Source organism: Mustela nigripes, chromosome 14 (genome assembly GCF_022355385.1).
Source record: "Mustela nigripes isolate SB6536 chromosome 14, MUSNIG.SB6536, whole genome shotgun sequence".
Classification (NCBI taxonomy): Eukaryota; Metazoa; Chordata; class Mammalia; order Carnivora; family Mustelidae; genus Mustela; species Mustela nigripes.
This window is the reverse complement of record NC_081570.1, coordinates 36427192-36563246: the sequence shown is the minus strand read 5'-3', so window position 1 is coordinate 36563246 and position 136055 is coordinate 36427192. Positions and strand designations below refer to the sequence as shown.

The 136055-nt window shown below is 43.0% G+C and overlaps 5 protein-coding genes across 8 annotated transcripts in view; 3 read left to right on the top strand and 2 right to left on the bottom strand.

Annotated features, from left to right (window-relative positions):
• The window catches only part of LOC132000828 (cytochrome P450 4B1), a 20457-nt gene extending 6074 nt beyond the window's left edge, over window positions 1-14383 (bottom strand). Inside the window, exons 1-8 of the mRNA XM_059374646.1 lie at window positions 14157-14383; window positions 5069-5210; window positions 4839-4883; window positions 4164-4291; window positions 3583-3707; window positions 3178-3329; window positions 2919-3025; window positions 1800-1990 (exon numbers count right to left, since the gene is read on the bottom strand). Coding sequence (XP_059230629.1) covers window positions 1800-1990; window positions 2919-3025; window positions 3178-3329; window positions 3583-3707; window positions 4164-4291; window positions 4839-4883; window positions 5069-5210; window positions 14157-14336 — 1070 coding nt within the window. The 5' untranslated portion in view covers window positions 14337-14383. The remainder of the gene's footprint in view (window positions 1-1799; window positions 1991-2918; window positions 3026-3177; window positions 3330-3582; window positions 3708-4163; window positions 4292-4838; window positions 4884-5068; window positions 5211-14156) is intronic.
• A 44296-nt stretch (window positions 14384-58679) lies between these two features.
• Window positions 58680-96752, top strand: EFCAB14 (EF-hand calcium binding domain 14). 2 transcript variants are annotated; one of them, XM_059374639.1, is made up of 11 exons: window positions 58680-59841; window positions 61370-61518; window positions 66841-66986; window positions 77022-77120; window positions 81060-81170; window positions 83294-83398; window positions 84367-84558; window positions 86282-86368; window positions 88986-89097; window positions 90106-90231; window positions 93274-96752. In XM_059374639.1, the coding sequence occupies exons 1-11, from the start codon at window positions 59660-59662 to the stop codon at window positions 93447-93449; spliced, it is 1485 nt and encodes a 494-aa protein (XP_059230622.1). In that variant the 5' UTR covers window positions 58680-59659; the 3' UTR covers window positions 93450-96752. The 2 variants fall into 2 exon arrangements, with proteins under 2 accessions (XP_059230622.1, XP_059230623.1); XM_059374640.1 differs by lacking the exon at window positions 84367-84558 and having other exon boundaries at window positions 58681-59841.
• A 2295-nt stretch (window positions 96753-99047) lies between these two features.
• On the bottom strand, window positions 99048-100323 carry TEX38 (testis expressed 38). Its single transcript, XM_059376794.1, has 2 exons — window positions 100272-100323; window positions 99048-99640 (listed from the first exon to the last, which is right to left on the bottom strand). The coding sequence occupies exons 1-2, from the start codon at window positions 100306-100308 to the stop codon at window positions 99048-99050; spliced, it is 630 nt and encodes a 209-aa protein (XP_059232777.1). The 5' UTR covers window positions 100309-100323.
• Window positions 100324-102986: 2663 nt separating this feature from the next.
• LOC132001723 (TM2 domain-containing protein 3-like) lies at window positions 102987-103958 on the top strand. The gene is given in 2 exon segments (XM_059376550.1): window positions 102987-103675; window positions 103678-103958. Coding segments are annotated over 2 exon segments (525 nt in total). The 5' UTR covers window positions 102987-103302; the 3' UTR covers window positions 103830-103958.
• Window positions 103959-105193: 1235 nt separating this feature from the next.
• On the top strand, window positions 105194-135754 carry ATPAF1 (ATP synthase mitochondrial F1 complex assembly factor 1). Of its 3 annotated transcripts, XM_059374641.1 has the most exons (9): window positions 105194-105625; window positions 108658-108766; window positions 112475-112525; window positions 113124-113186; window positions 116493-116543; window positions 117680-117727; window positions 123083-123178; window positions 125265-125372; window positions 132958-135754. In XM_059374641.1, exons 1-9 carry the CDS (start codon window positions 105306-105308, stop codon window positions 133150-133152), a joined length of 1041 nt encoding a protein of 346 aa, XP_059230624.1. In that variant the 5' UTR covers window positions 105194-105305; the 3' UTR covers window positions 133153-135754. The 3 variants fall into 3 exon arrangements, with proteins under 3 accessions (XP_059230624.1, XP_059230626.1, XP_059230627.1); XM_059374643.1 differs by lacking the exon at window positions 117680-117727 and having other exon boundaries at window positions 105196-105625; XM_059374644.1 differs by lacking the exons at window positions 116493-116543; window positions 117680-117727 and having other exon boundaries at window positions 105201-105625.
• Window positions 135755-136055: the final 301 nt, after the last annotated feature.

Below are 136055 nucleotides of genomic sequence, written 5' to 3'. Positions count from 1 at the left end.
GTGAGTGCTGTGAAGTGTGTAAACCTGGTGATTCACAGACCTGTAGAAGGAGGTCTTTTATCCCTGGGGATAAAAATATATGTTTATAAAAAATAAAAAATTAAAAAAAAAAAGAAAGGCTCACTGACTTATAATGCTGTCACTGTCCTTATTCAGTGTTTCCAGCTTTCAATAAAACCCAGCTGGATAATAACTCACAAAAAAATAAACTTAATTTGCTTCAATTAAAAAAAAAAAACTGGGAACTTGTATTCATCAAAAGACACCTTAGACACCATAGACACCTGGGTGGCTCAGTCAGTTAAACGTTGCCTTTAGCTCAGGTCATGACCTAAGGACCAGGGATTGAGTCTCACATCGGGCTCCCTGCTCAATGAGGAGCCTGCTTCTCCCTCTCCCTGTGCCTCTCCTGCACCCTGTGCACTCGCTCTCTATCTCTCAAAAATAAATAAATAAAATCTTAAACACACACACACACACACACCTTAAGAGACATGAAATGGGAGGTTACAAACTGGGAGAAGAGATTTTCAATGAGCATTAACAAAGTATTATATACCAGTGCTCATTCTTTCCTTTTCGCGTTTTACTATAGTATTGAATAAGCATCCTTGAAGTTGCTTCAAATTCTAGATGAAATGAAATAAAAATAACATAAATAAAAATTTTAACTCCCCGCCTCCAGGCCGTGTTCCTATTGTTACCTAACCTGGAAGGCCCATTTCTCTTTTCCTTTGCTGATCTGAGTTTCACCCCTCCTTGGAAAGCCAGCTCAAGTCCCACCCCTTCTGATTCCTCTGCTGTCCACACAGGGCTTCTCAGTCTTACTCCAGTCTGAGGTTTTCTCTAGATTTTGGCCTATGTAAGTTGTCTTTCTAAAAACATCCCAAGGGCAGCACCTTGGCTCCTCCCAGCCCTCGCATTTGGCTGGACACTGGGAGGTCTCCAATATCAGGCCAATAAAAATGGGTAATGGAGGCGTCAGACATCTCGTGCTGTGATGTGTACCTAACCTGATGCTGGAGGTCACACAGGAGCCAGAGAGAAAGGTGAGGTGTGACAGGAGGCCAAGGCCTGAGGGGAGGAGGTAGGGAAAGAGGGACCTGCAGGAGAGCCCCAGAGACCACGCACGCTGCCAAGAGAGGTCAGCGTCAGTTGGTGTCATGTCAATGAGTTCAAGTTTGAACCAAGAATCAGAGAACAATAAAAGGTTTTAAGTGATGGAGTTTGGGAAACAGCCTTTTCTTCTTCACCAGATGAGTCTACAGGTGGCACGTGGCCATTCAAAGGCAGGTGGGCCAGAGCGGGGTTCAGGTCCCTAGGTATCCCAGTTGTATTCATGCCCAGTTCCCTCTTTTCTCTCTCCCAGAGCCTGCTGTTCCATCTAGCAACCCAGAAGGGTAGTCAGGTTCTGCCAGCAGAGGGAGTGAGCACACAAAAAGTTCACTGGTCACTGGCAAAGGGATCAAGGAAGGTTTCCTGGAGTAGGAGGCATCCAAGCTGTGCCTAGGAGTATAGATAGGAATCTGGGAGAGTTGCCCGGATTCCTATCTATGAGTTGTCAATGGGAGTCTGACACCTAAAAAGGGCTCCACTGTGGGAGAATGGGCTCAGGGTTGTATCCACAGAGCTCCCCCTCAAAAATCACAGCACTGGAGCAAACAGGACACTGCCACCACCCTCACCTTGTTCCCAGGATGGCCCTGTGTCACCCAAAGATGACACCGGGCAGCATAGATGCAGGGCATCCCTGGGACAGGGAAGCAGGACAGACTGGGCTCACCCACAGCCTTGCTCACCACTGCAAGGAGTCCCGGTTCCCAAGGATCTCGCAGACCTCCTCACGACAACGATGCTGGTGCTCGGGGTACAGGGCCATGCAGTAGAGAAACCAGCAGATGCCACTGGTGGTGGTGTCATGGCCTTCAAACATGAATGTGTCCACCTCAGCCCGGAGATCTGCGTCTGACAACTTGATCCCATTTTCATCCTGTGTTGGGGAAGGCACGATGGGACAGCCCAAGGCATTGGAGATAAGTACCAAGACTTCATAACAGTTGTCAAATGAAGGTCCATTACAGAGCGGAGCTTGAGACCTTCCCCAGAATCCTACCTGTCCTCCCAGGCACAGCTTGATTCCTCCTACTCCAGGAAACCTTCCCTGATCCCTCCGTCCAAGTAGACCTGTGACCTTACCCAGCCCTAACTGTCAATTCTGCTAAGAATGTCACCTGGCAGAGGAGAGGTCTTTGTCAACATCCACTTCCTATCTTCTCCACTACACTATAAATATATGGAGGGCAAGGCCAAGTCTTTCTCATCTTCTGCATGGAAACTAACCCAGGGTAGGGGTTAGTGAGTTTGGAGGGTGGATGAATAAAGAAATGAATGAATGGATGAATGAATGAATGAATGAATGAATAGATATCCAAGATTCTAAGGTTCTTCAGTATTAGAAGTCTAGAATTGATGGGCACATGGGTGGCTCAACTTGATTTTGGCTCTGGTCATGATCTCAGGGTGGTGAGATGGAACCTGCATCCGGCTCTGCACTGAGCATGGAGTCTGCTTAGGATATTCTTTCTCTCCCTCTCCCTCTGCCTCTACCCCTCACCAACTCACCCTCTCCAAGGGAAAAAAAAAGTCTAGAATTGGTCTTTAGGACTTCTAGCACATGACCTGACCTCCCTGCATCTCTCCCCAATGAGGCAGCCAGCCACAACCGGCACCTTGCTGTCTCTGAGCCTTTGTTGATGCACATCAGAAGACAAGGAACAGATCGTACTTGCTGGGGGAAAAGAAGGGAAATGCTTAACAGCCCCTGCTGCTGTCCAGTGAGCCCTGTCCCAGGAAAATGGTCTGTAAACCCCTCTGGGACGAGTTCTTAGTTGGGGGTGGCCAACTGTGTCCTCACTCACCCGAGCCCCCAGAAGAATGTCCAGGAAGTCCAGGTGCCTCCGGCTCTGGATTTTCTCCTGCTCCTTCTCATCCTTCAGGGCTGCCTTTCGTTCCCTGATGACCTGGTCTGGGTCAGGAGCACAGAGTGTCATTGCCTGGGGACCCATCCTCTACCCAAAGGGAAATGGAGGTCCTGCAATGGCAGAGGTCAAGAGAGGCCTAAAGGGGCTAGGCTAGACCCTGGGCTTCCTGTGTGTGGACCCTGCAGGAAAAGCCCACCTGTGTGGTCGTGGGCCGTCTGGCAGGCCCGCAGGAAGCGGCGGCCATGCGGGGTGAGCCAGTAGATGAAGTCGTTATGGTACTGGAAGGACTCAATGCGCTGCTGCATCAGCAGAGTGAGGTCGCTGACAGCCGAGTAGTAGCTACTGTCCCTACATAGCAGTAGAGCAAGGAGGAGGGCTCAGACCCTGACCCACTGCAATGCTGCCATTAAGCCTCCCCAGTAAAGGCAGAATCTGTCTCCCCACCATGAGCAAGGCCCAGCTCCCCCTACCTCCCGCCCAAGCCAGGGCTCCCTAGGGCAGGACCCCATGTCCTCTCAGACCAGGGCCCTGGAGTCCCACCAACTCTCTCCTCTGAGCTAGCCTGGGTAGAGATGGTGGTCAGCCCCAAGTACCCTCTGACCTGTGGCCCAGACCGCTGTCTCCTTTGCCAAAGGTGCACTTCATGAGTGAGATCAGTGCCATGTGGCCCACGTCAGAGAAGATGTCAAAGCTCTTATCCTCACGAGCCTTTTCCTCCCACTTGTCCTGGAGCCCAGAGGTGGAAGGTAACATCAGGGAGTCAGCTGGACACTCAGCTCTGCCCTCGAAGACCCACAGCCTGGCCTCTCCTCCATGCCCCAAGTCCCTGGCCCGGCCTCCATCCCTCTGGAATGTGGGGGTAAGGGCTTCAGGCTGGGGTGGGATCAGGAGGTGGATCCACGCTACACACACAGACACTGAGCCAGGCAGGCTACCCAAGGGAAGAAGAGGGCTGAGGGGTGGAGAATCGCCCCAGCACAGCCTGTGCATGGTCAGGCCTGTAGTGAGGCTGGGAAGAAATTTTCTGCAAGGGGAAAACTAGTCTGGGTAACTTCTGGGGATTATACAGCCCTGAGACTCAAAATCTAACCCACGACCGTTGGCATCCCCATCAAAAATGATGCTAATGACATCATTTAAGCTGCACCTGCAGCTTCCAGGAACCTGGCCCTGGGAGCTCACCAGCATAGTGTGCGTGGAGTCGGCAAACACAGCCACATAGGGTTTCAGCACATCATAGTGGAAGCCAGGTGTGAGCAGCTTGCGGTGCTGATACCACTTGGGCCCCTGGAGCACCAGTAGGCCTTTCCCTGGGGAAAAGAGGGCAGAGGGAAAGCTGGTCAGTGCACACAATCCTGCCCTACCTTGGCAACCCGGGGCCTCCACCCCAGTGCTCTTGACCAGTCACATGTCCCAGCCCAGCTCTGCCTTCCAGCCACCCAGTTGTGCAGCCTCTGGTGACACCAGCCTTGGCCCTACCACCACTCCCCTCTTCAGGCTTTTGCCTGGCCCACACCACCAATGCAGTCTCCTGGGATCCCACTTCAGAAAGCTCTTTCTCATTCCAGAAAGCTCTTCCTCATACTCACGTATTTTCCAGAGCCCTTGCTCTGCCTTTCCAGGGGAAAGCACATACCCAGAAGGAGAAGGCACCTGAGCCCCACTTCCCCAGCCAACTGGGAGCTCTCTTGCTTCTTCCTGTCCCCCCACTTGGCAGCTAAGGTTAGGAGGGGCACTTGGGGGCCAGGTGGTCCACATGAGATAACAGACTGAATGGACACTGGGCGGAGAGGAATGGGACAGGGAAGGATCCTGGTAATGCAGCACCAAGGATGGGGAAGGCAGGTGTCCACTCACCAATCCACTGGAGGAAAAAGTCATACACATCTGGAGCCTTAGGATCTGCAGGAGAAAGAGAAGATCGGGTCATACAGAAATTAGCAGATGCTGAGAGGAGGGTTATTGATCAATAGGATCAATAGGACCTCAGCTACCCAAACTTAAGGTGCAGACCCCAAGACCCTCCCCACTTGGAGCCCTGAGCCCTTTGCTCTCAGGAAACCCCACCCACTCCTGGGAGTCCTCACCCCCTCGGCTGTACACAGCTTTGGCATAGTCGGGCTCATAGATGTTCAGGAAGCCAAGGAACTGTCCAAGCCAGAGTGGGTGGGCGTAAGGGAACTGGTGGGCCCAGGATACCACCTTGTCCAGGCTCCCCGTCTGCTGTATCTGAAATGGTGACAGAAGGCCAGGGTACTCAGGAACACACTGTCACTTCCTCCCTGGGCAAGGAAGGCAGAGGGCTGCCCAGACAGACCCTGGGAGCATCCTTCCCTCGTCCTGTATCCCTCTTCCTGACAGCCACAGTCCTGTACATCTCTGGGGTCAATTCCCTCTCCAGCCCCAGAGACAACACTGTAATTCCAAGCCACCCTCTTGCTGTACATGGGTGAGCTCAACAACCCCAAGCTGGCCAGCTTGCTTCCATCTGGTTCCTATCATCAGCCCTCTATCTATGCTGCTCCAAGAAAGAGATTTCTATTGGCATTAAAGCTGTTTTCATGAAAGTGATAACCCCAGCTTGTTGTGCAATGCAGAAATCTGCTCAATTCTACCCCTATTATGTCATTTGACACACTTTTCTGAGGTCCTACTATGTGCAGGGCACTATCTTAAGGTCTCAGGGCATAAGATGGACTGCGTCTTATACTTTCATTCCATGGGCAGACCCATTAGACTCAACCAAACAATTAAGGAGTGTGAATACACCCAGCAGTAAGTGTGAAGAAGGAAGCAGATATGCTGCTCTGAGAGAGTCTAGCCGGGCGTGTCTACTTAGAGAGGGAGATCAGAGATGGCCCCTGGATGGAGAGGACATTCCCTCCAGGGGAAACCTGGAGGATGACAAGTGGCTGGCAGTGCAAAGAGCAAGAGACAGCATTCCTGGTAGAGCAAACAGAAAGCACAAATGTTCTGGGGCAGGAAAAAGTAGTGATGTCTTCCAGGAGCTGCCACCTGGTGGGATCGTGGCCTGAGATGAGATCGGAGATCATCCAGTGGGTGGTATGTGCTCTTTGGGGGGTTTCTAGCTACATCTACTCCCCTAGCGGTGTTTTCTGTAAATGGAGTACACAATAAATACTTTTCTGAAACCGCTTTTTTAATTTAATGTGTCTTGTCCTTCTTTTCAAACTAGAGCCTTTAACTGCCCCTTCCATATTTTTAATTACTTTAATTGCATAGTATTCCACTGCAGGGATAACCATTATTTACTTATCCATTTCCCCCTATTCCAAATGAGTCTTTCAGAGATATGCTTAAAACCCATCCATGGCCTACCCACCCATGGGCCTCAGAATAAGGTCTGAGCTCTGGAGTTTGTGAGGAGGTAGAGTCATGGCTGATCAGAGAGCTGGGATGTGAACCTGGGAGCATTGACTTCACAGCCTGCAATCTTTGAAGCTCAGAAGATCTACATTTGAATATTGGTTTCCCCTATTTTTTAGATGCATGAACTTGGGCAAGATCTTTGGGCTCTCTGAATCTTACTCTTCCCATCTGTAAAATGGAGATGATAACTTACATTATAGGATTATGTTGACATTAATTAAATCAAGCAGGGCGTGTGTTACTAGTTGAGGTTCACATAGCATTTAAAGCCCTTCACTGGTATATTGTATGGAAAGGCTTGGCACTGGATCCTGCACAATGTAAGCCTTTGACTCATAGTTCCCTCCCCTTCAAGTTTACCTTTTCCCAACATCTTCCTTCTCTCTACATTTCCTGCCATATCCTATTCCCAAATGTCCCAAACTGCACTAAAGAATTTGCTATGAACTTGCCCTAAGATCTTCCACCTCTGAATAAAGGATTAGCCTAACCTTGTCCCACGTCACCTGGGAAGCTTGCACTACACCCCCCATCTCTGGTGGCCTTCTCTGTTAGTATCCAGTCCACTTTCTGGGGCTATCTGGGCTCCCAACAACCAGGGAAGTCCTGGGATTTCCCAGATCCTCCCCACTCCGGGATGGACATACATAGGTACCCGTGAATGCTCTGGTCTCAGCCCTCCCCCATCCTACCTTGTGAACACTGCCCCTCCCCCACAAGATTGGGTAGCACTCAGTGTGTGCATAGGCCCCCACCAGATTCAAGGACCACAAAGCTGTATATTCAAAGCTAAAGGGTTAGGAACAACTACCAGGAAGAACCAACAACAACTGAGATGCAGCATCTCTGAAATAAAAATCAATTTTTAAAAATCAATTTTAAAAAATGGACTCATTTACATAAATTCTATGGGGTAAAGCAGAGAGCCATTGAGAGACTGGAGGTAGGAGATCTAAAGTATAATGCTCCAAGGAGTAGATAGGGGATTTTCCCAATCCTAATGACAAATAGGTGATTTCATTCTCCATCCTCCCTTTCAGAGATAATAATTGTACTACTACACAGGTACATGTGAGTACATGTAAACAGGTGTGAACACAACTCAGAAGGGACCCCTAGCTCAAGAGAAGGAGCAGGGGGACTTTGGGTGAGAATGACATGGGTTTCCATGGCTCTCCTAGCCACCGCATATTGGCTAAGAAGTGATGGTGAGTCTTGCCCAAAGTCACACAATCCTCAAGTCCAGGTCTTTCAGTTCCAAAGCCTATGCAATGCCCCCAATACTTCCCTATCTTCAGCACCAGGAGGAGTTCCAGCCCCAGGAATGACCATGTTGAGGGGAGAACATGGAAGCATAGACACCTAAGATGGCAGGAGGGCATGGACCCAAGAAGTGTCCAAGTCCACAGGAATGTAGACATTGGTCCTCACCCAGTATGAGTGGTTTGCTGCCCTGAATCAGACCTCCCAGAGATTCATTCATGCATTCAGTAAATGGGCACGGAGTACCCACTCTTAGTGCCAGACCTGATGCTAGTTTCTGGGGGAACCGTAGTGAACCACACAAAGTCCTGCCCTCCCCATGCTCACATTTCAAGTAGGAGAAACGAAATAGGAATCAAATACATCAGCAATATAATTCTGGTAACAATAACTCTAAAAAAAAATAATAAAGCAAGATAAGGGGCAGAGCTGCTACTGCAGACAGGGAGTAGGGAGGGTCAGGGAAAGCCTCTCTTATGGGACAATTGAGCAGAGATAAGCAGAAAGGCCTTCTAGAAAGCCCTGTAGCATTGACCACTGTCTGCTTCTAAAAAGCTGCTCTTTCCTCAACTCTCTCCTCTACCCCTCTGCTCTTTGCTCCCAGCAAGTTAACCTTGCTCAACTTCACGGAGGAAACAGAAGCCATCAGTTAAGAGGCCCCTAAAAGTCAACAATCAGACCCGAAGAACCACCTGCCTTGCACCCAGCCTCCCCACCTTCCCTCCTGTACCAGCAGGGGATGTACCCAGGGCCTGTCCAAGGTTAGTCCCTTTGGATTCCAGCCTTCTCCTCAGGCACCTCACCCATCAGTCAGTCCCTCTCTCTCTTTCATACCACAGACCCCCTCCTCTCTACTGGCTCCTTCCCATCTGCATTTAAAACACTCCCAAGTCTCTCTCACTAAATGAAACACAACCTCCCTTGGTTCTGCCTCCTTTCTAGCTCACACCCCATTTTCCTCCTCCTTTCATAACTTCTCAAAAGAGCTGTCTCACAGTTTCACTTCCTCCTCGCCCCCACCTCTCCGACACTGGTCTTGCTAATGTGACCAACACCCACCTGGCGGGTGAGCCCAGAGGTTTTCTAGCTGCTGTGACATAGTCAAATCCCCTCTCTTTTAGAACCCTGTCCTAGGTGCCTTCCCACCTCTTTGACACAGCTCTTCCTCACCTATTATTTGTAAATCAAAGACTGAGTGTCCCCCAGACCCAGCCCCAGGCCTCTTCTTATGCTGCACCTTCTCCCTGGAGGCTCTTACCAACTCCCATGGCTTCCTTTGCCATATACCTGAGACTGTTTCCAAAACTGACAGCACGTTCCAGTTTGTCTTTCTCCTGAGCTTCGGAAATATGACCAACCATCTGCTGGACCTCTCTGCATGACACCCTTCAGGGCCCTCAGACCCAGCCTTTTCAAACATGAACACAATATGTCTTCCCCCCAAATCTGCCCCTCCTCTCATACCTAGGAATGGAACCACCATCCCCCCTGATGCCAGCCAGAAACACAGAATGGAGTTTTCCCATGATTTAGGGCAGCACCATAGGGGATATCCTGTGGAGACTGCATCTCTCCCCTGCAGGTCCACCAAGAGACTTTTACGCTGGAATCAACAAACCAGAACTAAGAGAGCCAGATGTAGCAATTCCTGGGAAAGTCTCCAAACCCAGAACCCAAGGGTCCTGTGCCCAAACACACAAGTGCTGCCAGGCCCGAGTCTTTTCTTCTCGGGTCTCAGAGCCTCACATTTTTATACTTAGACATAGAAATTCATTCCTCCTGGTTACCATCCAGTCTTGTGGCTCAACGAGTCCTTTTCTCTCTTTTGGTGATTTTTCCAAATTCTGCTCTGATGCATCTGTGTTGATACCACAGTTTAACAAAGTTCCCAGGGCTCTCCTGTGCCTCATTTTTCCTAGCGCATGCAGGGGACTTCACTGACACCCTTACATCTGCCTGCCTCTCCCACGCCCACAGTGCCAGGACAGCCTCCCTGACTTCTTACTCCTTTTCTTCTCACTGTTCACTCCACTAACATCTCCTTGGATGGCGTCCTCAGCCCTGTCCAGCTCTGCCCACCTCCTATTTGGCTTCTGCCGACCTAGCCACCATCCCAAACCAATGTGATATTTCTACCACACAAATCTAAGCTTGTCACTCCCTGGCTTGAATCCCTTCAAACGTTCCCCATTGCACTCAGAATATAACCTCTTGACATGGCCTACAAGGTCTTATGTGATCTGCCCCACATTCTTCCAGTTTTGTCCATTCCATTCTGTTCTCCCTTTCACCATTCCAGAAGTATAGAGCTATGAACACAGGCACGTACTAGACCTTGAGAAAGAAATATTTGTTGAACAAATTAAATTCCTACACACTTGACGTTCTTTCCAGCCTGGCCTCTGTGCCCCTGCACAGGTAGTGTCCTCCACCCTTCCTTCCTTACTTACTTCCATGGATTGCTGCAGCTGGATCTTTCGGACTCACCTCAGCATCCTTTATCTGAGCCCACGGGTCTGGAACACCTGTGTTGTGCTATCCACCTCTCTTACAGTCTGGGGCACTCTAGGGCTGGCCCTAGTCTTATGCATTATCCTCTGCCATTAGCAGAGAGCCAGACCCAGGGTTGTTGATCAGCTAGTTGCTTGAGAAAAGACAAACTTTATCTGTCTCCCAAAGGCTGGGTTGATTTTGATGGAAGAAAGGATAAAGGAAGCAAATGCCTCAGTGTTTTGCAGGAAGAATCCCTCTACAGGGATTTAACACCGGACATCTGCCTGACAGTTTGCAAAGTATCTATCTATACTCTACCTTTTTCGATCCTCTTCTAAACCAACAAGGTAAAAATGCTTATCTCTGTATTGTTGAGGAGGAAAGGGAAGCACAGAGCAGAAGCATAGTGAGGGTCCATCAATGTCTACTGAATAGAAATAAGTCAGACCCCTAGACCACAAGCCATGCTCCTCGCTTCACAGCACAAGGTCAAGGGAAATGTCCCAGGGACAAGCAGGGCCAGGCAAGAGGCCTATGCAGTCTCAGGATATCACCTTTCCTGGGCTTGGAGCTGGCAGTCTCCACTCCTCCCCCGACAGTCCAGATTCTCAGGCCCCTTCCAACCTCAGGCCAACAACATGGGTAGGCACCTACTATGGGCAAAGTCCTCTTTGGGCCCCCAAGTAGAAGAAGGGAGACCCTGGAAGAATAAGACATTACCCCATCTCATGGGGACACATTCTGAGAATTGAGGAGAGTGATAGGTCGATGCTTCCAGGGCCCCAAGACCTCAACCAGAAACAAGAAGGGAGAAGTTAATCCTGATGGACAGCTCTGCCCCACCCTCCCACACCTTCCCCCATCACGCTTCTTTTCCTATTCCCACCATCACTAGGCCAGGAATCAAACTTACAGTCACTTTGTAAAGATAGATCATGCCCTGCATGAAAAGGTGTGAATCCTGTGCCGTCTTGACTCAATTCTTGAGCTACTATGTGGACATAAGCAGATACCTTGCCTTTTCTGAACCTCATCTTTGTTTGGAAAAACAAACCCTGCCCCTACACTCCCCATTTCTCAGGCTCAGGTATGGATATGACAGAGCAGAGGTAACAAAGCCTGGAGGAATGCAGAGGTGTCAGGCCCACTGTGGTTCCCCAGGAAACCTTTGAATGTCCAAGGGCAACCTCCCCTCCAACCCTTGTTTGCTCTTCTTGGTGCCAAGGCTCTCCAGATTCTTTTATTAGAGCCAAGGAGCCAGAGTTAAGCTGTGTTCCAAGCCCTCTATACACCTCAAAGTAGGGGGGAAGGGCATTTGTGGGAAGGAAGGCAGCCAGCTCTGACATGGGTAGGGGAGCAAGGTCCCTGTCCTAGAGAAGCCTGTGGGCTGAGGAGAAGCCTAGCTTTGGTCCCTGTCCTAAAGAAGCCTGTGGGCTGAGGAGAAGCCTAGCTTTGGTGGAGGCAAGTAGTAGTGGAGGGATGTGAGAGGCAAGGGATTGAAGATCTCCCTAAATGCCTCTCACATTCTCATTAGGGTCAAATCTCAACCTTCCCATGACCCTCTTCTGTACTTAGCAAAGCCTCTCCTGAACCCTGCCTGATCTCTCCACTTGTCTTCTCCTTCACTGCCTCCTCTATCAAGAGCCCTCCCTACTTCCCAATGTTCACTATTTGTTCATTCAGTGATCCCCACTCTGTGTGAGGCTTTGAGCTGAACCCTGAGGGTACAGGGATGATTTAGAGTAGATCTCCATCCTCCAGAGGTCATGGTCAGTAGGCAGGATGAATAAGTACACAGAAGATGACAACCCAGTGGTACAAATACTGATATACAGGGCATGGAGCTGATGCAAGATCCTGTTTAGGCATCCCATCCAACCTGGAGCAGGTAAGACCCTGGTGTCTGTTTTCCCCTCTAGACAGTAGGCTCCTTGAGAGCAAGACCTGGGTCTGATTCAACTCCCAAACCCATCTTTTCCTTTCCTTGATTTCTCCAGGATGCAGGTAGGTTACTAAGTCATCCTGAGAAGGTAGTTATTTGTAGGGGCAAGACTAAGCCTGGGAAGTTCTCTCCTGAAGGTCAAGCTCATTCCCAGTATCAATCATGGAAGAGAGGTAATCCCCAAGACCGTGAAAGGGAAAGGGTATTTAGGACTAGGAGCCTTAGTCTCGGGCATTTATACCTGGGTTCCCAAACCTAGATGCACAGCAAAACACTTGAAGAGGTTTTTTAACTCAGATTCCTATCCTAGATACATAAACAACTCCTACAACTCAACAACAACAACAAAAACAAAGGCCAAACAAACCAAAAATGATCCAATTTGAAAATGGGCAGAGGACCTAAACAGACATTTTTCCAAAGAAGATATACAGATAACCAACAGGCACATGAAAAGATGCTCAACATCACTCATCCTCAGCGAAAAGCAAGTCAAAATCACAATGAGAAATCATCTCACACCTATCAGAATGGTTATTACTAACAGAAAGGAAATAATAAGTCTTGGCGAGGATGAAGAGAAAAGGGAACCCTCGTGCACAGCTGGTGGGAATGTATATTCATATGGACACTACAGGAAACAATATGGAGACTCCTCAAAAAACGAAAAAAGTTGTACCATGCAATTTAGTAATTCCACTTCTGGATATTCACCCAAGGAAAATGAAAACACTAATTCAAAAAGATACATGACCCCAACGTTTATTGCAGCATCATTTACAATAGCTAAAATATAGAACCAACCCAAGTGTCAATCAATAGATGAATGAATAAAGAAGATGTGGTCTATATACACAGGGGAATCTTACTGAGCCATAAGAAAGAATGAAATCTTGCCATTCATGACAGCATGGATGAGCCTAGAGGGTATTACACTAAAAGAAATGGGTCAGACAGAGAAAAGCAAATATCATATGTTTTCACTATGACTTAACCATATGAAATCTAAAAGACAAAACAAACAACAACAAAAAGAGAAACTAACCCACAAACATAGAGAACAAACTGGTGGTTTTTATAGGGGAAGGGGAGTGGAGGAATAGGCAAAATAGGTGAGAAGGGTTAAGAGGGACAAACTTCCAGTTATAAAATAAATCAGTCATGGGGATGAAAACTACAGCATAGAGAACATACGCAATAATATTGTAATAACTTTGTATGGTGACAGATGATAACTACATTTAGCTCTAAAAAAAATTTGTTTTCACTTAATGAAGGAAATTCTGCCATAGGCAACAACATGGATAAACCTGGAGGGAAAAAATGTATCATTAAGATAAATAAATAAATTCAGATCACTAGTTCCAATATGTTAATTCGAATCTCCTGGGACTGGGGCCAAGGAATCTGCTTCTCCCATTTGATTCCAGTGCAGGTGCCCTTGTCTTATGTTCAGAAAACTCTTATCTAGATCCCATGAAGGCAGAGAGCTAGAGGTATTTCTGAAAATGGATGCTAAGGTGGTCTCTAGCACCCCAAGATAACAGGAGGTCGAGCCAGGATCTGAACTCGGGACAATGCCATGGCACTGAGCCAGCCCAGAGACATGGCAAAAAGAACTCCACCTTTGGGAGCACCAACCACTTACATGCTCCAAGGAGGGCTCTCAGCACTCATCTCTGCTTTTACTTTTATTTTCTTAGCATGGACATCTTTATACCACACAGAACAAAGAAGATGGTGCTTAAGCTCTAAACAAGATAACCTAGTTCTACTGGACTGTTGGGGATGGGGTGGGGGGTGTTCCCAATGCTATCACCGGGCCTTTAACAGAACTTTGTCTGAATATTGAGCCTGAGGAGGATGAGGAGTCTGTGGGCTATAAGTGATCCCGCTCCCAGGGCCAGCTCAGAAGGCAGGAGTGAACAGGGAGATCCAGTGGGAAAACAGAATGGAAACCATGGCTCCCAGAACATCATCCCCCTGTCCAAGCATAGGGACCCCCTCCACAGCCCCAAGCGGATTAGGCCAGATTCTATCAAGAAAAAGAGGCTGTTTTCTTTCTCCAACCCCTCCTCCCTACATACCTCCTGGGCATGCCCGAAGAGCCAGTGGGTGGGGGGCCCTGGGAAACTGTCCATAGCCCTGGCCAGCATCTGCCTCCTCAGCAGCAGACGGATGAGCTTGAGGAAGCCTAAGATCAAGATCAATCCAGCAGCCCACAGGCCCAGACGGGAGAGACTCAAGGAAAGCAAGACAGAAACCATGGCTGGAGTTGCAACCACCAAGGCTCTGGACTGCTTCCTGCCGCCGGGTTCCTTTATATGGCAGCCCTGACACCCTGCCAGCCCCCACCCCCCTGCCACACCCTGCATCCAGCAACAGGCCAGGCTGGGCTGAACTCCAAAGGGTAGAGATAGCAGCAGCAAAAGTCACAGGCAACAGAGAGACAGCCTAGCTGACTCCTCCCAAAACTTGGCTGAAGAGAAACCAAGTTGTGGGGATCAAAGAAACCAGGCCATGGGTCTGCTTCCTTGGTTCTTTGGAGGAGAAAGCAAAAGACAATTCTAAGGGTAACCCTCAGCATAATAATACCTACCTTTTTACACAAGCACCTTATGTGTCTCAGGAATTTCCTATCCACTATCTCATTTAACCTAAATAAAAGAGGTCATAGCTACTCACTCTTTATACCCATTTTCCAGATAATGAAACTGAGGCTAAGCTTCCCTCTGCTTTCTTACAAGAAAGTTTCCACTGTCCTCTTCAATATGGACCTCTGGGAGGATTTGCATTTATGCCCAGATCATAATGCTTTGAGTCTTTTTTGTGAGACATCTTCAGGCACAAAGTTCTAGCCCCAGAAGGGAAATCCTAGATCAGAAAAAAGTCAACTCCACCTCCAAGCTCTTAGTACAAACTTAACTCTTAGGAACATAGAATATTACTTTCAGGCCAAGGAGAAGAGATCATCAAATCTAAGTACTCCTTGATCTATGGAGCAAGCCACTTGGGACCAGGAGGGACAGGAAATTGTCCAAGGTCTCACAGTAAACAATGACAGCTCTCAATTCTCCCAGCTAGGGTTCTGTTGAAGAACAACCTTGTCCCGGGCCCCAGACTTGCCTGGGAAGAGACTGCTGTTTCTCCCACCACTCTAGGGTTGGAAAAGTCAGTGTCCCAGTACAGATGTTTCAGATGAAGAGATTTGCATGCAGAAGGGTAGGCAGAGTTAAGGAATCAAACAACGTATGCAGTGGCAGCCAGAGACAAGCAGCAGTGGCTGGAAAGAACCCTTCCCTAGGCTGAATGAAGGGGAAGATATAACATTGCTGGAGCCTGCTGTGGAGATAGCTACTAAGAGTCTTCAACAGGAAAACATGTGGTCAGAGCTGTGCTCTGGAAGATCTCCCCTTCTATGTAGGTGTACTGCCCTGGGACAGAAGGGGTCCAGAGCCTGGGCTGGTGATCAGAAAGAAGTTAGAGGGCAGACCAGCAGGATGGATGTTTCTCAGGTCTCCCGGGTCCTACATACTTCATCCTGCCACAAACATGGCCCAGCACTCATGGCCTATTTATCACATACCCTGTTCTCCACTCCCTAGTTGAAATCTAGCAGTCATCCACACTTTTAGAGGCAAAGACAAGTCACCATGTGGCCAGAATCAGAGACTGGGCAGTAGCCAACTCCTGAGTCTACCAGCCACCCCTCCAGGTATCTTGGCAGTGTGATTCTTGGAAGCCAAACCATGCTTCCCTATTGCTTCCATCCACTGGTCTGAATTCTGCCTTCAAGGGCCCACCAGAAAACTTTTTAGGCGTAATTAATAACTTGGTGACAACCCCCAATCTAGGAGCACACATATTAAGGAGATGGAGAAAATGAGACTCTGCCTATATCCACATGCTTCCCAATAGCCCTCCCCCCACCACTCCCCCCACCCCCGCCAACATCCACACCCTCCCTCCACCTCAGAAACACCACTTACAGCCAGTCTTCTAAATCTGCCAACCTAGTCTACAGCTCTTCTCCAATTCCTTTGCTGTCTCCCTTACAGCAGCTGAATGCTTGGCTCCTCCTGAAATCTTCCCATTCTGCTACAAGCCCGAAGTCCAAGCTTGTCTCTTCCCTCACTTTGCTTGGCTGAGCGAGGACACACGAGACACAAACCCTCGGTGAGTACATGATTGGGCACATCAGTGAAGGTTCTAGAGATGTTGTGTTTTGCAGAAGTTGAGAGAACGTTGGCAATGGGCACCCACTGAACCACCATGTTCCCACCCACTCCATAAACATTCAAGAGAGGCTCTGTGTCAGGCCCTCTGTGCTTGCCCAACACCAGCACAAAGGGGCACTTAATAAATACTGGTCTGTTAAATGGAGGCTGAAGGGGTTGACCACTATTGCAGAGGATGTGGGGAGGAGGTGGAAGGGGTTGACTGACCAATGCAAAATATATGGGAAATGCCCTACTGGTGTCCTTCTGGATGATGCTGTTGACACCTCTTGTAGATGGGCCGCATCAGTTGCCATTTGGTAGGGAGACCAAAACTCACCACCGTCCTCCACCTGACCCCCCACCTCCATTTCCCAGGGATGTCAGGCCAAATGAGGGAGTGGTAAGTATGAAATCCTTAGTAGGGGAGACATGAGATGAGATTACATTTGAGAAGAGAGTTGTGTCCAGACCCACTCATTCTCGGTCTTGACTGCATATAGGAATCACCTGGGAGCTTTACAAAAATCCAATGTTCTTGATACATGCCCATCCTCTGTGCTTGCCCACATCTGTCTCTGCTGGTTACATGGCCTTCTACACAGAGGTAGGGTGAGGACCCTGAGAGTGTGGCAATGCTCTATGCACAGTGTAAGTTCAGTGCACAGGTCAGGATGGTTTTCACTGCGACAGTCAGTGCCCAAAGTGAGTGGAGGAAAGCAAGGAAGACGGCTCCCTGCCCTGGCATCTGGGACTTCCTGGTCTTTGGGATCTGCCCAGCTCCTTCCACCTAAGCTGTTTGCTCACAAGCAATCCCAACCAGCAGTGACTGAGTACTGAACGGAGCCCTGGTTGAGTTAAAAAAACCACAGGATCATAATGGAGCCACTTAAGGTAGGACCCCATGTCAGTAGTCTACAATTTAATACCTAACCGAACTGCAGTTCCCAACGTCCTTAGACACGTAACCTTTAATCAGCTGAACTGGGATTTCCTAGAGGCAACCCCCTCAGAGACCCTTTCCCCCTTAGGAGGACTACCTTGCCTGAACATTGCATTCCCAGCTGGCAATATTTTATGCCTTCCCTCTGCCTTTAAAAACCTTTCCTTTCTTGCAGAAGACCTGAGTTACAGCAAGTAAACAAAGACACGTCAGTGATCATGAAGATACACCTCAAAGGGTAGATTGCCTTTATCTGCATCCAAGAAGAGAGGAGCCAGGAATGGCACCACCTTTCTCCCATCAGGCAACAAATTCACTCATACATTCATTAACACATGTATATTGAGTTCCTACCATAAACCAGTATTATGTTGAATGCTTGAAAAAAAGAGGATAAACAAAACAGACAAGGAGTTCACATTCTAATGTTGTTCTGCTGGAAACAGATTTCTCCCTGCGTTCCCAGGAGCTTGGGTCCAGAACTGAGGCATTCCCCTGCCTGCCATGCGACCCATTCCCTGAGAAGATCACTGCTATATAAGCCCAGTAAAATTAAGACATTTGGCAGGCAGTGCGGGGGGAGACAGGAAATTCAGGTTTGGGTTGCAAGTCTTGTGGCCCACTGGGTGACCTCAGATGAAACCCTGCTGCTCTCAGTGCCTCAGTTTGTCCAAACTATGTCAGTGGCTCAGACGATGTCTAGGGATCAACAGGGTTGTGGTGAGGATCCCGAGAGCATCGCAAAGCTCTCTGCTGTCAGCATACAGACTATGGTCCATCTGCTCTGGCATCATTTTTGTCCCATCTTACATCATTTTTGCTCCTATCATTCCTGCAGTAGCCAACTGTATGCAGGTGTAGTCTATTGGCACTTCGAGTCAATTCATGTCTCTTGTCCTTGGCCCAGGACTTCCTTGCTGCTACAGGTACCACGGGGGTTGGGGGGGGGGGCTGGCTTAGAGTTGACACCCTTGAGGCAAGCTTTGACCAATGACAACCAGAAGTGAGGAGATAAATATTCTTGTCTCCCATGCCCTGGGCAAACAATTCTGGGGTGCATTCTGCACAGTTCCTTGGAGGGTCTGCTAGCAGGACTAAGCTGGTTGCCTCCAGGAGTAACCAGTTGAATAACACACCTTGGGTTAGCTTTGCCTTCTCCCTGTTGACTCGTCCCAAGTAGGCCCCTCCTATGTTCTGGGATCAACTACCCACAAATGAGCCTTTCCCTCAGCTCTGCATTTTGGAGAAACCCAAGCTGAGACATAGGACTATGAGACTTATGGTGATATGACTCTGTGTGGATGGAGGGTGCTGGAGTGACAGAGGTCAGAAGGCAGGGGTGCAGTTCATGTGTGAATGCTACATGTAAGTGCTAATCCCATTTTATTGCACTGATTATTACAGTAGACCCTGAGTCTAGGGTTAGCTCTCACAGCCTGGTCCTGAGGAATTGTGAAGCTCTGGAACTCCCATGGGAATAGTCCATTTCCTAGGTTCCAAGAGAAAAAGACATGGGTATTTCTCAATGGCTTTAGAACCCACAGGGGAAAGCGTGTGCTGGGCATATCAGAGGGAACTCTGATGTTGTAAAAGGACCTATTTGCTTGTGTCTCCCCCTTCTTCTCTCTTTTTCTCTCCCCTTTTGCTAAGAGATAAACTGAGGCATATGAAAAATTTTAAGAGTTTATTTGAGCAAAAACTGACTGGAATGGGGCAGCAAACCATCTAGAAGATGACAAGGAGCCCCAAGGAGCTACACAATATGGAAGACTTTATAAGGAGGAGGGGGCAGGACAAGGAAGTTAGGATCAAAGAGTGGGTTATTTCCCATAGGGGACAGCAGGGATCTTTCAGGCAGATTACCTCATTAGTGCTGGCCAGGTTGAGTCCAGACTGACTAGTCTAAGGTTCCACTCCTGGGAGAAATTGAAAGTGAATTATTTTAAGCATTAAAATCTCGGTTTGTTGATGTTGGCTCAGCATGAATGGCTCAGACTCCATTTGGGGACTGCTGTCCCTTTTTTAACACTCTCCCATCAGGGATGACTCAGCACTTTCCCTGATTGTTTCCCCCTGAGGGACAGCTAGACTGGTTGGCAGTGTGAGCTCTGGCAAACCAGGCTTCTGTTCCTCTCTGGAGGAACCCAGGTAGAAGGACAAGTTTCCCCCTGCGTGTGATCTCTGGTATGTGGGCTCTTACTTCCCTCCCCTATGCCCTGTTCAGTTCTACCCCACTTGATATTTCCCAGATATAAACTTTCTTTAGTTTCTGCCCTTGAGGGCCTGGCTGGGACAGACAGGAAAAGGCTAAATCCTTACCCTGGCATTCAGACCATTCATCATCTAAGCCTTGCTTGGCCCCTCCACCTCCTCATTAGATACCTAAGCTGCCTGGGACAGCCAGGAGCTCCATCATCTAGGGTTTCTGGGTGGGCTGAGGCACACATCCAGTACTGGGCAAGTTTCTTAGCGTCTCTAGCTCTCTGTTTGCTAATCTGTACAACAGAAGTTACAGATAGTAATGATCTTATAAGACTGAGGATTAAATGAGATAAAGTGTATAAAACACCCAGCTCCCACTTTGAGTGCTTAGTAAATCTAAGCCTAATGATGTTCTTCCAGTTGTTTTTGGATGGGTATAATCAATGAACAGAGAGTGGGCAAGACAACCTCTAGCCTTTGTCTTCAGAACAGCTTGCTCCCACTCAGATAGGCTTGCTTCAGAGTGATCCCAGCTGCCCTGGCTGGTCTTTAGGCCAAGGTGTGTGCGAGCAGAAGGAGACAGCTCAAGCTACAGAATGTGGGCAGGGCAGGGAAGGATCAGGAGGCCTGGAAGCTGGCCATATTCCATTCTCACACTACCCAGTTAGACAGGCCAGGATTCTGCCTCTGGAGTGGTCCAAGGGACTTTGGCTGAGAGTATAGGATCAAGTCCCTGGAATCACTGATTTGGAATGGGATGGGCAGCATGTTGGGCTGGGAAGCTGAATCCCAGGTCTGTCGCAGCCATGGACTTACTCCTATGTGTTCAATGGGAGGGTTGGACAAGGTCCCTTCTTGCTCTAAGACATAATTGAAGGAGTCTGACACCTGAAAAAGAGAACAGAGCTAGTCCCCAAGTCATGGGTGAATCTGGAGGCAGCTGGGAAAATTCTGGAATTAGAAGAAAGAGCATGGAGGAAAAACCAATTAAGTAAGTAATAAGTGGGAATTTTCAGAACTAATGAGACGCAATCCTCAGGAACAAGATCTTTAATAAATTGCAAGTGGGACAAATGAAGAAGAAATCCACACCTTAACACGTTACAGTGAGTCTGAAGATAGTGTCCTTCATCTTTCGTGCTTTATTATGGCAGCTGAGAAGAAAGTCATTAGTCTAATTTCCTTCCTTCATTGGTAATCACCTTCTGTCTCTGCTGTTCTGTGAATACCCAGAGAAATTATCTTTCAAGAATGGAGAGGAAATAACATTTTCAGATAAAAAAGAGAATATACTTCAAAACGAAGAAAAGTCGATCCCAGACAGGAAGTCTGAGTTGCAGTAGTGAGTAGAATAAGTGGCAAACCCATGGCAAATGTAAATAAACACTGGGACACCTGGGTGGCTCAGTCGGTTAAGCTCAGGTCATGATTCCAAGGTCCTGGGATGGAGTCTAGTGTTGGGTTCCCTGATCAGCAGCAAGCCTGTTTCTTCCTCTGACTGCTGCTCCCCCTGCTTGTACTCTCTCTCTCTTTCTCTCTAGCAAATGAATAGATAAAATCTTTTTTAAAAACGTAAATAAGTGACTCTTAATCTCACAAAACAAACTGAGGGTTGCTGGGGGGAGGGGGTTTGGGAGAAGGGGGTGGGATTATGGACATTGGGGAGGGTATGTGCTTTGGTGAGTGCTGTGAAATGTGTAAACCTGGTGATTCACAGACCTGTACCCCTGGGGATAAAAATATATGTTTATAAAAAATTAAAAATTAAAAAAAAAAACTAAATAAAGGGGTACCTGGGTGGCTCAGTGGGTTAAAGCCTCTGCCTTCGGCTCAGGTCATGATCTCAGGGTCCTGGGATCAAGCCCCGCATCCAGCCTTGCATCACAGGGAGCCTGCTTCCCTTCCTCTCTCTTTGCCTGCCTCTCTGCCTACTTGTGATCTCTGTCAAATAAATAAATAAATTCTTTCAAATAAATAAATAAATAAAATTTAAAAATGTTAATAAACATTGACTCACAGAATGTTAAAAAAAGATAAAAAGATTTATAAAAGGATATTACCAAATAAATTGATAGTATAGATAGAGAAAGGAAAGATAACAGTAAAGTGTTCTAGGTCCTTATATTATTCAGGAGGAGATAAAGTATTAATTTTACTTTAATTTTAAACTGATATGTAAAGTATATATGTTAAAATTTCTAGATCGCCACTTAAGAATATAGTTTAACAGCTTCTAAACATGGTGGAAAGTGGAATGAGAGAAAATTTCAATCAGTCCAAAAGAAAGCAAGAGAAACAAATACAGAAAAGGTAGGAACACCATCTTTTATAGAACTAGAAAATGGAAAGCACAAAATAAAATGGAAAGAAGATGCTAGAACCCATGAGGGAGGGCAGGGGAAGGGGCAATGCTTCACCTGGCTCAGAGAGGGAGCCTGGGGAAATCTGCAGATGCATACTGAGAGCATTTTTCTGACTTTGACTCCCTGACTCTCCAGGAACCCAGGTGCCCTTCAGAAATACAAATAAAGGGGCACCTGGGTGGCTCAGTGGGTTAAGCCTCTGCCTTGGGCTCGGGTCATGATCTCAGGGTCCTGGGATCAAGTCCTGCATCAGGCTTTCTGCTTGGCAGGGAGCCTGCTTCCTCCTCTCTCTCTCTCTGCCTGCCTCTCTGCCTACTTGTGATCTATCAGATAAATAAATAAAATGTTTAAAAAAAAAAAAAGAAATACAATTTAAGTAAAAGCAAACACTTGTTATGTAAATGCAGAAAACCAATGCTCTTGGTATTTCCTACTCCTCCCCCAAAACATACCACTCATTCCAACAGAGGGGGTTGGGGCAGATTAGATGCTAAGGTTTAATTTGCACATTCAAAGAAAGAAGGTGCTCTAGTCAATTTAGTGGGCCTTTCTGGGGTTTCTCCAAAGCCACAGGACAGGGCTGACCCAACTTTAGGGGCTCATAAAAAATATAAGAGGCGGGGCATCTGGGTGGTTCAGTTGGTTAAGCCTCTGCCTTCTGTTCAGGTCATGATCCCAGAGTCCTGTGATGGAGCCCCACATTGGGCTCTCTGCTCAGCAGGGAGCCTGCTTCCTCCCCTCTCTCTCTGCCTGCTTGTGAGCTCTCTCTCTGTGTCAAATAAATAAATAAAATATTAAAAAGAAATACATATATATATATATATAAAATATATATATATATGAGGCTTGGGGCGCCTGGCTGGCTCAGGCGGTGGAGCACAAGACTCTTGATCTCAGGGTTGTGAGTTCGAGCCCAACATTGGGAGTAAAGATTACTTAAAATAAATTCTTGAAAAATATCTGTAAGAGGCTTGGTATCAGACTCAATGGGGGAAAGCCTTTGGACATTCAATGCAGCCTGGAGATAGGATAAGAGAACTAGAGCTCATAGTTAACTGAACTCTTACCATTCCAGGCCCATTATACAACCAGTCTGCTAGGCAGGTACCTTTGAGCTTTGAGGTGTAAGCTCCCCATCATTGGGAGTGAGCAAGTAGGGCAGGGGTCACAGAAACTCCTTGTTCTCATGCTGGGAGAACAGGGCTCCACTTGAGCAAAGCAGGCCTGTTGGCGGCCCATTCTCGGGCAGGGACAACGCCCCTGACAGGGGCAGGAGCAGGTCCAGGCAAGTAATCAAGTTACCTGGCTCAGTTTGCAGTTCTGCCATCCTGTGGGTCCTGTGCCTGCCCTGTGGCCACTCAGGTAGGTAGGCAGTACTTAGCATTAAGGCGGCTTTCAAAAACTCAGACAAGCTCACTAAGGACCTTTGTCCTACCCTGTGAATGACACCCTTTTCTGCGGTCAGCAAACACTGCCTGGCCCTCGGGTCTGCTGAGGGGACGCTAAGCAGGTTTAGAAAAAGGGCTGGGCTCCAAGAAAGGTCCTGTGGTTGAGTAGGAATGAGGATCAGGGTGTGACTTGGTGACCTGGGCCAGAGCCACGTCTGAGGAACAACACTGCTGCCAGAATCAGAACACAGTGGATGGAGGAGTGAGTGCGGAGTGAAGAACGCGGACAGTGAGAGTCAAAGACCAACTGAGCAGGGCTGGGAAGAGGCAAAAGAGCACCTAAGCGTGCTTTCCTTTGAAGGTGGAGACACCTGAGCATTTTTTTAATGCTGAAGAGAGGATGCTGGGAGAGAGGGAGAGAACAAGGTTGAGGATGCAGCACAGGGGGCTAAGAGATGGACCCACAGCCCAAGCAGGCTGGAGGACATGGATACTACACTACAGAATTGGCCACACCAAATTGGAGAAGGTGGGGTGAAGGTGGGGTTCTCAGGGGACCAAAAAGGATGCTCCATCTTTTTCAGGGCAGAAGCCAGATTTCAGGCAGAGGAGAGACTAGCCTGAGTAGAAGTGAATAGGAAATGGTGGCCACCACAGAAGCTTGGGAACAGTCACAGAGAAAGGACACAGGGCAGAGCATTAGCTGGGGCCCAGCATCCTGAGGGCAGCTAAAGGAGAACAGAACCTGCTTGGAGTGGGGGGCGCAGAGTCTGTGGGGTCTACAGCTCCCCGCATAGAAAGCTGAGCCCTGCGGTGAGCACTGATGGGTTCTGAGGACCAGCCCACACTACCCACACTGGCTGGTCCTCGTAGGCTGCTTTTCATCTTTCAAGACTCTGCCTGGGAGGCCTTCCCCCAGATCTACCAGATCCACCATCACCCAGGCAGAGGGAACACCTCTCTCCTGAGCGCCCCCTGCAGGCCTCTCCCGAGATTGCAACCCCTGCAACAATCCCTGGAGCACCCAGTTCTTTAAGATATGTTGATTTTATTATTCATCTAACGAGGGTTTTCATTTAAGGAGGGTTCATTTAACGCACTGTCCATCCTCATTTTGCCAAAGGTAGAACTGAGGCTAAGAGATATGGAGACAAAAAATAGACTCAAAATGGATGAAAGCCCTAAGTGTGAGACAGGAATCCATCAAAATCCTTGAGGAGAACCCACGCAGCAACCTCTTCCACCTCAGCTGCAGCAACTTTCTCCTAAACACACCACCAAAGGCAAGGGAAACAAGGACAAAAATGAATTACAGGGACTTCATCAAGACCAAAAGCGCTTTTTAAAAAAATATTTTATTTATTTATTTGACAGAGATCACAAGTAGGCAGAGAGGCAGAGAGATAGGAGGAAGAAGGCTCTCTGCTCCGCAGAGAGCCCGATGTGGGGCTCGATCCCAGGACCCTGGGATCACGACCAGAGCCGAAGGCAGAGGCTTTAACCCACTGAGCCACCTAGGTGCCCCAAGATCAAAAGCTTTTGCACAGCAAAGGAAACAGTCAACAAAACCAAAAGACAACAGACAGAATGGGAGAGGATACTTGCAAATATCTTATCAGATAAAGGGCTAGTAGCCAAATCTATAAAGAACTTATCAAACTCAACATCCAAAGAACAAATAATCCAATCAAGAAATGGTCAGAAGACAAGAACAGTCATTTCTGCAAAGAAGACATCCAGATGGCCAACAGACACATGAAAAAGTGCTCAACACCACTCGGCATCAGGGAAATACAAATCAAAACCACAGTGAGATAACACCTCATACCAGTTAGAATGGCTAAAATTAACAGGTCAGGAAACAACGGGTGTTGACAAAGATTTGGAGAAAGAGGAACCCTCCTACACTTTTGGTGGGGATGCAAGCTGGTGCAGCCACTCTGGAAAACAGTGTGGAGGTTCCTCAAAAAGTTAAAAATAGAGCTACCCTATGAACCAGCAATTGCGCTACTGGGTATTTACCCCAAAAATACAAATATAGTGTTCCAAAGGGGCACATGCACCCAAATGTTTATAGTAGCAACGTCCACAATAGCCAAACTATGGAAAGAGCCCAGATGTCCATCAACAGATGAATGGAAAAAGAAGAGTGGTGTGTGTGTGGGTGTGTGTGGGTGTGTATTCATATATATATATATATATATATATATATATATATGTATGAATGAATATTATGCAGCCATCAAAAAGCAAAACATGAAATCTTGCCATTGCAACAACATTGATGGAACTAGAGGGTATTATGCTAAGCGAACTAAATCAATCAGAGGGGGACAATTATCATATGATCTCACTGAGATGAGGAATTGGAGAAACAAGACAGAGGATCATAGAGAAAGGGAGAAATGCAACAAATGAAACCAGAGAGGGAGACAAACCTTAAGACATTCCTGGCCTCAGGAAACAAACTGAGGGTTGCTGGATGGGAAGGGAGTCACAGGGATGGGTGGCTGGGTTATGGACGTTGTGGAAGGTATGTGCTATGGTGAGCATTGTGAATTGTGTAAGACTGATGAATCACAAACCTGTACCCCTGAAAAAACAATACATTATATAATAACATTTTAAAAAGAGAGAGAGAGAGATGGAGACATTGCCCACAATGACTCAGCCAGGGCTCACCCAGGTCACTCTGACCACAAAGTCCATCCCTTCTACTTTGCCATGACTCTGATATCATGACCTGTGGGCTCCATGAGGGCAGGAATGGGGACAGAAGACCAAGCCCAGTGCTCAGGAATATTTCTTGAGAAAACTCCAGAAACAGATCACCCACTGTGACCCTTTCAGACTGATAAGGAAACTGAGGCTCAGGAGAGGGAGAGGGACTCACCTTGGTCACTTGGCAAGGCACCACTGGTGCTGGATCAGGACACAGATCTTCTGACCCTGAGGCCAATGCTAGGCCCACAGAACCCAAAATAAGATTTGGTTCCTTTCCCTGTGGCCACACCCTCACTTGTAGCTAATTATTTGCCCAGAAATCCTATTGTATACTAGCTCAGAAACAGACTCTGGAACTGGGAAGTCTGCCCACCACACCTACCTGCTCCTTCTACTAAGGGAAACCATTCCAGGAAGCCATGCAACCACCCTGTCCCGGAAATCTGAGCTGGGAGCTGAGCCCACAGGCCAAAGGTTAGGCTGGAGCCCCCTTGGGGACAATAGAGCAGTCAGAGATCAGAAACATCTGAAGGAAGGAGCCCAGCTATGATTTAGAGAAGTAGCTACAGGGCCAAGACCTGAAGGATGTTTAAGAGATAGCCAGATACCAAGGGGTGTGGGAAGGGCATTTCAGGTGGCAGGCACAGCAAGAATAAAGGCAGTAGAAAAGTGAGAATATCACAAGTTCAGGGTGGCTGAGTGGAGGTGTGGAGTCAGCATGGAGGAGATCGCATACAGGATTGAGGGAGGCCAGAAATCCTTCCCATGCAAGGAAGAGAATGGCGTTGGGCACTTGAGGTAGGGAGAGTGGAATGAGCAAGAGAAAACTGTTTCAATCACATCACTGCTCAGTCTAGAAGCTACCCATGAGATCATACCTCTCACTCTCTGAATAGAAGCCAAATCCTCTCTCCCCCAGGACTGGCACAAGCAGATTCCTGCAGGCCACCTTGGCGTCCCCTCCTTACATCCTCCGCCTCACGCCTAGGACGAACTCTGTAGCTCTGCTCATGCTGTTGCCTCTGCCTGGAATGCTCTCACCAGTGCAAATGTCACTTCCTCCAGGAAGCCTTCCATAGCCTACCCTTGCAACCTGACTCTCCTTGCTGTCTGCCACAAGGTCCCCAGTGCTGACCACCATAGCTCTATTTACACAGTTTTATAATTATATAGCAGGAAGGGGGAAAGTGTTATCTTTAAAAGTCATCTGCAATCTGGGCCAACTGGCTAAGGAAAAATGTAGAGCTGTTCTCAGGGGGAAAATGTTCTGGTTGGAGAAAGGACCTGAAGAGATCACTTTTGATGAAATGTCCCAGCCATATGTTAGATGTGAGCTGAATGGACAGGGTTTAAGTTGCTTTGTGCGAAGTTTCCTTCCCAGTGCTCTGCTGTCTCTGTGGGCCACTCTCCCCTCCCTTTCCAGTCCCCACCCAGCCAGTGAGGCCTGGGATCTTTACAATCAGAGCTAAGTTCTTGATTTGGGGATTCAAACGCTGAGACTTGAATTGCAAAAACCTAGGTTTTGAACTTCCAAAGCCTAAGGCCTGGAAGATTTTGGAGCATCAGGTCTATAACGTAAATAGTAGATCTGGAGAAATATGTGATCAACCGCAGCCCCTGCCTTGCAGGTAAGACCACAAACGAAGGTGGGCAGCTGTGTGGTGAGGGGAGAAAATGCTGGGTGAAGAAGAAATGAGACTCTGATAAGTCCCCAAGGAAGTTCCTTGTGTTGTCGATGTGGGAAATCAGGAGAGTAAATAAAGGACACCCGCCCCACCTGGGACAAACCCAGGAAAGCAGCAACGCTGAGCATGGCTTTGGAAAAGTGGCATAGAAGGGGGTAGCAGGGGGCTTCTGGGCTCATGGCTCTTAGCCCCACTGCCTGGAAGCAAACTGAGTGGATTCTGTGCACCCAGGTGGGGCGCAGGGACGACTGGAAGAGGGGTGGACCTAGAGAAGCTTGCAGTAGGAAATGAGGGGAGACCTGGCAGCCACCCTCTAGAGCTGACAATGAAGGTGAGACAGAAGCACGTACAGCTCAGGGTGTGCCCCCACGATCAGGCACCCCAAACCCCAAACGCCCATTACTGTGGTGATTCCTAGAACTCGACACACACTGAAGCAGCTCAACATGCCTCTGCTGCCTGGAGGGAGGACGTCGGAAGAAGAAGAGGAGTTTAAATGCTGAGAAATAACATTTCATGTCTTGCAGCCCTACTGTGGCGTGTAGGGACTAAGAATAGCCATTGGGTGGCTCTGCATATGAAAACAAGAATTGCTGCAGCTAAAGAGGGACAGGAGGACTGAGGGTGGGGGGAGAAAGAGAGGCCAAGATGACAGCACAGAGCTTTGGCCCAAAGGTGGACAGGACCAGCAGAAATCCCCTTTGGTGCTAGGTGCCTGCGAACTTGCACTGGGGTCAGTCTAACTCTCAGTTAAGTTCCTGTTTGTTCTGGTCTTTTCCACAGCTCCCCTCTCCGAGCCCCTGCAGACAGTAGCCTTGCATTAAGGATGCTTTGTGAGGATGAAGGGGGAGGGACAACGGTGTGTGTGGAACCATGCACTGCACGGACATAGAGTGGGTGAGGCCAGCCTGGGGTTGGGGCTGGGGTCTTCTCAAAGCCTCCCTCCCTTGCATGCCACTCACACGTCCCCTGGGATATCAGCTGAGGCTATTGGCCAGAACATACACGTGGCCTATCTGTGTGGCCTGGGCTCCCTCAGAACATGGCAGCTGATTTCCGAAAGCTAGTGGCTGAAGAGAGGACTTGTCAGAAGCTCTATGATCTGGACTCCAGGATGGGGCAGCATCACTTCCGCCTCATTCTGTTCTTTTAAAGCAGATCACTGAGGTCATCCCATCTTTTGAGGGGAGGGCATTAGACTCAAACTCAATAAGAAGAGAACCAAAGATTGGCCGCCATGCTGAAAACCACCACAGAGACCAAAAGGTCACCAAGAGAAACACAAGTCCCTAAGAATCGCTGAAATAGTAATTGTGAAGGTCAAGCTAGTTTCCCCACCATGGTGGAAATGGGTCTCAGCAGATTCTATTTGAGTAGCAAAGAGCAGGATGACCTGAGGGGCTAGAGGACTTTGAGGAACCCAGCTCAGGGACACCAGTTTGCCTGACTGACACCCTCAACAGACAGCACATTCCCTGCCCCCTCCCCTGAAAGTTGGACTGCGTGGGTGAATGAGTAACCCAGGGCACCTGGAACTGGTCAGGGTTTCAGTTTCCATGGTGGGCACTGGCTTGCTTAAAATCTGATAAATATGTAAAATATATGATGTTTGAAGGAGCATTGCTACCAGCGAGGGTACAACACTTCTCAGACATGGGAATGAGCATCTGGAATTGACTTTGGGACTGACTGGGTCTCTTTGGGACACACCCGGGGTGGTTCCTCCAGTGATCCAAACTCCCCAGTTAAACCAAGCAGCTAAAATCAGTAGGGCTAGATGGAAAATTTGTTCCCTCCACAACATGATTAGTGTCTAATCATAAAACAATCAGACCATATGTATTGCAAACATGTCTGTGAGTGGGAGAGGACAGGACAATGGCAGAAAATGTGAATCAGGTTCTGCCAAAAGAAAACAAAAAAAGAAATAAAAAGAAGAAGAAAACAAAAGCCTAGGACTTGCCTGCTTCTTTTGCCTCTGAGGACCCCCCCTTGGGGAGATGCTGAGGCTCCCACAGTAAATTGCTCATCTCCTTCCCTGCAGCAAGTGCGGAAGAGGAGGAATTACTTTCACTTCATCAGTGCATGCCCCTTCACCCAGAAGACGGAAGCCCTAGAACATGCACATATTACTCCACCTCTCCACCTTCGCCCTCTCCAGTCTCCAGCCTCATCTTCTCCCTTGCCTTCTCTCCTGATAAACAACGACAGGAAATGAGTAATGTGGAGGCCAGGATCTGCACAGAGATTTTATAAAGACTGTGGGCAAACTTCTAGAGGGGATGTAGCTGGAGAGAAGGGAGAAGGGAATGTGCCTCAAAGCTTACACCAAGGCAGAACTCAAAGCTAGGTTCTCTCTCTGGTCATAGCAGGGTATGGTAGGGGGTGTGCCCTAATCATGGTAGGGGTGCCTGAAGGAATGGGGAGCCTTACTAGCAGGGACACTGGATTTAGCCCTTTCTTTATATCACTTGGTACAGTTTTCCCAAAACCTCAGAGGAGATTGGAGCAGTGGGAACCTAAAGCCATGGGCCTGAGCAGCGAAAACATCTGAGGTCAAGTTCATATAACAGACACCCGCCAAGGTACTACTGTGTGCCAGATGCAGGGCTGAAGGAAGGCTGGGGACAAAGCTATCGCAGACATGGTTCCTGGGATGAGTGGGGAGAGAAAGACACAGAACAAATTAAGCAGTCAAGTATTTTTGGTGCTGGAACCACAAAAGGGGAGGAGGAATCTGTTCTAGCTGGGGTGAAAGGAGAGGTCATGGAAGCCTTCCCAGGGAGTGGTCACTAGAACAGAGTCTGGAGAGATAAAAAAGCATGCCCTAGAAGAAGAAGTAATGTGGATGACCAAGACCACAGAGGTGGGGGACACCTGTCCAGTTGTTGGATAAAGCTGGGGCACTAGGTTGAGACTGGGGCAGACTGAAAGAAGAGCATAGAAGGGCAACTCAGGCCCACATCATGCCCAGCTTTGTAGAAGATGGAGGAATTGGAGCTTTACCCTAAAGGTCATGGGGAGCACTGGAAGGATTGAAGGGAATTGAGGCATTGCCAGCGAGGCCCACTCTGGCTATGATGTGAGGATCCATGTGAGGAGGTGGAAAGGTCTGGAGGGTGGGAGATCAGTGGAGAGGACTGACAAGAGATGGTGGACAGGGCTATTGAGGGGCACCTGAAAGCAGGACTAACTGCAGCAAGACCAGGACAACTGACAATGGCAGAGGCCAGATGCCAGGAGTCAAGATCCAGCCTTGTCCAGTGTCCCAGATTCTAGCCCCAAGTACCTGGTTCCGATCCCATCTTTGGATAGAAAGAAGATGTGATATTGTGATTTATAATAAGAAATATATATATGATTCTGCCCTTGGTTCCTGGCACAGAGCTCCTTAACACTTCTGTAAAATCTAAGTGATAGGAACATCTTTTGTTCTAATATTTGCTCTTTGACCCCAGTTTCTGACACAGGGCTCCTGGAACCCTTATAATTTCCTGGGTGATAGAAGTGTTTTTTGCTCTAACAAGATGACTGTGGGTGGATCCTGGGTGGCTCCTGGATGGGAGTTAATCACCGGAAAAACAAAGCCTAACTAGAAGCTCAGAATTTTCAGCCCTGCCTCCTATTCTCTTGAGAAGCATAAAGGGCTACATATGGAGTTAATGATCCATGATGTCTAGGAGATGACTCTTCCCTAAAATCCCAATAGTGCAGGGTTCAGAGTTGGGTGAACACAACCACAGCAGGAAGACAAAAACTCTTAAGCTCAGAACCCTCTCAGACCTCGCCCTATGGACCTCCTCACCTAGACGTTTGTCTGTATCCTTTACCATATTCTTTTATAATAAACCTATAAACATAATTCAGCTGTTTTCCTGAGTTTGGGAGCCACTCCAGCAAACTAATCGAACTCAAGGAGAGGATCACTAGAATTGTCAATCTACATACAGCCAATTGGTCAGGAGCACAGATGACAAGCTGGACTTGTGACTGGTGTCTGGAGACAAGGGGTACTTGTAAGACTGAGCCCTTAACCTGCGGGCTATTTCCAGGCAGATCGTGTTAGAATTGACTGATATTGTAGGGCACACCACTGGTGTCCAGAGAATTGCTTGGGGGTGGAGAGAAACCGCCACACATTTGGTGACCAGAAGTGACATGCTCTGTGTGGGTAGTAAAGGAGACTCACGGGAAGGAAATGCACAGTAGGAAAGAACCCAGCTTTTCCGGCACAGATAAAAAGTTGAAGGTTTGTCCATTTTAGAAGGATTGGGGCCAGCTTCAGAAAGAAAAGAGAGAGGAAGGCATCATGGGAGACACTAGGCAGTGACAGAACCCAGAAGGGGAGTCAGGGAGCAGGATGACTTCTTCCTTGAGCTGGGGATATGCACTCAGCCCTGTGTGGTGTTGACTTGGAACAGTAGGATGGCAGGAAGCGGGGAGGATCCTTCCTTGACTTCATTCAGCAAGTTCCTTCAACAGATATTTGTCGTGAGCCTGCAAATGGAGATGCACCAATCCTTTGGAGACAGCAGACCTGATTCACATCCCAAATATGCCACTTACCAATTCCATGGCCTCAAGCAAGTGACTAAATCTCTGAGCCAGTTTCCCCATCTGGAAAATGGAACCGGTCATCCCTTCCACACATAGTTGTTATTAGCATTAGAAATAATATTAATATTACTAATATTATGGCACATAGTAGGTATTCCATAAGTAGCAGTCCTTACTATTTGCCTAGAACTCAGCAGAGATTCTGATTCCATAAAGGGAGTGTGAACACAGACCAGGCCTGCGTTTTAGAAAATTCCGTATTTCTGTGCTTCCCTCTACCGGCCAAAAGGGGCAGACTCCACTGCGGAGAAAATGGCAGGATGCTAAGACAATACAGAACTTCCTGTCCCCCATCCCGAGTAGGAATCCCCCTGCAAGGAGCATCCCCAGTGGGGGGACACTAGCCTGAGTGTGGGTCCCTCCAGAGGTAGCAGTTACATTGCGATGCATAGACGGTCAGCCACTTCCCAGGACTGGTAAGCTAGATGCATCTCTTCACCTCTCTTGAGTCCGTTTCCTTGGCTATAAAATGAAGTGATATTCCCTGCCACGTTTCACAGATTTTCTGTAAATCACAAACAAGATATCCGTGGAAGTTTTAGGAAACATGAGCTACGCCACAAACATTAATGGCCAACACTTTCTGATGCCCCTTGCCCACCATGCAGGGTGCTGGGTGTCCCAGGAAGATATAGGAAGCTCTGGGAGGAGCGCCAGTGTGCTGGGAGAGACAGCCAGGCTTCAGGCAGGTATTGATGGGGGTAGGCTGGAGGCTTTGAGTGTCTGGACAAGTCAGGGAAAGATCCGTTGTTAGGGCAGTTAGTTAGTTCAGCCCTGAAAGTGCAGAGCTTAAAGCCAAATCCAAGATGACCTGAAGGTTTTTAATCGCTGCATCTCTTGGCATAATCCTTCTTCCAGATCCTCAAGCCCCTCTCCCCCAAAGTAGTGAAGAGGGAAATGTGGAAAGGGGTCACCAGAGTCACCTGGCAAAAGCCACAGCTGCCTCTGAGTATAAACCCAGCTCCTATTTGGGTAAGGTTCTCAAGACCTTACCCCCTCACTAGAATTGCTGGACCAACTCCCAAGGAAGATATCCTCACATCCAAAGCTTTGTTTTGACTCCACCTCAGTGATCTTGTTAGATCACCAAGAGGTGGATTATCACCCAGGAAATGTATCCCAGACCCCAAACCTATAGACATTTTTGAGGGCATGGAAATTGACAAAGAATCACAGGGACCAAGCTTCAAACAAACAAAGACAACTTGGCAGGAAAACAGAGATATGCTTGGCCTTACCTTATTATTATTTTTTTTTTTTAGATTTTATGTATGTATATATGTATTTATTTATTTATTTATTTGAGAGAGAGTGTGCGTGTGAGAAGGGAGAGGACGGGGAGAGGAAAAGGAGGGGTAAAGACTCTCAGGCAGAGATCTCAGGTAGAGATCTTCAGCATGAAGCCCAGTGCGGGGCTTGATCTCATGACCCTGAGATCATGACCTGAGCTGAAACCAAGAGTCAGATCAGATGCTAACCAACTGAGGCACACAGGTGCCCACATTCCCTTTTTTTTTTTTTTTTAAGTAGGCTCTACCTTAGAATTTAGCATCAAGAAAATTTTTTTTTGCCTGGCAAGGAAAACTGTATAAATGAGTATTTTTCTAAGTGAACAACTCAAAATGCTGATTCCTTATAAGATACTAATAAATTTTCCGTGAAAAGGGGACTCTGTAATCAATTACATTTGAGAAACTCCGAATAAAAGGGGTTCAGTTTTGCTGCAAGAAATCTCAGAGCCTTCAATGTTTAATGCCATCAAGAATTTTTAAGCAGGATGTGGGCTGTAGTATATGCAATATTTGGGGGGGTTATTTGACTAAGGATCTGTTTATTAAAGGCACACTTATTAACATGTGATGAGACATGTGGATTTTGTGAAATGAAATGCTGGTATCTACTGTGGTTCCCTTTATGCCTTGGCTTCCAAAGAACTCAATGCTAACCATAATGCTCATGGGTAATTGCAAGTAGCTTAGATTTGAGACAATTATCTCTCCCAATAATATTTCAGGACTCCTGGATAAGACAGATGTTTTTCATAGCAATATAGCACAGATGCTACTGAAGATAGGAAAATAAATCCTCTCATCCCTGGTTACCCTTAGGGTCTAGACCATGTTCACTAATGTAAGTCCCTGAATCCTAGGTCTAACTATTCCCAGTCCTACAAAAGCTGCATGGCAAGAGGCAGATTCAACTGGACTTTCCAGCACGAAGGCTAAAAGCCAAGAATGGGCCCTTAAGGGACTCCCTCCAGGAAATTCCTAGGCTGAAGGCTTACAGGCCATCTGCTGCCAAAGTTGTGGACAGCCAGGATAGATGGTGACCCATTATCCATGAGGAATCAGAGCTATCTGACCATCCTTTGGGCCAGTGGAAAAGCCTTAACCCATCTCTTGAATGGCCTGAATTGGTAAGGGTTTTCCCCGGATAGCAGCCCCTATAATGTCCCTGCTAGATCCTAAACCCCTGGCACATTTCTGCTCCCAAGGACAGCTGGAGGGACCCCAGAATGCAAGGTTGATTTCACTATGTTGGTGGAGAGACCACTAGGACTTCTTCCCAAGACGATCTACAATCGGTAGCCTTGGTCCTCAAACCTTTCCAAAGAAAGAGGGACCCCAAGAGATCTTCCTAAGTCCTGGGCATGGAAGGAGGCACCCCATCCTTCTTCCTACTCAATTGCTCATTAATTCATGGCAGAAGCTGTAAAAAATAGCGATTAAGAGAAAAGTATCAGGAGTTAGATCTGAGCTCATATCTAAGCTCACCTCTTTCTGGCTCTGTGGCCTTTGCTTTCCAAGTCTCAATTTCCTCATTTAAAAATGTAGATAATAATCTTACCCATCTTGTAAGGTTATTGGGAGTATTAAATAAAATTGTTTATGGGGCATCTGGGTGGCTCAGTCTGTTAAGCATCTATCTTCTGCTCAGGTCATGATCTCCGGGTCCTGGGATCAAGCCCCGAGTCAAACCCCATGGTGCCCTCTGTTGGCGTCCCTGCTCAGAGGGGAGCCTGCTTCTCTCTCTCTCCCTCTACTCCCCCTCCACTTGCGCACTCATGCTCTCTCTCTCTCTTTCTCTCTCTCAAAAGAATAAAATCTTTTAAAATAATTAAGTAAGTAAGTAGAATTGTTTATGTAAAATACATAGCACAGTGTTCAATAGATGGTTATTATTCTCGAACATTCACTCTAGGACAAGACTTGTGTGAGAACCATGGATTCAGAGACAAATCAATCTACGTGCTTAAAGAATTCTGAGGCTAGTAAAGGAGACAGATGCTTGATCAGGCAATAACAATACAACTCTACCAGTGCCAAAGAGTGAGGGAAGTACAGGGCTGAGAGCACAAAGGCGAAAGAAACTGTAACCCTGATAAGTAAAAAAGACATTTAGGCATAAACAATTGAAAAGGGAGAAATAAAGCTGTCATTATGTACAGGTAATAAAGTATCTCCATAAAATGAAACAAAACAGAAAAATCTGGAAATTATTAGGAAAATAATGACAAGGCAACCAGATGTAACGTCAATACACAAAGATCATTGCATTTCTATACACCAGCAACAAACAATTGCCATAAAAACAGTATTTAAGAAAGAGCAACAAAATTATTAAAGACTTAAGCATAATTGTAACTAGAAGTTCTATAGGATCTATATACAAAAAAATCACAATACATTATTGAGAGATACTTCCGGCACTGAGTGATTAAATCTAGTGTTACCAATAATTAGACAAACGTGTGCCCTCGGAGATATGAAACTCAGTGGTACAGTATTTCTGCCAAAAATAGTTAACTTGAGTCTAAACATGAGGAAACAATCAAACAACAATTGGTAAAAGTGTACATCAGCACAATTGTTTTAATCTAAACTGAAGGACATTTTTGTAAAACAACTAGGCTATACTTTCAAATATCATGAAAGAAAAAATTCACATAAGTCAATGACAGGCTGAAAACTGTCATTTTAAAAAAACAGCCACAAAAGACAGTAAGAGAACAATTGGAGAATTTTTAAGGTGGACTGTATGTTAAAGAATAATAATATATTAGTGTTAAGTTACCTGTGATAATTATGTTGTACTCATACAGAATAATGTCCTTATACTTGAGAGTCATAAACAGAAATACTTGGGAGTAACAGTTCATAAACTGAATATAAGTTACTTTCAAATGGTTCAGAGTAAGAGAACATATTAATACTTATATAAATATAGAGAGCTAAGGCAAATGTTCCAAGGTTATGCAGCTACTGATTTACTACTCTTGTCGATATTCTATATAGCCCTGACATTGTTCTAGAATAAAAAGTTGAGGGGAGGGGCGCCTGGGTGGCTCAGTGGGTTAAGCCGCTGCCTTCGGCTCAGGTCATGATCTCAGAGTCCTGGGATCAAGCCCCACATCGGGCTCTCTGCTCAGCAGGGAGCCTGCTTCCTCCTCTCTCTTTGCCTGCCTCTCTGCCTGCTTGTGATCTCTGTCTGTCAAATAAATAAATAAAATCTTTAAAAAAAAAAAAGTTGAGGGGAAAAAAAAACCTTATGAGAGCTATTTTAAAATAATTAGGTAAATGGAAACAGTATCTACCCATGCTTCTAAATAGAAATACTTCAATAAGGTTAATTTTAAATTCAATGGAACCCCAATCAAAAATGCCACAGAGCTCTTTAAAAATTAAACTTAACAAGCTGATTGTAAATTAATATGGAAAAGAAAAGGGCCAAGAATATCCTAGTTATTTCTGAAGAAGAAGAATAGGGGGGAAGGATATGACCTACCAATTATCAGAACGTATTATGTAACAAAGGTAATTAAGACAGTATGATGGTACATATTGGCCAATATAGATTATAATAGATAATCCCAAAACATACCTATAATATAATATGACAAAAATGAAAAATATGGAATTAGATCCCTATTTTCCCCCATACACACAAAAAGTCCACTCAAAATTGACGAAGAACCAAAATGGAAAATATTAAACTTTAAAACATATAATACAAAATGTAGGTTAAAATTTTTATAACTTTTATCTAGGGAATAATTTCTTAAGCAATTTACAAAAAGAGATAATCATAAAAGAAAAAAGAATAATAAACTAAATTATACTAAAATAATTACTTCTGGTCATTAAAAGACATTTTAAAGAAAGGAATGCAATAATTTACTAACTGGGGGAAAACAATTATAACAGATAACCAACTAAGGATTTATATCAAGAATGTGTAAATGCCTCAAATCATTCAGAGAAGGAAAAACAATAAATAATAACAAAAATAACAAAAGTCATGATTGCACATTTCACAGAAAGGAAACCAAATCTTCAATAAACATATGTTCATTTTCATTAGTAATTGAGTAAATGAAAAGAAAGACTACAACGATATCCCAATTATTCCCACTCAGTTTACAAAGATAAAGAAGTCTGACAGTAACAAATGTTAGAGAGAATGTGGGTCAACCATTCTACTGTACATTGACTATATAGTTGGGTGAGAGGGTCAATTGGTACAGACATTTTGAAAAACAATATAGTATTATCTTTAAAAACTCAATTGTCATATACTCTACAACCCAGAAATTCATCTTCAAGACATGTGTGTGGAAATGTGAGCGTGTACAAGGAGACATACACCAAGAGACATGCATAATAATATTTTTTAGCAGTATTGTTTGTAATAGCAAAATAATTGAAACAAGTCCAATGTCCATTGACAGAAAATGGAAAATAAATAAATAAATTGTGATATAGTATTTGCACAAAAGAATATATGTAGCAGCAAACTTGAATGAACTATTGTCCATATTAAAATTTGGGTGAATCTTGGTAACATTTGTATTGAAAGTAAAAAGCAAGTCTCAGTCGATTGCATACAGCATGATACTCTTTTTAAAAATTTCCAAAGAACTAAAATTATTTTAAAATACTGTACATGGGGCGCCTGGGTGGCTCAGTGGGTTAAGCCGCTGCCTTCGGCTCAGGTCATGATCTTAGGGTCCTGGGATCGAGTCCCGCATCGGGCTCTCTGCTCAGCAGGGAGCCTGCTTCCCTCTCTCTCTCTCTCTCTGCCTGCCTCTCCATCTACTTGTGATTTCTCTCTGTCAAATAAATAAGTAAAATCTTTAAAAAAAATAAAATAAAATACTGTACATGTATGTGTGCATGTGTGCATACATGTAAAGAAAAAGAAAGATGAGGAGAAAGAGAGAAAAGAAGGAAAGAGGGAGGGAGGAAAGGGGGGGTTTGTGCAAGGATGAATGATAGCAGTGCAATGAGTCAAGATTATAGATAAGTCAGTTTTGTGTAACTGATGTCAACTAAGAAAAAAGAAAAGAGGGGGCACCTGGGTGGTTCAGTCAGGTAAGCAACCGACTCAATTTCGGTTCAGGTCATGATCTCAGGATTGTGAGACTGAGCCCAGAGTTGGGGGTCCGTGCTTAGTGGGAAGTCTGCTTGAGATTCTCTCACTCTCCCTCTGCCTTCCCCCCACTTGTGCTCACTCTTTCTCTCTCACAAATAAATAAATAAATAAATCTTAAAAAGAAGAGGAGGAGGAAGCAACCTGGGAGGCTTTCCAGATTTGGGTATACCTAAGGTAAGTACTGAAGAGCACCTAAGATTTACCCAGGTGAAGGAGGGATAAAAGGACTTTTTAGGAAAAATTAACATACAAAGACAAGAGGCCAGAAAAGTTTGTGTCTACTGGTTGCTAAAAACACCTGCTGAGCAGAGTGGGAACAGGCCACTATAAGAAACAAGACTAAGGAACTATGAAGGTTTAAGTCACCTCCAACAACTTCAACCACAGGGGTGGAGTGGGGTTGAGGAAAGTGACTGGGTCAGGACCCTCCATTCCCTAGGTATGAAGTTTTTCTCGATCTGACCAGCAAGATTTCATCAAAGTGTAAGGGCCTACTTAGCCAGAGCAACTCCATCTTCGTTAAATAGCCATTTTGTTGTTTATGCAGTAAACTTATATTTACCCTGCCCCACAGAGGACCAGTAAAATATGGTCGGCCAGTTCCTAATAACAGAGCCCAGAATACAAGGACGAGTCAGGCCAGGTGGAGACATGCAATCAGTAGAAAGCACACATGCTATCTCCCTAACCACCAAAGAATGTAAACCCCAACTTTTGGGCACCAAACTTGGACGCCAATTCTGACCAGAGTGATAGGCTAGTTCAAGCAGCATCTATAGGGTAAATTGTAATTCAATTGGCCACCTGTGTGTGGTCTAACATGACTATGCAACTTTCTGTATGTGTTACAATCTCATTGGCCACCTGTGTGTGGCCAGGCTTAACCACATGGCCTTTGCTCTATAAAAGTTAGTCTGTGAGACTGGGAGGGGTCACTCTCTTTAAAGGTAGTCCTGACAGGTCAGTCGATTCTTGATGCTTGGCATGAATAAAGTTTTGCTTGACCTTCGCTTTATAACGACCTCGTTCCTTTGATAATGGACCCCAACAAAAGCAACTATGACCTGAGGAATCTGAGCAGAGGTAAAGCCAGGCACACAATCACAAACCATCTTTTATCAAAACCCAAGACCTCCGAGCCTCTGACCATATGTAGGATGATTCTGGTAATGTTGATTCTGTGCTAGTCCTCAAGAGCTGTGATGGAATGCCAGTGTGCCTTTAAGAAGAAGGGGAGGTAGAAAACTAACAAGTCAGTACCATGGACAGACACCTCACCAATGTGTTTCTGGTCAGGGTGCAAGCTGAAATCTTTGGCAGACAAATCCCTGGACACTTTAACACTTCAGGCTGGAGGAGCCCATGAACTGGAAAATGGAAAACCAAGAAACCTTACCTATTCTGATATAATGACCTCATGATTGCTCTTGCCTCCCCCCGGGTCTTCCTGCCTCCAGGCTCCTCTGTTTCATCCCCTCGGTGCTACCAGAACAATCTTTCTACATCTTGAATCTGATTAATGGCAAAGCTTTTCCTCCTATTTCTCCCCCTCTATCCTCCAAGCCCTACATGTTGGAAGATCTCCAGGACTCATCCTTGGAAGCTTTCTCCTTCTATTTCCACTCATTCCATTAGTCATCTCATCCAGTCCCTTGACTTTAAATATATCTAACCCAGACCTCTACCCTGGACTTCAGATTTGTATCTCCAACTAACTACTTGACAGCTCCACTTGGGTGTCCAACATACATTTCAAATTTACAACACCTCTACAAAAACACTTCACATCATTCTCAGAAAATGACTCCTACCACCATCTTCCTCATGGCAGTAATTAGCAACTTTGTCTTCTAATTGCTCAGGCCTTAACTTCTCCCTTTCTTTCATCCATTTCCCATATCCAATCCATCAACAAATTTAGTCAGCTCTACCTGCAAAAGTGTCCGTAAACCAAAAATTTCTCACCACCACCCCTTGACCTGAATCACCATCCCCTCTCTATTATCGTAGCAGCCTCTAAACGGATTCCCTGTTTCTTCCCCTATTTCCTTCCATTCTATTCTGATCATACCAACCAGAGTGATCTAGTTAAAACATTAAGTGGGAACATATAGTTTCTTTAATCAAAATCATCTAATGGCTCCCTAATTCACTTAAAGTAAAATCTATAATCTTTGCAATAGCCTACACAGCCCTAAGTTATCTGGCCTCCTGTTAGCTGTCTGACCTCATCTCCTGCTACTTTTGCATGGATAATTCTGCTGCAGCTGTAGCAGCATCTTTCGCTGTTCCTCAAATGTGCCAAACATGCATCCACCTTGGGGCTTTTGCATGTTCTCATCTCCCTCCTTGAAATACTTTATCCCTGGATTTTCATATGGCTTATTCTCTCGCTTCCCCCAGATTTCCATAACCGTTGCCTTCTACTGTCTTAGAATCAAATAGTGTAAATCTTCTAACGTTGTTCTTCAAAAAGTTTTTGGCTATTCTAGGTTCTTTGCATTTCTACATATATTTTAGAACCAACTCATCAATTTCTCCACTCCTGCTGGCATTTTGCTGAAGTCTACTCTGAGTCTATAATCAATTTGAGAATAATTGACATAGTAATTATATTGTCTTCCAATCACTGAACATGGTATATGTCTTCCTTTATTTAGGTCTTATTTTGGTTTCAGCAATAATTTGTAGTTTCAGTGTACAGATTTTATACATAATTCGTTAAATTGATACATAAATATTCCATATTTTTGTTATTATAAATATTCTTGATTTTTTTAGTTTTATTTTCTAATTGTTCATTCCTAGTATATAAAAATACAATTATGGGGTCACCTGGGTGGCTTAGGCAGTGGTGCCTCTGCCTTTGGCTTAGGTCATGATATCAGGGTCCTGGGATCAAGCCCCACATTGGGCTCCCTGCCCAGTGGAAAGTCTGCTTGTCCCTCTCCCTCTGCAGCTCCCCCTGCTTGTGTTCTCTTGCTCACTCACTCTTTCTCTCCCTCTCTCTCTGAAATAAATAAAATCTTTTTTAAAAATACAATTGTGGCCTATTATCTTGTGACTTGGCTAAATTAATATGTTAGTTCTAATAGTTCTTTTGTAGATCCCCTATGATTTCTTATTTATAGGATATGATCATATCACCTGTAATTTTTAAAGTTTTACTTTTTTATATCTAACTATGTGCCTTTTTTTTTTCATATAGCACTGACTAGGACCTTAGTATAATGTTGAGTAGAAGCAGTGAGAGCAGGCATGCTTGATTTGCCCCTAATCTAATAGTATAAGTATTTCATCTTTCATCATTAACTGTACTAGCTGTAGGTTTTTCATACTTGTCCCTTATCACATTAAGGAACTTCTCTTATACTCCTAATTTTGTCTTAGAGTTTTTCCTAAGAATAGATAGTGAATGTTGTTAATGGGTTTTTTGTTTTTTTTTTTTTGCATGTATTGTGATAACGGTATGGTTTTTCTCCCCTCACTCTATAATATGGTGAATTACACTAGTTTTCTAACATTAAACCAACTTTAATTTCTAAGATGAATCCCTACTTGGTCATGATATATCCTTTCATATGTAGCTGGCTACAATTTGCTAATACTTCTTAAAGATTTTTGCATCTATTTTCATAGAAAAAGTGAGTGATTTTCTTACTTTGTAATGTCTTTGTCTTTTTTTTAATATCAGGATAATATTGATCCCCAAAGATAAGTTGGAGGAAGTTCCCTTCCTCCCTTATTTTTTTAATGAATTTGTGTGGATTAAAATTATTTCTTCCTTTAATGTTTAATAAAATTCACCAGTGAAGCTATTTAGGCCCAGATTTTCTTCTCCTTTATTATTTTTTGGAGAGAGAGGAAAGAGATTTTAATTATAAATTTAATTTATTTTATGGTAGAGGACTATTCAGGACATTCCTCCCCCTTTTTTTTTGTAAGCTGTGTAGCTTTTACCTTTCAAGAAATTTGTCCATTTCATCTAAATTTTCAAACTTATTGGCATGAATTCTTTCAAAATATCACCTTGTTATTACCTTATTATTCTTTTCACATCTAAAAGATATGTAGTGATATTCTCTCTTTTCTCTTGATCAGTCTAACTACAGATATATCTCATTTTATTGGTATTTTCAAAGAACCAGACTTTAGCCTAATTTTTTCAATTGTTTGTTTTCTATTAAGTGATTCCCACTCTTATCTTTATTATTTCTTTCCTTCTGTTTATTTTATTTTTTTTTTAAGATTTTTATTTATTTATCGGGGTGGGGGGAGGGAGCACAGGCAGACAGAATGGCAGGCAGAGGCAGAGGGAGAAGCAGGCTCCCTGCCGAGCAAGGAGCCCGATGTGGGACTCGATCCCAGGACGCTGAGATCATGACCTGAGCGGAAGGCAGCTGCTGAACCAACTGAGCCACCCAGGCGTCCCCCTTCTGTTTATTTTAAATTTAATTTGCACTTCTTCTCCTAGTGTATCAAGGTAAACTTTTATATAATTAATTTTTAACCTTTCTTCTTTTCTAACATAAGAATTTAAATTATGAATTTTCTTCAATGTAGTATTAGCCACAACCCTCAAATTTTGATATCCTTTGTTCCCTTTTCCTGCCTTCCTTTGGGTAGAGTTCTTGTTCATTATTATTTTATCTTATTTCCATCATTAGCCTATTAGTCATGCATCTCTTAATTTTAGTGGTTTCCCTACGCCTTACAATATTCATCTGTAACTTATCACAGTCATCTTCAAGCAGTATGATACTGCTCCATACATATTGAAACATAATAATATGCCTCTGTATTCTTCTTATCCTTTATTGTCATATATTTTACTTCTATGTGTGATAAACACCACAATACATAGTTGTTGTTTTTTTCATTAAAGTTAATTAAGAATTTTTTAACTAAGAAAAAATTCTATATTTAACACTCCTGGTGCTCCTCACTCCTTTGTATAGGTCCAAATTTTCAACTGGTATTAATTTACTTCCACTCAAATAATTTCCTTTAGCCTTTTTTATAGTGAAAAACTGTAAATTCTCTCAGCTATTGTTTGTCTGAAAATGTCTTTACTTGCCTTCATTTTTTTTTTTTTTTTAAGATTTTATGTATTTGTCAGAGAGATAAACAGAGAGTGAGCACAGGCAGGGGGAGCCGCATGCAGAGGGAGAATCAGTCTCGCTGCTGACCAAGAAGCCCAATGGAGAACTTGATCCCAGGACCCCTGGGATCATGACCTGAGCCAAAGGCAGGCACTTAACCCACTGCACCACCTAGGTGTCCCATACTTTTTTCATTTTTGAAGAGTATTTTCACCAATGTAAAATGCTAAATTGACATCTTGCCCCCCCACCCCCGCGTGCCTTTCTACTTTTAAAAGAGATGGTTTTCCCCTGGTCTTTTAGCTTGCGTTGTTCCAAGTGAGGAATCAATGACAATTCTTAACTCTATTCCCTTGTAAATATAGCTTCTTTACCACCTGCTTCAAACATTTTCTCTTTAACTAGGTTTTTAATAAATTTGCTATGAGGTACCTTGGTATGGTTATTCTGCTAGAGTTTGTTGAGTTTCTTGGGTCTATTGTTAATAGCTTTCATGTTTTAAAAAACTTGGCTGCTGGGGCGCCTGGGTGGCTCAGTGGATTAAAGCCTCTGCCTTCAGCTGAGGTCATGATCCCAGGGTCCTGGGATTGAGCCCCGCATTGGGCTCTCTGCTCAGCAGGGAGCCTGCTTCCTCCTCTCTCTGCCTCCTTCTCTGTGATCTCTGTCAAATAAATAAATAAAATCTTTAAAAATAAATAAATAAATATTTTTTAATATAAACTTGGTTATTATTTCTTCAAATACTTTTCTGCCACTACATTTTCTGAGACCCTGATTACACATATATAGTATTGTCCAATGTCTGAACAGTTATTTCATAATATTTGCTCAGTCTTCTAGTTATTTATGCAGGAAAGAAAGTCCAGGACAACTTACTCGGTCATGTTAAGAAATGAAAATTCCTTTTCCTTAGGTCTTTATTCAGATGTTACTCCAATCCAATCACTCCAATACTCCCTGTCCTCCTTTCCTGCTTCATTTTCCCCTTTAGTACTCATCATCCAACCCTATATATATTTACCTGTCTAATTTTTGCATTATTTCCCTTCATTAGAATAAATGTTCCATGCAAATATACAGGGATTTTTGTATATTTCATTACCCATTGTAGCTCAAGCACAAATATTAGTTTTTATAATACATTAAGTACTCAATAAATATATAATGGATGGATGGATGGATGGATGGATGGATAGATAAAAAATCACCACTTTCCAAAAACTGTGCTTAATGCATCTCTACCCTTTCTGCTTCTTGTGTCATGGTGCTGATATAAATTTACTGTGTATGTCTGTTTCTCTCTCTCTTTCTCTCTCTCTTTTATTCTGTGTGTGTGTCTCTCTCACACACACACAAATGCATATACATCAGAAGTTCGTTTTTGTTTTGGGGGTTTGTTTTTTTTTTTAAGATTTTATTTGCCGGAGAGAGTATAAGCAGGGGGAGCAGCAGGCAAAGGGAGAAGCAGACTCCCCACTGAGCAGAGAGACCCATGCTGAACTCGATCCCAGGACCTGAGCCGAAGGCACACGCTTAACTGACTGAGCCACCCAGGCATTCCACATCAGGAGTTCTTGAATAGCAGGAATGTGATTTTTTCTATCTGTGAGTTTCCAGATCCCAGCACCAGGCACTGGGCTGGTCACAGGAAAATTACCATTTGTATGAACGGAAATTGTCGTCCCAAAAGTGCAGTTCTCACGACAACCAGCAGAGGACAGCACAAGGCCATGCATGTCTTTATTATCTCCCAGGGCATCTTTAAGTAGGGGTTGGTCTCAGATAGAGCTGGACCTTCCGCCTTAGGTTTAGACGCGCGGAATTAGTGCTATCCCCCCCCCACCACCACCACCACCACCCAAAAAAAAAGGACTCAGGAGAGCCCAGGAAGCCTGCCCTAAGTTGTCCTGTCACATGGCTTTGCTGACTTAGCATCTCCTATTCATTTACTCCTTCATCCATAAACACCCAACCTTGATTGAGGAAGCTGAACACACACACACCCCAGAGTTCCACTTTATAGAAGAGCCCTCCTTTCATGCTCCCATCACCTTCTCTCCCAGCCTGTGCTATTTAAGTTTCATGGTTCAAGTGAGATTTCTCAGAGGTCTCTTTCCTGGCCTCCCCGTTCACTCAATGCACTCAGCAATTCCCTTGTAGCCTATTAATGCTCCCTATTTAAATGTAATACTTACCAGAGGCACTGTGAGGAGGTAAGTTTTGTTAGTTCCAATTCATAGATAAGGAAACAAGCTCAGAGAGGAGAAGGAACTTGCCTAAGGTCACACAACTGGTGGGTGGAAAGGGTGAGACCTGAACCCAGATGTGCTAGTCCAGGGCTCCCATGGCTATTTGTAGCCCTTCTCCACCTCAAGCCCCAGCGGAAGAAGGCAGGTGGGCTGGAGAACCCAGCGCTGGTTCTTCCTCTCAGGATTATTGTTCTCATCCTAAAATAAGCCCTGTCATTCCGGACTTGCTTTTTTTTTTTTCTTCCATTATAAACCTCTCTTGTGGCATTTACCTCCTGGAGCCATGGCCTGCTTCCTGCGAAGGCCAGCAAGGCAGAGCATGGATGTTACTGGTGTGCTTCTGAGCTTCACGCAGCACATTGCAGGGGTCTCTCAGAGCAGGGTTGCTGGATGGATGGCAAGAGGGATAAGTAACCAAAAAGGACAATGCCCAGAAGTTCTTTAGGGTTTCATCTACTCCTCCAATAATGTAATTCAGCAAATAGTCCCTGAAGTCCTCCCAGCACTGGGTCCTGTTCTGGGGGCTAAAGGCACAGTCGGTAGTGGGGAAACTGAGGCTATTACACAGCCAAGACAGGAAAGCTTGCAGCAACTCAGGGGAAGCTGTGCCCAGAATAGAAGGAGAATCCCAGCGGGGGCCGCTTGCACCCCTGCCCACAATAATGCTGGGAACCAGTTGCTGTTTCCTGCTGCCTGGGACCCACCGGGAGAGAAACCATTGTTTAGCTTGGAGCTTGGCCCCTTTCCTACCATCCAATCCTTCCCCTTCCCATTGTCCTTAGGCCTCTCATCAGGGTACAGGATGCAGCTGCTGGCGAAGCAGCAAAAAGAATGGTGGAAAGGGTTGGGGGAAGCAGATGAGGCCATCCCAGGAGAGGAGAGACACTTGCTGGTGGTCCCTTTCCAGATGAGTGGTAGACAAAGGCTTTAGGCAGCAGGCTCCCTGGGCGCAGAACTCAGGCTTCGAGAGGCAAACAGGTCCAGATTCAGGCCTCAGCATCTGCCCCTGATGTGCTGTGTGTCTCTGGACAAGACTCTCATTCTGAACATCGATTTCCTTCTTAGTTAGAGCAAGGTAAGAGTCTTGCCTACTGAGGACTGGCTTCTTGTGGTGATGATTAACACAAAAATGCCTGATACCTAAGTATTTCTTTAATTTATTTGAGAGAGAGAGAGAGTGAGAGGAGGGGCAGAGGGAGAGAGAGAGAGAAAATCTTGAGCAGGCTCCACACCCCACACGGGGCTCGATCTCACAACCCTGAGATCATGACCTGAACCAAAATCAAGAATCAGAAACTTAAAAAAAAAATAAAAATAAAAAATAAAGAATCAGAAACTTAACTGACTGAGCCACCCGGACACTCTATCCGCTGCCCGGCGAGTATTTTTAAATGTTCATGTATATCCCTTCCCCCCAACTTTAACCATAGCAAACCACCAAGAAATATGATGATGGCAGAGAGGCTGCTTATAGCAGATGGAAGCAGCCACTTTCCATTAAGTAAATGAAGATGTATTACCCACTGAGTCATCATCAAAATCAAATTTTAATAATATGTAATAAATTACATTTAATAATTAATAATGACCTTAATGGAACAGCTGACATTTATTGAGACATTTATCGACACTTACTAGGGAACAGGCATATTCTTTACTTTGTGAGCTAGGTATGATCAGGGCCAGGTTCATAGACCCGTGAGCAGTGCAGGTACACAGAGCCCTCCACTCAGAAAGGCGCTCCATAACTGGGGTTTAAAGCCCTCTGGTCACCATCTTGAAATTCTTAACAATTTCATCTTTGAACTTGGGTTTTGTAAATGAAGTCCAAAGGAAATAATGAAGCATGCACTGGGGTCCTGGAAATGCAGCTACACAGAGTTTGGCCTGCCATTGTCGCCACCCCCCTCAAAACACCCTCCCCACAATGGGTTCTTGGCTGCCTGTTCTGTGGCCTCTGGCCCAGGTAGGGGCTTGGATGCAGACATAAGGAAAATTGGGTTGAGGATGCCTGCCAAAGTCATGAGGCAGGACCCCATACCCCTGTGAGTATCATGCTCAAAGGAATGTAATATTAAATAGTGAATAATAAACAAGTTAAATGAGAAATCATGGAAGAAAGGAAAAAAAACTCCTTTTCTTGCTTTTTGAAGAAAGAGCCCTGCATTTTCATTTGCACTGGGCCCAATATATTAAGTAGCTGGTCCTCATTATTACTGTCACCATTTCACAAAAGTGGAGGCTCAGAAAGGCTCAGTAATTTCCCCGAGATCACACAGCCACCAAGTGACAAAGTTCAAGCATGGACTTAGATCCCAGGGGAGAGGATTCTGAGACCTTAAAGAGCCACAACACAAGAAGAGTCTCAAGATTTGGCTTTGCCATTTACACAAGTTGGGATTTTGAGCACAGGAATATCATCTTTGCCCACAGTTCCCTTAACTGCTAAGAGGATTTAGTAGGCATCACCCATCCCCCATCACTTCACAGCCTAGCAAGCACTTCCATGCAGCTCCCTTCCCTAAAAAGCACTGAACAGAAAGCAGGACAAGGAATATTCTCATTCTCATTTTACAGACAGGAAAGTTGAAGCCCTGGAGCTGCAGAAGGCCTTAGCCAAGTTCACACTGCATTTCAGCTTTCAGGTCTGGGAAGAGTAACAGGGCTCCACAGACATGTAAACATCCCTAAGTGAAAAGATGGATCACAACACTGGGGAGTCCTTGTGTGGGAGCCCACCATGGGCTTCTCAGTGCAGAAACCCTTGCTCTGAGAAGGTTGGCTTCATCTCTGGCTTTGAGAGTCCCAGGTATGAGGAAGGAGGCCAGAGAGAAGACACCAGGCCTGCAAATTTCAAAGGTTCTTATAATCCTTTGGGTTGTTTATCCAACACAGGAGGGCTGTTATCCACAGATCAACAAACAGGCAGACAGAGGGACCAAATGACAGACGGAGCAGAAGCATCCCCTTAAGCTCTCACCTCTACTCCTCAAGCCTCCCTACCCATGACTAGCTCACTGGCCAGTCCAGGGGAGGGCCCCATCTGCAGAGAGGTCTGTGTCTGACTGACCAGAAGTCTTTGCAGGTAGGTCATGCATCCTTGGCCTTGCCTCACTCCCCTGGGTTCCTCAGCCCCTGATTTCCTAGTTGATGTTGTGACATCTATGAGGCTGGAGGGCCAATGGAAGGGCTGTTCTAGGCTATCCTGGGCTAGTCACCTCTCTTGTCTGGGGTTTCACTTGCCCCCAGAATGAGTTTAAGTGGTCCTTGAGGTCAGGACCCTTCCTGCCCACTCACAGACCTTCCAGGAGGCACTAGAATGGAGTGTCCAATAAAATGTTCTGTAGTGATGGAAAAGTTCTGTGCTGCCTGAGAGCCGCCAGCCACATATGTCCACGGGGCACAACAGCAGTGAGACTAAGGAACTAATTAAAACTTTTTTTTCAATTTTAATCAAGTTAAATGTCAGTTTAAATTGCCATGCGTGGTTTGTGGCTACCATATTGGGCATCGTGTTTCTAGAAACAAAAGAAGACAACAAAAAACAGAATAACTACACCTAATTGGAGCTCCCAAAGAACTTTCACAAACATCTTCTCATTGTCTCTCCTGTGAAGCAGATGTTAATCCCATTTTGCAGAGGGAAAACTAAAAGCCAGAGAATGTGAATAGCTTTCATGCTCACAGAGCTAGTACAGGAAGCATGATTTCATTCCACATCTCTTGACTCCAAATCTCTGCCAGTACCTCTACTTAATGCTGTCCACTTATGTACGCATTGTATATTTATTGGGATACCCAGACGAAGATAGATTTTATTGTGTGGGTATAAAATGTAGATATACAAATTATTTCAATAAATGTAGGTATAAAAATTACTTCAACTGACTTTTTTCCAAATAGTTCAAAGCACTTTGCTTTTTATTTTTTTTTTTTTAAGATTTTATTTACTTGACAGAGAGACACAGCAAGAGAGGGAACATAAGCAGGGGAGCGGGAGAGGGAGAAGCAGGCTTCCCGATGTGCGGGAAGACTGGTGAGGGGCTTAATCCCAGGACCCCGGGATCATGACCTGAGCTGAAGGTGAAGCAAAGATGCTTAATACTGAGCCACCCAGGTGCCCCATTTTGCTTTATTTTTTAAAAAGATTTTTATTTACTTATTTGAGAGAGAGAGAGTGCGTGTACTAGTTTTGGGGGGGGCAGAGGAAGAGGGGGAAGCAGGCTCCCCACTGAGCAGGGAGCCCAACGAGGGACTCAATCCCAGGTCCCTGACATCCCAACCTGAGCCGAACTCAGACAGACTCTTAAGCTACTGAGCCACCCCAGCACCCCAGCACTTTGCTTTAAATCACCTACATTTGATAGCACTCAGATTTATACTTCAGGCCCCAGCTTCTACCCAAAACTCCAAATGGACACAGGCATATCCCATTTTATTGTGCTTCATTTTATTGCATTTCACGGGTAGTGCATTTTTTACAAACTGGGGTTTTGTGGCAACCCCAAGTTAAACAAGTCTACCAGCCCCATTTTCCCAACAACATGTGTTCACTTTGTGTCTCTCTATCACATTTTGGTAAGTCTCATGGTATTTCTAACTTTGTCATTATTGTATTTTTTATGGTGATCGTGATCAGTGATCGCAAACACTGAAAGCTCAGATGATGGTTAACATTTTTTTAGCAATAAAGTATTTTTATTTAAAGTATGTAGACATGCTATTGCACACTTAGGAGATGACAGTATAGTGTCAACATAACTTTTATATGCACTGGGAAACCAAAAAATTCATTTGAGTCACTTTATTAGAAATTCGCTTTATTGTGGTGGTCGGAAACCGAGCCCACAATATCTCCAGGGTATGCCTGTATACCACAGCTCATTTGAATGTTGAATTGGCTTCTCAAGTTAACCCCAAACTGCCCTTCACCATCTCAGTAAACAGCAATTTCCTTCTTCCATTTGTTCCACGCTAAGCCTCTGGAGCATCTAGTATTCCTTTCTTTTTCATACCTTTTATGTAATCCCTCAGCAAATATTGCTAGTTCTGTCTTCAAAAAGCCAGAATGCTCTTTTTCAAAATCTAAGCCAGAGCATGACTCCTCTTAGTTTTTGGAATCAAAAACAACTAGAGACCAGCCTTGAAAATTCCCTGAGCAGAAAAAATCAGTTTAATCATAAAAACAAAGCTTCATTTAGCTTTTAGTTAGCAAGGTTAACTTGACCTGAACTATTTCTTGCTTGTGCCTCTGGAAATCATAAGCAAAACTAAAACTAAAAGCCAATTCCCTATCATTTAAGGAAACTCTAATATTATAACCAGTCACAGTGAAGAGCAATCACTGCTTTCTTACTATATAAGCTGCCTTATGATCACATAACCCTGAGCCTCATTCCAGGTTTTGGTCTGAGTGCTCCCAGTTTGCAAACTGTCTTCTTGGTGTGTGCACCGTACAGTTTTACTAATTACTACTTCAGTGATCCATTGGTTTTACTTCTGTTATTCCTGAACTTCTGACATTTCAGGTCATCTGAAGTGGGTCCCAAAGAAGACCTCCAACACTTTCAAAGCTGGTGAAGCAACAGGTACCCACAGAGCCCCCAGAGCTCAGTGCTTTCTCACCTACCCTGGAGCTTGTGGGGGAGTCTGTCTTGGATCCAAGATCCACTGTCTGTTTTGAGCTCTCCAACTTTATTGTACATGCTGGCGTTTTGTTGAAGCTTCTTGGTAAGTCACCCTATTGTGTTCAAAAGTTGGAGGGGGCAGAATATGTGATTCCTTGTGTTTTAGAAGAACTGTTGGGAAAAATGGCACCTTGGAGTTAGGATGTCTTAGAGAATCTAAAACAAAGATGATTTCCACCTGATCTATGGACCATGATCTTGTGCCGTTTCAAAAAAATGGGCGAACTTTTGGAATCGTTGTGAAAACTTTCACTTAGATAAGTCCACCTTTCGGGGGTACCCTTAAAAGAGATGATTCCAAACCTCTCGGTGACAGTAGAATGCATTCTTTGATTGATAATGTAGAAGCTTCTAAAAGGCAAAGACTCCAAAAACAGCTCTTAAAAGATTCTTATAGCATGCAAATAAAAAATCTTAAATAAAAATTCTTTGGTCATCTGAGCAGATAGTCTTAATTTAGTCTATCTGCCAGAAACACAGTTTGGATCCACTGTTCTTTTGAGTTTTGTACCTGAAACATGGCTAAAATATTTAAAACAAAAGTGTTAAGGTCTCTGTGTCTGTCTGTGTATTCATGTATGTCCACATATGTATGTGATATTAATTTGTATTAACTTATAAAATTTATTTTGTGAAAAAAATTTGTATTGCACAAAATGCATTTGTATTATACATAATAAATTTTGTAAAAAAAAAATTTGTATTAATCTGTAAAAATTAATTTGTAGAGAGCTCTATTTAATTGGCTTAAAGAAGATTAAGCATTTAGGGGTGCCTCTGTGGTTCAGTCAGTTAAGCGTCTGACCTTCAGCTCTGGTCATGATCCCAGGGTCCAGGGATTAAGCACCGCATTGGGCTCTCTGCTCCTCAGGGAGCCTGCTTCTCCCTTTCCCTCAGCAGGGAGTCTGTTCTCCCTCTCTCTCTGTAGCTCCCCCCGCTTGTGCTCTTTTGCTAGCTCTCTCTCTGTCAAATAAATAAATAAAACCTTTAAAAAGATAAAATAAAATGAAAGACTGAAGGACACATACTGAGCAAGATTTTTTAAAAAGAAAACTAAGCATTTAGACAAATCAAATATGCTCTCAGAAATTTAGAAACAAATCCAAATGTTTTTCAAGTTCATGTGATTTAAGATAATCTTCGATAAATAAAAGCTAGTTTAAATCTGTTGGTTTAATAAAAGCAGGCCTGTCCTCAAAATTTGTCAACAAGAAAAATAACAAGATCATCAGTTGTTAATGTCTAATCCAAGCATAATTGTTAAAAGCAAGTAATTCAACTAAATATAACTAAAAGGTTATACAAAATTAAGCTAAATAATGGATATTCAATTGAATATATAGATCATCTCCAAATAAACAATAAATGCTAAACATAAGTTTATCTACTTCTGACTTTTTAATTTTTCACAGAGACAAAAGATATTTATTAACCATGGTTTGTGCCATATTTAAAAATTTATCATGAGGAAAAATATACTTCTAGAAATTTATGAAATGTGCTTATAAATTCGCTAGTCCAACAATGATTGACTTTTTAGTTTTCACTAGGAATTAAGGATTCTAAGAGTTAAGAATTTTAACTAATATATGTAATGAAAACTGCTAGAAATATTAAGGGTTAAAAAAACACAACTGGCTATGAAAAGCAGGTAAGGGAAGTAGAAGGTGTTTTTGGGTAGGGGAAGGAAAGAAGAACATGGGGAGTTTTTTTTTTGGTTTGGATTTTGGTTGTTTTCTTAAGAGAAAAAAAGTAATTTTGTCCTAAAGTAAAACCATTATCCCTGATTAAGAAAGGAAAAAGTAAGACAAAACCTGAATGGATACAGAAAGTTGTATAAGGTTTTGGAAAAGCAATCTTGAGAATTTCGGTCAAGCTGATTAAGATTGAAATAGATTTATTTATGTTCCCCAAAAAGGAGAGGTTTAATACCAAAAGTACACTAATACAAAATTAGAATTTAGTTTTCTCTCTGTTTAAAGGACAAAGTTTTGGGGATGCCTGTGTGGCTCAGCCAGGTAAGCATCTGTCTTTGGTTTGGGTCATGATTCCAAGGTCCTGGGATCAAGATCCACGTCTGGCTCCCTGCTAAGCAGAGAGCCTCCTTCTCCCTCTCCTTCTGACTACTGTTCTACTTGTGCTCTTTCTCTAGCTTTGTTATATAAATAAATAAAATCTTTCTAAAAATAAATAAAAGGACAAAGTTTTCTTAAATTATTAATCTGCTCTTAATAAAAAATTTATTAACAAAGGTTTTTCTTTACCTTTAATGTAATCTGCCTAGAAAAGATTCTGTGCTTTGTCTTTATCAACTCTTTGATTATTAAAAAACAAAAAACCAAAAACCTAAGTCTTCTTTATTAAAAGAGCTAAGGTTTTTATTTATTTATTTTTTACAACCGTGTAACTTTCTGTATTTGCTTTTTTAATCTTTTAACTGTCATGGATAACTAAGTATTGTCTCACAGGGATCTATGATTGTATTTTATCAAATGCTTTAAGTCTTTTGACATTTTTAACAAACTTCCCCAAATGAAATTCTTAAGAAGGTAATAAGAGAAAGGTTAATTTATTTAGTGTCATTTCAGGTGTTAAATTACATGGGAAGCATTGTCAAATAAGAAGTAATGTTAAACTTTCTTTAGCTTCTACTTATATATGTTAACACAAGTATTCCAGAGATGGTATAAATCTAGAGTGTTCTGGTATAATGCTATCAGTCATGATTTTTAAAATGTGTGTAATAAAAATAACCAAATTTAGTTGTCAATTTCATCACTCTCTTTGTATGTGTATGTGAACTCTCACCAGTTCTTCTAAGGTCTTTTTTCACTTACAGATAGGTGGCTACTACTTTACTCCGATGATTTTGCAAAAGTATTCCTGCAAACATGCTTGATCTTCAAAGAGATTTATGGAAAAGACCTTGACAAGTATTCTAAAATCAGGTTTCTGACATCTTTAAGATCATAACACAACGTAAGGTAAGAATTTCTAAAGCTCCAGTAGAAAACTGGTTGGTTCATAAAGAATCAATCTGCCAACTCAAGATGAAGCAAAATCAAGATTATTTACACAATACTGAATGACCTGATGAGATGATTATAATTTTTATAATATCATTTAAAACATTGCTAGTTCTATAGTGTTTTATTTTCCAGATTAAAGGACCCCCTTTTCTCCTTCTTTTAATGCTATCTATCACTTACAGCAATTTGGTAAAATGTCTTTGTGAAAAAGGTTAAAACATTTTTCTTCCTACCTGATCCCTCCAGGATTCAGAAACTCTTATTATATATTCTTATTTTTATGAAAAATATATATTTGAATAAGTTCAACAAGATTCTATCCTCCTTGTAACAGGACACAACTGGACACTTCCTTGACTTGGCTTCCTAGCTTCCAGAGGCTTTAGAAAGTCCACTCTGATAGTCCTTGTGGCAATTTCTAGCAAAGCAAATTTATTTATTTTATCTTTTTTAAAGATTTTATTTATTTGTTTGACAGAAAGAGGGGGGAAACAAGCAGGGGGAAGGGGAGAGGGAGAAGCAGGCTTCCCACTGAGCAGGGAGCCCTAAGAGGGGCTAGATCCCAGGACCCTGGGATCATGACCTGAGCCAGGGGAAGCCGCTTAATGACTGGGCCACCCAGGTACCTCTAGCAAAACAGATTTAAAAGAGCCTATATGGTCAATCACTATTCTTGTTGAACTTGTTTTGTTTTGTTTTTTAAGATGTTATTTATTTATCTGAGAGAGAGAACAGGAGCTGAGGGGAGGGGCAGAAGGAGAGGGAGAGGAAGAAGCAGACTTCCCACTGAGTAGGGAGGTTGGATGCAGGGCTCCATCAATGGACCCTGAGCTGAAGGCAGACGCATAAGTTTGATTATGCGTCTAGATCCTGAATTCTTCCGCTTTCCTTCAATATTTGGCCAGAACTCTCCAAACTAACATTTTCAATCTTCTCCTACTCTTTTTGATTCTTTTTGAATCACTATGAAACAAAAGCTGTTCTTTTCCCAAAGCCCTGCCAACTAAAGCAGGACGACTTCAGGCAAATCACCCCAACAGCTCATGAGTGGACAGACTTTGTGCCTGTTTCTATGTAGCCACTCAGAAAAATCGCAGAGGCATTCATACTGCAAACCACGAAAATCTATCTGATCGCCATGCTTGCCCTCATTCCGCCTGAAGATGTTCCAAACCTGACATCTAGAAATTTTCTCAACTGGCTGCTCTCCAAACTCAGAAACAGTACTTATAATTTGCTTGAGCTATTAACCTTTGTTTTCCTTTTGTTTCCATAGAAATCTCTCTCATTAAATTACTCACCTGCAACATCACCTTCTGAAATACATCCTCAAGTTCAACTTCCTAACTAATCATGAGGGTATGTGTTTATTAATATGTTGCATGGTGCCTATGTAAATAAATAACTCAGAAAAAATCGAAACCCAATTGCACATTATTCAAAAAAATGTAGATTGGCTTAAGTAAAACATGGATCAGATTATAACCCATTTGAGTTATTTAATTGGTTAAATCTTCGGTCCTGGGAATCTCTGCTCTGGGAAATGTCTCAGTCCTTGGTTATTGTTTTCCTTACAGTCATCATATTAACCTCCCTAGTGTGTTGTAAACTCTAGAGGGTTTTAAATGCCTGTCATCAGCCATGCATATGCCAAATGGTAACCATCAGGATCAGACAAATGGATGAAATCAGCAATAAGCACATAAATGATGAAGATGGGAACTACATGGCCCTCTAGCCTGATGACTCAACTAGAGGAAACATAGAATGTGTGATTCTTCAGCCTGACTATATCAGAGGTGGTAATTGAGAATAATGCTGTACTGGTTGGTCATACTCTCAGGGTGCTGAGACAATGACCAAGGGAGACATATTATTCAAATTAAAAAAACAAATGGGGACGCCTGGGTGGCTCAGTTGGTTAAGCAGCTGCCTTCGGCTCAGGTCATGATCCCAGCGTCCTGGGATCGAGTCCCACATCAGACTCCTTGCTCTGCAGGGAGCCTGCTTCTCTGTCTGACTCTGCCTTCCACTCTGTCTGCCTGTGCTCGCTCTCGCTCGCTCTCTCTGACAAATAAATAAAATCTTTAAAAAAAAAAAAAAAACAAATGGAGACCAGCCTTGAAAATTTCCTGGGCAGATAAAACCAGCCTAATCATGCAAACAAAGCTTCATTTAGCTTAAGTTTGCAAGGCTAACTTGATCTTGATTATTTCTTGCTTGTGCCTCTGAAAATCATAAGCAAAACTAAAACTGTTTCCCAAGGTTGGTAGAGGTAACCACTGGCCAATTCCCTATCACTTAAGAAAATTCTAATATTTATAATTAACCACTGTGAAGAATAAACAGCCACTATTTTATCACTATATAAGCTTCTCTGTAGTGATACACTGCTGAGCCTAATTCTAAGTTGTGGTTTGAGTGCTTCTAGTTTGCAAACTGGCTTTTTGGTGTGTGCACAATACACTTTTACTGATTACTACTTCTATTATCCATTGGTTTTACTTCTGTTATTTCTGAAATTTTAGCATAGCTTTAAGCACCAATGGTTTCCCAAAGTCTTGGCCTATGATCTATGGTCCATAAAGTCCTACAAGATCTGGCCCTTGATGCTTTTCTCATTTCCTACCTCTCTCCTCTTTGTTCTTCGGGTCCGGCCACACCAGATCTTCCAGGTCCCTTCTTCCTCAAGGCCATCACACAACTGCCTCCTTTTTTTCCTCCTGGTATCTGACCAAATGTTGCCTTATCATGAGCCACTCCCTATCCCCTTATCATATTTCAATTTTCCTCATAGCATTCATCACCTCCTGACATTTAATGTATTTGCCTATTGTTGCTCTCCTCCTACTAAAGTATAAGCTGCAGAAATGGGGTTGACATAAAATATGGGACACCCAGTTAAATTTGAATTTTAGTTTTAAAAAAGAATTAGAGGGACACCTGGGTGGCTCAGATGGTTAAGCAGCTGCCTTCGGCTCAGGTCATGGTCCCAGCGTCCTGGGATAGAGTCCCACATCGGGCTCCTTGCTCAGCGGGAAGCCTGCTTCTCCCTCTGCCTCTGCCTGCCATTCTGTCTGCCTGTGCTCGCTTGCTCTCCCTCTCTCTCTCTGACAAATAAATAAAATCTTAAAAAAAAAAAAGAATTAGATTTTGGGGCGCCTGGGTGGCTCAGTTGTTAAGCATCTGCCTTCAGCTCAGGCCATTATCGCAGGGTCCTGGGATGGAGCCCCACACCAGGCTCCCAGCTCTTTGCAGGAAGCCTGCTTCTCCCTCTCCCAATCTCCCTTCTTGTGTTCCCCCTCTCACGGTGTCTCTCTGTCAAAGAAATTTAAACTTTTAGAAAAATTTAAAATATGAAAAAAGAATGAAGATGTCCCAGATGTTGCATAGAATATACTTATACTTTGAAAAAAAAATCGTTGTTGATCTGAAATTCAAGTTTTCCTGGTGTCTGTGTGTGTGTGTGTGTGTGTGTGTGTTTAAACCTGGCAATCCTACACAGGAAGGCATGTGGTTATTTAGTTCATTGCTGTGTCCCCAGTGTCAGAGCTGCCCCTGACAAGTAGTAAGCTCTCAATAAATATTTATGGAATGAATGAGTGTGTTCAACTGGGTTATTAATCTGTAACACGCCTAAATTTTTCACAAACGGCAAGTGAGTCAGAAAGGCGGAGCCTCTGGACTGTGTCAGCCCAGATCACAACTGGGGGTCTGGCGGCTTCTGAACTTTCCAAGCAGGTCAAGCAGTATTTTGCCAGGAGCAGGAATACCTGCTCCTGGTGAAAGATTCCGCCCCCGGACAGGTGAGCGGCAGGGCCCAGGCAGCCTTCCTGGGGGCGGGGCCTCTTCAACCGGTAGGCGGGACCCAGCTCTCGCCGGAGCCACGGCCCCTTTAACGCCCCGCCTCCCACCAACTCTAGCGCCCCCTGGTGTGACGTCACCGGCGGAGGACCAATGGAGGCGCGGCTTACTGGCAGGCGGTGCCGGCGGCTGCTGCCAAAGGGGAAGTGAGCTAGGGCTGGAGCGATGGCCCGGGTTTGGAGCCCGCGGCTGCCGCCGCCACCACCACCACCAGCAAGTTTGGAGCAGCTGCGGCTGCAGCCGGAGTGGGGGCCGGAGTCGCGGCTGGAGTGGAGGCGGCGCGTGTGAGTTGCCCAGAGTCGCCAGAACACCTCAAACTCGGCGGGAGCGCTTCAGGTGGGCTGAGCCGCCGTCGCCCCTCCGCACCGCACTACCCTCCCGGCCCAGACAGCAGGGCTGGGGTCTCCCAGGTGCGGGACTGGCCGTTGGCAAGCTGAGCCCTCTGAGCCGTGTTCTAGGACTTCCTCAGTCTCGGGCCCCTTCAAACTCAAGGCGGAGGCCGGAGAACGGTGATCACCCCAAGACCCGGTCCTTTTCTTTGGCGCCCAAGCTGTGTCGGGTTGTAGCGGCTTCGAGCCCTCTTCTGCTGCCACCTCTCCAGCTAGGGAGCGACTAGCGCGTTCTCACTGTTCAGCTCTACACCTCCCCTTCTTCTCCCATCAAGAACAAGTTTCTTTTCGCTCTCTGCTGGAAGTCCTGCCCCGGAAGGCCAAAACACCCATCTGCGTGTCCTTCCCCAGCTCCCGGAAAACACTTAGAAATATAACCTACCTATTGGGAGATAAAGATTGCTTCCCTTGCCACCCGCTTATCTGAGACTCCATGCCCAGAGCCTTACCCATTTTTATCACCAGCTCCTTGGCCACCTCTATGTGACCTCCCCCACCCATCTGAGTACCACTTTCCTCCGGACTCCAGGCTCTAGCCCCCAGCGGATCTGGTCAGTCCCACCCCTGGGTGGGAGTGACCCAGGGCTTTAGCCCAGATTCCCCACCCTGGAAGGCAGCTCCAAGGCAGCGAGAGAATTGGGCGTCGGGTACGACCCTGGCAGCTCAGGAGTCGGTGCACCACTCACCCCACACAAAAAGATGAAAAAGCGCAAAGAGCTCAATGCATTGATCGGCCTGGCTGGGGACAGTCGGAGAAAGAAGCCCAAGAAAGGCTCAGGCCACCGCCTCCTTCGCACTGAACCTCCTGACTCAGACTCTGAATCCAGCTCCGAAGAGGAAGAGGAATTCGGCTTAGTTGGAAATCGCTCTCGCTTTGTCAAGTGAGTGATGCAGTGGTGAGGGGTGGGTGGGGAAAAGGCATTTCCTTATACTACCAATGGGGAAAATTGAAAGGAAGAAGGGTGTTCTTAGAAAAGAAAAAGGTTGTAGACCTTGGGCGGCAAACAGGAAGATGTTAAGGTGATGAGCTCAGGTTCTGAATGAAGGATAAGTTAGAGATCTGTCTTTAAGTGTATGAAGAACTCTGAATCCAGGGTAGAAATATTGACTTGGGGAATGTGCCAAGAGCCCAGAGAGAGCAAGCTGGGAGTGGTAGGCAAGCTAAGAATAGGTACCCGGGAGCAAAGAAGCTTTGGGGACTAGAACTTTTTTAAAACGTGTAGTAGAGACAGGAACTTTAAGACTTCAGATTATTCTTTGCACTCTTGATGACTCCAGATCTTGAAAGTGAGGTGAAATGGTGAGGAACTTATAAAGTATGAGCCTCGAGAGTATGTGGAGAGTAGGAAACAAAAAGAAGAGGCAACTTCCTCCCAAACCACTTTTAGATGGTGCAGCCCCCTAGGCAAATCCAGTAGTGAGTTTGAGGACATTGAGAATTGGGTCCCAGGGTGGGAAAAGGCTGAAGGGAACCTTGAAGGTGTCCTTGGACCCTCTCAGGGAGCACACTGAAAGGAAAGAACATTAGCCTGAGGATGAGGAAGCAAGGGTTAGGCAGAAGGTTGGGGTGCTGAAACAGATTAAATCCTTTGAGGTTTTTTTGTTTAGAATGTCTTTGTCCTTTTATTTTGTTAAAGGAAGAGTTTGGTTTGTAATGAGCTTCATCAGATTAAGTAGTTAAGATTTGGGATATGAAGGTCTGATGAAATGGAACAGTTCCACTGGAATAGTTGCCTTGTTGAGTTTGTTTACTCTTTATTGTTTACAGCCCTGTTGAGTTAGAGTGCTGTTTGAAGTTTGGTGTGAAATGTAACACCTTTCCGTGTTTCCTGCCTTCTAGGCCAATAAGCTAGAGTACACCAGGTGTCCACTTAAACCTGCAGTGCCGATTTCTTTCATGCATTTGCAGTAAAACTTGCTCAAAAGTTTATGAAGTTTCAGTAATTTGAAACAGGCTCCCCTGGAGAGGATACGTGTTAGAAATCAAGAAATAGAAAGAAAAAAAAAAAGAAATCAAGAAATAATAGGTAAATTACGGTGCTGTGATTTATTGCAGAGACGCTCTGATCTTGACACTTCCCTAACCTGAACTTGTTGGGAACATAACACTTCCCTAACCTGAAATTCTTCCTGAACTTGGGGGAAATCCGTGATGATGGTTGTGGGCTGCAGTGCCCACAGGATCTCTTTCTGTGTCGTGTGAAGTTTGAAACCTTTGTGTCCAAAAGATGAACTCTTCATAGGTCATCTTATTTAGTCACTTTCAACCTGCTGTTCAGATTTAAGAAGGTGGTACCCAGTGTTCCCTGGGTACACTGGTAAATAGCCATATGGTGAAACATGTATGCTATTTCTAATACAGCTGTACTCATAATCACTCTTGTACTCTTGAATTTTTTTTATGATCAGGGGAGACTATTTACGATGCTGCAAGATCTGTTATCCCCTCTGTGCTTTTGTCATCCTTGCCGCCTGTGTTGTGGCCTGCGTGGGCTTGGTGTGGATGCAAGTTGCCCTGAAGGAGGATCTGGATGCCCTCAAGGAAAAGTTTAGAACAAGTAAGTGGTTGCCCTTTTCAGAATGTTATCTTGCTTCCAGGTTAACACAAAGTGAACCTTGCCGACTTAAGAGTTTTGCCCATTCTGATGAAACAATTATATATTCTTTCCAGCCTTCTGATACTCTTTCTTAGCGATCAGCTTGAATGTGGGAATAGTTGTTTGTTTGCTTCTTTTTAAACCCACAAACAAAAATGGTGCTTATGCACCATCAGGACAGATAGCATCTGCAATACTGGCACTGCAGTCAACACCTAAAGTGCAGAAAGGAAGTGCTAAGGTCCAGGAATCTAGAACCTTGGTCAGCCTCCACCTGTTGCCACTTTACACTTCCCCAAGTATACTTCCTCAAGTATGAAGTGGCAATACCAACATCAGGCTATTTCCTTCCTCCTCGTAGGGCCATGTGGGAGTATTTGTCAGACATTTTCCTTCTTAAGAAAAACTGTATGGAACGGACAATAATAATAGCTAGCATTTATGGAGTGCTTAGTGTGTACCAGATCACAAATAAATATTTTTCTCATGACTTTTAAAGCTTAAGAGACTTTATGTTGAAGAGTTTCATATATTCTAAATTAGAAAGTTGTTTTTTGCCACATCTAAAGTCCTTTATCCGAAAGGTGTGTTTGCATAGTAGCTTCAACCACATTTGATCTATCTTCCTTTAGCAACACAGATCTTTGGTTTGAGGTTTCAGGGTTTTAGCTTTTCTAAGCTAAAGAGCCAGTTTCAAGTTAATCACAGATGCCTTAAGGTTAGCAGCATTAGCACATGGGGAAACTGACCACTAGGCTTTCTCAATGTCATAGCAAAATCTGGCCCCAGAACTGGAATCAGAGTTGTGTCCTCATTTCCCATCATAAGTCTTAGGAGATCACAACTTCCAGGCTGTCCTTCACCCCAGCGTCGTCTTGCTGCCTGTAGTTATTTAAGTTCCGAAACTGACCTAGGGACAGCTCACCTTTAGTTACTGTGTTAATGATGTTCTTACTGATGTTGCTTGAAAAAAAATGTTGAAATACTAATTTTGGTTTTCTTATGATTCAAGAAAAGGAATTTGGTAAACCACAATTCTCTGCCAGAATCATCTTGGCCTATATATTTAATCAACTGGTGGAATCAGAGTACAGTATAAGAAAGAATGAGATTTTGTATCCTAGTTAATTTCCTTCTTTAATGATTGTCCACACCAGAATTGCAAAAATTTTTTAAAGTCAGTGTTTTCTTTGTAAGTGGTAATCGTAACTTGGAAGTGAGGTTCTCAGAAAGAGTGTTTAACTATGAATAATCGCTAAAGACCCCTGTCTGTGCCCTCATCTCTCTGTAATTAATTGAGCCTACTAGGTTTGTACTAGAGCTTGTTTTGATCACATATAGCAATCATTTTTTTATACATTTCAATACATTGCTCACTTCTACCCTCCAGGGACTCCTTTCCCTGACTGCTCTATGGCTGTGTTTATAGGACACCCATGTAACTTATACCTTAGCTGAGCTTTTCAGGGAATTTCTTTTTTTAGAAATGTATATTTAAAGTGCACACAGGTCATAGACCTGGCAGTCAGTCAACAAATATTTGTCGATCATTTGCTAATACCAATCCCTGGAAACACTATATTCAGAAGATGCCAGGATGTGTACCCTGAACTGTGAGACCTGCATTCTGCCACTGAGCCACAGTCCCCTGGGACCCTGACTACATTTTTAGCCAGCTGAATGAAGCAGATTTGGAATTGTCAGTCCAGCTGCTTTGTTGTCTTTCGTTTGCTGCAGTAGAAGTGCCAGCCTTGTAATTTCTGGGGGTGGAGCCTGGGGCATAGTCAATCCATTGGCTGAACCATTGTGGACCACTTGCCCAAGAGTTTTTTGTGAAAACCATCATCTTGAGTAAATGAGGCCAGTCTGGTTAAGCTTAAATAGTCTTTCTTTGAATTATATTTCTACTTTAGATATATTTCAGTAAGTTTATTTTTATTTCTTGTTTTTCAAGAGGACAGTGGAAGTCACAGATTCAAAGAAGACCACCTACTGGTCTGGCTTTCATACCTTTTTGAGAAATTCAGAGCCCTTGTTCTTTATTTCAATAAATTTTCAAAGACATTTGTCAGGAAGGGAGGCAGGATTGCTGAAATGTCTGAAATAGAAAGCAAAGCAGATAGAGTTGGTATTTTTCCTTGTGGTCAAGGAGCAACTTGATCCTTAAGCTGAAGGTACTCATTGGTCTTGAAACTTAGTTCATTATTCTTTCCAGAACCAAGTACTTCAGAAAAAATCCACAATTATTCTAAGGAAGATTCTTTTCTCAACCATCTCTCCCTGTCACTCAACAATGGAACACTAGAGTGGAGGAAAAGAATTCAGAAGAGAAGGAAAGAATAAATCAGGCCATTTCCTTTTCAATCACACAGCCAGGGCAGTTTGGTCATGTAGTACAGAACTTAAAAATGGTCTTGTAGTAAGGAGGGCATTGGGGTGTAAGTGTCTGACAGCTGGAGTACACTAGAGAGAGTGCCAGACCTAAGAGCAGAAGGTTTGACTGTCGAATCCTGGGTTGCTCGTTACTAGCTATAAAGTATAAATAAGTCCCTTATTCTTTCTGAGCCTACTTTTTCCCATCCATAAAACCCAAAGACATTTATGCCACCAGAACACTTTGGGCATCTCTCTGTCATACTATCCATCCCACTGTGTAATTATTCTGTAACGACTCCTTGCCTCACTCCCACCCCCCAGACTGAGAGCTTCAGGGTCTTTGACATGCACTAGTGCTGAGTGCAGGGCTGGGCACATGATAGGGACTCAGTAACAAGTTGAATGATTACATAAAAGTTTATTGCAAACTGAAGGCGTTTAAGTATAAAATATTGCTGTTAGCATTGTATGTCTTCTGTCTAAAGAGTGTGTGCAAAAATCTCTACTTCCTAATCTTAGAGATCAGGAAAAGAGGTGGTAAGTTCTTTTGAGTATTAATGTACTGGATTTTAAATGAGTTGCTTTCCATGGTGGAAGAACATAAATTATAATCATAAGTTGTTTGTTACACTTCCTCCCATTTATGTAGCCAAAGTGCCTTGACTCGGCTTCGGTCTCCTTAAAAGCCCCAAGTCATATAATGAAAATGATCCTCTCTTGGCTCATAGAATTCTAAGTTATCCAGAGAGTTTTCAGGTCTTGTCAGCTTCATATATTTGTTAGTTAATAACTGTAACCCTAAATGTTTTGTCTTATTTCTTTCCTCTAACACATCCACATTCTACTTCTATTTCTACTCCCACCCTCACCCCAGCTCTTGGGACATTTGACCCCCTGAAAATGGCAGACATGAATGGTTTTACTTGTGGCAGACAAAGTTTTACTTTACAACCTCACTGAAAATGTAGAAGAAAATCATTGAAATGCTGTATTAATTTGGACTAACAGAATGTTGTCACTCTGTAAGATGCATGTACTCCTACAAACTGATGTAAATCAAATGTTAAAGTAAAAGCACTGAGGGAAATCTTTTACTTATACAGAAATCCTTTCATGCATGTTTTTGAAAAATAAAAATATCTAATTTTCTTTTTAAATAATTCTGAATTTGGAGAGAGTGGGCTTGTATCTGGCAGGGATACCTCTACCACCCTGCCCCCGATTTTTGTGGGGATTTTTTGTTGTTGAGTTTGATTGAATTTTCTTTGTTTAACTTAATAGGACAACACTAACTCCATTTCATACCCTACAATCATTTCCCTGGACAAGCACTAGAGTGCTTCTGTGTACCTGGCATTGTGCTGGGCCTTGGAAATACATCACAAATAAGTCCTGGTCCCTGTCCTTTAGCAACTCTGTCTCTCTTAGTCTGGTAAAGCAGACACGCGAGTAGATAGTTACAGCACAGTGTGTTAAGTGCTTGATAGTTCACAGTGGTGAAGTGATGGTGGGCATCCAAGATGGGAACCCAGCTATTTGTGGTGAATCTTAAAAGGAAATAAATAGGCCAAGGTGACAGAAATGGAGAAGGGAGAAGCCAAGGGCATCTAGGCAGAAAGAATAATGTGTACAGAGTCACTGAGACTTAAAGAGGTTGGTATGTCTGGAAAATTCACTTTACCAGAAAATAGATTGAAGAGGAAGGTAAAGCTATGCAAAAAGTGGTTGGGAGGTAAGCAAAGGCCAGATTTATGCAGTTAGTGATGCTTAACAAGTGCCTAAAATGTGCCAGGTGTATTCCAAATGCTGACCCTACAGAGAGGAACAAAAAAAAAAAAAAAAAAAAAATCATGGCACTTAAATTTTAGTAAATTGTTTTATATCTTTCCTGTATGCCAGGTTTTTTTGGTTTTAAAGAAAGTATGTAACAACTAATTGGGCAATCTGTGGCTTTAAAAAAAGTGATGTGGGTTTTATTCTGGGGGATCAGCCATGATCAGTATTTTATTTTTCATGAAAAGGAAAAATATCTTTAAAGACAGAAGAGAAAGCACTCTTTCAGGCTTCTGCCTTTAGGCTGGCAAATCTCTAAACCAATCAGGAGATACTTTTTCCCAAAGGAAAAGCCAAATATCACTCTACACTTCACCTAACATGTTCATTTATCTTCTGTTTCACTTTGGGCTTTTGGGTTGATTTAAGATTTAAGAAAACACTATTGGCTGTTTATGAAAAAATTTAAAATCATAATCCTCATAACAGCACTTGAAAGGTGGTTAAGAACCCATCTTGCATTTGACCAGTTTGAGAGAGGGAAAAAAAAGTTAGATTTAAGCATTTAGAGATATAATTTTTGACATCACCTTAAGAATTAATGGAGTGAGGTTTATAAATCTCTACTTGACTAATCACAAAGCTCCTTAATTGCTCTGGTTAATACTTAGTATTTATTTATGACCTGTTGTATGCCTGCTCAGCCCTGTTTAGTACTTCACAACCATTCTTTCACTTAATTCTAAAAATCCTATAAAGTATATTTTATCTCTGTATTACAGATGAGGAAACTGAGCTCAAAGAATTTGAGTAATTTACTCAGGATCACAGTAAGTTACAGAGTCCAGCTGTTTCTGCTGATACTTTGTTATCATTTTTAGCCATCTGACTTTTAATTAAAAGTTGTACCCCAGTAGTGAAATAGCCCCAGTTAAAATGGTGCTTTCATATTAAAAATATACATTTACATAAATTTAAAAAAACAGTGTAGCTGGTAGATAGGAATTCAGTCGTCCCACCAGGATTGACTTATTAATCTGTCTTCCTTCCCACTGTGAGATCATCTTTTCATCTTGGAGTCAAGAGAGTAAGTACTCTGTGGTTATTTATTATTATTCTTATTTTTGCTTTTAGTGGAATCTAATCAGAAAAGCTCATTCCAAGAAATTCCCAAACTTAATGAAGAACTACTCAGCGAACAAAAGCAACTCGAGAAGATTGAATCTGGGGAGCTGGGCTTGAACAAAGTCTGGATAAACATCACAGAAATGAATAAGCAGGTAGCAAATATGTGATTTTATTTCTGTGTAAGCTGTGAATGTTTAGTTTTATTTAGTATGAATTTGTAGATATAGAGCAGCACTCACTTCTGATTGTTTTACTTTTTGAGATGACGTTTTACATACTGTGATCCCAGCACATTAAGGTTAGGTAAAATGGATAATAGTATGCATTACCAAATATATAAAATGTTAACCCTTTCTGCAAAGGAATGGTTTTATCAAGTAGAGTAGTTTGGAGGGAGTTGGAAATTCTTGAGTCATTTTTTCCTAAGGAGCAGTGTAGGTATCAAATAGAATGTCATTCTGACCTCAAAGAAAAATGGGTAGTCTGTTTGTATTAGGTAATAAGAGCTTACTTGGTTTAATAGAGTTCACAAACTCACAGATGCAGCTTGGGCGTAGTGGTGTACACTGTAGTAAAACAAGCCTGGAAACCATCTGCACCTAATGATAGTTATTCAAGACTCACATAGGAGGAGGTAGCAGAGTTGGTTAAATACCTTGGCCGGGCAAGCAAGCCTAGAGCAAAAACATTTCAGTCCCTAAATTGACCAGATCTCAGTAGGCATTGATTCCAAAAGAGGGATTCTGACAGAGGGAAGGGGCTAATGCAGAGGATATTAATTGAGCAGCTCCTGTGTATCAGGCGCTAGAGTTGTCGCTAGGTCTTGTAGCCTCTGTCCTCAGTTTTTACAGTTTAGTTAGAAAAGATGTACATTGGCAAGAAGAGTCAAGCACCAGAGGAATGTTACACCTGTGGAGTGCTTAGAAACAGATGCATTGCTGAGCTCAGTCAGTTAAGTGTCTGCCTTCAGCTCAGGTCGTGAGCCCAGGGTCCTGGGACTGAGCCCCACAAAGGCACTGGGCTCCCTGCTCAGCAGGGGGCCTTCTTCTCCTTCTTCTTCTGTTGTTTGTCCTCCTTGTGCTCTCTCGCTATCTCTCTCTGGCAAATCAATCAGTCAGTCTTTTAAAAAATAAATAAATATACCATCTTCATTGGGGCTAAGCAGAACTCCCTTCTGTTCTTCAGAAGGGAGTCCCAAAGTTCAGAATCAGCCACTGGCAGGGAGCGCCGTGCTGGAATTAAGCACTTACACAGATTTCCGAAGCTACAGCCAGCTCTCAGCAGCAGTGGGGGAGTGTGGCAAGTCAGCACTTAAGGCCAGGGGTCAGTGACCTGCAGCAGTGGCTTTCAGAATTCTCCTGGAACTCACAAAAAGAAATGTTTTATGTCATTATCCAATAAACACATACCTACATACATATATGTGTAACTAAAATAAAAGTTTCTGAAAACGATAATTTACCCTTAGTATGCCTTGCGATATTTTATTTCCTATTCAGTTCTGTTTCACTTTTTAAAATTACTGATGAAATAACTGATGGGTTGTAGCACCCACTATTTGCTTGTTATCATTTATCTTTGGTTTCTCAGTAATTAGGAAGAAGCCAGTATTCACTCCCTTTTGTAAAAAGAATAGGATAAATTGTGGCCTTACTTTTATTGACAGAGAAAATTAGCAGTTTGGTCAGAGATGATATCAAGGGAAAATAGACCACAGAGAAGCACTGAGAAGTAGTTCATTAGCATCTCTCACTGGGGCAAACCGTGGATTCCATTGAGAGAATCCATCACGGAGATCACTCTTCTGAGGCAGGGATGAAATCTTTCAATAGGAAAAGTCTGGGTCAACTCTTTCTCATCTCATTCATGTAAATCAGCATTGTGGGAAGAATTGAAAGGGGAAATTGGTACTCGGTGTGAGAGGACATACAGGTTATCAAACCTTTGCTACATATTTTGGGTTTTTTTTTTCCCTCCATATTTCGGCTTTGAATTCTCTTTAACCAGGGATCTAGCAACAAAAGAATCATTTCGTTCTTGGATTGGCTCTTAGTTTTAATGCAAGAAGTACCTGGGAAGGCAGCTATGCAGGAAAAGTTTATTCCAGTCCCAGGGCTTCATATATAAAACAGGGAGAGACTGAACTGAAACCCTTTCCATTTTAGTCTCCTAGACCTTCAGAGCTGAGGGTGGTGACTGCTGAGACCAGCCAGAGCTAGCATGGGTGCTGGAGGCTGGTGGTAGTACAGTGAGCTTCATGTTGGTCCAAGGGGAGCTCTTCACTCTCTGAGTGATTTTCTAAAATTACTGTTACACATATCTGATGGTCTGTTCAAGTAAAAGGCATTTGTCCTAAATCAGAATAGGTATTAAAATAAAATCTGTATTTAATTTCTATGTTTCTGTGTCTAAGGGTAACTGTCAGTTAAGATGCTTTTATTGGCAAATTATTTTTTAAAAAGCAATTCAAAATGGCTTAATAAGAAAATGGAGTACATCAGTTAAAAAGAACTGCCCTTAGCCCAGTGTGAGCTGAAGTTAATGCCAACTGGGAAAAAAAAAAAAGCCTTAGTTTGAAATAAGTTAAAATCAAATTTTATATTGAAAACTTTTAAACTAATAGTTAAAAATCTTGCTTACTTTTCTGTTTTATTCATGAAACCTCTGATTTCATACCCATTGCCTTTCGTAGCCGGTACAGGGAGTGTCCTCCTCCTTCTTTGAAGACTGTTAATTCAGCCAGTGCTTAATGAGCTGCTTTTTATAGAGTTTTTATAGAGTTGGGTAGCCTTGGATTCAAAACCAAAAATGATGATTCCTGTCCCCAAGGCTCTTATAGCCAAATGGAGGAGACAGAAAAGTAAACAATTGTAAAACAGCCTTATGGGCAATGAGAAGTAGGTCCAGATGAGTGCTAGAGGGACACTTTAAAGGATGTGTCTATACAGAATGGCTGGGGCCAGGCAGGGTTCTCTCACATCATGAGCTGAGTCCTGAAGGGCACATAAGAGTTGGCCAGAGGAATTCTGCAGAAAGAGAGAAGGGTGTCATAGAGTAGGGTGAGTAGAGTTGATCCTCATTTGCAGATTCCATATTTGTGAATTTGCCTACTTGCTAAAATTTGTAACCCCAAAATCTATACTTGTGCTACTTTTGTAGTCCTTCACTGACAGGTGTACAGTGGCAAAATATTTGAGTCATCGAGCACAGACATCTTCAGTTGATGTCAAGCAAGGTGACACTCTGCTTTGTTTCAGCTGTCATACTGTAAACAGATTTCCTTTTCAAACTATATTTACTGCCATGTTTTCACACTTCATGGGGGTTTTTTTGGTGACTACACTGCTTGACATGTCCCCCTAGCATAGTGCTCAAGTACTGTCTAGTATTCCTAAGTGCAAGAAGCCTGTGATGTGTCTTTTTTTTTCCCCCTTTGGTCAGAGAGAGAGCACAGGAACACATAGGCAGCGGGAAGCAGGCTCTCTGCTGAGCAAGGAGCCTGACGCAGGGCTCCATCCCAGGACCCTGGGATGAAGGCAGAGGCTTAACCAACGAGCCACCCAGGCATCCCAAGGCTGTGATGTGTCTCACAGAGAAAATTCATGTGTTAGATGAGCTTCAGTCATGAGTTCAGCAATGTATATTTAATAAGATGTCTTTAAATAGAAACAGCTATAAAACAAGGTTATATATCATATTGACCAGCTGACAAAAATGTGACCAGACAGCTCTCAAGAACCTAACCCTATACTTCCCTTAGGAGCAGTGGTTCAGTATTCACTAATTCAGTGTTTGCTGCAACTTTCTAGAGCATAACTATTGTGAATAACGAGAATTTACTGCATGTCCAGAAGAAAAGACAAATGAAAAACAGCACATTCGGGAAATTTTAATAGTTCATCATAGCTAAGTTTGGTGCAAAGAGGCCAGAAGTAAGGATATGTCAGGAAGAGCCATATCAAGGACCTTGAGTGCCCTTCTGTATGGTCTCTTTCTCTTGGCACTCAGTCCTGATACCTTATAAGATAGTTATTTGTGTATGCCTCTAATTATACTAGAACTTGTGAGTTTTAAGCATGATGATGGCAATGATGAGAACAATTAAGATGGTAACTGCCATTCGTTAAATGTTTTCCTTGTGCAGGCCACAGTTAGATGCACTACATGTGAGATCTCCTTTTTTGCTTCAATAGCCCTGTGAAGTAGGAGGTGGTATCTCCATTTTACAGATAAGAAAACTAGGCTCAAAGAGGTTAAATGGTTGGCTCAAGGTTGCACAGCTTTGTAGCAATACTAATATTAAAATATTTAAGGCCTAGGAGCCTGTTTTCTTTCCAGTTTTTCATTCTGCCTTACATCTTTATATTAAGGATGCAGTAGGTGCTCGGTAGATCAAGTTGAAGGGCTGTGATATCAGGTCCCTATTAGGGCTCATAATCATTCATCATTGATGATTATCTGTTTTAGTAACTGTTTTACTTACTATATCAAGAATCCTTAATTAAAAAAAAACAAAAAAAGTTAAAAAAAAAACAAAAAAAAGCAGCGTTTCAGGCTCTATAGTATAAAATGGTCTAATAAGCAAATGGTCTACAGTAGTTATTTTTAATTCTGCTAATGAAAAGTCATGTAATATTCATAAAAGTCATGATTCACCTTTTGGCAGGAATGTGGGTTTTTTTCTTAATGGTTTCTACTTAATTCAACTTTTTAGACTCTTTGAACTATATTTTGTGACTTTTAGAGATAGATTCTGTAGTGCTTGAATCTGATCTGACATTCTAAAATATCTATCAGAGACTAGAGCAGTAAAAGGAGAGTTCCCCTTGTCTCTCCATTCTAGTTAAACATGTAGCTTTGCTGTACTTTTCCACAGATACTGACTTTTCTTTGCTCTCAGAAGAGGAATGCTGAAAGATGGAATCCAGCTTTGCAGTTTGAGAATGTAGCTGAGTCTTAGTGACCAATGTGGGGTTCAGGTCTTGTAAATGAGTAAGAAGTCCTAAGTGATGTTTGGTATTTAGAGAGTTAATGGTCAGCTCTCCAGGGCATACTCTTTCAGGGAAGCAGCTGATAACCCTAGGCCTGAGGTGTTCAGGGGATGGGGAGAAGTGGAACAATACTTTACCTGTCCTACTTGCATTGACTTGCACCTGTTCCTCTGCTTTTGGGTGAAGTGGTAGCTGCCTCCAGCCACACTGGCCATTTGGGAGGCCATTACCATTCTTGAGATGCTTCTGATTAGCTTCAGGATCTATTCCTCGGAGAATAGTTTCTACCTAGATCACTCCACCCAAAACACAGCTTGTGTCTTTTAGGATCTGGCCAGTTTTCAGTGGAAGCAGTATGTTCCCTTAGGTCTCCAAAAGATAACCACACAATTGATAGGGCATTTGGAATTACTGTATTCTTGCCCATCAAGTTGGTATTGAGTCAATTGTTTACATACTTTGGGGCACTGAGTAAAATGTACCTGGGGAAGGCCTCCTTCCTCGCACTTTATGACTAAGCACATTAAGATAGTCTTGGAAGACCCAGTGAAGAGCATGGAAGAAAGGGCCAGCCTAGGAAATCTGCTAAATGCTTCCAGAGTCATGCTGTCTTTTTTCTATGTGTGTATTTCTCTTCCATCTTTTGTCTTTAAAATTTTATGAGTAATATATGCGTGTATTCTTACATAAGGCTTAAACAATAAAATACATAAGGAACTCCTTAAGAAAATTTCCCTTTAATGCACATCTCTGTGTGTTCCCCCATCACACACATTTCCAGGCCCCACAGGTGTCCACTGCCATTAGTCTGGGCTGCATTCTTATAGCCTCCTTTCTGTGAAAATCTTTTTTTTTTTTTTTAAAGATTTTATGTATTTATTTGTCAGAGACAGAGGGAGAGAGAGCAAGTGAGCACAGGCAGACAGAGAGACAGGCAGAGGCAGAGGGAGAAGCAGGCTCCCTGCCGAGCAAGGATCCTAATGCGGGACTTGATCCCAGGACCCTGGGATCATGACCTGAGCCAAAGGCAGCTGCTTAACCAACTGAGCCACCCAGGCGTCCCTCCTTTCTGTGAAAATCTTAATAGACTTTAATAAGAATTAGCTTATGCATTAGTGTGTGTGTATGTGTGTGTAAGAGACCAGATAGATGGATGCTGTTCCCTGTATGTTGTTCCACAACTTCCTTTGTTCGCTGAATATATCTCCTCATCCTTAGTAGACATTTGGGTGGTTTCTAGGGTTTACTATTACAAATAAGGAAGCAGTAGATTCTGTTGTGCATACATCTATGTGTACATGAGCAAGTAATTTGTAGATAGAGTTCTAGAAATCAAATTGCTTAATTAAAGGATATAAACACTCAAATTTTTATTTATTTCTTTTTATTTGCCAGAGAGAGAGAAAGAGAGCAAGTAAGCAGAAGTTGGGGGGTAGAGGGAGCAGCAGACTCTCTGCTGAGCAAGGAGCCCAGTGTGGGACTCGATCCCAGGACTCTGGGATCATGATCGGAGTCAAAGGCAGACACTTAATCGACTGAGCCACCCAGGCTCCCTAACCACTCAAATTTTGACATTTACTCCTCGGTAACCTTCTTATAGATCTTCTCCAGTTTACTTTCCCATTAACAATACATAAGAATGCCTATTTCCTTTAAGTCCTTTTCAAACCTCAATATTATGCATATCTTTTTAAAGGTGTGGATGAAAACAATCTCTGTGATGTAATCACTACCCTTAAGAGGTTTATTGTTTGCTGAAAGTATCTCTCTGTGGGCTGAGGTTTCTCACCCATCTTGTTTTTAAATGGCTAGAGTTGGAATGTTGAAGATTAGTCTGAATATTTTAGCTCATTTATGGAGAATGATATGTTTTAAGTGCTTATTAAATTTCACTGTTAAAGAACTAATACTAATTTGGTATTTTGTTTGTACTATGTACTGTGCTAAGAGCTTTGTTATATATCTCATTTCATCCTCATGGCCTGTATTAGTCATCTGTCTCTGTGTTACCTTGTCCCAAAACTTAATGACTTAACAGAAGAAGCATTTATTGCCTCACAGTTTCTGTGGGTCAGGAATTTGGGAGCTGCTTAGTTGAGTTCTGGCTAAGATTTCTCTAAGGTTGCTTTTAAGGTCTAGGCCAAGGCTGCATCATCTGAAGGCTTCCCTACACCTGGATGATCTTAACCCACATGGCTATTGGCCACAGTTCTTATTTCCTCTCAATGTGGGCTTCTCCACTGGGCTGCTTGTGTGTTCTCACAACACAGCAGCTGGCTTCCATGAGTGAATGATCCAAAAGGCAGCAAAGAGGAAGCCCTGGTGCTTTTAACAAACTAGTTTCCAAAGTTGCCCATTTTCTCTTACACTTTATTGGCTAAAAGTGAGTCAGTGGGGATGGGCCATGTTCAGGGGAAGGGGATTACATTCCACCTGTTGAAGAGAAGACTATCAAAGAATTTGTAGACATATTTTAAAACATTCATACATCCCTATGAGATGATTGTTAAACAGTTTTTATTGTTCCAGCCATTTTACTGGTGAGAAAATTGAGTTGACTTCTTATTTAGACTTATCTCCTCCTTCCTGGCCTCTATCCTCTACTCTGCTTAGACTAGTCTTCTCACTGTCCTCCTAGACAGAGTGTTCTTTCTCAGCCATACATTCATTCAGTGAATACTTACTGATGCTTGTTTGTATGCCGGGCATATTATGGAAAATGCTGAAATAGACATGGTTCGTATGTCATGGAGCTTACAGTCTAGTGGAAGACAGAGTCCTTAATCAAGTCATCACACAAATAAGTCATTGTCACTTTGAGAAAGACCATGAAGAAAAGGTATTCTTGGGCCTATTCATGCTGTCATTCCCTTCCGATACCTAATGCCACACTCACCTATTTAACCTAGAAAGGAAATCTGCTTTATTTTTATATATAAAAGTCTTACTTCTCCATCAGAGTATAATTTGAATCCCACTTCAGTGAAGCCTGTCCCTTTTGGCCTACAAAAATATCTTTTTCTTTGAACTTTATTCGGTATCACATCTAGTACTTAATTATTTCTTTAATGTTACCTAACAGGGCACCTGGGTGGCTCAGTGGGTTAAAGCCTCTGCCTTGGGCTCAGGTCATGATCTCAGGGTCCTGGGATGGAGCCCTGAATCGGGCTCTCTGCTCAGCAGGGAGCCTGCTTCCTCCTCTCTCTCTCTCTCTCTCTCTCTCTCTATCTGCCTACTTGTGACACCTCTCTCTGTGTCAAATAAATAAAATCTCTAAAATAAAAGATGTTACCTACCTACCTCTACTCTTCTACCTCCCCCTCTTTGTGTCTCCCTTCTCCTCTCCCTTTCTTACTCACATTATGTGTTCCTCCCACCAAGCCTCCTTTCTGTTCTTCAAATATGCCAAGCTCTTCCCTGCACTGGGGCATTTGCCCTAGCAGTTCCCTCTGCAGTGAAATGCACTCATTCAGTCTTTGACTAAGTCTTTTTTGTTATTAAAATCTCAATTCAAATTTCATCTCATCTGACAATCTAATCTAAAGTCACCTTATTTAAATTTTCTTCTAATGCACCCTACCATCCTGTGTTTTTCTTATATAAAATTGTCTTTCTCTTTGCACTAAAATGTAAATACTGCAAGATCACTGTATTTTCACCACTGGTATGGAATAGGGCTCATTTGTTGTAGTCATGAATAAATGAAAAATGGCCTGAAGCTCCTGAATGTATCCCTCTTAAAAAGCAAGAGGGAAAGAAGCCTGAGATCCTGGGCTTCTTACAGTGGACTTCCTGGTTCAGAACATGTTGCCGCTTGCTCCAGGAATCCTATTGAAATTCCTTGCTCATCTGATACCTTTTCCTCTTTATTTTTCTTTCACCTTCTACTAGGATGTAAGCTCCTTGAGAGTAAAACCTCACGGTCTTGTTGTCACTGTCTGCTGAGTGCCTGTGGCAGTGCCTAACACAGAGACACCCAGGACTGGTTGAAGGAAAGAAGAAGGGATCAGGTTCACTTTGTCTGCTGTCCATCTGCTACTGCCTACCACAGTGTTAGGTACATAACAGGTGCCCAGAAACTTCAGTGGTTACTCTGTGAGGCCATTCGGAATATAATTGCTATCAGTAGATCTGTGTCCTCATGCCAGACTTTGGGTCAGGAAAGCAGTTTGGAACTAAGACTCTTTGAAGAATGTTTTGAGCCACACTACAAAGGTGTTAGGATGTGATCTCTGCTGCCTGAAATTAGGTATTATTCAGGTTCCCCCAGTCCTCCTTCAAGAGAGAAGTCTAGCCATTTAGAATTCTACCCCTACATAGCAGAAGGGAAGACACATTTTCTTTTTATTCAATTCCTATTTTAATATAAGTACTGCATCAGTCAGCATGTCAGTGGGTATTTATGGAGCGCCTTTAGGTACAGAGTAGTACTTTGGTTGAGCTATTGAGTTTGAAATATTAATCACATTGTTAAACCAAAACTGAATCTCCAAGTAGTTTAAAGTGTTGCACAAGTTGCTGTAGACTGTATTTTGTGATGATGGGCTTTTACTTTATAATATATGTTCCCACTTGGTCAGGAACAAAAGTTCAGTAAATAACCAAGGTGTTATTTTTTACCAAAATGAAATCTTTCAGGAGTTCTTGATCATTAGCTTTCTCCCTGTCCAATTGTTGAGGGATCGTGTTGTAGTCACTGCAACTTTTCAGTAACAAGAGTTGGATCTTGTAGCTGCCAGGAGTGGGGTAAAGAATACTTGCCTTTCCCTCTTTGGCACTGGTGTTTAAATTGGGCAGGGAAAGTGTGCTTGGGTAACACATTGTTTAAGCGTCCAACTCTGGATTTCCACTCAGGTTGTCATCTCAGGGTCCTGAGATTGAGCCCTTAGTTGGGCTCCACACTCAGCATGGAATCTGGTCGGGTTTTTCTCTCTCCCCATCTCTCTCTCTTCCTCTCTCTCGAATAAATAAATAAATATTTTTTTAAAAAAATGGGGGCAGGGAAGGAAGAGGTATTACACTGCTGCCTTCCAGATCTCAGTTCTATCCAAGATATTACAGTTCCTCCACTCTTGTGAGGTGACAAGGTATAATGTCTGGATCACAGAAATGCTTAAAAGCCGAGGGCGCCTTGAGTTTGTGCAGGAAGTATTCATTCTCCAAATTCTCTTTTCATTGTTACTCTCTACCTTTCAGATTTCCCTGCTGACTTCTGCAGTAAACCACCTCAAAGCCAATGTTAAGTCAGCTACAGACTTAATTAGTCTGCCGACCACTGTAGAGGGACTTCAGAAGGTAAGTGCTACATGTGGGCACTGAGATTAACTTATTGCTACAGCTTCTAACAAATCTTCTTTGAAAGCATGGCATTTGAAATCAGCTATTTCCAGAGGGCAGTAATCGAGTATATCATTGTGTTCTAAGTAGTTCAGAACTTCTCTGTTGTGGTTTGGTTAGTTGGGCATTTAATTTGCAACAGGTGACTTTAGTTGTTTTTTGTTTTGTTTTGTTTTTTAATGGATTTACACATTTTTATTTGGCTCTCTGAATCCCGAGATTGCTGTTCTGAGGCTCTTAGAGGTTGACATACATGGGTTTGCTTCTTATCACTTGCATTCTCAATTCATCATCCACAGTGTCTTCATGAAAGCAGACCAGCTATAGAAGAGAGTTGCTCTAGATGACTATTTTTTTTTTATGGTTGACAAAGAAGTTTTTTAAAAACATAAGAATGATAATTGGGGAAAATGCAGAATTTCAAAGTTTAGGATATAGTAAGTGTTGGCAAGGTTATGGAGCAAAGTTAACTTTAGAACAGTCCTGCTGGGAGTATAAATTAGTACAAAGCATTTTGGAAAACATTAGATATTATTTTATAAAGGTAGAAGTGCACATCCTCTAAGTAATTCACTCTGGTGTATCCTAAACTCTAGGGCCTAGGAAAAAATGATTTGGAATATCCATTTACTTGATCTCTAGGATTCAGGCACAGAGCAAGAGGCAGCAACCAACCAGACAAATAGTATACAGCAGTCGGGAGAGCTGGATGGGGAGAGTGGATAGGGGTAGGAAGGAAAGAAGGGTACCTAATTGGGACACAAACAACATCAACCCCTGCAGCAGGAAATGGAAGAAGGGATTCTGGAGTTAAGGGGACCTTAAAAAATGGGTGTCAGGGGTGCCTGGGTGGCTCAGAGGGTTAAGCCTCTGCCTTCAGCTCAGGTCATGATCTCAGGGTCTTGGAATTGAGCCCCGTATCGGGCTCTCTGCTCAGCAGGGAGCCTGCTTCCCCACCCCCTCTCTCTGTCTGCCTCTCTGCCTACTTGTGATCTCTGTCTGTCAAATAAATAAATAAAATCTTTTTTAAAAAGGGGGTGTCAAATCTAAGATCTTTGACTTTTCAAAGTTAGTGTATAGAAGTTTGATTTGACTATATGCCAGGCTCTATAGCATATCAATTGTTTCCACATGCAGTAACAGAACTTGCTACTTTGTAGTCATTCCACCTGAGTGGAATGTGTGTGCTCAGTCTTCATAATTTGCTATTTATCCAAGATGGTCATCTGCTTACAAGTTAAAAGTGGGGTGGGGGGATGGGAGGGGATGATGGGAGTAGGGGAAGGCAGGGAAAGAACTGTGATGAGGCAAGTTCTTGCCATTATTCCCCAGGGTCAAATGGAAAAAAGATAGGCTTCTGTGGTCTTTAATACAGAAGCAACTACAGCAGTCTTGCATTAGAAAATGATACAGGTTTATTGCATTAATTAATTCAGTAAACATTTGTGGAGCTTCCTCCAGTTTGTGCCAGGCACTTTGCTGTTGGTGAGAATACTATTCCAGGGTTTTGCTCTAGAGTTCACATGGCTCTGTCAGCTGCTTCCTTAAAAAAAAAAGAAAAGAAAAGAAAATCTTAAACAAGAGCTTACTATCCTGCATTCTAATAGGCTCATACATCCAGCAAGGCGGGATTGTCTAACAGTAGATATCTTTGAATGCCCATAGCTTCTGTAACAACAGAGCGCTCATACATAACACCCCAGCTTAGAGACTTCTACCCAGTGTGTTTTCTCTTTGGGAATCTGTACACTTATAATGTCAGATACTACTTTTAATACAAGTGGCTCCATTTTGAAGTGGAAGATCTTCTCAAACACCTGACTTCAATGTATCTCGTGATTTTTTTTAATTTTGAAAATGTCATCTCTTGGTCTTTTGGGTTCTTGGCTGTCAGTATACTAAAAACAACCTTGGTTAAAAATACTAATGTATTTACCATAAAACTATAAAACTGGAACACCTGGGAGGCTCAGTCAGTTAAGCATCTGCTTTTGGCTCAGGTCATGATCCCAGGGTCCTGGATCAAGCCCTGCATCAGGCTCGCTCTTCTCCCTCTGCCCCTCCCTCTGCTTTTGTGCGCATGCTCTCTCTCTCTCAAATAAAAAAACAAAAACTTAAAAAAAAAAATAAAACTATGAAACTGTCAGTGTATCTTAATAATAGGCCAACACCCACCAAATAGTAATTCTTGTAAATATTCTCTTAGGACAGGTCTTTTTAAAATGATGGTTTCTGAATCATATTTTCCAAGTACCAGTCCACTTGGGCTCCTTAAGCCTAATGAAGACCTGCATCTCATTCCACTCAGCAGTTGCTGTTGGGATTCCAAAGCAAAAGAGGAACAAATGCTGCCAAATGGAATTTTTCCTTCATCTCTGCAACACTGTGTTTCCCAAAGCTAAAAATGGTTCTACCATTGTCATTCAAAAGTCATCATTTGCTTCTGACACAGTAGCAGTATATAGTTAGCTGTGGCCTTCTGCTACCTACCACATGGCTTGGTAAGGGCAGTTTGTGGGAGACCCTTATCAGTGGGTCCCAGATTTATGAACTAGTGTTTTTTTTTTAAGAAAAAGATAACGGTTTTTCTCTAGGAAAAGTCCTTTAAATTGGGAAAACTATTTGTTATATATATATAGATAGATAGATAGATAGATAGATATAGATATGTATTTTACATATACATATGTATTACATATACATAGTGACCCTGGAACTATGCAGTCCACTTCTCTGGATTTTTTTTTTTTTTTGGTAGATAGAGTACAATATCATAAATGTATTTTCTCTTCTGATTTTCTTAACCTTTTCTTTAGCTTTATGGTTAGAATATAATGTATAATACATATAATATATACAATATGTGTTAGCAATTTATGCTATTGGTAGGCATCTGGTCAACAAGCTATTAGTAGTTAAGTTTTGGGGGAGTTAGAAGTTACATGTAAAAAAAAGTTACATGTAGATTCTCAATTGCAAAATTGAACAACTGCGTTGTTGAAGGGTCAACTGTATATAAATAAATGTGCAGTTTCTTGTTAATTGTGTCTGCATAAGCTACATGAAATTCAGTTTGAAGAGGCTTGAAATAATTAGAAACACTGAGCTTCTTTAGGTCAGTGTTTGATGTAAAATAAAATAACAGTGATAGACCACTGCATTCCTAAAAGAATGGCTTAAATGAAAAAAGACTGAGAGTACCAGTATTGATGCATATATGAAGAACTGGAATTCTCCTACACTGGGAGGCATGTAAAATGGTATAACCATTTTAGAGCACATCTTGGCAGTTTTTTAAAAAGTTAAGCATATATCTACCATATGATTGGCCATTCACCTTCTAGGCATTATGATGATGAAAAAGCATACAACAGAGAGAAATGAAAACACATACCCACATAAAGACTTGCACATGAATATTGATAGCAGCTTTATTTGTACTAGTCATATACTGAACGCAACCTAAATGTCCATCAACAGGTGAGTAGATAAACTCTGTTGTATCCATATGATGGAATGCTTCTCAGCAACAAGCTAAATGGCTACAACATGGATAAATCTTAAAATGTGAAGCTGAGTGAAAGAAAAAACAAAACCAAAACCCACATACTCACTCACTGGCCCTATTTATACAAAATTCTAGAACATGCAAACTGATATGTGGTGGATCAGTGGCTGCCTGGAGGTGGGGGAGGGAAAAATCACAAAGGGGTCTAAGGAAACTTGGGCGATGGATGTTCGTTATCTTGATCATGCTAATGGTTTCCTAGGTGTATATGTCAAAACTTGCCAACATTTTTGAATATGTGCCGGTCATTGTGTACCAGTTAAATCTTAGTAACACTTAGAAATTTCAAAAAGAAAAAGACACTGGCCTTACAACATATTTCTGTTCAGAGTGTAGCTACCATTGGCAACACTTTAAACAGCGTCCATCTTGCTGTGGAGGCAATACAGAAGACTGTGGATGAACACAAGAAAACCATGGAGTCACTGCAGAGTGACATGGTAAGGAAATCTACAAATGCTACAGAAGTCAGCATTCTGCCTGCCCTCTTCTGTGTAACGGGAGTGATGCCATCTTCCCATTCATCTCAACAGACCTTACTATGTACCTTTTTAAAAGATATAATCTGTAAATTATGCAGTCAAGGAGGATAAAATTAAAAACTGAGTCTTCTGTGAACATAGTGGAGAAAGTAACAGCAGTAAGATACAGTTCGAGATGGAATGTATAGGAAGGAGAATGGAGTAGAAGGAAAGGGAAGTGTCACAAGTATTGATTGCTACATAACAAATCATCCTAAACTTAGTGGCTTAAAACAACACATTATCATTTCTCACTGTTTTGTAGGTCGGGAATTTGGACAGAACTCAGACTATGAAATGATGAGAGACCAAGTGAAAAGGACTCTATAAAAGAAAGGCTATTTGGAATGTTCTGGCACTAGCCAGACACTCAGTTGAATGCAGCCGTGTGTGTGTGTGTGAGAGAGAGAGACTTGAGCCTGCACCATGTGAAACAGAAGAATACCCCCACCCCCTGAGCCCAGTCAACCCATGGATCATGACAAATAATAAATTGTTTTAAGCCACAAAGTTTGGGGATGATTTGTTACACAGCAGCAGATAAGTGAGACAGAAGCAAACCCCTGCAGTGCTCAGGAATTGTTTTCAAATGTCTCTTCATGTTGTGTGGGTCTAAGTGGTCTATAGTCATTCAGAGGCCTTATCAATCATGGGGCAGGGTACTCTGCCCCATGAAAGATTTACAAAGGGAGAAAAGGATGGCATAGCCTTCTCCTTGCTAGGGAGATGAGTTATATGTACATGAAATCAGGACTGTTGAAGGCACACAAAAGTTCCCCAGCTTTTCCACTAATTTCTAGGTCTAGCCCACATACTCTTTTCCAGCTTTGGAGTTTCGAATTTAAACTGGGCAATTTGTACCACGGAGATCTGGGCTATATTAGAGCTCCAGAAGGTCTAGAAGGTGTTTTTCATTTCTTCAAAACAGGTACTCCTCACTGATATTTAATGGGGCTGACCCAGAGGAACAGACACTGAGCTAGTGTTCAGACACTGGATTCCAGTTCCACCTCTGCTGCTGAGTAACAGTGGGATACATAATAATCTCAATAATTTCTTCATTACTCTTACGTTAATATCTTGAGCATTTTCTCAAAGCAATAAATATTTTCCAAAATACATGTTTCCTAAGTCAAAAATTTATGCTCCAGACCATTGGGTTTTTTCTCCCACCTCTCCTTTTTCTTTATTGTTGCCTTTTTTTGCTTATAAAAGCAGGGTTGATAAATGTCTAGGATTTCAAATTTCAGGGAAAACTGTTTATTTTCCCTAATTGCATTCTGGTATAATTAAATCTGCCTCTTTTAAACTTCCATGGTTGCCAATGGTAATCCTCGCCACTGGCACATTTTATACTGAGTAAGTCATAGATACGAGCTCTGAAAGATTAAGCCATCCAAAGTTTTTCCACTAGAGGGAAAAAGTGTATATCAATGTGTTATACTTCAGTCTCTGCCAAGAGAGACTTTAGCAGTGGGAAGGGGATGGGAAGGGAAGGGTAACACTCAGACATAAATCTCGGCATGTGCTGTAAAAGCTGAAAAATGAATAATGTGTATGATTGGTTGTTGTCCTTAGAGCCCAAGGCTAGTGGTTACATGGCTGGCTATTGCTTGAGTGCACAAACCTCTTTAGTCCTGGGGAAGTGATGATACTAGCCAGGTCCAGACTGAGTTGGCCCCTGGGAGGTTCTAGTGATTCTGTAGTTTCTCTGGGAGTATAGATAATAGAGGAAAGAAGGACTGGTTCTGGGGAGCTCATTCCCCATTCAGAGACAAGAAACAGACTGGGCAGATCTCAGTTCCCTGATGTGTCTGGGTGCTGCTGGTCCAGTCCATGCTTCAGGCTGGCATTCCCAAAAGAATCTGCTGCCCTTGCAGCCTCGCACAAGACTGGTCGCACTGTAGACTCCTGGGAAATAATTGTTGATTAATCTGTGAATGCCCTCTCTGAGAAACTAGAATGTCCTAGGACCATCCCAGATAGTTAAGTAGGCTTGGTAATTAGCTGTTGCCTATACTAACCTCCATTTCTGTTAACAGAATCGGCACTTCTTAAAAGAGACCAGTGGAAGCAACCAGCTCATTCCATCACCTTCAGCTTCATCAGAATTTGACAATAAAACCTACAGTGAGAATTTGAAACAGGTACTTTCTGTTTCTGGCTTAACTCCTTGTGCCCACAATGGACTCTGGGGGCTGCCTGAATAGTTGGGCTCAGTGTTGTCACACCTCATCCCAGGCATATATTTGCCTGCCTGAGAGCTGAGCAGACAGCAATGTGTTTTGCTATCTTAGGAATCCAAGATGCCATCCTGGCTCTTCTTTGGCACTCTGCTTTTTTCCCCTGCATGTCAATCAGTGGAGTAAATTCCTTTTCACATCTTGGAAGACATAGGATAGCCAAATTCTCCTGAAACTGTTTATGAAAGTAACAATCTGGGCAAGTTAACATTTCTAAAATGTTGGAAAGCATATCCCTGGAAGTCAAGATTTTCTAAAGATAAGAGGAGGGAAAACGCTATTGAATTCAGAATCACATTAAAGAGAATAAAGGAAATCTTCACTAAGAAGAATTCCTATCCTGAGTTTAATGCCCTCTAAAACCTATAGTCATCATTCCTTTTTAAGTGGCAATCAGTACTAGAGGATGTCAATAAAAATAATTGAATCTTGTACTAAATAATGCACTACTTGTTATGGTTTTGCTACATGAGCCAATTCCGTAATTGGTATTGTTCCTAAGGTAGTTTTGTTCTGACAAATTGGGTTAATAGGCATTTCAGTTAATAACCCAGCAAGCTTTCCTGCCAGCAGGTGAGGTAAACATTGGGAAATCAATTTCCAAGCTCTCAGCTTTCTGGGACCAGAGAGTGAATCATGTAGGTAGTCCCCTTTCCCCTCTTGTCTAGCTGAGGTCAAACAATTCCAGAGGGAGTGACTTAGAGCAATTTAGAGTGGAGGAACAGAGCCAAGACAGACAATCAATGGTCTAAACCAGGAAAAGGAGTTTACTTCAGTAACGTGACATAGTAATGGTTGTTTAGCGCTCCTGGCCTGCTTGTCGAGTGTATGTCTTTAGCTGGATTCCACAATTTGATTTATTTCCACTCCAGGACATCCTGTACCTTCACAACTCTTTAGAGGAGGTAAACAGTGCCCTAGTTGGGTACCAGAGGCAGAATGATCTTAAACTCGAGGGGATGAATGAGACAGTCAGTAACCTTACCCAGAGAATCAACTTGATAGAAACAGATCTTGTTGCTGTGAGCAAGGTAGAAAAGCAAGCGAACCTGTCCCTCAGCATGGTAAGCCTTTTTGGATCCTTTGCGGTATGTTCTGTGTTGCAGTGTGTTTTGTCTGTACGTGGATGACACTCCACAGACTTTTCAGATCCAGTTCCCTGGCATGTTTGAGAGGCTACATGTTCGTACCATGCTTCACACTAGCTTTGTGATAAAGAGTGACACAGGCAGAGTTAGCCCTGATCTGGAAGGGGAGGTGTGAAGAAGGAGTTGCATGGCTTGCCAGGGCCACACCACAAGTCATTGGCAGGAATGACAAGCCTCCTGTCATGTTACCAGTGACCAGTCTGGTGGGGAAGCTCTGGCACATACTTCCAAGGGAGGTCTTCTTGCTCTTTTTTAAGTTGGTAAGGGTGGGAGCATTGACAGTGACAATGACTAAAGAATCTTTTGCCGTTGCTTTAAGCCTGAACTTGACTTTCAGATTTATCCTGCTTGGTCTGCATGTTAGGGTGAAACTTTTGCATGTAACGCAGGAAAGTCATTTAAAACAGACCAGGCCAGACCAGCTCCTCCACTTAAGAGATCATTGAGTCCAACCTCTCATTTTACACAAGCATACTAAGTGACCTAAGCCACTGATACTGGCAGACCGTGTGTTTTACTGGTTTTCATGTTATTGTCAATAAAATGTGTGCTTTTTAATCCCCTTCATATGGACTTTGTGCTGGGATCCACGGTGATTATTTTTAAAATAGCTGCAAGCCCCACCCTTAAAGATGTCCTGCAGCAAAGACACAGGCATATGTAAAGAAATGCAAACCTAAAACAAGAAATTGTACCATAAATGGGAGGAAAGTAGCAGAGCTAGAAGCAAGCCCACGAGGAAAATTGAAGCCCAGCACCCAGACATCAGGTTGTGAGCTGGCTCAGCCACAGTGGAGCCATGGGAGCTTGCTGGACGTGGCTTGGAGGATGGAATCAGAAGACCTGTTCCCCCTCCTGCTTTACAAAGGCGTGTCATATCCTGCAAAGCTGAGAAGATTAAAGGAGCCTTATTTTATTTATTTTTTTTTTTTTTAAGATTTTCTTTATTTGACAGAGAGAGACCCCAGGAGAGGGAACACAAGCAGGGGCAGAGGGAGGGGGAGAAGCAGGCTTCTTGCTGAGCAGGGAGCCTGACTCAGGACTCCATCCCAGGACCCTGGGATCATGACCTTAGCAGAAGGCAGGCACTTAACGACTGAGCCATCCAGGCGCCCCAGGGGGCCTTATTTTAAATTTTTTATTTTTTTATAAACATATATTTTTATGGAGGGGGGCCTTATTTTAAAAAGCACTTTTGAACTCAGCTAAGTCCGGGCTAGGAATTTGTGGTGATTTTATGAGTTAGTAGGCCTTGAAGGTTTTCAGGGCTCACAGTAAGGATTTTCTGCCCCAAACTGCCCATCCTGTCCCTCTCCTCTCCACTTTTTTTTCCTCCAGAGAGGAAATTGTTGGTAGTATCATTTGTCCTGCTGTGTCTTCCAGCAGCATCCTACCTAGCATGCTTCTGGGTATAAGTCCTCTCGCTGTTTATGGTTCAGAAGTTTTAAGGTTTGTGAAGCACCAGTTTCAGCTTTGTATCTCAGCAACATTTCTCCCTCCCCTCTAGTTCGCCTACTGGTATTTCTGTTGAAAGTGCTCTGAGAACCTTTAAAGAAGCTTGACCAGTTTGTTTTAAAAGTGTTAGATGTTGTTTAAGTTTTAATGTTTGCCTTTAATCTTGTTGTTTTTACCCTTTAAGATGGATGAAAGAGCCACCACTCTGAAAAGAGAATCCTTGCATCAAGTGACCCACAAACCAGATACATTAAAAACCCAAAGCATCAAGGTATATAAGGGGGGCTTATTTTGAGGTAAAAATGATGTAGTGGTATCTCCATGCTTTTGAAGGGTGCCTGGCCGCCTCAGTTGGTAGAGCGGGCAGCTCTCAATCTCAGGATTAAGAGTCCAAGCCCCACATGGAGGATTCACTTAAAAACAAACCACACCAGCATCTTTGTGCTTTTGAGCTACTGTTTCTTTATCAAAATGAGCACTTTGACCTCCCATTGGCAGCAACTTCAAGACAAAGTGATAAGTAAATTAATAGATTAGTGAACAAGGGAGTATTTTATCAGGCATCTGCCCTGTGCCTGGCCATTGCAAGGAATTAGGGTGACCACAGTGAACAGGACAGACATGAGACCTTTATTTTGGTAGAACTTAAAGTCAGAAAATCAAGTAATACCTAATTGAACAGATAATTAGTTAAGCAAGAATATGATATTGCTACAAAGGAAAAATACAGGGTATGGTGAAGATGTTAGTAGGGACCAGGAAAGCTTCCCTAAGGAAATGAATTTTTTTTTAAGATTTTTTTATTCTTTATTTGTCTGAGAGAGAGAGAGGGAGTGCACAAGCAGGAGAGGGGTAAGCTCCTCAGCAAGGAGCCCGATGTGGGACTCCATCCCAGGACCCTGGGATCATGACCTGAGCAGAAGGCAGACACTTAACCAACTGAGACACCCAGGCGTCCCAGGAAATGACTTTTAATCTAAGAGAGTAAATTAACTGTACTCATGACAAAGAATAGAGGTGCAGATCATCAAAAACTGGTGTCTAATCAGCATTTATTTTTAGTTTGCCGACTCAGTACATACATAGTCCATTTAAGCCCCAGCCTGTTGCTTTCACCTTGTCCCTTCCCCTTTTTTTTTTTTAAGTTCTTCCCTGATATATTGTCAAGGTAAGGCAATCTGATATGCTTTGATATCCCAGGAAAGAAAGTTTATTTGCAACATTCTCTGTGATTAGAGTGTTAATATTATAAGATATGGACTAGGATAAAGTGAAAGCCAGGAAGATTGTGGCTGAGTGACTAAAATACCATCTGAGATGCCCGTTGTATGTGAGGAGCTCAAGGATATGCACTTGGAAATGAACCATAGTACAGGCAGTTTTCAATGTAATACTTTCCATCTATATTTGTTCTTCCTTAACTATTTCATATAGTCTAGATATATTAAGTTTTTTTGTTTGTTTGTTTTAAGATTTCACCCATTCATTTGACAGACAGAGATCACAGGTAGGCAGAGAGGCAGGCAGAGAGAGAGGAGGAAGCAGGTTCCCCACTGAGCAGAGAGCCGGATGCGGGGCTCGATCCCAGGAACCTGAGATCATGACCTGAGCCGAAGGCAGAGGCTTTAATGCACCGAGCCACCCGGGCACCCCAAGATATATTAAGATTTTAATGCTTTGTGAGCTAGGCTTTTGTTGAATTTTCTAACTGCTTCTGCACAAAAATAAAAATAATTCACCTGGGGAATGACAAGAAAAACCAAAGATCCATATGTAAATGTTGAGCACAAAAAGTAACAGGTGGTTATTGCTGGAGATTCATAATGATATCAGCAACAGTCCAGATTTTAATAGTAAACCTCAGAATCATATTATACATTTTTTACCTAAATTTCCTGGTTTTGTTTTCAGACCCTTTGTGTTTTAAACTGTCATCCCAGTGTGTTGGTCCCTTTGTCCTAAGCATCCCGCATCTAGGCATCCTAACTGGATGTAATTCCTCTCTAATTTCTTTGTAATTCAAGTATTTAGTACCTAGCTTTAGTCACCTGTGTCCATATATTAGCTCCTTAATAAACCAAGAATGGTATTCTATATAGTAATTATGAGAGTAGAAATAAAGATCAGAGAGAAATAATTAAATAAAAGAAACATGTAATAAGTCTAATTGAATATAATATCAGGATGTTTCACACTAGACTGAGCAGTTTAAAAAGCTTAAACCTCATAAAACCAGACTTCTCTTTTTTTTTTTTTAAACAAATGTATTTTTTATATGCCACTTGGTGGATCATCCTGGGAATGTGAAAGGGCATAGAGAAGAAACTTTTTAAAAAGATATAAGTAAGTCAATGAATTAGAAATTTTGCAGTTCCTGCCACCAGTTGAATCCTCACCGTGGGGGGAGAGAAGGAAAAGCCAGGATTGGTTGTTTTATTTTTTTCTTAAGGTGATAAGAGTGTAATGCTGTCCCTAAATTTGTCTAGTCACAAGGTGAAGTAAGATATCAGGAAAATTATTTAGTGTGAAATAGTTCCTAGAAAATAATATCTACTCATTTAGGAAATGGGTGTTGCATGACCACCTGAGCAAGGGTACATTTCCTTTACTGCTGACACATGCATGCCTTCCCCCATCAGCCAAATGTTCACAGTGAATCAGGTCATCTGTCGCATAATGTTCCCCTTAATGGTCTAGCCTCAAATCCTGCTAGGCCCTTATCAGTTCTGAGTACCAAAGGTATCTCTAATATTTGTTGATTCATACTTTTAGGAGGGAACATACTGGAAGTCAAGCACTACATGCTAAATAGGCTCTGGGAATATAATGAAGAATCAGATAAGGTCTTATTTCCACCTTAAGCCTTTTGTGATCTTTGTTTTGGGCAGAAAGAAGATAATTCAGATTCTCAAGTATCCAAGCTAAGAGAGAAACTGCAGCTGATCAGTGCTCTCACAAACAAACCTGAGAGCAACAGGCCTTCAGACACTGCTGACAAAGGTGAGATACTCGGGGCTGGCTCCTGAATATTTCACGCAGGCTTGGGCAGCTTGCCTCCCACACAGGGAGTGGGGAAAGGTGTTCTAGCAGGACCGATCAAACTGAGGGAATGATGCCTGAGTGCATCGACATGAAGCTGATACACTTTGGTTTCATTTAGAAAAAGCCCATTTTGTACATGATTTGTATTCCAGTCTATTAAGGAAAAAATGGGTAATGTTTAGCTTGAAATAGACTTCTCCATGCTGCCTGCATCCAATTATAGGCAAAAATGTAACTGTCATAGCGTATATTAAACCAGGCCTAAATGTTGTTTACGGAGTCTTTTCATTACTCTAAGTGCATAAAATTTACTTAAAAATGAATATTAGTCCTTCTGAAAAACCATTAACAAATAATGATAGGATCATAGTTGGAAAGGCCCTTGGCTCTAGGTAGGGACATACCTAATCAATATTAGCCCCAAGGATATAACTGGACTGGGTTGGCCTTGACCCCCACTCCCCGCAAATACTTTTTCATTTGGGGGAAAGCATTCAACCTCTCTTACTCTCTTTTGGATGGGGGACACTACAATGGGAGCCCTTGTCCTAATATCACACTGCATAATCGTATGAAAGCCCTCTTTCCACACCAGCTGATCTGGTGGCACATACCCCAGATCGGGCTTATGGTGTGGCTCCTGGGATATTAAATATCCAGTGCTGTTCTCACTTGCAGCTTGAACTCTTAGCATGTAAACCTATAAATGCTAACTTGTACTGTAAGAGTTTCCCATGGGCTTCCTACAGCTTAAACCTAATGTTATATGATACTGATTGATCTTCACTTGTCCACACAACATATCTCAGTCCATGCCTTGAGCTTCATGTAGTCACTGTGCTACTTAATTCTCAACTATTTCTTTTAAATTAAGTACATACGCAATTGCCCTAAAAAGTAACCTTCAGAACTCATTTAATATAGTGTCAGATTTGATGATATTAGAGTGGTATGTGTTTGTTACAGAGCAAGTACAGAGTTTCACATCAAAGCCGTCAGCATCGCCAAAATTTCCACAGTCTCTTGGAGGTCAAACTGGGAAAGCTGCGCAGCTAAGACCTATTGCCCTACCAGGAATTTCTAGCATTGAAGGTAAATTTTTATACCATGGAGTAATAGGGATAATGTTCAAAACTAAAACTTTGTAATTTTTTTTATCTTATAAGAAAAAGAATCCTATCTGACCTTGACTGAGTACTTCCTGTGAACCAGATATTTGATATACTGTGCATCACATCATACAATCCCATTAACAGCCCTGGGAACATAAGTATTCATGTGTTATACCCACTTTTCTCGATAGGAAGACTGCCTAAGTCCACAGAGCACACAGTGGACTGAGGCAGAATTTACACAGAGACAGTCTGACACCGAAGTTTGCACTCTTAACCGGTGCATTAAAGAGCGTTCATTTTTTCAGTGAGTGCCTAATTAGACCCAGTGATAAGCACTGAGGATACAGTTTAAGATACGATCTCACTTTCCTCAAGGATGTGAGTTTAGTGGAGAAGGCAAACAAGCAACCACAACACTGTGAGATTAGTGAAGTGGAAGTTGACCCTATTTGCTAAGGCCTTCCAAAAATGAGGGCCCTTTAGCTGAAAATCAGAAAGATAAATATTAGTAGGAAGGAGATGATTCTCAGTAAACGAGTCTACCTTGCCTCCAGCAGCATATATGCTGTCATTCATTGTGCTGCTGAGTCTCCTGATCTTGCATTCACCAACTGCCTATAAAATCACCCATTCCCACCCTCCTACTTTTGCCGGGCTCTCCACCTTAACTTAGGTGTTGTTCCACCAGGAAACATTATCTTACCTCCTAGGAGTGGATTAGGTGCTTCCTGTGTATGACCTCTTAGAATATTTTATATTTACCCCTGTTTAGCACATGTCACTCTGTTGTAATTTCCTGGGAAGATAGAAAATTAATTTTACTCCCAGCCTCTAGCATAGTGCCTGGTACACGTATTTGTTAAGTGAATGAATTATCTACAGTCTATAATTAATGCTCAAAGCATAGAAGACTTTAATTTATATTGCCATATAAATGCAATTACTTTTTCCCCTTACCCCCAGTTTTTTTTTTTTCTCTATATTTTCTGGGGAGACAGGAGAGTGTTAAATTGTTTATTTTTCAATACAAGTATCTTCTCCCACTTGCTGTTTATTACATCAAGAATTGATGAGAATGAATGGAAGAGAGACTGTTAGAGCAGATTAAGAAATAGCCATCTTAACACTTGTACTTCAATCTCTGACATAGGCATTATGTACTTTGGGTGACTATACTTTTGAAATGACCCAAAGCAGCAATAAGATTTTTATTTGACTACTACTACCAATTTTATAAGCTCATGCCCCATATACACAAAAAACATTTTCCAGCTAGCCACTTGGTGGCAGGCAGTCCCACCTGCTGCTTCTGGCTTTGGGAGCTTTTGAGATTTTCCTGCCGTTTCTCTGATCTGTCTCAGGACTGAAAGCTGGACCTTCTTCAAAAGCTCACAACCTCATCCCCCCAGGCCATTTCCATTCTTCCTAAGTACCAAACAGTAGGAGGCCTATAGAATCTAGGTGTGGGGTTAACTAAATGAAAAGAGGGAGAAGGGTTTAGGGAAGAATTCTAAAGAAACAGAAGCCTCTTGACTATCTTCTAGTATTAGAGACTAAATCTATTAAGTCATTCTGTGGGGACATAATCAAGTCCTTTTAAAATATTATGTAAGTAATCAGCCTTCCTGAGTGTTTATTATGAGGCCTTGGAGAAAATACCAGAAGAGACTATTGATAGAAACTGTCCAGTCTTGTTTGTTGGCTCAAATAATATCTTCGAAATCTGAAAGAAGCTACAGATCAACGGGTGATACTACTCTCTCTCATCTGGGAGAGAAAGAGCACACAGGTGCCTGATGCTGTATATATACTGTATGTATCACTTTGAAGAGATCTGTAGTCCTCTGCCTTTTCTTTTTAATTGAGATAGAATTCACATACCATAGTAATCACCCTTTTAAATAATTCACAGTTTTTGTATATTCACATGTTGTACAACCATCACCACCATCTAATTCCAGAACATTTTTTATCATCCTAGAAAGAAATCCTATACACATTAAACATTAAATCGTCACTCCCTACTCTTCCACCCACTAGCCCCTGGCAACCACTAATCCTTCAGCCAAAATTTGGGTTTGCCTGTTCTGGGTATTTCATATAATTAGTATCATATGATCCCTAGCCTCATATCCATGCTTCTTTCAACATGCTTCTTTCCCTTAGCATAATGTTTTCAAGTTCCACCCATGTTGTGGCCTGTAGCAGTGTTTCATTCCATTATATGACCAAATAATATTCCATCGTATGGATATACTACATTTTATCCATTCATTGGTTGATGGACATGTGGATTGTTTCTACTTTTGGGGTAGTAGGAATAATGCAGCTATGAACATTCATGTACAAGTGTTGATATGGGATATGTTTTCATTTCTTTTGTGTATATACCTAGGAATGGAATTGCTGGGTCATATGATAACCCTGTTTTGACTAACAGTATGCCATAGTTTGTTTTATAGGCTCAGCTCCTATCATTAGCTTTTAAGGCTTCTCTAGTCCTTTTTACCCATTCAACAGAAGAATAGAATCTGGCAAATCTAAAAGGAAAGCTGTGGACAGAGAGAATGCCAGCCCATTCATTTCTCTCTGTGATTATCTATCACTGCTTCTATTTTGGAAGGATAGTTCCAGTGTTCCTCTTGTTCTTTTTTAAAGGGTTTTATTTACTTATTTGTCAGAGAGAGTGCTGAAGCATGGAGAGCAGCAGGCAGAACAGGCAGAGGAAGAAGCAGGCTCCCCACTGAGCAAGGAGCCTGATGTGGGGCTCCATCCCACGGACCTGAGTCGAAGGCAGACGCTTAACTGACTAAGCCACCCAGGTGTCCCTGTTCGTCTCATTCTTAAAGGGTCAAGAGTTCATCTGATTCAGTGAGATAGTAAGCCTTATCTTTTGGAAACAAAGTCCGCAAAAGAGCTTTTAGTGCTTTGCATTCAACTGAGACTACTTTTAAAACTATTGAGTAAATTCAGCTATATGTATAGACATAAACATTTTTTTGTAATTCCTTTTTAACAGATCTTCAGGATTTATTCCACAAGACTGGCCAGGACATGGATGGGAAGCTGACCTACCAGGAAATCAGGAACTCCTTAGGTTCTGCTGTACCAGAACTTGAGACTTTGAGAGCATTTGATTCTGATGACGATGGAAGATACTCTTTCCTGGAGCTAAGGGTAGCTTTAGGTGTCTAGCCTCATCGGGCATATTTTAGAAATGGGTATATATACCCAGGACTACCTAACATCTACTCACCTAACGCAAACAACCCTTTTATTTACCTGTCGATCCTCCAGACTACTGTAGCAGACACATTGCCACCTTTTAACTTGTTTAAAAAGCTATAAAGAAAAGTTATTTTTTTAAAAAAGACCATTTTACCTATATGATATTCAGAAATCTATGATTTCCTAAAGCCAATAAGATCTTAATTTCAAAATTGCCAGGAAAAAAAAAGTCAGGCCCTCTTATTTTCTCTTTCCTTTTTAAATTTTTTTTTTTTTTAGGGGAAGGAGACCTTCTCTTTTAAAACTGGAAAATGTGTATATAGAGAGACTAAGCCACCTTTTATATTTCACATAAATTTGCCTTAAATTAGCTGCACTTTATACAGACTCAGAAAATGTCTTTCTTTTAAAAGCTAGACCTTTTAATATTTAAAATGAAAGAAAGAATTGTGCATATTTTGTGGGACGTCAGAAGAATGGCTTGAAACAGGCTGTGAACAAATGACTTGTTATTAAAAATCACTAATGTGGTAACAGTAAAACTATGTCCATGTCTCCTTAAGGTACCTCCTTCAGGTGCTGCTGTGGGGTTTGGCCTGGAAGCTGGAGGACCAGATTTGGGGAGGTGACCCTGTCAGGACTATGCTGCCTCTAGGCTCAGGAAAGTAAGAGTCTGGCTCTTTGTTGCTGTATCCTCAGCTGATCCCAACCTGTGAACCAGACAAGTCTTGTTGGGGGTTTTTCTCACTTTTAATCTTTTTCAGAGTTTATGAGCATAAACAGTTCTGCAGTGGGGAGCTGCATTTTCCCCACTGGGTGAGCTACATTGTCTTCCCCCACCCACCCACTCAACCCTCTCTCAGCTGTAGCTGGCTGCCACCTCTGGCCTAGCCTCCATTCTGAACAGCAGGTCTGTGCTCCTCTGCTCACTGTCTCCACCTGGCTACCCAGGAGGGGCTTTAGGGGATAGCTTTGCCCCTCATTGTAACCCAGGAAACCCCTTGACATTTCACCTGGAGGCTTACCAAGAAGAACTTCGTATGTTCTTCTGTGAAATGCTCACAGAACATAGAACATAGAAGTGTTCTTCTATGCTCTGCTGTGAAATGCAGCACATGAAATCAGGTCAGGTTCCCTTACAGTTGTCAGCTCAAGGAGCTAGAGGCATTCTGTCCAGAGGATGCCGAACAGTATCAAGCAGGGGGCATCACATGATGGTAGCAAGTTTTTTTCAAATCTCATAACAAGCATGTGCAATACTCTTCCCTTTAAATACTTCCATGGGTCTGGTACAAAAGGTCCCCAGACTGGAAGGAACCACATCTCCATGTCACCTGTGTGTGTGTGTGTGTGTGTGTGTATGTGCTGTGCTGTTCTTAGAAACAGGCCTTGGGCAACACAAAAGGAAGAACTTTGTGGAACTTAACTGTTCTGTAGACCAAGTCAGGGAGAAACTAGAGTTTTCATGGCACAGACTTCTTTAGTAGAGCTCGTTTCCATTTTAACTTCATCCACGTTGCCCTGTTACCCAGGGATGCCATTGAGCACCTTTAAACATTTAAGGGCTGGTTTTTTCTTTATGTGGTGTTCAGTTTAGTGTTGACTAACTTTGATTTTTTTTTTTCCTGAAAGGATGAACATTTAGTTAAAGCAAGATGAAGTATTTTCCCATGAATGTGTCTGCTTACCTCACTATGGCTTGTGTTTCTCTCTATTAAAAAAAAAAAACCCTTTTTTTTTTTTTTTTTTTTTTTTTGCCTAGTGAGCTCTCTCTCTTTCTTAGAAAGGTTAAAATAAAATTAGCCTGGCACTTTAGGTAACTTGAAGACAACTCTTTTTCTTCTGGCTGCCTTCCATGAACACCCCCTCCCCTTTTAAATATATATACCCTTACAGATTTTGTAACAACCAAATAAAATTCTAGCAATAAATTGAATTATACTCCTATATTTGTATATACTGTACCATAAATAGTATGTCTGTACCTGGAAGGTATTTTTTTGAGAACTGATTTATATGAAATATACTTGAGGGTAATGTAGCTTGTCCATTTTAGTTTCAAATTCTTATTCATAGGCAGATACTCTGAGGACCCCTTAACTCTTTGTGGTCTGTACTTTTCTTTTGTATCAGATAGCTCCACCTGGAGAATTCAGTTTTGTTTTTCAGTTTCTCAGCTGTTCGCCCCACCTCGAGCTCATCTGGCTCGCATGGTCCTGAAGCCCGCTGGACTTCCTGTCGCCTTTGGCAGAGGTGTTCCGGCCACACTCTCAAGACTGTGAATATCCTTGCCGTGCCACTGCCCTAGCTTCCAGGCAGAACAAGGGCATCTGGAACTCTTGTTCCAGGTTGAGGAGACTCATTGGCTTAAAGAGTTTGACAAACCTATTCTTCAGTGACAATTTGGGAGTTTTCTTTGGAAGTTGTCTTAACTTCCCTAACCTGTAACTTTTGAACTGTACTCAAGCCTCTTTGCCTCATGTCTCAGCTCTGAGAGGAAGATTGGGTTTTGGTGTTTGTTTTAAATACTTTTACCTTTTCATCCTGGCAGCTCCTCCTACTGCTTTCCTAAGTGACCCAAAGCATGGCTTCTCGGTCCTTCTTTTTTTTTTTTTTGCCTGTACTCTCTGGGATAATGTTCACTTCGAGAGCCTCCTTAGAAATCAGAGGACCAAAAAGGTCTTCTAGGAAGAGAAGAGTCAAATGAGTAGAAAACCTGACTTAGGGGGAAAGGTAGCATCCTCTTAAGGGCAGAGAGGGACCTGGCACTGAGGACAGGACACCCTACACCTGCGGCCATTTCCTCATTTTAAGTTGCTTTGCTGGATGGAACTCCAATGCTCCCACCTGCCACTGCTGGTCTTGCTGGTCACAGTTGAAGACTTTGACTGTGATGGGCTCATACTCATAATGGGCTGCTGTTGAGTTGTTTTTAGTGACAGCTTTTGTTTGCTCCACACCTCATTGGCTTACTTACCAACACCAGCTAGATGTGGTCCCTTCTTTCGTATCCAAACCAGAACACATTTGGGTATTCCTGAGACTTTATAGAGTGTGTATTGTTTGTTATATGAACCTAACCTACCTTGTTGTTTTCTCATATTAAGAAATGTAAATCTACTTTGCTTTAGCGGAGCTATTTTGGTAATGTCTGAGCAATTTTGGTTCTTTGTGGAGAGTGAATTCAAGGTGTCTGTGACTTGAGCTTTGCTTATTTCATATCAGTAATACAGCTAATTTATCTAAATAAAACATTTCCTTTTTCTCCCACTGTGTCTGTGACTAATGGTTCCCCCCTCCCCCGCCATACCTTCAATTACTAAGAAAACAAGAATCTACTTTGATCCCTATTTTTATAGACTCTCCTTTTTAAAGCAAGCACTAACAGATGGTGAATAATCTGCCTTAAAAACTGCAGCATCTTGGGGCGCCTGGGTGGCTGAGTTGGTTAAGCCTCTGCCTTCAAGTCAGATCATGATTCCAGGGTCCTGGGATCAAGTCCCACATCAGGCTTCTTGCTCAGCAGCAAGCCTGCTTCCCCTATGCTGCTTCCTCCCTCTTTCTCTGGCAAATAAAATCTTTAAAAAAAAAAAACAGCATCTAGCCTGAAGAAGAGAAGGCTGCTGGTTGGGCATCTTCAGGGTTGGAGGGGGTGGATTAAGTGGGGAGGGAGTCCCTTCCTCTGTCTCTATCAGTCAAGCTCCACTTGGGTCTTCACTGGTGTTTTGTGTTTGGGGGATTTTTTTTGGTTTGGTTGGCTGGTTGGGGGTTTGTTGGTTTTTTGTTTTGTTTTGTTTTGTTTTGTTTGCTTCTTGGAGGTGTTTTTGTTTTTTAAGATTCAGTAGAAGGGCGCGTTGACAAGGAATGTTCTGTTGCCTTTTTATACAGGGTTGGGGCGGGTCTGTGAAACCCATTCCAAGAGAATGGCCATATAGGGGCTGGGACTTTTTCACACAGAGAAAAAAGAATAAGAAAAATTAACTCTACAAGTTTGCTGGTGTTCTAGGATCATACAAATATAAGCAAACATACCCGGTCAGGGTGGCCTTTCCCTTCAAGGAAGACAACATAAAGTTTAACTCATTTACAAATATGGTCAGATGACTTCCTCATTCCCAAAGTGAAGGGGAAAATTTATCTCCTGGGGATGGAGTTTGGCTTTTTTTTTTTTTTTAAGGTTTTATTTAATATTTGAGAGAGAGAGAGAGCACAAGTAGGGGGAGCAGCAGAGGGAGAGGAAGGAGGCGGCTTCCCACTGAGCAGGGAGCCTGATGAGGGGTCTTGAGCCCAGGACCCTGGGATAATGACCTGAGCTGAAAGGAAACAACGAATTGAGCCACCCAGGTGCCCATGGGCTTGCTTATCTTTAAAGTGGGATCAAATAACCAGTATTCTCTTTGTCTCTCCTTTTAGGATTGTTTCCAAAATGCACAAAAATATCTCCATATAGTGTGGATGTTAACTTTCGGAAAGTCCATGGATCCCTTTGAGAAAGATTTTTAAAAATACATTTTGTGTGTAATTTTAAAGGGTTCAATAACCAGCCCTCCCCCTAAGCCAATCCATGGACCAAGTTAATTATGCCCTGCAGATGTGCATGTGCACACACACAAACACAATCATTTGCCACGTGTTTTCTAACAGGACTTTTCAACAGGGAAGGGACACTACAGTGTATGCTGAGAAGACCAAGAACTTGTTGCCAGGCAGATGTGAATTTGAGACCTAACTCTGCAACATGAAAACAGGATGCCCTTGGAAACTGTCTTTTTTATAAGTGGAGGATTGTGAGGTCCATTTGGCAGTTTTCTTGTATTAGACAGAATGTGGAGACAACCGTAAAAGAACTCAGTGCATCATCAATATTAAAGAATGCGATTCAGGGCGCCTGGGTGGCTCAGTTGGTTGAGCGACTGCCTTTGGCTCAGGTCATGATCCCGGAGTTCCAGGATCAAGTCCCACATCGGGCTCCCAGCTCCTTGGGGAGTCTGCTTCTCCCTCTGACCTTCTCTCTCATGCTCTCTCTCACTTATTCTCTTTCAAATAAATAAAATCCTTAAAAAAAAAAAAATGTGATTCAGCCAGCAATGCAGCATAGCTCCTGGATGTCACAGTGACTTGTTTTACATGTGACACGGCCACTGTGAATTGCTATCGCTCATGCACCCCCAGCAGCTCTCACTCTTGTGGCAGCTGTGCTTAATGTCCCACAGAACAGCAGTACCACTGGATACCTGGCCCACAGTCTGGCATACGTTTTTGGTCTTAAATACTGAACAGAGGAATGGTGAACTCATGAGTACTGATTTGGTGTCTCTCCCCACAGCCAACCCTCCAGTTTCCATTTACGACCTTCAGCTGTTTTGCAAAGTGCCCCCATCAAACAGGGAAAGGACATTGCCTTCCTAACGACAAATGAGACACAAGGGAGCCTTGGGCTTTTTTCAGTCTTTCATAATGTGACATCCAGATGGGCTCTGGCCTGTGTCAATACCACCTCCCTGGGATTAGCTGTATTTTCCTGCCCCGCCCCCGGTCCCTCCAGCTCCCACCCTGGAGAGGTGGCTATAATTCTGAAGCGAGAGGCTTGGTACTGAAGCAGTGGTCTCCATGGGCCATAGTGGGGAGGGAATGGAAGTGGACATTCCTCTCAGGACAGGTGTCCAAAGGGTAGGAGACTGAGTGGTTCAGCATTGGGGGCAGGTTGCACAGGGAAGGAGCAAAGGGTACCTCCTGAAAGACGGGAATCGGAACGGGGTCACTGGTGTGGGACGGCAGCATGGGGGAAGGTAGGGGCTGCAGCGGAGGTTGTAGCAGGGTGGGGACCTCCACCTTGGGGCTGCTGTCTTGGGCAGCAGAGCTCCTGCTCTCAGGGATGTCCAGCTCCCACAGAGGATCTGCATTTTGGACCTCAGTCTCAGTCTTGGTGACAGTAGGGGGAGGGCCTGTGTTAATGGCTGTGTTCATGCCATAATGTCGACGCTTGTTGATCCAGTACAACAGTGGGCTGTAGGTGAATGTGGCAGCTCTCATCACCTCCACCCACTCCTGGGCGCGCTCTTCCCGCCGCAAGTTCTTCCTCCAGTGCAGAAAGAGAATGCAGCCACCGGTTACGACAGAACACAGCCCCAGGAAGCCGAAGTACAGTGAGACCCACACTAAGGCAAGAAAGAAAAAGGCAAGTGGGCTGATAACTCTAACTTGGAGCCTGAGCTATTTCTTATTCCTCTCCCTAACCCAGTCATCAGTTATCCAATCCACTCAACCACTCTCTCCATTCCTCCCTTCCCTCCTCATTGGCTTGTCTCATCATTCTCTTATTCAGTCAATGCTATGATTTCAGGCCACTGTTAGCCCTTTACAGATCAAGAAAGCTAGGTCTAGAGGGGGCATGACCGGCCCAGACTTGGTCAAGCCTCCTGTTCCCAACCCTGGACCCATCCAATCCATCTGATGTAGAAGACTTACTAAAGGCAAAGCCCATCAAGGAAGTAAGTCTAGAGGTGATGGGGAACACCAATGTCCCATCCCATTCCACCATACCCCTTACCCATTCAACTGTGATGGCTCTAGGGTATTCATTGTACCCCGCACCCCTCCCCACCCCCAGTTCAGTAGAGAAACAATCTCTGCTCTCAATCCCTAGTTTTCTAGAGGAAAGTATATCTTATCTGCTTAGCACTCCTCCATACGGGTTACCCCCACCCCATCCATGTAAAAGCTCTTCCCTGAGTGTCTGTCCCTTGCTAAGGGCACAAGGCAAGAGGCAGGGACTAGAAGGGCATTTACCACCAGGGAGGCTCAGGTCCTCCTGCTGGGAATCCATAAGGTCAAGCCTTGGTACCCAGCTGATAGCTCTGGGGAGAGGGAGCTCACCTACCCATCTGCCCTGCCAATAGAAGGCCCTGGAATACTTAGTCCCATTGTTCCCTAAAGGTGAGGTCACTGGATTCTAAGCAGTAAACATTCTAGGGGCAGGGCTTGTGAAGTCTTGGGCTAATGGAAGCAAGGGACTCTATCCAATGATGTCTCATAGGCCTAGTGTGTCTCTACTGCTGGGGAATGACCCACCCACTGAACGGTCTGCCCTCCACCTCTTATGATGAGTCCACAGAGAAGCCCCCAGGAAAGAGCCCCCAGGTGTTTCAGGGGTCTATTCATGTTTCTGGGCTTCAAGAAACAGTTGATGGTTACCTGTCACCAGTGGAAGAATGGGGCAGGGAGCACACACAACTTTGGGTAGCCTTGCCTTCGGGACTTTTTTTTTTTTTTAAGATTTTATTTGAGAGCACAAACAGGGAGTGGCAGGTAGAGGGAGAAACAGCCTCCCCATTGAGCAAGGAGCCTGATGTGGGGCTCTATCCAAGGCCCCTGAGATCATGACCTGAGCCAAAGGCAGATGCTTAACCAACTGAGCCACCCAGGCGCCCTGCCTTCAAGACTTCTATAACCAAGTTGCAGGAGAAAACCTGCTCCAGGATACTAAGTGATCAGTGCCTCCATCCTTGGCTCTTACAATCTCTCTTTTGTTTAGTTATCTTCCTTCAGCAAGTATTTCCTGGGCATCAGGCCCTGTAGGAACGCCCCACCATCCAGCCCTACACCTCTTTCCAGCCTCATCATCCTCCCTATCCTTAACATACCTTGCCTTCTGACCAGGCCAGACTCTTGGCCTCTTCACATCTCTGGAGTTCTGCTCGCACTGCTCCTCCACCCAGGAGTCCCTCCCCTCTTCCCCTGGACTGAATACCTACTTATCCTTCAAGGCCCAGCTCAGTCCCCCAACTCTGTCACAGTCTTTTCTGTTGGCTTCCCCAAATCCCATCATCTCCAGTTCAAAGGGCAGTTCCTGTCAGATGCTTGAGCCCTGGAGGTAGATGTCCCCTACCCAGCAGTCAGCATCGCACGGACTCACCCAAGTTGGAGACTTGCCACGCCTCCTGGGGCAGCTCAGTTAGAAAGCCTCACCTTAATGAAGCCCAAGTCCCCCTCCCTGAAGTTGCAGCCCTGGGCCTAGCCCAGCTTGTGGGACCACTTAATCACTTCCCCTTTTCTAGTCCCCCAGCATGGGACTCAGGGCACTATTCAGCTCTGATTTCCCTCCAGGTTCCGCTTAAGCTCTGCTCTCTTAGCTCACTGGCTCCTGCTTTTCAGTCTCTTTGCTGATCTCTCTTTTCCCTGATTTCTAATTACCAGCATGCCCCAGGACTGGATCCTCCACCCTCTGTCTACACTCATTCTGTCAGTGATCACCTCCAGACTCATGGCTTTAAATATTACACAAGCACTGACAACTCATACTTTCTATCTCCAGCCCAAACTGCTCCTCCAGACTTTGGACTCCTTCACCTAACAGCCTGGCTGACAGGCCTACCATTAAAGGGGATTAAGTCTATTAAGTTATCTCAAAGGAACACACCCCAAACCAAACTCCCGATCAGCCATCCTCCAAAACCTATCTCAGCCTTCTCCTGTCTGTAAATGGCAACTCTGTCCTTCCAGTTGTTCAGGACAAAAGCCTGTAAGTCAACCTTGACTCCTTTCAGTTCCTCATAGCCACATTCACTCCTTTCCACAATCGTTAGGTCTTACCTTCAACACGCATCCAGAACATGACCCCTTTCCCATCACTATCACTGCATTCTACCCACCACCCTCCACCACTTGGAGTACTGGTCTCCCCATAGGGTGACCAGCCATCCCACTTTGCCTGGAACTGAGGAGGTTTCCAGGACATAGGATTTTTGACGCTAAAACCAGGGAAGTCAGGTAAACTAGGACAAATTGGTCACCTTTGGGAGAGCTTCCATCCTTGCCCCTGCCTCCCTCCATGTTCTGTATTTTGCCAGAAGCCAGAATGATCCTTTAAAAAAGTAAATTAAAAAAATAAAAGTAGAGCATGTTACTTCTCTGCTCAAAGCCTACGGTGACTTTCCAACTTAATTAGAATAAAAACCAAAGTCCTTAGCCAAGGTCTACAGGGCCCAGAGTGCTCTAACTGCCCCTCCCCATACCTCTTCATGTAAGAACTTCCTTGCTATCCCACAAGCATGACAAGCATGCTCCTGCATCTCAAGGCCTATGCGCTTGCTGTGTCCTCAGTCTGGAAGGCCCTTCTCCCAGATAGCCAGACAGATGATTCCCTCATTTCCATCCGCATTCTGCTCAAGCATCCCCTTATCTCTCTCTCTCTATCTCTCTCTCTTAACCTGCTTTGTTTTCCTGCATAGCTTATATCATCACCTAACCTTACAATTGACCCTGGAACCAGAGGATTAGGGACTATGATCCCCGCACAGTTGAAAATCCATGTGCAACTTTTGACTCTCCCAAACTTAACTAATAGCCTACTTTTGACCAGAAACCTTACCAATAACACAAGCTGTTGATTAACACCTATTTTGTATGTGTATTATATAATATACTGTACTCTTTTTTAAAAATTTATTTTGAGAGAGCCCATGCACACAAGCGGGGGGAGGGGCAGAGGGCAAGAGACTCAGACTGCATGCTGAGCATGGGGTAGGGGGTGAACCTGAGATCATGGCCTGAGCCAAAATCAAGAGTTGGAGCTCAACCAACAGAGCCACCCAGTTGCCCCCATATGTCATATTCTTACAATAAAATAAGTATTCTTACAAATGAAGTAAGCTAGAGAAAAGAAAAATGTTAAGGAAATCACAAGAGAAAACACATTTACAGTGTTGTAAAAAATCCACTGACTGAGCCGCTGGCTCAGTCAATAAAGGATCCGGGCCCAACACGTACTTTCACAGTAGTTCCCAGGGCAGCAGAAAGTACTGATATCCCACCTTATGTGATGAAGTGTCCAAGTAATGGTTTGTGTAGCAAACTTCCTGCAGACTGTGTAGAATGCAAGACAAATTTCTCCTGTGTCTATGGGAAACCTGTCACCTTTGACTGCACAGTCAAACCTTCTGTTACCTGTGTTGATCAAGACTTCAAATCCCAAAAGAACTTCATCATCAACATGACTTGCAGGTTTTGCTGGCAGCTTCCAGAAATGGATTATGAGTGTTCCAATTCCACCAGCTGCATGACGGTGTCCTATCCCCGGCAGCGTTACATGGCCAACTGCACCGTGCGGGACCACATTTATTGCCTGGGTAACTGTACTTTTCCAAAGATGCTGTACTGCAACTGGACTGGAGGTAATAAGTGGTCTACTGCTCTGGCATCACCCTCGGTGGGTTTGGAGCCGACCGTTTCTACCTGGGCCAGTGGCGGGAAGGCCTCGGCGAGCTCTTCAGCTTTGGCGGCCTGGGCATATGGACGCTGATTGGCGTTGGCTACGTGGGACCAGCAGATGGCTCTTTGTACATTTAGCCATGGTTATGTGCTTCAGAGAGGAGCAGTGCTTTGAAGTCTCTTTGCCGGTAGGAGTTGATGTGCTGTGACTAATGTATTTGTATGTTTTTAATGTACAGCATCTGTACTTTGCCTGCTTTGATGAAGGTAAAATAAAATAAAACAAAACAAAAAACCAAAAAAAGTGGACCCCTGCGACTCAAACTGGTACTGTTCAAGGGTCAGCTGTTTCGTTTTTTGTCTTTCATCCTTCTAGAATGTAAGATCCATGAATTAGTAGTAATCAAGGAAATAAATACCTAATCATAACTACTATGTCATAACGACTATGAAGAAAAGAAAATGAGGTAATGGGATAAAGAATATAAAGGGACAGCATGGATCAAGAAAAGTTCCTTTGAGGTGCCAACCTATGAACTGAGCCATCAATGATGAGGCCGCCACATGCAGATCCCAGCAGAGGGATCATCAGCCAGTGCAAGGGTCCTGAGGCAGGTCTAGGTCAGCACACTCGAAGGACTTACTAATCTCGAGTCCACCACACTACTACTAGCACAGGCCAGGGCCTAGGGCCAATCTCTATGAGTGCAGGCTGGACTGAGAAAAGTCGAAGGCGCTCTGTTCCTGCCCCGGAGGAGTCCACCATTCATGAGGGGTTTCTACCAGGTAAGACCCAGACAGGAAGGACTTCTGAAAAGGCAAACTGATCATGCCATTGTAGTGGGCTTGCTCCAGGCCTGGCCCTGTCCTGGGAGAAAGTGAAATACAGAGATGTTGATGTCACTGTGTCTGACCCCAGGAACTCCCACTTGGTTCAAGGGGATGAAGAAGATGGTGGTATTGGGTCAACAGAGAGGGAAAAAAAGAGCATTACAAGAATCAAAAACAGCCCAAATCAATACTTGTTAGAGACAGACACAGGTGTCTCTTTGAAGAGGTTTGGCTCAAGTTCAAGGTGGGTGTCAAGAGGCAGAGGGAGACAAGGCTTTGGAGGCAGCTGGCATCTTGCAAAGAGTTCAGTCCTTGGGTAGAACTTTGGCAAGTCTCTTAATGACTCTCAGCCTCAGTTTCTGCATCTGTAAAAAACAGAAAAGGCCTGTCTCACAGGATATGAAGCAGATGGTGCCCTGCACAAAGAAACACCCAGGAAAGAGAAGCTGCTACTGTGATTATAGTTGAGGAAAGGAGCTTGGATGCTGAAGAACAGACAACTAACGCCGGCGAGCGCCCAGAGAATCTGCAAGGCAGCAAATCCGAGCGGCTTTCTGGAGGAGAGGGAGCGCGGAGGCTGCTGGATCCGAGCGGGAGGGCGTGGAGCCGGGAAAACTTGGGGCGGGGGAGGGGAGGAGACAAGCGGCGGCACCCCGAGCCGCCGGCCGAGCGGGTGGCGGAGTCGCGAGCCCCGAGCCCCCGCCTCCCCGCCCCGGGGGGCCCGGAACCTTGAGCGCGCGGAACCTCGGTGCCGGAGCAGGGGCGCGGCGGACCGGCAGCGCGATGGAGCAGACGTGCTGGCCGCGGGCTGAGGCCGACGCGCCGGGGGAGGAGGAGGCGGGGGCGGCCATGGCTGCCGTGGCGGCGGCAGGTGGAACGGGCCCGGCCGTGTTGCAGGTGGCTGGTCTGTACCGGGGGCTGTGCGCCGTGCGCACCCGCGCCCTAGGCCTGGGGCTCGTGTCCCCCGCGCAGTTGCGCGTGTTCCCGGTGCGCCGCGGCTCGGGCGGCCCCGCGGGGGGCGCCGACGGCAGCGGGGTTGGAGCCGAGCTCGAAGCCAACCCCTTCTACGACCGCTACCGAGACAAGATCCAGCAGCTGCGCAGGTGCGGACCCCGGCCGGCCGGCCGGCGGCGGGCGGGTAGGGGCGGCGTGTTTCTGGTGGACCCCACGCCTTCAGTGCTTAGAACAGCCTTGCGAAGCAGGCTCGGTTACTGTCCGCACTCTGTGGGTGATGTGTCTGTCTGTGGGCTCAGAGAAGCAGGATGACTTCCTAACATCACACAGCTAGTCCCAGAAACGAGCGTCTCCGCAAAGTCCTGGCTCTTCCGCGAGTTGTCTGTGCTCTAGTTCTCAAAACGCTGAGGTGGATTCCTGTGTCAGCCTTAATGAGGTAGACGGTTCCAAGAGACCTGCCCTGATTATAGAAATGGGAACATAGAGCCTTCTAGAGAAGGGACTTGACTTGCTCAAGGTCACATATTGAGTCACTGAGGCCTGGCCTGGAGCTCGGGTTCCTAAGCTTCTAGCTACAGCCCTGAATACAAGGAAAGGAGGTTGGGGGAGAGAGCAAGGCATCAAAAACTAATGGAGTCGCAGATCATCCATTGAACCCTCTCATTGAGAGGGAGAAACAGAATCCGCAGCAAAGACCTGCCAGAGGTGACACAGAGCTCCTTGGGATTCATCTGATCTGGAATCCAGGGTTTCTAACACTACCCCTCAGCTTCCAGATGAAAGGACTTGGAGATCAAGAGGCTTGAGGTGCGTGCAAGGGGACCAAGAGAGGGTCTTAAGAGTTAAAGTGGAAAGAGGTGAAGAAAATGAAAGGTGAAAATTAGAGTGGCTTTGAAGAGAATCTGGCAGGGTAGGCAAGCATTTGTCTTAGAAAGAAAACCAAAAGCTGCATACTGTAACTTCCTTGAGCTCTGTCTCATCTTTACTTCCATGGCCTGAATGTACTTCTCCATCATCTTCTGGACTCTTGCAGTCATCCTTTAGCTAGTCTTCCCCTCTTCCACCCCAGTCCGTCTCACTGCTGCTGTGGTGACCTTCCTCCCTTTTTGAAAAAACTGACAGAATAAAGGAATGAATATTTTTGCCCTCTTTCCAGCAGCATTCAAATATACTCAAGGATTTCTCTTTCTTTTCTTTCTTTTTTAAAGATTTTACTTATTTGACAGAGATATAGAGATCACAAGTAGGCAGAGGGAGATGGGGAAGCAGGCTCCCCTATGAGCAAAGAGTCTGATGTGGGGCTCGAGCCCAGGACACTGAGATCATAACCTGAGCCGAAGGCAGAGGCTCAACCCACTGAGCCACCCAGGCGCTCCAAGGAATTCTCTTCTTTAAAACCTTTCGTTGACCTACATTCCCCTCCAGCCTTTTCTCATTGATCCCTTTCACAGGCTACATCTTAGGAGAGTTGTCTACTTATACTCTGGATACTTCACAGTTCCCCCTCATTCCTACTCATGAAACAATGAATGGCTGGTTTTATACTCCTTCCCCACAAGGTCATTTCCATCAATATTTACACATGCTGCTGTCTCAAAGAGTGAGCATCCCAAAGCACCCTCAGTGACTCTAGATAATGTCCATATTCCTTAGTGTTCTACACAAGGTTTTCATGCTGTAGCATCTGTCAGTCTCTCTACATTCACTAAAACCTGGGCCCTTGGAGCACCAGCCACAAGTTTGGTGTGAGCCAGTAGCAGGACAAGGCTGTATGCCCTCTTCACCCCTTCAGCCCAGTATCTGGATTTTTGCATCACACTTTGCATTGGTGAATTGGGAATATTTGATCTAGCTGCAGGCCCACTATGTCTAGAGTGTGGACAAATTGGAGGGTGTCCAAAGAGCAGGTTTATAGTGAGGAAATACTCACAAATCACATGTATGAAGAAGGGCCAAAAGAACTAAGGAAATTTAACTTAAAGAAAACTTTCAGGGCTGTCATAATAGCAATTTCCAAGTACTCAGATAAAAGGGATTAGACATTTTTTCTTGTTCTTGAGTGTGAAAGATATAGATGAATAGATTTAAGCTCAGAACATTTTAATAATAAAAGATGTCCAAGGTGGGAATGCAGAGTCCAGTGCCTAGGCCACCCCTCACTCCCTATCCACTCACCATGGCAGCCCAGGTTTGACTGTGGATATTTGCAGCACTAACCCTGGTCCTGGCATTTACAGCCCCAGCAGGTGCCACACCCCACAGGACAGGACCCCTGGAGTGACTCTGCACTGAGTTGCTGGCCTGCTGTGGAGGGAAGGAAGAAGATCTGCCCATGTAATGGCATGAAGGGCATAATGTTTAATGTCACTTCTGGAACTTATTTTTATGAAAGAGGGGCCCCATACAATGTCTTGACCAGGAATCACTCCACCAGAGAAGTGATCAGGATGTCCTTGGATCCTGCAGACTACACCTATGACACTACAGGTCTCATGGCCCAGGAGCTGTAATCCCTGTATGATGTCTTCACCAAAGTGTACAGTGCCAAATATCACATCGTTGGCTACACAGCCTGAAGAATTCTTAACAAGGATGGCAGCCTCAACTTGGACTTCGGGCCGGAAGACCAGCTTCGTTTTGACACAAAGGACCAGTTCTGATGTTTCATTTGCAGGAGCCAGTGCTTTGGAGAGAGAGTCAGGGAGAAACTCAGGTGCTAAATCTTTTCCTACAAAATGCCTCTAAATTACCTGCATCTGAATAAACAGATGTTTAACCTTTGCATGGGCAGAAGAAGATGTCCAGAGCTAGATGTGTTCATGTAAAAGCTTGACACCGGCTAGGCTACTGGATTTCTGCCTGAGTAGAATGACCAAGCGAGATGATTTCAGAGTGCCCTCTTGAGGATTTGAATTCCAAGCACCCAGAGTATTAGTACCTGAGGGACCAAGGTTTACATCTTCTAAGAAGTAACCTGCAGGACAAGAATGTTACACAGGCCCCTTGAAGGTTAACAATAATTAAATAACTGGATTTATTTTTCCACTTTCTTGATTTATAGGCAAATCCTTCAGCCTTTGAATGCTTGTGTCCTCTCTCTCTGGAAGTGCAGCATGATCCTTTGTTATTTCTAAATTCAAAAAGTCCCAGATGTTTTCACTTTTGGTTTACCTTTGATCAGGTCTGACCCAGCTGCTTTTGAATCCCGACTGGAAAAGCGCATTGAGTTTCGGAAGCAGCCAGTGGGGCACTCCAGGCAAGGTGACTTTATCAAATGTGTAGAACAGAAGGTAAGACCTGCTCCTCTTTGTGGTATTGGCTCCCCAGTGTGCTACACCCCCATTCCCAACCCTATCTTGGGAGTGGGCTCACTGATGGGTCAGCTGGATGAACTGAATGTAGCCTCTCTCTACACAGCTCAGTCTCCAACCATAAATGGTATCCTCCTCTTTCTGGCAAAGTACTGTGGTCATGGTAGAGGTACAGAGGGATGAAAATGACAGTCCATGCTCCTGGCGGGTGTGGTAGAATGGTTAAGGCAAAGCACACATGGCAGGGGGGCTCTGGAGCTCCAGAGAGAAAAGTGCGTAATAGCTACTCACCCTAAACAAGAATCAAAGCTGGGGGGAAGCATGTTGAAATCTAATACAGTGCTTTTCAAACAGTGATCTGCAGTAGGAAATCTATTTTACACTGCAGTTCAGTATATACATGTGTGTGATTGTAACTGAAGCAGAGCTTTTACAAAGCAATGCTTATTTTTACTACATCCAGTGCACTTCTTTTTTCTTTTAAAAAAACTTTCGCCACAATCCCGGCCAAATCCAGGTTGATTTCACAGCCTGTGATTTGAAAAGTACTAACCTAGGGTGGTATATAGAACAAATTGGAGTGGGAAAGGCTGAAACCAGGAAGGATATACAATAATCCAGGTGTGGACTGTTTGGGCCTGAAATAACATACAGTGGAAAATTGGGATTCTGCATTGTGTTTTAGAATGAAAGATGTTTATTTAATTTGGACAGTAACTTTTTTGCCTTGAGTATTCTAAATTTTAAGAGAATCCACTCAGTCTTTTAATTACTGGTTGAGTTCATGAGAACAAAAGCAAGTCACTGGGTTAATCATTATAAGGTTGGGGAGCAAATTCAACCTCCTATCACAAACATAGTTTACAACCTTATGTGAGCAAACAAGTCTCTATTACAAATATTTTAAGAAACGTAATTTCCTATGGTAAACACTTACAGTGCCAAGGTTACAAATCAGTAGCTCTTGGAATATTACTGTATTATAGACTTGGAATATGACATGGAAAAGCTCTTTGCCCTCTTTTGTAAACAGGCATAGAAATTCACTTTCATGATGATAAGATGCAAAGTCAAGATTTACCTTAAATTATGGCAACTCTTGGGTAAATAATGACTTACTGTCTTTCATATTTAGCTAGATAAAGGGGCTAATGACTCCACTCACTTTGCTCTGAGTCATTGGCTCCCTACCACATGAGACCCAGCATTCCCCCCAACCTGACACAGGGCTTGATGCCAGGACCACAAGATAATGACCTGAGCCAAAGTTAGATACTTAACAACCTGAGCCGTCCAGGCACCTCAAAAACTTTTTTTTAAAGATTTATTTATTTGAGAGAGAGTGTGCCTGAGTGTGCATGATTGAGCACAGGTGAAAATGGAGGGAAGGGCAGAGAGAGAGAATCTTTAAGCAGACTCCCTGCTGAGCATGGAGCCCTGATGTAGGACTCATGCATGGCTTGATCTCACAACCCAGAGGTCATGACCTGAGCTGAAACCAAGAGTCAGATGCTTAACCCACTGAGCCACCCAGAGGTCACAAGGAAGGAACTTTTAAATAAAATATTTATTTGGTAGATGATACGAAATTTCTACAATGATTGAGTAATATAAATGAAATTTTTATGAGTGAACTTTAGTATATAAATTCTTGAACACAATTATGCTGTGAAACCTAATTCAGTCATCAGAGGCTCTTACCTGTGTATGAAATCACCATGAATACGTAAGCAGCAAGTGCTGACTGGTTTAGGGGTATTGTGTCACTACTTTTCAAAACTCCCAAACTGTGAGCGGTGTTATCAGTGATCCTCATGAGATTTCACAATATGCAACCTTTTAGGTTATATAGTAGTTGTGTTTCTAAAAAACTAGGGTGTTTATTAAAGCCATGTTAAAAAAGAAAAAGGAAAAGCAAAACAGAGGTTAGAGTCTAGACCCAGGTAATTATAAAAAGGTTTTTCACTTATGAGGACATCTGGCTAGACACTGAAAAGTGCAGAGTGAGGGAAAATTCTTCACAATGTGCAATTCCTTTATAAGATTGCAGCTCCTGGCACTGCTTACCCGCTCACAAATACAAATGTCCTCATCCAGTGAACTATTGTGATAACAGAAGAGTTGTCCACACGGATTTCTAGAGCACCTACATGGAAATAGTAAAGTACCCATTTAAATGTTTTATTAAGGGACGCTGGGTAGCTAGTTGGTTAAAGCGTCTGAGACACTTTTGGCTCAGGTCATGATCCCAGAGTCCCAGGATTGAGCCCCAAGTCAGGCTTCCTGCTCAGTGGGGAGTCTGCTTCTCCCTCTCCCTTTGGCACTCCCCCTGTTTATGCGCTCTCTAATAAGTAAATAAAATTTTTAAAAAAGATAAATGCTTTATTAAGTGTTCTTAAGGCTTTTGGCACATACCTTCAACTATAATTTTAATTACCATATTTCATTGGTTCTAAAACCCACTTTTTTTTTTTTTTTTTGCATTTCAACATCTCCAGAACTGTCTTAAAATTGAGGTGATATGAAAGTATTGTGCTATTATTTGGTTGGCATCATTTTCTGATACATAAAATAATGGTTTCTCTTAAGTAATGTCTTAATTTAAAATAAAATGCAATAAGCTTATACTTGGACTTAAATTTGTTATTTCTGAAAGTACAAATGGAAATAAAGAATGGATTGGAGGGACACTGTGGGAAAAGAATATACAGGGCTTGTTGATTAAAAGGTGAAGGCAGCTGTGCAAATGGAGGGTTTCATTTGTTTTGTTTTTACAGTGCAACTGAAGGTGAGTGGTATGAAAAGGAAATCAGTTCTCTTTTTCTGGAAAGTTTATGAGTGAAGGACAGACTACATTAGGATGCTGCCACTATATAGGGTATGACCAAAAAGACAATGGTATATCCAACAGATTTTTCTACACCAGACTTTTGCCTAATTTGTTGGTACTGATTCTGTGGGCATCATTTATTAAAGGTTTGGATTCTTTGAGGCACAGAGTAACAAAAGACAAGACTTTATGCAGACAGTGTTTCTCAGCCTCTGAATACCAGGTGTAGATTGTACTCCTCCTGAAAGGCATGGACTTGAACTGAAAAATTGAGCGAAAGACTTAGAACAACACATCCCTGTTATCAGCAATCTCATAATAGGATTTCCTGGCCATGGCCTTTATCAGTGGTAGTGGACTAGAGAAATAATCACTAATTTAATAGAGGGATATTAAGAGTGAGTGCTAGAAAGACTAGTCTGGTAAGGATGCCTGCCATCAGAAGTGTGTCACATGAGAAACAGCCTTCGAAAATACAATTTTCCATTGCTCACCTCCTTGTGGCTCGCTGTGGAGCAGATCAGAGAGCAGAGCACAGGAAACCTCAAGCAGGCCTCATTCTGGGAAGGAATCCCTCATTATCAGTAGTGGCAGGTACAGAATGGACTCTACGTACTGGAAGATGGTAGTTACTAACAAGTCTTTTCTCATCTCTCTATCTCAAAAGCTTAGTCATAGAAAAGCTGTCTCCAAACAATAACTCATAGAACAGTGTGTACAGTTACTATATAGAATGGAGAAAAGTGAGTTAAGTGTCAGATTACTAAATGAGATATTGTGCACCTAACCCAGCATGATGGTATTTTTCTTATGAGCAAGGTGTACAGATAAATATCCTGTCTCATCATGTATTTCAGACAGATGCCCTGGGGAAACATCCTGTGAGCAGAGGATTCACTAAGGGCAAGGTAGGTTTCTAAAGATCTAAGTCTGAAGTCATATGGAATATCTATAACTGCAGATTTGAACATACTTACTGTGGTTCAGTGATTTTGTGATTTTTTTCCAACTGTAGAGATGAAAAATATTTCTATGACTTTTTATGTCCTTGATAAATCTCTGGCATAGTGTGGGTCCTGAGGGTGCTAGAGGAAATATGAAGGAAATCCTAGTCATATGCTTTCTTTCTATAGGAAGTAGTTTTTAAAAATCAAAGTATGTTTACTCATTTAATTTGCAAATAAGGAGCCACCCCAGTAGAATAGCAGTTAAAGGTGACAACCAGATTTTCTCTTCTTACCAGCTGCAAAATGCTGCAGTGCTCCTCAGTGAGGGTAAAGCATTTGGAAAATACTTATAGATACTCCCGAGGAATAGGACTATGAAAACCTGCTGGGGCTTAGGGGTTCACTTCTCTGAGCATTCAGGTTTTGTTATACACACTCTGTACTTATTGAAGATCGGCTCCACTGTCCCGATCTGTCGCTTCCCACAAGGCTTACAGGTAGCTAAACTGTTTTATTTTTTTAATTGTGGATGTTAATTGCCTTTTGTTTTCTCATTCAGACTCTCAGTTCAATCTTTAACATTGAGATGGTGAAAGACAAAACTGCAGAAGAAGTAAGACAGGTAATGAATGAAAATGGGCTTGCATACTTTATGAAAATGTGTGCTCTCTAAGCCAAATCTGAAAGGAGAAAGGAGCATATATTTCTTGACCCCTCTTTCCAGCCAAAATGAAAGGTGGTCATAGAAAGCAAAAGTGGTCAATTATGTGAAACAAAATGGCAGAAGAAACTTAACCTTTCTTGATTTTACTCCTATATGTCTAATCAACTCATATTACGCCCTTCTCTTTCATTACCGTTTGCCCACATCTTTTTTTTTTTTAGGATTTTATTTATTATTTGACAGAGAGAAACACAGTGAGAGAGGGAACATAAGCAGGGGGAGTGGGAGAAGGAGAAGTGGGCTTCCTGCTGAGCAGGGAGCCTGATGCGGAGCTTGATCCCAGGACCCTGGGATCATGACCTGAGCTGAAGGTAGACGCTTAATGAGTGAGCCACCAAGGCGCCCCCAACCCCATTGCCCACATTTTATTTAAAATCGTCAGTACTGTGTTCTTGGCATACTGTACTACCTAATTAGGTTTCCCTGTTCTTATTCCTCCCTGCTTCTCCACCTCTGATAGCCTTGCCAGTTGAATACTCTTAAAGTTCTGCTTTCATTATGAAAAAGCATAGTGTATTTGTTAAGAACACAGACTCTAGGGGGCCTGGGTGGCTCAGTCAGTTGAGCACCTGCTGGTTCTCCCTCTCCCACCCCCCCATGTTTGTGTCCTCTCTCTGTGTGTGAAATACATTAATTAAATCTTTAACAACAACAACAAAAAAAAACTAAGAAACCAAGACTCAGAGACTCAAGAGCCAAGCCACGAGTTTTAAGTCCTAGCTCTACCACTTACTACGTTAATGACTTTGATATGTTCTAACCCTAACCCTAACCTGTCTGAGCCTTAGTTTCTCTCTGTAAAGTGGAGATAATAATACTAATAGTAGTGCTAATAGTACTTATCTCAGGGCACCTGGGTGGCTTAGTGGGTTAAGCCTCTGCCTTCGGCTCAGGTCATGATCTCAGGGTCCTGGGATCAAGCCCCACATCAGGCACTTTGCTCAGCAGAATAGCTCTCTACCTACCTCTCTGCCTACTTGTGATCTCTCTCTCTGTGTCAAATAAATAAATAAAATCTTTTAAAAAAATAGTACTTATTTCATAATAGTAATAATAGTACTTACATGTAGAGCTCCTTGGGGAATTAAATGAGTTCATATTTGTAAAGCACATAGAACAGTGCATAGCACAGAGTAAGTGCTACATTTGTGTTTTTAAGTAAATGAATAAAAATAAATATTATGTCAGTGACCTGCTTGCAAATGTTCAGTGACTTCCTATATTCCTTTGCTTGCCATTCAGAGTCCTTTGTTATTATAGGACCTTCTTCAGGGAGCTTTCTGGACACCTTCCTTCAGAGCACTTATGATCTGTCCTACCTGTTTGATTATTCCATACACCTTGATTTGCATTGCTGTTTACATTTTCATATTGTGATCCTTTTCTCTCTAATTAGACTATTATAAGCTATTTATTGGCTTTTATTGTAATTCCATGAATTATTTTAGGTATATTGAGAAAATCAAAATAATAAAGCAGTAGACTGTGTGCCAGGTACTATACTTAGTGCTTCATATGCACTATTTCATTAAAGTCTCATAACTATCTTGAAGTGCAGGTGCTATTATTTACAGTTTACAACCAAGAAAACTATAATTTAAAGAGATTAAATAGCTTAGGGTAGAGCTGGGACTCAAACCCATGTCTGTTTGACTCTGCATCCTATTCCCCTTCGGAAAGTTGTGCCCATTGCCATGAGTTTCCTTTGGGTGCTGTGTCATTTATATCAGCAGAAGCATTTATTGAATATCTACTAAATATCAGGTTGTATGCCAGACATGGAAATAAATGAGAGAATCCCCTCCTCTCAAATAGTTTTAGCCCAGTAGAAGGACAGAGACGGAAACAGACAAGAACAGCATAGGGTTCTAACGTGTGTTAATAGAGGCTTATGCAAAGTCTCGAACTGTGTCTTTGGGAAGAGATGCCGATAGAAAGCGGACACCAACCATGTTTTTTAGGGGAGAGAGAGAGAAGCCAGGTCCAGAAGGCTTGATCGTGTGATGAGTATCATGCAGACCTATAATTTTAAACACAAGTTTGTGTTTGTTAAAATAATTTTGAGTAACCAAAGTCAGTTATGTTAGGAAACATCTATCTGTCTATAAATTTCATTTGATTCATGAACTATCTACTAAAATAGATTAAATAAAAATAGAAGGTTATGCTGTCATTAAAATGAAAAGATTGTCTGACATGTAAAAAAAATAAAAATGGGAAAGCAACCTTTGGCTGCACTGATAGTGGTTTGCCCAGGTCCTGGGAGGTAATAGTCCTTCTGTACCCTGTGTTAGTTAGATCATACTTAGCCCCCCCCCCCCCAATTCTTATTGAAAATGTTGACAAAGCAGAGCATCTCTGAAGGAGGATGGCCCTGTTCTTCAAAAGCTCACTCGGGTGTCACCTTGGCTGTGATGCCTTCCCTGACTTCTGTGCCTTTGCTAATGCTATCATTCTTTACTTAAGATGTGTGTCTTCTATCCTACCTGTTTATCTTCCTAGCCGCCTTGTTCACTGCGCTAACTCCTGATCATTCTTGAGGATACAGTTCAAGTGTCCCCTCCTCTGCCATTCATTTCCTAACTTGCGTTAAGTGCGTCTTTGTTGCCCTCAGAGCACCTTGGCTGTGGTTTGCACTGTAATGCTCTCGTGCTAAGCACAAATATACTAGTCCTCACAATAATCCTGTTAGATTGATAATATTGCTATTTTACTGATGATTTTTGTTTAGTGATTTTCAGTAATTGGCCCTAAGTAGCATGGCCAGCAAATGATTGCAGCTGGGATTTGCATCTAGGTCTGCCTGACTCCAGACACTGGGTTCTGAATGACTGATGTCCTGGCTGGCTGAGAAGCCCACAGTGGGCTGGGGAATATGGGTTTTGGGGAGAAAAAGAGAAGATATGAGAAAAGAACGTGTCTGTTGCATACAGGCACATCTTGAGAGAAATGATTAACAAGGTCATGGAATCCATTTGTCTGACAGGAATTTATTTTTAAGAGTTACAGTTTAATCATCTAGAACAGTAAATGGTATTAAATCTTTTTTGTAATCATGTACTAGTAATAAAAGCATTACATTGGGGTTTTTTCCTTGTTATCAAATAGTGTGTTAATTCTGAGCAATGAAAAGCTGTCACTGTTTCTTGACACAGGTTGAAAAGATTACCCACATGTCACAGACACCCTCTCTTTTTTGTACAGATTTGGCAGCAGTATTTTGCAGCAAAAGATACGGTCTATGCAGTTATTCCTGTAAGTAGTTTGGAGGGGAAAATGAAAGTGTTATAGCATGAAGGTCAGGGCTCTAACCTTAGCAGGCAGTTGTCTTTACTTTTTCTATGTTTATTGCCTCTTGAGAACTTACATTTATAGCTCCGAGGGTTTTTATTATGCCCTAAGCACCAAAGATTGGAAGCTCCATATGGTATATTTATGGCTCTTGTTTTCCCTCTTTCTGGTTTAGAAATGTCTCTTTGACTCAAGTCTCTGACAAGGGAGCATGGTGTAAGTTCATGTTGCTAAGCAATTTCCAAATGTGTTTTACTTCTTTTTGGTGTTTTCCAGCCACTGTTGGAATTTCAGACAGGGCCTCGAACATAGCTTTCTTCCCCTTTTGTCTATAAGTGACCTATTACTGAGCTGACTATAAAGCCTCTTCCTAGGCTTTTTCTGGCATTTTCCCTTAGCAAGTGGCATTTTCTTTATATTTTTCCCTTCTTGAAATTGCTGTCTTGGAGATAGTCAGTGGCCACTCTTGACCACTGAGGTTTGTCAGGTGCTGTTAGTTTCTTCTAGTTAACGTCCTCACACTAACTTCTGCATAAGAAAGCATTTGCCATTCTGGGTTATTGGCTAGTTTTTTAATTGTTCTTCCCTGAAGAGGAAGTCGTTTAGGTTAAGTTTACATCAAGCATTGAGTTTACATGTATGAGTTTAAGATTAAGGAGGAGAACTTAGAGACAGAAAAGTAAAGCCGGGCCGTGTGGTTGCTCTGAGAGTACTGCTACCCCAGCTCTTATACACACAGACGCTTGCTCTTGAAATGTTCCACGGCCAAAAGGATCTGCACTTTTTGTGATATTTTAGATCTGCAATGCTGACTCATTGCTTGAACAGGCCTTCTTGGCTCTCCCTTAGCCTCAGTGGCCAGAAGTCTCTGGCAGAGTCTGGAGGCTTTGGAGTATCCACTTCTCACGGATAATTCTGATATTGAGCAGCCACACACCCACCCGGTTTTTCTCTCTATCATAAGAGGGACTTATAAATGGTAGAATGTAAGAGATATTTTTAGTTGTATTTTCATCCTAGAGTTAAGTCTTGGTGAATTTAAATGTGATTGCAGCCTTACATTTTATTGGTTTTGAATTTTATTCTTTTCTAACCTACAGAAAGAGAAGTTTGACTTGATCTGGTCCCGGGCTCAGTCCTGTCCAACAGTAAGTTTCCAGTGACCAGATGAGGCTTGCTTATCAGTGCTGCCAAACAAGGATGTTTTCTGACCTACCCCTTCATAATCCATCCTGTCTCATGTGGTATAGCACTCTGTTTATTTAACAAAGATGCTCACGTGTTGACTGAACTCCATAAGTGAGATTTTAAGCTGTAAGGGATCGTGTGGGTTTGTCCCAGTAGGTGGCTCAGGCTTTTTAGCTCTCTGACACAGCACAGCCCTTTCTGATTTGGATCTCTGTCAGTAAAAGTGAACATGGGAGGCAACACCTGAGCTCTTCGCATTTTCACCCTTCTTTAAGTTCTGTTTTACTGCCAATGCCTTTTCCTTTTTGGCCATGCTATTCTGCCTGTGTATGTCTAAGGAATTATGATATTGTTGGAGTCATGAGCTGCCAGAAGACCCAAGGGAAAAGGAATTGGTGAGGTGGACCATCTGATTTGGTGTCAGTAATAATTTCTAGGATTTTCAGAAAGATTTTCCTAACATTGCTGAGAGAAATTAAAAAGCATCTAAGTAAATGGAGAGATGGACTGTGATGGTGGATTGGATGATTCAGTATTATCATCGTTGATCTCTAGAGTAAATATCCCAGTCAAAATCCCAGTAGGCTTTTTTTTTTTTTTTTTTTAAAGAAATTGATAGGGGTGCTTCAATAGCTCAGTTGGTTAAGCAGCTGCCTTTGGCTCTGGTCATGATCCTAGAGTCTCGGGATCAAGTCCTGCATCAGGCTTCCTGCTCAGCAGAGAGTCTGCTTCTCCCTCTGCCCCTCTCCCCTCTCATGCTCTCTCTTTCTCTCTCTCTCTCAAATTAAGAAAAAAAAAAACTTTAAAGAAATTGACAAGCCATTTTAAAAATATATACATTTGGATATCCAAAGGACCTAGATTAACGAAACAGGTTTGTTTTTGTTTTTAGTGGGCAAGAAACCAAGGTTTATTGAGTGATAGTGAAGCAAAGTTTATTGAGTGATAGTACAAAGCTCCCAAAGAGGTAGGGGACCCAAGGGAGTTGCCCCAAAATAATTTTGAAAAAAAAACCAAAAACATAAATTAGAGGACTTACATTTCATGATTTCAAGGCTTATTATAAAGCTACAGGGGTGCCTGGGTGACTCAGTCAGTTGAGTGTCTACCTTTGGCTCAGGTCATGGTCCTGGGTCCTGGGATTGAGCCTAGCATCCGGCTCTCTGGTCAGTGGGGAGTCTGATTCTCTTACTCCCTCCCCTCTGGTGCTCTCTCTCTCAAATAAAGAAATAAAATCTTTAAAAAAAATAAAGCTGCAATAATGAAGACAGTGTGATCTTGGCATAAAGATCACACTGTCTTCACCTGGACGGCTCAGTGGGTTAAGCCTCCGCCTTCGACTCAGGTCATGATCTCGGGGTCCTGGGATCAAGCCCCTCATCAGGCTTTCTGCTCAGCAGGGAGCCTGCTTCCCCCCTCTCCCTGCCTGCCTCTCTGCGTATTTGTGATCTCTGTCTGTCAAATAAATAAATGAAGTCTTGAGAAATAAAAAATTAAAAAAAGGGACGCCTGGGTGGCTCAGTTGGTTAAGCAGCTGCCTTCGGCTCAAGTCATGATCCCAGCATCCTGGGATCAAGTCCCACATTGGGCTCCTTGCTCAGCAGGGAGCCTGCTTCTCCCTCTGCCTCTGCCTGCCACTCTGTCTGCCTGTGCTCACTCTCTCTGACAAATAAATAAATAAAATCTTTAAAAAAATAAATTAAAATTAAAAATAAATAAATAAAATTTTTAAAAAATGATGACCTATATAGATCAATAGAACAGAACAAAAAATCCAGAAATAGACCAACATGTGTGGTCATTTATTTGTTAATAAAGGTGCCAAGGTAATTAAATGGGGAAAGGATAATCTCTCCAGTTTGGATATCCATATGTAAAAAATGAACCTCTTGGGGCACCTGGGTGGCTCAGTGGGTTAAGCCTCTGCCTTCGGCTTGGGTCATGATCTCAGGGTCCTGGGATCGAGCCCCACGTTGGGCTCTCTGCTCGGTGGGGAGCCTGCTTCCCCCTCTCTCTCTCTACTTGTGATCTCTGTCAAATAAATAAATAAAATCTTTAAAAAAAAAAATGAACCTCTAAACTTACCTCATATTGTATCCAAAAATTAACTCAAAATAGATCATAGATATAAATGGACCTTCTACAAAATACTATCTTATGTTAGTGATCTCAGGCAAAGATTTTTTAAATATATCACAGAAAACTCAAACTATAAAAGAATTCAAAATTAGTAAATTAGATTTCATCAAAATTTAAATATTTGTATTCTTATGGTTTTTTTTTTAATTAATTTATTTATTTGACAGAGAGAGCGATCACAAGTAGGCAGAGAGGCAGTCAGAGAGAGAGGAGGAAATAGGCTCCCTGCTGAGCAGAGAGCCCAATGTGGGCCTCGATCCCAGGACCCTGGGATCATGACCTGAGCTGAAGGCAGAGGCTTTAACCCACTGAGCCACCCAGGTGCCCTGTATTCTTATGTTTATAGCAGCATTAGTCACAATTGTCAAAAGATGGAAGAAACCCGAGTATCCACTGATAGATGAAATAACAAAATGTGGTATATACACCCAAAAGAATGTTCAGCCTTAAAAAGGAAGGAAATTCTGACACATGCTATAGCATAGATGAACCTTAAAGACATTATACTAAGTAAAATAAGCCAGACGCAAAAGGACAAATACTGTATGATTCCACTTACGTATCTAGAATAGGTGTAGGTACCTAGAATAGTCAAACTAATGGACAGAAAGTAGAACGAAAAAAAAAAAAAAAGAAAGAAAGAAAGATGGAGGGCTGCCAGGGAATGGGGGAAATGGGAATGAGAAGTCATTGTTTAATGGGTTGGAATTTCAGTTTGGGAAGATTAAAAGTTTTGGAGATGGACGATGGTGATGTTTGCATAGCAACATGAATATACTTAATGCCACTGAATTGTACATTTAAGAATAGTTAAAATGATGGGGTGCCTGGGTGGCTCAGTCATTGGGTGGCTGTCTTCGGCTCGGATCATGATCCCAGAGTCCTGGGATCGAGCCCTACATTGGGCTCCCTGCTTGGTGGAAAACCTGCTTCTCCCTCTGCCCACTCCCCCTGCTTGTGTTCCCTTTCTCACTGTCTCTTTGTCAAATAAATTTAAAAAATCTTTTAAAAAAATAGTTAAAATGATAACTTTTAATGTTATTTTATTTATTTTTATATATTTTATAAATTTTATATATTATTTATTTCATTTACCACAATAAATAAAAAATAAAATTTTCTACTTTGCAAAATACACTGTTAAGAAGACGAAAAGACAACCCACAGACTGGGAGAAGATATTTACAAGACACATATTGGCAAGTGACATGTATCTAGAATATATTAAAAACTCTTAAAACTTAAGGGACGCCTGGGTGGCTCAGTTGGTTAAGCAGCTGCCTTCGGCTCAGGTCATGATCCCGGAGTCCTGGGATCGAGTCCCACATCGGACTCCTTGCTCCGCGGGGAGCCTGCTTCTCCCTCTGACTCTGCCTTCCACTCTGTCTGCCTGTGCTCGCTCTCACTCTCTCTCTCTCTTACAAATAAATAAATAAAATCTTTAAAAAAAAAAAAAACTCTTAAAACTTAAGATAGGCAACCCAATTAAAAAATGAGCAAAAGACTGAGACAATTTGCCAGTCAAGTGGAATGGCAGATGCTCAGTATTATTAGTCACAATGCAAATTACAAATTAAAACCACAGTGAGATACCACTAAAATGACTAGAACTAAAAAGACTGACTGTACTAAGTGTTGGTGAGGGTATGAAAGAACTGGAACTCTCATATACTGCTGATAGAATAATGTAAAATAGTATAAGCACCTTAGAAAACAGAATGACAGTTTCTTTAAAAGTTAAGCATATACCTGCCATACTACCTAGTTATTCTTCTCCCTAGATATTTCCCAAGAATTGAAAGCATATGTTCAAATAACGCAAATGTTCATAGCAGCTTTATTTTTAATAACCAAATACTAAAAGATATCTATCACAGGTATATAAAGATATTGTAGGGGGAGAGGGATTGTGTGTACATAGACCTATAAAGTGGGATAATATTCAGCTATAAGAAGAATGAACTAATGATACATGAAATACCATGGAAAGATCATGAAAAATTAAACTAAATGAAAGATACCATACCCAAAAGAAGTTTAGATTCTTTGGTTCCATTTATAGAAACTTCTAGAAAATGCACTGTGACCAGGAGCAACAGAAATCAAATCAGTTATATGTTAGCTAGGCACTGAGGTTATATCACCTAAGAAAAATAAAATAGATAAAATATCTAATATCATCTAAGAAAAATAAAATAGATAAAATAAAATCTGGCCTGAGTGGTTGGCCATAAGGAGACAGCTCCATGACTAAGGCGTACTAGAGTGATTATACTTTGTTTTGTCCTGACACCATTCTCTTTACCACTCATTCTCAGTTCTAAACATTATAGCATAAAATTAATCATTCTTTGTGTTTATAGCCATGCTCCAGTATCAGCCTCAGATGATAGAATAGGGAATGATTGGGCGCCTGGGTGGCTCAGTGGGTTAAGCCTCTGCCTTCAGCTCAGGTCATGATCTCAGGGTTCTGGGATCGAGTCCCACATCGGGCTCTCTGCTCAGCGGGGAGCCTGCTTCCTCCTCTCTCTCTCTCTCCGCCTGCCTCTCTGCCTATTTGTGATCTCTGTCTGTCAAATAAATAAAATTAAAAAAAAAAAAAAGAATAGGAAATGATTATAATTGGAACAAAGTTAACTCGGCAACATTAGAAAGATTAGAAATTCAAAAACTCAAGTGTTCATCTATAGAATAGATAAGTTGTGGTAAATTTCTGTAGAATTCCATACAGCAATGAAAATTAATGAATTTGAGTTGTATTCATCAACATAGATAAATCTCTAAAGTGTAATGTGGAGTGAAAAAAATCAAGTTGCAAAATGGACATATAGTTTGATAAGATTTAAGTTTTTAAACATGTAGTAGTTCTTGTATATAAATATGCATGTGTGTGTGTACATTTAAAGTATAAAAACCTGAAAGGGAATGACAGACACCAAATGCAGGATAAATGTTACTCTAGAATGGGATTAGAGTGGGTTACAGAGAAAGCTTCAGTTAGATCTCTAATGCTTTCATAGGTAGGTTGGGAAGTTTATGAGTATTTGTTAAATTGTCACATAAATTTCATAATTTTAAAAAATGTTTAAAAACCAATAGTGGAAAAATGGAATAAATGATACAGGCAGTTGGATATGGAGCAAATGATTGTGTTCATTCATCTCTCTTTCCCACAGTTTCTCTGTGCACTACCAAGAAGGGAAGGTTATGAGTTCTTTGTAGGACAATGGACAGGTACTGAACTCCACTTCACTGCACTTATAAATATTCAGGTAGGTGTCTTGTGCTCATCCCTAGAAGAAAGAAGGTTACTCCTTTGTGGGACTGTGAGCCCTTACTGAGGCTTGAGGACACGGAGTATCTACTAACTGCCAGCAGTATTTGCTTTGGTGTTGATGAATTGTTATACTTTGTATATTGGGCTAGCTTTCTAGGCTCTACTCAATACCTAGAAATTGGAAAAGACCCCGAAACATATTCTCTGACCGCATTCGGTGTCTCCTGTTTCTTCCCTCTACCTGTATAACGTTTACTGCTTGTGCCTCACTTAACAAACATGGGTGAGTTGCGATGTTTATCTTTTAACCCTAAGTTAAGCTCCATGTTTTACTTGTATTTTATTAAGGGTCAGCACTTTTTGAGATGCTAGATGCATCATTTCCATTCCAGAGATGTTTTGTTTGCTTCCTTCCTTTCTTTTTTTTCTTTGTTTTATTCTCAAATATTGGATTAAGTTCAGTCCAAAGCATTTGCAGCTTTTAAAAATGAAATCATTATTTTAAATCAGATCTTAACTAGGATTGACATTCTATATTTGGAGGCCACATTGCCAAAAAAAAAAAAAAAAAAAGTATATGTTTCAATGGCTTTGAAGGTTGGAGTTAAAGAAATGCAAAATAGAATGAGTGTTTGCTCATGATTGTATCCCATGTGATTGTATCCTAAAATTGTATTACATTTGTTTAAAAAAGGCGGGGGAGGAAAAAAAGGAAAAGGCAGAATGAGGGAGCAGTTTTTACTTGATTATTGGGTGAATTATAAAATAACATTTATTGGGCACATCCTATAATAACCAACATTTGATGTACTTACTGTGTGCCAGGTGTTTTGTATACATTATGTCATTTAATTCTCACAGATGTCCCACGAAGATAGTCACTGTTATTATTGCTATTTATAGAGAAGAGTATGGACTCAGAGAAGTTAGCCCCTAGTGTGGTAATAGGTGGCAGAGCTGGATTTGATTGATTCCATTCTGTGAGCTGAACCCTTATGCCACTTGTTAGAGACAATGCTAGGACTTAGAGACCTGTGAGACCTCCTGAAGCTCATATAGATGACTATGGGAAGAAGATTCAGAAATGTAATTATGATCAAAGTAATCAGTATAGGGGCGCCTGGGTGGCTCAGTGGCTTAAAGCCTCTACCCTTCGGCTCAGGTCATGATCTCGGTCCTGGGATCGAGCTCCATGTCAGGCTCTCTGCTCATCAGGGAGCCTAGTCCCCCACCCCCCACCCCCGCGTCTGCCTCACTGCCTACTTGTGCGCGCTCTCTCTCTCTCTGTCAAATAAATAAATATTTTTTAAAAAATGATCAGTATATTTAAAGCCTATAGGGGAGAACTGAAGGATGAGCTGAACCCAAGCAATAATTAGCTAATAATTAGAAGGACTTCCGCTGAAATTTAAAGATGAAACCCAGAGATCTTTTTTTAACATACAGTTGTTTCCTCTACACTATATGAGGGCTTTAACTTTGAACCCCACCTCTCTTCCTAGTCTGGACTGAGGTCTGATAACCAGTGCCCTGTCCATTCTTCATGAAATTATGATGTTCCCATTCTTCTTTTCCCCCCATCTCCCATCTATATTATATTTTAAAACTGCACATTATAAATCTGGCCCATGTGCAAACTCTCCAGCTGTTCACTACAGCTTAAAAGAGCTCAGTCTTCAGAGCCAGCCAAGGGGAGTAGATTTCAACTGTGAAATGCACTAGTCCATAAAAGTGGCAATTACACAGGCATATTGCTTTCTTTAGAACTTGATTTGGTAGCTGCTTGTGCCATTTTGTTTTTAAATATATGGCCATGATGAAGGATTCACTGCCTACTGTAAACATTCTCTGGGAAAAAAGCCAAACCTTTTTTAATTGAAGACACAAATAACACTGTGTGAACTGTCAGTTTCACTGTGCCTTGGCAAGCCTGACCATCCCCCCACCTACTAGTCCTCTGACTCACTAGCCACCCAAGGGGCTGTTAAGAGCCTGAATTTCCTCTAGACTCTCTATTGCTCTGAAATTGCAGTTTTGTGTGGTGGTACCTTATTGAGCCTTGATAAGTGTTTCTCTTACAGACCCGAGGGGATGCTGCAACCAGCCAGCTGGTTTTATATCACTACCCTGAACTTAAGGAAGAAAAGGGCATAGTGCTGATGACAGCAGAAATGGATCCCACATTTCTGGTAAGAATTAATTTTTACCTCTTTGGATTTACCTGGTAGCCCTGAAGGTACTATTCTTCTGTCAAAGATCATGAGAGGTAAAATTCCAGAGACCTACATGTACTTATTTCTTAACACTGACAATAATTTTGTCTTGCATGAGCTCTTCCAAGTTGAAGTTAGTACAATCACTGACTCAATCACTTACAATTTTGAAGCTTAAAAGCTCTGAAAACAAAGTTCTCATAATTCATTTGGTTACAAGACGTTATCTGAGTTGAACTTACTTGGTAGCTAAATCTTCATTTAAACTGATAGAAGGCCACTTGTAGTCCTTATTAATCCCACTTGGTGTGGAATAGTCACGCATTTTACTAAGAAAATTTTAATGTGTTTGACCATAGGGCGTTACATAATGCACCTCTTGCCTTTCTAGAATACAGTAATTCTGACTCCAAACACATCTGGCCTTAGGGGTTTCAAGTAAGAGACTGTGGACACGCAAATGGTTTCTGAGTGTCAGGATGAGTTCAAAGTCTGTAATGGTTCTCAATCTTTTCTCTTCCTCCACACTGTTCACATGTACTATATTTAGCATACATAATGATTCCCCTTCCCCCTTTTCCCATTCCCTGGGATAGAGCATTGACAATATGTCCGTAGAGGGTGATGCCCATTGTGTTTGTTTTCTCTGTATATTCAGGGCCAGGAGTAGTTTTATGGTTGCTATACAACTGGTTTATCTAGTCCTTGCTCATTTCCATCTCATTTATCTGGCAGGACTTAAGTTCAGGATGTCGAAATAGTGAACACTGTAGTGCCTCTTCTCCCTAAGATTCTTCAGTACAATACCCACTTATTTGTCCTCTCTCTCACCAGCTACTTACAGAGAAGGAAAAATTGATGACACTCAGCTAGTGTTTCACCGTAGCAATAAGCCCCAAGCCTGGGACAGAATTGGAACTCTTCTTTCCCTCATCACACTCAGCTGGAAGTCACACAAAATCCTATCCAAAAGAACGGAGGTGCCATTTTTTAAAAACATTTTATTTATTTGTTTGAGAGAGAGAGAGCACAGCAAGGTAGAGACAGAGGAAGAAACGGACCACACCCCGTCCTGCTGAGCAGGAATCCCATTGTGGTGCTTGATCTCAGGACCCAGAGATCCTGACCTGAGGCAAAGGTAGATGCTCCAACAACTGAGCCACCCAGGTGCCCCTAGAGTTGCCGTTGATTGAGGTAGACAAGAATGAAGTAGGAACAGATTTGGGAGAGAGATCAGGAGCTCAGTTTTGGACATGTTAAATCTAAGATAGCTATTAGATGCCCAAGTAGTAAGTACTTAGACTTATGAGCGTAGAGGTCAGGGGACAAGTCCAGACTGGAGATAGAAATAATGAGAGTTGTCGGCATACAGATTGTTATTTAAAACCATGAGACTAAATGAAATCACTGGGGAAGTAAATGAAGATGAAAAGAAAAGAGGTTTAAGAACTGAGTCTGGAGACATGAGGAAGCATTGGCAAAGAAGATTAAAAAGGAATAGTGAGATAGAAGGAAAGCTAAGATGGTAAAATGCCCTGAAAGCTAAGATAAAATGTTTCAAGGAATTAGGAGGACTCGACTGGCCAAGTCTCACTTGCTGGTCGGGCCAATGAAATGAAGACTGAAAACTGACTAGATGTCACAATGTGGAAGTCATACCGAGCTTTTTAAGAACAGTTTCAGAGGAGTGGTAGGCCAGAAGCATCATTGGAGTACATTTAAAAGAGGTTGGGAAGAAAAATTGTAGAGTAAACATAAGTCTTCCAAGGATGTTTCTCTGAAGAGGAGAGAGTAGGAGCACGAGCTGGCAAGGGAGAAGTGGGAACAAGAATGTGTTTTGTTTTAAATATGAGAGAAAGAACATTATATTTGTATGCAGATGGAAAGATTCAGTAGAGAGGGAAATACTGATAATGCAGGAGAAAGACGAGAGAATTTTCGAAGTATTTTTAAGGGATTGATCTTTGCCAGAAATACAATAGGAGAGAAGCCAAAATAAGAGGACACAAATACAGTTAAATGGAGAGAGGTGGTGGTATCTTGTAGAAGTTCTCTCCAGATCGCTTAGTGAAAAGACAGACTTATCAGCAGAGAGTGAAGATGGAAGAATAGGTGTTGGATAATTGAGTGGAAAAGAAAGAGAAAGTGTGAAATTATTTTCTAGGACAGAATCAGCAAACCACAGCCTGTGGGCCAAATCCAAACCATTATCTGTTTTTAGAAGGCCCATGAGTTAAAAATGTGTTCTACATCCTTAAATGGTTGGAGGGGGAGGGGCAGAACTAAAGAAGAATAATATTTCATGGCCTGTGAAAAGTGTTTGAAATTCAAATTTCAGTGTCTATAAATAAAGTTTTATTGGAACACAATTATGCTTATTATTTACATATTATCTATGGTTGCTTTACGTCCACACCATAGTTAAGTAGTTGCAACAAAGACTGTAGGGCCAGCAGAACCTAAAATATTAACTGGCTATCCCTTTACAGAAATTGTCGACATGTGGTCTAGAAAAATGGAAGAGAGAATGGCTGTGTGGGTACAGGCGTAGAGAGAGGAGTGGGCTGAGATTTGTGTTTACCTGGGGTTATGGTTCAGCCAAGTGGTCTAATGAAGTAAGTAGGGAACAGAAAGTTAAAGGTGAGTGCAAAAGAATGATGATAATTATTGACCATGGAATGCAGGCTGAATAAAGAGGAAAGTGAAACATAAAGAAAGTTAGAGACCGTAAGAATTGTGGGTCCTGGTGGAGTTAAAGGATTTTTGAAGTTGGGAGTGAGTTTAAAAGATAGGAAATAGCTGGGGTGCCTGGGTGGCTCAGTCAGTTAAGTGTCTTGATCTCAAGGTCATGATCTCAGGGTCTTGAATTCAAGTTCCTATAATTAATTTATTAGGAAATAGTAGTAGACTGAGTGTGGCTGTTTCAAATTGAGATTGGAGGGAATATAGTTACCAATAAAGACAAGGTTTAAGATTTTCCCACAAGAAGGATGGAGTGACACAGAGGCTTTGGTTTCTGTTCTTCAGCAAAGCCCACCATCTAACCATAATGAAAGTGGACCCTGGAGGTGACAGGAGGTCCTTCTATTATGGCATTTTTACCACCTTACTCTGGTGGTCTTACACTGCTGCACAGGCCTCATCAACATGAAAATTTTCTTCTTGCCCTTATAATACTGGGCAACATATCAAACAACATACATTTGCCTCATAGAAATCAATTTAACTGTGACTTTCTTATGCAGTACAGAACTAGACATGTTAGAATTTATTGTAGGGGTATGCAATTCAGAGATGGGAAACTTAGAAATGTAACATATGATCCTTTGCTACTCGTGCATGAATTTGCACTTTGGCATAGTACTTCCAAACACAGTAAAGCAAATGAATAGAAATATACAGAAACTAGAGGTAACTTCTGCACTAATAACTTTAATGCTGAAATTTAGGAGAATATTTGAAAACCTTATTTGATTCCACCTCTGTGTTAATAGATGATTTCACTGGAGTGCGGCCAGTGCTCGGATAGAGTGCTAGGATGCTTGTGCAGGGGCTCTTCCTGGCCCAGAAGGAGGAAAAAGAGAAGTCCTAGAGATGACACCTGGACTGAATCTCAAACATGAGCAGGAGTCTAACCAGATAAAGAAAGTGGGGAGGGGAAGAGGAATGTTCCAGATAGAGGGAATCACATAAGTACATGTTAGGACACATAAAATGACTTGAGGTATTACAAACAGTTTGCTCTCGTTAATATATTAAAAAGAAGATATGGTGGGTTGTGTTTAGAGGTTTGGCTCTATCCTGAGGACATGAAAGTGTCATGAAAGGGTTTTGAACAGGGAGTGACTGGTAAAGAGTAGGACTTCAAAGCTATTAATCTTAATTATTTACTTCCTATATATTTTTTAGTTCTAACCTGATCATTGTGATCATTTAGGAGACAGTTGCAGTAGTATGAGCAAGAGATAGTGAAGACCTGAAGTAGAATAGTAAAGATGATGGAAAGAGAATGACCGCAGAAATACTAGGGGGGTGCCTGGGTGGCTCAGTGGGTTAAAGCCACTGCCTTCAGCTCAGGTCATGATCCTGGGGTCCTGGGATCGAGCTCTGAATCAGGCTCTCTGCTCAGCAGGAAGCCTGCTTCCTCTCCTCTCTCTGCCTGCCTCTCTGCCTACTTGTGTTCTCTGTCTGTCAAATAAATAAATAAAATATTTTTAAAAATATATTAGGGAATAAAATGGGCAGGACTTGGTAAGGTGATGGTATCTCTGAAGATTGAAAGAAAGGGAGGAATCAAGTTTTTTCGTATATCTCCTTTTTGACCAATATAGGAATTAAATGTTTGTCTTCTCAGGTCCTAGAAAGGGAGAAGACTACTGCTTCATGTTGAGAACTAAGGCAGTGGGGAGGGGGCATTCCATAACCCCCCTTGAGAGACAAATACACGTCTCCTTACCCACCATACTAGTGGTCTTTAAACTAGTCGTCAGAACCCTTTATCCTAACAAAATCTTTTTTTTTTTTTTTTAAGATTTTATTTATTTATTTATTTGATAGAGACCTACAGTGAGAGAAGGAACACAAGCAGGGGGAGTGCGGGAGGGAGAAGCAGGCCTCCCACTGAGCAGGGAGCCCGATGCGGCGCTCGATCCAGGACCCCGGGATAATGACCTGAGCCAAAGGCAGACACTTAAGAACTGAGCCAGGTGCCCCCCAAATCTTATTTTTTTAAGAATTTATTTATTTGAGAGAGAGAAAGACCACAAGAGCAACAGAGGTGGAGCAGAAGGAGGCGGGGGAGGGAAAGACTCTCAGCAGAGGGAAAGAGTCTGCTGATGTGGGGCTCGATCTCGTGACCCTGAGATCATGACCTGAGCCAAAATCAAGAGTCAGATGTTTAGGGGCGCCTGGGTGGCTCAGTGGGTTAAGCCTCTGCTTTCGGCTCAGGTCATGATCCCAGGATTCTGGGATCGAGCCCCGCATCGGGCTCTTTGTTCAGCAGGAGCCTGCTTTCCTTCCTCTCTCTCTGCCTGCCTCTCTGCCTACTTGTGATCTCTGTCTGTCAAGTAAATTAAAAAAAAAAAAAAAAAAAAAAAAAGAGTCAGATGTTTAACCAGCTCAGCCACCGGTATCTCCAAACAAGATCTTATTATGTGAAATCTCTGATACAACATCTAAAATAGGGGCGCCTGGGTGGCTCAGTAGGTTAAGTGTCTGCCTTTGGTTCAGGTCATGATCCCAGAGTCCTGGAATCAAGCTCCATGTCAGGCTCTCTGCTCAGTGGAAGAAGCTACTTCTGTCTCTCTGTCTGCCCCTCCCCTGCTGGTGCTGTCTCTCTCTCTTTCTCAATTGCTCTCATTCTATATCAGATAAATTAAAAAAAAAAAAACTGCTATAACAGAGGTGAAGGGACCTGAGACACCTCCACAGAGCCCCTACAACTCTGCAGTTTGAACAGCACTGTTCTAGAATGAATACAGCTGAAACGACCCCTACCTCCACTGGCCTGAGCCTCAAATTAAATCAGTTATTTAACTGTAGGGACCCCTACAGTTCATGGGCCCAGAAAGTAGTGGTATCTGCCTCCAACTATAGCAATGCACTTGCTTTAGAAATGGTTTCCTCTTGGGGCGCCTGGGTGGCCCAGTGGGTTAAAGCCTCTGCCTTCAGCTCAGGTCATGATCCCAGGGTCCTGGGATTGAGCCCCACATCAGGCTTTCTGCTCAGCAGGGAGCCTGTTTCCTCCTCTCTTGCTCTGCCTGCCTCTCTGCCTACTTGTGAATTCTGTCTGTCAAATAAATAAAGTCTTTAAGAAAAAGAAAAAGAAATGGTTTCCTCTTGAGGCATGTTTGAGTATAGGAAAGGTAAAATTGATCAAGTGGAGTTACCAACCTTGATCAGTCTTAATTATCTTGCCACACCATGATCAGGATGAAGGAGAGGGAGTACCAGTCTAGTAGTCCCGTGGTTGCCACTTGCTAGCCGTATGCAGTTTGCCACTCACTAGCCGTATGACCTTGGACCCATCCCTGAACCACTTCTCCTTTGGATTGCTGGCCTATTAAATGAAGACTGGGTGATCTCTGAGGCCCCTTCTAGTTCTAAAATTCTATTAATTTGAAATAGCCAGCGTTTTGGAAAAAGGCTTTTGATTAAAAATCCAGTCTCAGAGATTAGTCCCTGCCAGTAAGAAATGACCTGAAAGCCCTGTGGGAGGGAGTGGAGGTAAAGGAGCCTTTGGTATTTATAAATCCATTTTCATCATTCTGTAGCTAGACATAGCACACTTTTGATAGTTAGTTTTAGTGGGAATTTTCCAGTATTTGGGGGGGGGGGGTTGAGCTTTAGCCATACAAACACAGTGATAATGAGTAAGTGCCTCTGACCAGCTGAGACCAGGGAAATGTATGGGAAGCAAAAGTAATAATAGTTTGATGACATTGTTTTGTAAGGTGTTGAGAGTAGACCCCACCTCTGTTACACAGAGTGCACCATTTCTCTGCCACTGAGCTTTAGAGAAGGCAGACTCTTCTCTTCCCTGGAGCTTTGCTGATATAGTAGTAAGAAGTAGCTGCAGAACAGATTACTGCTCAACTTAGTGGCTTAAAAAAAAACAAAACAGAAAAATTTATTACCTCCCAGTTTCTGTGGGTCAGGAATTCAGGAGCAGCAGAGATGGGTGTCTCTGGTGTGGAGTCTCTCATGAAGTTGCTGCCAAGATGTTGGCTCAGGCCGTAATCCTCTGAAGAAGGTTGACTGGGCTCAAGGATCCACTTCCAAGCCCACTCACGAGGCTGTTGGCAAGAAGTCTCATTTCCTTGTCACATCGGCTTCTTCGCAGGGCTGCTTAAATATCCTCATGACTTTGATAGCTGACTTTCCCCAGAGCAAGTAATTTAAGAGAGGTGGCAAAACATAAGCTACAGTGTCTTCTGTGACTTAGTAGCAGAAGTCATTCTCCCACCATTTGGAAGAAGGAAGACAGTAAGTACAGCCTACACTCAAGGAAAGGGAAACTAGGCTCCCTCAAAGAGAAGTGTCAGAATTTGTGGACAAATTGTAGAAGTGCACAGCTGGCTTTGGCACTAGTATTCCAGCTGAGGTGGTATCAGGAACAGGCTTTACTCAAAAGTTTGCCTGGTTAGTTAACAACTTAGTACTGACTCATAAACTGGTTCTGAAGCTAAGTAACTATTGCTCTTCCCTGTCCTCCCCCGCGAAAATACACAACAGTTTTTAAGGAACTGAATGAAGAGGGAAATTTCAGAGGTGTGAGTTAGTGTATTCAGCAAACATTGACTAGCTATGACCATGTGCAGGGATGGAAAGCAAGCATATACTTTGAGGGATTCATACTAGGAAAGATGGACAAAAAAGCGAAAGATGATACATATGGTGGCATAGACAAGGGGCACCTTACCAAGACTTGGATGTCAGGGAGTCAGAGAAGCTTTCTGGAAACAGTGACTCTCAGGTAAGGCCCTCTACTTGCCACAGGACTCAGACACAGAAGTTTATGGCCCTTTGTAGGGAACGACCTCACTGTTCTTTTACCTTACAGAATGTTGCTGAGGCACAGTGCATTGCCAACCAAGTTCAGCTCTTCTATGCCACCGACCGGAAGGAGACCTACGGGTTAGTGGAGACCTTTAACTTCAGACCAAATGAGTTCAAGTACATGTCTGTCATTGCTGAATTGGAGCAGAGTGGACTTGGAGCAGAACTGAAATGTGCCCAGAACCAGAATAAGACTTAGAGCTATGAGGGCTGGCTTACAGAGTCTGCTTAGCCCTGATAGTTTTCTGCAGCCTACCTGGCCCCTTGAACTTTTGGGAGCTTAGCAGCTATAAGGAGCAATCTCTGATGAGTTGCCTTGTATGCTTATCACAAGAAGTAATCGTGGAGGTGAGCCCTATTACTTGATATTCTGGAATAAATGTACCCAAACATTCTGATAATTATATCCCAGGATACTTAAGCCTTCCTTTTTAAGTGTTTGAGGTCATAACCAGAGAGAGCTAAGGATCCACAGGATGGTGACTTTACACAGTATAATTGTGCTGTGTATCCCTTTGACCTCATAGCTCCCAAATGATTAGTTCTTCATATTTATAAATTTGTGGCAGGATAGTAAGCTTGAAGACCTGCTATAATTTGATGTGGGCTTTGCATACTCTTCCTGTGTGCCCCTTGGCTGGCCAAAGGTATAGCCCAAATATCCTGTTTAGACTCTAGAATGACCAGATATTGCCATCAGGATTCAGACTTCATCTAGATGTCTCCAGAGTTGCCTTTCATGGAGCTGGTTTGGAGGGTCAGTAGATTTCAGGTATAGTGAAACACACAAGTACAGTGCCTGCGCATTTCTAAACCATAGTTTGTTATACCTGCTCCTCTAACTTTGCCTATTAGAAGCTGTGTATCTGGAGAGGGTGAATCAGCGCAGTGTAAATAAATCAACACTTTTGAAAGGAGAGGAACCATCCCGATTTGCATGTTGTGTTTTATTTAACGTGTTTTAAACAACTCTAAGCCATGCCAGTACTATATGAAAAAGTAAGTGGAAGCAAATGTCCCCATATTGGGTATGGGGAAAATGTAGCAATAAAATAAAGTCTGGCTTACAGTCTTTTTACACCAAACAGTGAGATCTAACCTATGTGCTATCCTTGGTGTCAGTGTAAATCTCATCTTTGGACTCAGCAGTTGCTTGAAATGCGAAAAATAAGAAAGGTATTCTCCAGCACTGGAAACTCACATTTGGTTTGTAGTGTCACTGCTGTGGCTCCAGGCTCAGCACTAGAAGAAGGCAGTGGTTACACACCAGCCTTCTGAATCTGAGGTCCCAGGGCCCCCAGTATTGTTGTCAACGCCCTTTACTATGTGTTTCCTTTTCTTGACCTGGCGTGCCCCACTTTGCTGCTCCTGCCCGAGGTCTGCTTGTGTGACCCCGAATTGGTAAGTGGGAAGGTAACCAGTACTTGCAGCCTGTGTGTTTGTGTATTTTCTTTATTACAGAAGTTTGCTTATAGGTTGGACCTGTCCCCAAGCTCTTTAGATGGGCTTGGACTTTGCATTATTTTCTGAGCTGTGTTTATTTTGTCATACTTCTGAGTCTGCATAGAAAGAGATACTGTTTGTTTAACCTGGAATTGCTGCTACCCTTTCACAGTTTCTCTAAAGGCTGAACTGTTCCTAATGCAAATTCTGGACCTGCCTCTAGTTCTGACAGTTCATTTTTTGAGTCTGGATGTTTTGATCTTTGACATTGGGTGGAGTTGCCTTTGTGGGTATCTGGTTATGTTTGCCTTTCCCTTCAGATAGACCCAGTTCTTGGCCATAGTACATTTTATAACATCTCCACCAGAGGTGGAAAAGAGATAAGAATTGGCTGCTCATTCCTCCCAGCTTTGCCCTAGATCCCCACTTGCCAGAAAGGGATATATACATGGACAGTTACATTGGACATGATCAAAATGCCATCTGGCTATTCTCTATATTTACGTGGTGCAATCTAACAAAGAACAAAAGAAAATTGTTAACAGTCAGTAAATTGTACCCAGGTGCAACATGATATAGAAAGTGGACAAGCTTGAGTTAAATGAATCTGGGTTCAGATGTCAGTGTTGGGTTTCATTGGCTGTATGTTGTTGAACAAATTACTTAAACCCTCTGATTCTGTTTCTCTATCTATAAAATGTATAATATCTACCTCATAGGATTATTGTGAGAATTAAATAGGCTTATACATACACTAAGGTAGAGCTTAATAAATGTAAACACCCTTCTTTTTTTCTAATCCCCCTCCTCTCTTTAAAGACCAACACAAATTAGCATTTCAAACAAGCAGATCATTCTTCATTGCTATGGCAAGAGCAAACCTTATCTCACAAGTTCTCAAACTTTAAATTGCAGTAGAATTACCTAGAGCACTTTAAAATGCATATTCTCCTGTCCCTCAACCTACTGGATCATAATCTTTGCCAGAGGTGCTGGGAATCTGCATTTAATATGTGCTCCAGATGATTCAAGTGTGGGTCATTCACCAGTCAATGGTTCTCAACCTGTTGCCTTGTCTGTTCATCACGAAAAATCTCCCATTAGCCAGATCTTTCTTTCCTGTGGACATTAGACTTACGATTGGTTCCTTTGCTCTTGCCCCCCATAGTGTTCTCCCTTTGCATACTTTCCAGTATAAGTATGTATGTATGTATGTATGTATCTTTTTCCCCCACTAGACTGTGAGCTCCTTGAGGGCCAGGGTTTATCTGCATTCCCAGTGCCAAGGACATGGCCTGGAACATAGAAGATACTCAGTTGTTTGTTGAGTAAATAAATGACATGGATTTTAGCCAAAACATTATCTTGTTATGTATATGTATATGTACCTATATTTAAATACTCTGAATTTAAGAGAATCCCTCAAGACGCGTAGATTGGAACTTACTAAGTAGTAATGTTTGCAAGCCAAGATGCCAGCTTATACACTGTCTGTGTATTTTCACCAATTCCCTGGCATGACCTTGGCAGGCTGTGGGCTCAGGGCAGTTCAGCAGTCCCTTACAGAGCACTTGCTCCAGCCGCTGTGTTAGGTGCTGACACGGGGAGATGGAGAAGATGATCCCTGCTCTCCAGGGCTGTCCCGGCCACTGCCTATGT

Bases quoted from the DNA above. Each gene is read 5' to 3' on its own strand.
- ATPAF1 (XM_059374641.1), top strand. From the start codon at position 105,306: ATGGAGCAGACGTGCTGGCCGCGGGCTGAGGCCGACGCGCCGGGGGAG. The intron at 105,626-108,657 runs GTGCGGACCCCG...ACCTTTGATCAG, and splicing joins AAGATCCAGCAGCTGCGCAG to GTCTGACCCAGCTGCTTTTG. The intron at 125,373-132,957 runs GTAAGAATTAAT...TTTACCTTACAG, and splicing joins AAATGGATCCCACATTTCTG to AATGTTGCTGAGGCACAGTG.
- EFCAB14 (XM_059374639.1), top strand. From the start codon at position 59,660: ATGAAAAAGCGCAAAGAGCTCAATGCATTGATCGGCCTGGCTGGGGAC. The intron at 84,559-86,281 runs GTAAGCCTTTTT...TTACCCTTTAAG, and splicing joins CGAACCTGTCCCTCAGCATG to ATGGATGAAAGAGCCACCAC. The intron at 89,098-90,105 runs GTGAGATACTCG...TGTTTGTTACAG, and splicing joins TTCAGACACTGCTGACAAAG to AGCAAGTACAGAGTTTCACA.
- TEX38 (XM_059376794.1), bottom strand. From the start codon at position 100,308: ATGGATTCCCAGCAGGAGGACCTGAGCCTCCCTGGTG. The intron at 99,641-100,271 runs GTAAATGCCCTT...TTCTTGCCTTAG, and splicing joins GGACCTGAGCCTCCCTGGTG to TGTGGGTCTCACTGTACTTC.